The sequence below is a fragment of the Biomphalaria glabrata genome, chromosome 2 (assembly GCF_947242115.1).
Source record: "Biomphalaria glabrata chromosome 2, xgBioGlab47.1, whole genome shotgun sequence".
Lineage (NCBI taxonomy): Eukaryota > Metazoa > Mollusca > Gastropoda > Planorbidae > Biomphalaria > Biomphalaria glabrata.
In genome coordinates, this window is record NC_074712.1 from 50487124 (window position 1) to 50601577 (window position 114454).

The 114454-nt window shown below is 36.7% G+C and overlaps 1 protein-coding gene across 1 annotated transcript; it reads right to left on the reverse strand.

Moving 5' to 3' along the window:
• Positions 1-33541: 33541 nt before the first annotated feature.
• On the reverse strand, positions 33542-113066 carry LOC106050394 (xylosyltransferase 1-like). Its single transcript, XM_056021097.1, has 13 exons — positions 112840-113066; positions 52154-52685; positions 51492-51617; positions 49582-49752; positions 46465-46634; positions 45019-45224; positions 43409-43489; positions 42736-42952; positions 42059-42235; positions 39575-39680; positions 38573-38700; positions 38013-38222; positions 33542-37729 (listed from the first exon to the last, which is right to left on the reverse strand). Exons 1-13 carry the CDS (start codon positions 113038-113040, stop codon positions 37070-37072), a joined length of 2985 nt encoding a protein of 994 aa, XP_055877072.1. The 5' UTR covers positions 113041-113066; the 3' UTR covers positions 33542-37069.
• Between the last annotated feature and the right edge of the window lie 1388 nt (positions 113067-114454).

Genomic DNA, 114454 nt, shown 5'->3' on the forward strand with positions numbered 1-114454 from the left:
TAACAGAAGAGAACAGCTTATGTTAATAATAACAAACAAATATAGAGGAACAACAACAAAAAAGATGAAAGCTATTGAGACCCACTGGAAAATATCCCCCACCCCACCCTCAGAAATTACGATGTATAGACTAGCAGATTTTTAATAGATTGCGTAATTTTATTTTTGTAATTAGGGCTTCCAATTATCTAAGACCGGCACTGTTGAATAGTGTGTGTTTCATAGCTTTTTAAAATGCTAAAGATATCGAAATAGAGACATGATGAGAAAGATATGTACTAAAAACTTTGTTGAAATATGTTTCCTGGTTTAGCAAAAGGGAAATAGTTGACTAATACTGTTATAAAAACGAGGAGTGGTCAATAATTATCAACTTCACACATACGCTTTTCTCTAGTTAAAATAATTTTAAAAAAAAATATATACACTTAGAATCAGCTCATTTTCAACTTTCATTGGCCCATTGAAGTTAAAATAATGTGTGCAGTTCTAGTCCAACAAAGAAGTTCTATTCTTAAGATTGACGTAACATATTTTATAGAACTAGGTTTAGGATTATACTTTGCAAAGATGGAATCTACAAAAATATGTCAATCTAAAGGGGAGACAAGAGAAGCTAACGACGAAACTCAAAGTGAAAGTAGGTTTAAAATGGCTGTTAGGTTACTTTACAAAATGGTGGCTAGAAAGTTTTTTTTCCCACAATTCGCAGGGTTAAACCCACAATTTCTTGTGTGACTCATTCAATAGACAAGTGATGCATACATCTGAGACATGAACACAGTGCTCTGAAACATGAACACAGTGCTCTGAGACATGAACACAGTGCTCGCAAACAAGATGGACGTTGTTTTTTTTAAAATTGTCTTCCGTGAACCCCAAACTCCATTGGAATGAGATCAGCTTTAGACTTTTGAACAATCTAGTGGGCAACTAAGTGGCTAGACAAGGACGTCATGTGATCCCTAAAACAAAGAATGTTTAACTGGTGTAGACATTTTGTATCCAAGACGTTTATCTGAAAGGATAAGTACAAGTATTCTTCTTATCTTATAAAACGCAGACGTTACTTCAAAAAGAAGATGATTTAGTCCTACTCGTCATGCATCTAGTCATGCATATTACCCAATGACTTAAATTCTGCAAAGTCATTGATTTTCCTAATAGCACTAGGGAAGAAGGAGCATTTGTACAAATTTGTCCTAACATATGGAACGAAGAATATGCCTTTGTCTTTGAGTCTTTCTGAGTATTTTATTAAATTTTTGTTTTTATATTTGAAGATTGTGGCTCAGTGTTTTATGTACAATAGCTACTTTACTTTTAAGTTTTCTACCTGAAAGCTTTCTAAATTAAGCGATTTTACTAAAGTATTGGTTCAATGGATAAACGACTTGATCATGTGCTGTGCGCTTTGGTTTGTATTTACAATGGCTCCGAGTTCGAATCTAAAACGCTTTTTAAAAAAAATGGGGTAGGGAATAAAAAGGACAGCCCTCTCAACCTCCCAGTTTGATGATTGATAAATGATGATGCATGAAGTAATAGGATCGATGATGTGGCTTGATTTGCTATGATCTCTATGATTTGCTATGATCTCTATGATTTAGTATGATCTCTATGATTTAGTATGATCTCTATGATTTAGTATGATCTCTATGATTTGGTATGCTACAACATTACTGATATAATTTGATTTGATGTGACATGATCGACATGATGGTCTGTGATGTAATATGATTGATATGATGGTCTGTGATGTAATATGATTGATATGATGGTCTGTGATGTAATATGATTGATATGATGGTCTGTGATGTAATATGATTGACATGATGGTCTGTGATGTAATATGATTGATATGATGGTCTGTGATGTAATATGATTGATATGATGGTCTGTGATGTAATATGATTGATATGATGGTCTGTGATGTAATATGATTGACATGATGGTCTGTGATGTAATATGATCGACATGATGGTCTGTGATGTAATATGATTGATATGATGTCGTATGATCGACATGATGGTCTGTGATGTAATATGATTGATATGATGTCGTATGATCGACATGATGGTCTGTGATGTAATATGATTGATATGATGTCTTATGATCGACATGATGGTCTGTGATGTAATATGATTGATATGATGTCGTATGATCGACATGATGGTCTGTGATGTAATATGATTGATATGATGTCGTATGATCGACATGATGGTCTGTGATGTAATATGATTGATATGATGTCGTATGATCGACATGATGGTCTGTGATGTAATATGATTGATATGATGTCGTATGATCGACATGATGGTCTGTGATGTAATATGATTGATATGATGTCGTATGATCGACATGATGGTCTGTGATGTAATATGATTGATATGATGGTCTGTGATGTAATATGATTGATATGATGTCGTATGATCGACATGATGGTCTGTGATGTAATATGATTGATATGATGTCGTATGATCGACATGATGGTCTGTGATGTAATATGATTGATATGATGTCGTATGATCGACATGATGGTCTGTGATGTAATATGATTGATATGATGGTCTGTGATGTAATATGATTGATATGATGGTCTGTGATGTAATATGATTGATATGATGGTCTGTGATGTAGTATGATTGACATGATGGTCTGTGATGTAATATGATTGATATGATGGTCTGTGATGTAGTATGATTGATATGATGTCGTATGATCGACATGATGGTCTGTGATGTAATATGATTGATATGATGGTCTGTGATGTAATATGATTGACATGATGGTCTGTGATGTAATATGATTGATATGATGGTCTGTGATGTAGTATGATTGACATGATGGTCTGTGATGTAATATGATTGATATGATGGTCTGTGATGTAGTATGATTGATATGATGTCGTATGATCGACATGATGGTCTGTGATGTAATATGATTGATATGATGGTCTGTGATGTAATATGATTGACATGATGGTCTGTGATGTAATATGATTGATATGATGGTCTGTGATGTAGTATGATTGATATGATGTCTTATGATCGACATGATGGTCTGTGATGTAGTATGATTGATATGATGTCTTATGATCGACATGATGGTCTGTGATGTAGTATGATTGATATGATGTCGTATGATTGATATAATGTGATGTGATGCAGTACGACTGGTATGATGTAATATGATCGACATGATGAGGTATCACCTTCACCTTCTCCCATCCCTTAGTCTGTTGAACCGTTGGGGCACCACACAAGATCTGTCAGCCGCCATTCTCTATTCCTCTCTCTCTGTCCTTTGCCTTGATTAGAATTTCATTCAATGACAGGCCTGTCCATTCTTGGATGTTGTCTTCCCATCGGTTCCTCTGTCTTCCTCTTCTTCGTCCTGGTACTGTCCCCTGAAGGAAGGTCTTTGCGAGCCATGAGGACCTTGTGATGTGGCCATGGGGTATGGTGGCTAGTGAAACTCAAATAATAAAATGATGGTGCACGACCATTCTGAAAGAAAAGGTTTAAAATAACGGAAGGTTGGGATGCAGAATTTTCAAGTTGGACTCTGGTATGATGGCGTATCACAAAGTTAGGATTGTTTGTGATGAGGTATTATGGGCTTATGATTGTATAATGATTGTCTTGGTACGCTTCTAGAATCACCAAAGTTGACAAGTATCGGACCTTGAAAATTATTAGATCCTAACCCAAAACCTCTTGGAGGACGGCAGGGGATGGCAGTAGACAAGGTTCGAACTCGACCACCATGACGAGAATCCAAAGTGCATATCACTTGACCAGGCAGCCACCATGCTTGAAGTAGACTCCTCATAAAATGCTGATCTCAAGAATGGATTCAAACCAACGTTGAAAAAACAGCCCACTGCCATGCCATCATGTTCATACAGATGCCCATGTGGTAATTGATACCAAGAGTCTTAACTAACCACCATCTTCCCTCTCTTCACCCTATCTCACTTGCCTAGATAAACAAATAGTGACACCGCGCTTCACATTCAGCTTAGTTGAAAACTTTGACCAGCACTAAAGGGGAAAAACCCAAGGAAGTACTTGGTTCATAATGAGCTCAGCAGAAAATGTCAAACGACATAGTCTCCCCTTTATTGGTAGTGTACTCCTTCCCGCCCCACCATTTATTTATACTACTTTCATCCATTTAAGTGAACTTAGGAAAGTACATTTAGTAGTTACACATCTTGAACCCTCTTATGACTAACACTAACAATTAAAACGTAAATAGAAAATGAGTCGAGGGGAAATAATTCATCAATGCAAGCCATTTTTATTTTCAAATAATTATATTTATTTAGATAAATATCAGATATTTCCAGAAAAATTAACGAAGGTTAGTAGGGAAATATAGAATTTAATTTAATAGGTCAAGTGTTATACATTTCTGTAGGTTGACTTTCTTTCTTCTTATAATACGCTCTGTGCTATTTGCACCTTATTGAACGTACAGCAGTGCTAATGTAACTGAAATAATACAAGCAAAATATAACATACACAAAACATCTCTTAGCACTACATTTCTTTATTTGGATATCAAACACATTTTTTTTAATCAACCAATTGGTTAATTTTTAGCGGTCCCCGAAAAGGGGAAAAGACGCTATTAGTTTTGTGTGGCCTGTCCGTCCGTCCCGTTTAGTTCTCAGAAACTAGAAAAGATAGTGGAAATCTGACATCATGATATTTTGGACCTTTCAAAGTTCTGATGCAGCGGCTACTTTTTTCTTTTCTGAAAGCGAAAAATGTAATTTTTAAAATTAACTATGCCAGCAGTTTTTTCATAAAAATACACCATTTTTACTACTGTTCCCTATTAATAGTTTTAGATTTTTCACACAAGATGTCAACCTTCTATCTCCATTCTCCTCTATCATTTGCCTTTGATAGAATTTCATTCTGATATTCTTTCTGAAAATATTGAAACCTGCCTTTTTAACCTGCCTGGGTGGATTACTTCGGGGGCCAATTTTGAGTTTGTTTTTCAACTTGATCCGAGAAGTAAGAGATCATTCTTTTAATTTGTCCCAGAGAGAGAATGCGTTAATATAGACTTTGTTAAAATTAGGTTCACAACAGTTGTGCCTATTTTGTACAGGTCGAAGACTGGCTGATTGTAACAAAATATTCGGAAGCTCAGATCATTTAATGCCTGCTTACACTAAGTTAATGAATTTAGTTGACTTGAAATGTGTCTTACTTTGTAGTCATAGTGCTGGCAACTAAATACGCTGGTTAGCCGTGAGAAAACACTACAAATTAGGTTAACATCTTCAGGTCGTGAAAAAAACAACAAACTTTTTTGCTTTATCGATTAGTCCGATCCCATCCTTAATATTTAACAGCTAAAATAAAACCCACAATTATGTCCTAAGTTCCTTATGACCTACTACAGGATTGCGAGGTGAGATTCACCCAGATATTCATGGAGGAAGTTCAAAGTTTCTCTAGGTGCACTCTGGGAAGGCTCGTTCTCAGGTGCCAACACATTTTTTTTCTTCTCCCTCACAGCACAAGCCGACTTACAGTTTGGGCATCAGAAAACTCACTTCCAATACAAACAACTACAAAGAAAATGAGTCGAGTTTAATGAGTCATACGTGAACAGAAAGATCATATAGGTTTTGGACGCCATGTTTAAAAAAGAACTTCAATAGTTTTTAAGATAAGATAGAGAATGATTTTAATGGTGATTAAAGGATGATTAAATTGTGTCCAAATGATGATTGAAGACATTCAGTATTTCAATAACAAAGTTAAAATGGGTTTTATTGAAGGCTGAAGCTACTTTGTTGATTAATCGAGTGATAATTGCTTGCAATGAGTAGCATTTCATTTATTTTTCTTTGACTTAGACTTACTGTTTAATAAACGAAACCTGCACTCACTTTGTGACTAATTTGTGTTAGTGACTTGTAAGTACTATTTTTCCACTTTTTGGTGAGACCAGTCGTTGAAATACTTTGTGAGATTTAGTTGTGAAAAGATTTTCTTGACTAATTTTGTTTGACTAATTAGTAAGAGTAATTGAATATGTAAGTCTAAAAGATTGGACTTTATAATAAAACAATTGTGTCTATAGCTTGTGAGGCCCATTCATGAAACCTTATTGCGTGACAAAATTGTGTGACAAATTAGTAATATTAAAAAAAACTTGAAATAGACCAAACTTAGTTTCTATTTCGATCTAGTCAAGTCTTACGAAACATGTTTTGATTCCAAGAGACATGCTAAATTCTATAAAGTTAGATGTTGTACACTAACGAGGTGATGAAGGAAAAAAAATGTGTGTATCTGTGTGTGTGTGTGTGTGTATCTGTGTGTGTGTGTTCCAGTGAGGTCAAAAAAAAGTCACATTGACCCTGACCTTGAGGAATGGAGTGTAGCCTACTCTGCCCCTCCATGGGAAAAAGACTACGTTCAGTGCAATGGCGGGGCGGGACCAGGTCCAAAGAACTCGTCTGCACTGAAACACCTTTGGCGCCAAGAACAAGCTTCCCTTCTGGCGCCAATTTTTTGTTTCTACATCAGGTGTTCTCACCCACCGACCTAGGCCATGCTTGGAGTTTACGTAGTTTCCCCGTTCCTCCCCTTTATCTCTATCTTAAGTGACCTTTCACCTTCCCCCTTAAGTCAAAACTACTCTTTCTATTCAACCCTTCCCTGAATTTTTTTTTATGTTGGTTAGACATTGGGAAATCCCAATGACGCCCAGTTAATTTAAGCACCCCCCTCCCCACCATTATAGTTCCCATTGATGTTGTCTGTACTTGAGCTTAAAGGTCAGAGCGCCCCATGGATCTAAAAGAACAGAGAGACAGTGTGGAAGTATGCACGCACGAGCGAACAAACACATGAACTCACTGACACGTGCTGGAGCCCAATGTGTGTATGCAACCGAGTAATGTAGCCCAATTAAAGATTCAATTTTCCCTTCCCTCTTTTTCTCCTCTTTCACTCTCCTGTCTCACTTTCTCTTCTCTCCTATTTCTCTGTCTATTTCTCTCTCTTCTTTCTCTCTTTCTCTTTCTCTTACACAATAGTCTTGTCTGTTTCTCTTACTGTAAAAAGGGCGGAGGACAAAAGACGTGTTTGACTCTAGAACAGAAAAACAGACTCTAGCTTTCATTGTAAAAAAAGATGTTTTCTAAGTTGCCTTGCTTACCTTCTGGGAGTTGCTTTGCACTTTGTTCAGCATAGCTCTTTTGGAGCACACTGCCAAGAGCCACCATACGAAACGTCCAATGATTCAGATGGCGTCCCTGGCGATTAGTAAACACAGGAAGCTGTTTCCTAAAGAAGTAGTGTAATTAATTTTGGATTCTGGGATTGCCCAGAGGAATTCAAATGATCTCACCAGCAGACTTGTCTCATTTTGAACCATGTCTACGTTCACGTTCGTTGTGTCTGTCTCTGTGTCTGTCTCTGTGTCTGTCTCTGTGTCTGTCTCTGTGTCTGTCTCTGTGTCCGTCGTTGTGTCCGTCTCTGTGTCGGTCTCTGTGTCTGTCTCTGTGTCCGTCGTTGTGTCCGTCTCTGTGTCGGTCTCTGTGTCTGTCTCTGTGTCTGTCTCTGTGTCTGTCTCTGTGTCTGTCTCTGTGTCTGTCTCTGTGTCAGCTGTTGTAGTTGAGCTTTTTGAACATATGTGTTCAGGGTTGTAGAAATATTTTGTGAAGAATGTGAACAAGTTTGAAGATTATTTTGCCTCGGCGGCTCATAGAACACGATCGTTCAGCAAGTTTATTTAAAGAACTTCTTATTAGAAGCCTAGTTACTCAGATATTTGTTCAAACTGACTGTAGAAAACCTAGCCATGACTATATCTCTTGCAAAAGTCAGTCAATTCTGATGTTAATGACAAATTGTAAAATTTAACTCATGTATGAAGTTCATAATTCAAAGTGACTACGTTTGTAGTTTAAACTTCATCGATGCACAGAGTGGCTAATGTGTCACTAAAACGCAGTGGAAGAATAGACGCTCGTCTGACGTTGAAGCCAGTGGTTCCCAAACGTTTTCCTTAACGGAACACATCGCGCTTTCTGAGTATTTAGCGGAACACATCGCGCTTTCTGAGTATTTAGCGGAAAACTTTGCTTATGTTTTGAAGAGATTAATTCACATGGTGGCCAACCAGTTCATTCTTCCAGTAGTTTGCGGACTGGCGTACAATGCGAACAAGATTATGAAAACTTTGAATTTGTTTTCTGATGGAGAAAAAAAGTCAAGGAAGAGCATAGAGAATAAGATTTACAGGACCGAAGGCTTTAAGAGATGTGCAACTATGGAGAGCAGTCACTCAGTTATTCTTCCATTCCAACTGTCTTACTTTAAAGACATTCACTATTGCATGCACATACCAGAGATCGAAGCAGTTTCTCTCAATGTCCCATACTATTGAAAATTCTTTATTGCAATCCTCATTACAGGTTTGTGGCTGGGGCGTGGGGGCTCAATGGTAAAGCGCTTGGCTTTAAAAATCGAGAAGTTCGAATCTAGGTGAAGGTTTTAACTTCGGGACCTTTAGGTCGCCCCTGAGTCCACACAACTGAAATTAGTTGAGGTAAGAAAGGGCAGTTGGTCGTTGTGCTAGCCACATGACACCTTCTTGAACCTTCAGACATAGAAACAGATGACCAGTACATAAACTGACTTATATATCGCAAGGTCTGGTAGGGGACATGGTTTTTTACGTTACAGATCTGCATCACACTTATAGTCACACAAAGTTAGCAATGTGTGTTTGTTTGCTTTTTTCAACTACTCGACTCGCGGCGTAGCATACGCCGCTATTCGGTGACGGGTTAACACTTCCTGAAAGACACAGTTGTCCAAATGGGATGGGTTTGAGCAAACGACTGTGTGTGAATTAAAAAGAAGGAACTCCGGAGGGTGCAACATACAATTTCCCCCCCCCCCACACACACACACACTTTTCTTTTTTTTCTGAGCCGCGCTCTCTGTCGCCGCGAAAGATACGTGTGGTAACACTAGTCCGACTTGCAGAAATAAAAGAGTGATCTTTCCATGACTTTTTCATCGAGGGTTAGAGAGTCGACGTGCGTGGTTGTCGTGGTTGTCCCGCATGGTTGGGCGATGAAGAGAATCATATATATAGATTTTTTGATTTGTTAACCAGAAGGGCCTCCCCTCCCCCCTTCTCCCGTCCGGGGGAAAACCCTGCACCAGGTCGAGATGTCGGCTGATCACAATCATTAATTTCGGGTTTACCACAAAGTTTGTTGTTGTTGTTGTTGTTTTTTGCGAAGGTTGTAGTAACACTGGGTGCCACCGCCCCTTTATTTCAACAGACTGATCACGTGGCCCTTGAAGGAATTGGGGCGTAGGACACGGTGGAAAGATTCAGTCCCATTTGCTCACAGCTGTGCAGCAGATTGCCACATTTGTCCCTGAAAGTTTCTCACGTGACTAAAATTGGGTTCATGAAAACAAAAATGTTTCTACTTTAATTAAACAAAAGAGGTGCGAATAGACAGCAAGGCCTGTTAGTTTTGAATATCTAGTGAGACAAAATTCAGATTCAACCATTTCTGATCAAAACTCTAAAACTGATTGTTTGTTTGGTTTACAGTTTTTACTCGTTGTTCACAATCTATCTGGTTTACAGCACTCGTTGTTCACAATCTATCTGGTTTACAGCACTCGTTGTTCACAATCTATCTGGTTTACAGTACTCGTTGTTCACAATCTATCTGGTTTACAGCACTCGTTGTTCACAATCTATCTGGTTTACAGCACTCGTTGTTCACAATCTATCTGGTTTACAGTACTCGTTGTTCACAATCTAGCTGGTTTACAGCACTCGTTGTTCACAATCTTTCTTGTTTACAGTATTCGTTGTTCACAATCTATCTGGTTTACAGTACTCGTTGTTCACAATCTATCTGGTTTACAGCACTCGTTGTTCACAATCTATCTGGTTTACAGTACTCGTTGTTCACAATCTATCTGGTTTACAGCACTCGTTGTTCACAATCTATCTGGTTTACAGCACTCGTTGTTCACAATCTATCTGGTTTACAGCACTCGTTGTTCACAATCTATCTGGTTTACAGTATTCGTCGTTCACAATCTATCTGGTTTACAGTACTCGTTGTTCACAATCTGTCTGGTTTACAGCACTCGTTGTTCACAATCTATCTGGTTTACAGCACTCGTTGTTCACAATCTATCTGGTTTACAGCACTCGTTGTTCACAATCTATCTGGTTTACAGCACTCGTTGTTCACAATCTATCTGGTTTACAGTATTCGTTGTTCACAATCTATCTGGTTTACAGTACTCGTTGTTCACAATCTGTCTGGTTTACAGCACTCGTTGTTCACAATCTATCTGGTTTACAGCACTCGTTGTTCACAATCTATCTGGCTTACAGTACTCGTTGTTCACAATCTATCTGGTTTACAGTACTCGTTGTTCACAATCTATTTGGTTTACAGCACTCGTTGTTCACAATCTATTTGGTTTACAGCACTCGTTGTTCACAATCTATCTGGTTTACAGTACTCGTTGTTCACAATCTATCTGGTTTACAGGACTCGTTGTTCACAATCTATCTGGTTTACAGCACTCGTTGTTCACAATCTATCTGGTTTACAGCACTCGTTGTTCACAATCTATCTGGTTTACAGCACTCGTTGTTCACAATCTATCTGGTTTACAGCACTCGTTGTTCACAATCTATCTGGTTTACAGTATTCGTTGTTCACAATCTATCTGGTTTACAGTACTCGTTGTTCACAATCTATTTGGTTTACAGCACTCGTTGTTCACAATCTATTTGGTTTACAGCACTCGTTGTTCACAATCTATCTGGTTTACAGTACTCGTTGTTCACAATCTATCTGGTTTACAGTACTCGTTGTTCACAATCTATCTGGTTTACAGCACTCGTTGTTCACAATCTATCTGGTTTACAGCACTCGTTGTTCACAATCTATCTGGTTTACAGCACTCGTTGTTCACAATCTATCTGGTTTACAGTATTCGTTGTTCACAATCTATCTGGTTTACAGTACTCGTTGTTCACAATCTGTCTGGTTTACAGCACTCGTTGTTCACAATCTATCTGGTTTACAGCACTCGTTGTTCACAATCTATCTGGTTTACAGCACTCGTTGTTCACAATCTATCTGGTTTACAGCACTCGTTGTTCACAATCTATCTGGTTTACAGTACTCGTTGTTCACAATCTATTTGGTTTACAGCACTCGTTGTTCACAATCTATCTGGTTTACAGCACTCGTTGTTCACAATCTATTTGGTTTACAGCACTCGTTGTTCACAATCTATCTGGTTTACAGTATTCGTTGTTCACAATCTATCTGGTTTACAGTATTCGTTGTTCACAATCTATCTGGTTTACAGTACTTTTCACAGTTGTTTAAAGTACTTTTGACATGTAAATCTTAAATTTTTTAATCCTACATATTGCAAAAAAAATATTTGTGAGCATGTTAATATGCATAATTAGAGAGGAGGATCTACGAATTCGAGATCCTAGCTTTGGAATTGAGATCCTAGTCTTGGAATCGATGTCCTAGCATTGGAATCGAGATCCTTAAGAAGGATTCTAGGTATCGTCTAAAATATAAACTGCATTACAAATAAGGAAATCCAAAATTGGATCACAAATGCGTTAGACCTTCTGAGCAATTGTCAAACGCAGCCTAAGATTGTAAGGCCATATTATGAGATCCTTAGGGCTCGCAAAGACCTTTTTGCGGAGGAAAGTGATAAGAAACAGAGGCAGAACAAAGAAAAGATTGGAAGACAATATTCAAGTGAAAGGGACTCCAAACCTGACAATGAAAGAGATGAATGGAGAGAGATGGCCAGCATGTCACGTGCATGGTTGGATGCGTGCCGAAAACAAGTGCAGACGACGAAAAGAAAATAGACCCCCAGATAACGGCTTTGTCTGCAGAAGTAGGGACAAAATATACAGGTCGCAATGGACCTTATTTACCAAAACGAACTGTCACGTGAAGTCCATGGATGGACGGAAACTACGATGACGTAATATCCATGTTTGATTCTAAATAAGTCGTAAGTTGTATAGAATAGATAGAGAAGAAAGTGACTCAAGGGTGTTCATTTCAGATTTGTGAATGAGGACCATTGGTTGTTCGAAGCATTGTGAAATACTGCACTCATCCTTAATCTTCCGAATCAAAGACAAAAAGTCCTTACTATTGTTATGTCAGTGAGAAAGATAAACATATATGATATAGTATCTAAAAGACACAATGTTTAATTTCTAATGCTGAATTATCCAAGATAGACTGTGTTAAGTTTAGCTAATAATTAATGCTAGATAATATTTTTTTTTATATTTCTAAAAACTCTATTTAGACATAAATCTACCAAAACAAAAATGTTTTCAAAATGTTTACTTTCAATTATCTAGTGATAAAGTTTTAGCTCTTAATGATCACGTGTATTTATGTATTATCTTATTATGATTAGTTAACACGAACTTGGCCCTACGATCACAATCTATAAGTTTTAAAACCCAGACTTCTTAAAATAGTTCAGTCACATTACACATAGTTTTTCTCTTTCTTAATGTCCCAATGTTCTTGAACCGGTCCTTTCTAAAAGAATCCTGGTCAAAAACCATATTTAAATTAGTCACGTCATTTCATTTGTATGTTGCAGGTCACCGTACACTCTCTAAACGTCACGTGGCCCTAAGATCACGGAATTCATTCATAAAACTTGCCCACTAGTGACTGGAGAGGTGTAAATCTTCTCAATGGAACTCGTGACTTCAATTCTCAATGACTCATAAGAACACGCGACGCAGTCTGCGTTGGGCTTATTCAAAGGGGATTCAAGCGTTTCGGTGTTCGGTTTTATTGTGGCATGAGGTCAGCGCCCTCTATTGAGAGCCTACTGTGACAGTGAATGCATGGTCTATTTATAGCTCCTTACAAGGACATTCACGATGTGCACGCGCAACAAATCACAAACATTTTGTTTGGTTTGTAGTAAGTTTCCAAATTTAGTTTCATTTCTAATCAGTGGACTGGTGACGTTTTTTGAAGGGGAAATCATCTCAACTGAAATAATTAATATAAAACCCCTAAAACTTAAAATAATTTTAAAAGAAAAATGGCGTCATTGTTTTTTCTTTCTTCTGACTTCCAAGTATGTTGATGTGGCCTCTAAATGAGCAACCGCAATATTCCTCCCCCCCCCCCCATACTCACCTCTCTCACACTCGACCACCATAATCAACCCACCACCACCAAAGACCTTAAACAGAGACCTACAAATACTGTAAAAAAAATTGAAATAAAAATGGATTATGTATATAGCAGAATAGATGCGAGAGTATTATAACAAAGGTTCCCCAGAAAACCCTATCAGATCGTCTCAAGCGACTTTATGCCCATACTGGCACGGAAGACAGCATCTGGCTGCAGATTACCTCGCATTTGAGGTCGAAAGACGAAAAGAAAACTTAGATAGACCACCGGCGGACAACAGCCTTGTCTGCATGAGTTGTGGCAAAATATGTAGGTCGCAAATGGGTTTGTTTGGTCAATGTAAATACTGCTATCATTCTTGATTGTCGTATTCACATACACTGCCAGACCATAAGTACAGTATCTACTTATAAAATAAATGTATTTGAACTGTATTGCAGTTACTTTCAAGAACTTGTGCACTTGACTATATAGGTAATGTTAATAAACAAAGACAAAACCTAAAAGTACATACGTTAAAATCAAACGTAAGCTTAAATCGCTTAAATTGACTTCCTCCTCAAACCATGACATAGATCTACATACTCGACCAATTCTCACCTACACGTAAGCTCTATTGTACATGGCAGCAACATGGCTTATTGTCAAGGTAAAACCCCACAAGATTTTCAGATAGTTCTAAAGTTCGTGTGTAATCTACAGTGGCTTTGGTTGCATACTTAAGTCGACATTGCGTTCCGGAGACGATCTCTTGCATACATAGAACAGAATCAGTCTTCTTGTTCAACATCCTGTTTGGCCAGAGGGCTTGTTAGAGGGGCATATTCACAACACTCGATCTGATCAATCCTACAAAGTACACGCCCCATTAGTTATTGTTCTTCATAAGGTTTGGTTACGCCCCTAGCAATTTTTTTATTACTCGGATGGCAAACAAAGCAATTACTGCAGGGCTTATAAAGAAACATCTGAACATTCTCAACAGAATAGTTATGCACACCCCAGGCAGCGTCTATAGTTACAACTGAGATATAGGTACAATGGTAGAGTCCTGGCTTGGATTTTGTGCAGTGTCTAGTTGATACTATTTCACTATTCTTAATACGAGTACGAACACATTCAAGGGAAACAACAATTAAATATACTTAATAAAAGTTGTGAAGACTTCAACTGATGTTTATTTACAAATTGGGATGATCGTCTTGTCTATCTATCTGTCGTTTTAATTAGCAGTCTGTTCAATATACATCTTTCTACAAGTTGTAGCCATATTATACCCATATTCTTCTATATCATGTACCCATATTTTTCTATATCATGTACCCATATTCTTCTATATCATGTACCCATATTTTTCTATATCATGTACCCATATTCTTCTATATCATGTACCCATATTCTTCTATATCATGTACCCATATTCTTCTATATCATGTACTAATATTCTTCTACATCATGTACCCATATTCTTCTATATCATGTACCCATATTCTTCTATATCATGTACCCATATTCTTCTATATCATGTACCCATATTCTTCTATATCATGTACCCATATTCTTCTATATCATGTACCCATATTCTTCTATATCATGTACCCATATTCTTCTATATCATGTACCCATATTCTTCTATATCATGTACCCGTATTCTTCTATATCATGTATCCGTATTCTTCTATATCATGTACCCGTATTCTTCTATATCATGTATCCGTATTCTTTTATATCATGTATCCGTATTCTGCAACAGTGCAACGTCATTCGTCGGTCTGACAACGTCACTTCTCTTACCGTCACTCAAATAACAAATGCACACTATATTTACTTACAAACCTAACATCAACATAATCTCTAAACTAAACTAGATCACTACACAGTTGATGACACTTGCGTGAGAGACTTTGTAAGATTGAACTAATAGATGGATGCCAGTCGTATGGTACGCGCTCTAGACTGTCGTTAAGATAGTTAGAAGTTCGAACAATGCCCTCATCCATCCACACAAACCTGCTTGAATTGTAGACTAGGGAACTTTCGAATGCATACAAGTCAACTCTCTAAGTCAACTCTGTACGTCAGCTCTGAAAGTCATCTTTATTTTCTGGACATTTTGTTGTTGTTTTTTTCAGATTTTATTATTTCGACCTGCAAAATGCAAGATCGAAACAGAACAAACATTCAGCACCGATGGTCAGAACCAAGAGGGCAGCACCGATGGTCAGAACCAAGAGGGCAGCACCGATGGTCAGAAACAAGAGGGCATCACTAATGGGCAGAACCAAGAGGACAGCACCGATGGGCAGAACCAAGAGGGCAGCACCGATGGTCAGAACCAAGAGGGCAGCAGTAAGAAGCAGTACCAAGGGCTGCACCAACACTATCTTACCAAGGGCTGCACCAACACTATCATGCTGGGTAAGATATGTAGCGACCTGCACATAAATGTTTGAAGTGCTTACAAGTCGGGGATCACTGTAATACATACATTATTTAACAGGATGGAAACTGATTTTCATTGGAAAATTCGGGGCGTAGTTTTTAAACATAAATGCTCAACACACGGACGTAATATATGTGGGTATTTAATTCTATATAAACATAACCATTCAGAACTAACTTCCTGGTTATTTCTATAGATATGATACGAAGCTTGAAAACATTCAAAGTTCTAGAACTTTACGTAATGAATGAATAGCAAATAAAAAAACACCCTCGGTAAACTGGGTGGCTGGTGTTAAGTGGTGACGTAATACGTCAGGACGCAATCAATTTAAGTTCTTAAGGAACATTCGAAAGATATAAGACACAAAAAAAAACAAAAAGCAACATTCGCTTACAAAGACACTCAATTTACCCACAGAAGTAGGCAGAGAAATATTTTGTCAAGAGAAAGTGTATAGAGAAATCTTTTTTTCATCTAGAGGAATTGTGGAGAGAAATCCATTTTGCCCAGAGAAATTGTGTCGAGAAATCTTTTTGCAAAGATAAATTGTGGCGATAACTTAATTTTGCCAACAAAAATTGTAGCGATAACTTAATTTTGCCAACAAAAATTGTGGCGATAACTTAATTTTGCCAACAAAAATTGTGGCGATAACTTAATTTTGCTAACAAAAAATTGTGGCGATAACTTAATTTTGCCAACAAAAATTGTGGTGATAACTTAATTTTGCCAACAAAAAATTGTGGCGATAACTTAATTTTGCCAACAAAAATTGTGGTGATAACTTAATTTAGCCAACAAAAATTGTGGTGATAACTTAATTTAGCCAACAAAAATTGTGGTGATAACTTAATTTAGCCAACAAAAATTGTGGCGTTTACTTAATTTTGCCAACAAAAATTGTGGCGAAAGAGAAAACGAAACTAAGATACAACAGCTTTAAAAGGAACAAGAATTTTAAAAAGGTCATTTCCAAAAGTCCTGTGACTTGGCATGTTTCAAGTTTACTATTACAGTCTCTGTACACTTTCCTTCCTTCAGTGAGACTGGACCAGCTCGCAGTGCAACTATTTAGTGGGTGAATTTCGTCGTACTTTCCAGTAACATCCGGGTTTCTGTAATCTTCACATGTTTGTTAGTAGCTGTTGTACCAAAAGTCAGAAAACTATTTTATACAGCGCCAAATAGTTCATGCTCTCTGGCCTTTCCTCCCTCTCTCTCTCTCTCTCTCTCTCTTTCTCTCTCTCTCACTCTCTCTCTCGTACCTAGCACCATTATGCTTCTGAATATCATTTGTATGAAGTGTAGTCAAAAAACGAAAGTTATTTATTTTAATTTCCTTCTGTAGATCTAGATTTAGCTGTATGTCCAGATCTGCATCCTGCTTCCTGTTCTTAAGTAGTTCAAACTGTTTCTTATCCATTACTAGGCCAGGTGTGATTTGTTTTTCTGGACGAAAATTAAAGTTACACGATTTTTAAATAACTCACACTAAAAGGAAACGAAACTATGAACTGAATTAGTTGCTGTTTTTAAGAAAAACGGTCGTAGTCAATATTTGTTGGAAAGTAAAAAAAATGTCTAAAATGGATCTATCTCAGACACTCAACATTTCCCAAAAGATTTTTTTCCATTGCAAGTAAAACTCTACCATTAGTATTAAACGTACAGAGACTTGTTCTGTTTGATAACTGAATGTAATGTCGATTCCTTAAAAAAAAAGTATGCTTTTGAAAAAAGAAAAAGCTCCCCCCTCTAAAAAAAACAAACTTTCTTCTTTTCCACTTAGGTTTAGCTCCATGAATGCCCAAGAATGGCGTCACCCTGCGCTGTCTGCCCCTTTCCCAGTCACCTTGCGACTCCACTGGTGTTGAGCAGGATATATCTTTACTAAGGTAATTTGATGTTTGGGTTTAGGGCATTTATTGTGTTAAGTTAGATGGGGGTTTTTTTTATTGCAAAGCTTACATCAAAGGCTTTTTCCTAGAAATATGAAAATGTATGTATATCTTTGGTAAAAAAAAAAAATAACTACCTAACTGACCACACAGGGAAAACTCTGACCATTATAATTGTACAAGATATAATCATCTTAAAATTGAAGATATATATAAATTTTCACATTTCTAGTAAAATCGTTAGAACCGTTTTCGTAATACCAGTCCAGTGTCCAGCCAAAACCCATAACGAGTTTGCAAGCTAAAAGGAGGAGAACAACATAAAAGAATGGAAAGAGGTTCTATCCAAGGCAAAGACATTAACATAGATAAATGATTCTTAACTTACGGTCCGTGGGCCTTAACCAGCCATTTGGCCTCTATCCACAGGGGTCCGGTTCTCTTGGTATCAATGACTTTTGTCGACATTCGGTCTATCATACGCGTGTCTGAAAATTCCTCGGGCCGGAAAAAGAGGGAAACCACTGACTTAGACTCTACTAGGTTATAGAGAATTTGCTTACAGAAAGTGGGCCTTATTCCTTATGACATTTTTTTTTCTAGTCCATTGTTTGCAACAGATGATCATGGTCAGTTATTAGTCAAATCATGGTCAGTAATTAGTCAAATCATGGTCAGTTATTAGTCAAATCATGGTCAGTTATTAGTCAAATCATGGTCAGTTATTCCTTATGACATTTAATGGACTTAGTTCCTATTTTTCCAGTCCATTGTTTGCAACAGATGATCGTGGTCAGTTATTAGTCAAATCACGGTCAGTTATTAGTCAAATCGTGGTCAGTTATTAGTCAAATCATGGTCAGTTATTAGTCAAATTGTGGTCAGTTATTAGTCAAATCATGGTCAGTTATTAGTCAAATCATGGTCAGTTATTCCTTATGACATTTAATGGACTTAGTTCCTATTTTTCCAGTCCATTGTTTGCAACAGATGATCGTGGTCAGTTATTAGTCAAATCACGGTCAGTTATTAGTCAAATCGTGGTCAGTTATTAGTCAAATCATGGTCAGTTATTAGTCAAATTGTGGTCAGTTATTAGTCAAATCATGGTCAGTTATTAGTCAAATCACGGTCAGTTATTCCTTATGACATTTAATGGACTTAGTTCCTGTTTTTCCAGTCCATTGTTTGCAACAGATCTTCTTATCTTATCTTATATAATACAGACGTTACTTCAAAAAAGATGATCGTGGTCAGTTATTAGTCAAATCACGGTCAGTTATTAGTCAAATCGTGGTCAGTTATTAGACAATTCATGGTCAGTTATTAGTCAAATCATAGTCAGTTATTAGTCAAATCACGGTCAGTTATTAGTCAAATCGTGGTCAGTTATTAGTCAAATCGTGGTCAGTTATTAGTCAAATCGTGGTCAGTTATTAGTCAAATCATGGTCTTTTGTGATTGCGATGAAAGTATGACGTAGGTGTTCTCATCACATTGCTCCTGTGGGCCAGTTTGGGGCATGGGGTATCAACCCGTTTTCTTCAAGCGTCTCGGGTCCTGGTGAGTCTCTTGAACTGTCCCTAAGTCTTGCCCATCTCCTTGACATCTGCATCCAAATCTCGTCGCGATGTATTCTTTCTTCCTCTTTCCTGGGGGGGGGGGGGGGGTCCAGGTTGGGGCTAGCCTTGTGATTTTGGATGCAGGCCAACGTCTCTTTATTGTGAAATTATGTGAGAACCACTGATGCTAAGGAGACGCCTCTCTGTTTTATAAACCTTTTTTTTGTTATTGTTTCGTTAGTTTTTTGTTTTGTTTTTTCTTCGTTGTTCACGTGACCACAACAACAACAACAACAACGTGGGAAATCTAATCACTTTGCTCACTATGAGGACAAGGATCATTTACCATTAGCTTCTATCAGACATTGAAGGCCGTGTTTCTCATTAGCTACATTTTTATAGTTCATTTGATTGTCATGTTACAGGAAAATCCTTGGATCTTAAAATATATTTCCTTCCAATGTTTTGTAGAACACTCAGGTTACAACTCGGTTAACACTCGGTTGTTGAAACATTATTTTCGAAACATTTCTCAAGTCACTTTATTACAGACACATTTCTCAAGTCACTTTATTACAGACACATCTCTCAAGTCACTTTATTGCAGACACATTTCTCAAGTCACTTTATTACAGACACATCTCTCAAGTCACTTTATTGCAGACACATCTCTCAAGTCACTTTATTGCAGACACATTTCTCAAGTCACTTTATTACAGACACATCTCTCAAGTCACTTTATTGCAGACACATTTCTCAAGTCACTTTATTACAGACACATCTGTCAAGTCACTTTATTACAGACACATCTCTCAAGTCACCTTATTGCAGACACATTTCTCAAGTCACTTTATTACAGACACATCTCTCAAGTCACTTTATTGCAGACACATTTCTCAAGTCACTTTATTACAGATACATTTCTCAAGTCACCTTATTGCAGACACATTTCTCAAGTCACTTTATTACAGACACATCTCTCAAGTCACTTTATTGCAGACACATTTCTCAAGTCACTTTATTACAGACACATCTCTCAAGTCACTTTATTACAGACACATCTCTCAAGTCACCTTATTACAGACACAGCTCTCAAGTCACTTTATTGCAGACACATTTCTCAAGTCACTTTATTACAGACACATTTCTCAAGTCACTTTATTGCAGACACATTTCTCAAGTCACCTTATTGCAGACAAATTTCTCAAGTCCCTTTATTGCAGACACATAACTTAACAATCGCCAATAACATTAATTTGTGTTCCTCGTGTGCCTTGCTCCCAATAGAGTTAAAAGATTTCTTTTACATTCACTGTTTTTTTTTTTTTTTGTTGTTGTTTTTTTCCATCAATCGGATCTCAAACTTTTAAAAACTGTACCTAAGTTCTTATAATTATGTTGAATTAGATTACAGCGAGTGCTACTTAAGCTGATGCTCTACACTCTTTGTGTAATGTCATAAGTTTGTTTATATATTTAAGTAACAATCTTTCTCCCTCACGACACACACTTTAAAGACTATGACAAAATATCTTTTGAATATTCTTGAATGAAATGCTGATCATTGCTGTTATAGCAACAGGGCTGGATTAACTACATTGTTATACTGCGCAGCCGCCCAGGTGCGTCCACATTTCATAAATATAAAACTCTTAACAAAATATACATATTAAATACTAACAATACACACCGGCTTGCGGTTGTTTGCGAACTGCGGCGTTCAGGCTGCGAATCTGTGAAAACAAGAGATAAAAGAATGCGAATGAAATGTGCAAGTATTTTGTTTCTCTCTTCACAAATTTGACTTCTTTAGATTTTATATTTTAAAGATTTATTCAATTAAGTGCATTGATAGTGAAGTTTGCGGAAGGCCCATCCTGCCTAGCAGAGACTTACTAAATCCGTCACTCTAGGTCAGCGGTTCTCAACCTTTTAAGCTCGGCGACCCCCTTTTTACAATCTCACTCTTCGGCGACCCCATCCAAACAGCAATAGAAGAATAGACAAAAACAATCCATAGTTTCGATGGTCTTAGGCGACCCCTGGCAAATCGTCAATCGACCCCTAAGGGGGTCGCGACTCACAGGTTGAGAACCCCTGCTCTAGGTAATCCACTAATGTGTGTCTGTAAGGGGAGGTGGGTTGGGGAAAGATTGAAGTCAAACTAAATGTGAGTTTATTTTATCAAAAGTAAACTTGTAACAGTCTCCAAACGTCTTGATGCATTGCGCCTCTAACCAAATACACTTATCAAAAGACGTCTTCGGAGTATCAAGGATATCAAAAGACGACTTCGGTCTATCAAGGATATCAAAAGAAGTCTTTAAGGAAATCTAATGACGCCATTAAAGTATTAACGATATCGAAAGACTTCTTTGATGTATTAAAGATATCAAATGAAGTCATTAAAGTATTAAGGATATCGAAAGACTTCTTTGATGTATTAAAGATATCAAATGACGTCATTAATGAATGAAGAACATCATCATTAACATTCTTGGAAAATCAAAAAAAAAAAAAAAATTACAAGCAATAACAAATTAAAAAAAAAAATCATATTGTGGTGGTGTTTTTTTTTAGGGGTTGGGGAGCATGACTTAGCCTTTGAGAACCAGTGATGAGATGATAACATTTAGTATTGTTCGATGATGATCTGAGCCGTGTCAATTTACGTTTGACATGAATCAAACAGCTAGAATTAATTTTACGCACACTATGATTTGAAAGTGATCATTTTGTTCAGAGAGTCGGAGAGTAGGTCAAGGTAAAAGCAAACATCATTCATTTTATTTTAGAGAGTACGCGAAGGTAAAACATTCTACAGTATTTTTTTTTTTTTTTGCTGAGTCCAGACAGTTGAAGGCGGGGCGCCGCCTCCCGATTTGGTTTCTACTTTGGAAAATCCCAACCTGAGTAGAACCTACACTTTGTTCACCTTGACCCTAATGCACGATACCCCCCCCCCCAAGGGTTAATTAGTAGAGTTACGTACACTTGATCACAATGTAACTCTCTTGTATCTAAGCTTGCTGGTTTTTCTTGTGGTTACAAAAAAATCAGCAAAGAACTGTCTGTCATCTTATCTTAATTATTCATTACAAAAGTTCCTTTAGAAGATGAGTTAATTACGCCTATCCATGCTAATTTAGTCGTGCATGCTAATTAGAGGCTTACTCTACAAACTTAGTGGTTTTCCTTGCTGATTCAGGCAACCCGTTCCATGCTCTGATGACATTAGGGAAAAAGGTTCAAGTAACTCTTATTTGTACTTTCTATAGCTTGCATAAAAACATGAAAACAGAATGAATGAATTTCTTATTTCAATTGGTTGGAATTTTGGAATCTTTCAGAGATTCCAATGTGGGTTTCTTGAATGTATGTAGATTTAGATCTAGTCATTTATCATTGCGCGATGCTACTGACCACATTTCTACCTCTGTAACTGCAAGATTTATTTTCAGTGTCCCTCTGAAACATATCTACATCATCGGAGATTCTTATACATGGAGGCTAAACCAAATATAGAAATCATTTGGGTGTATCCGTTGTGTAGAAGACGAAAGTATACATAGACAAAGTGTTTTAATAAACCCATTTTTTTTGTTCACCTTTCATTACTGTTGAATGAAATGTCTAAACTCTCTCGCCTGTAACACAAAAGTCATTTTTTAGTTGGCAAGACAGTGACCTTTGGAGGTTCCGTTCTTCACATTGTTTGTTTTGTCTTTAAAATCGTTTCACGTTTACAAGTTTTTCTATAGGTTCCATTATACCACCACCACATTTCTTCGGGTCGCTTTCTTTTCTTTTTAATTCATTAAATTTCCTTGCTTAAAAGAACGTACGTGGGTCCATTTACAAAATGGAAATACAAACAAAGAACAGATAACTGTGTTCAACGTCTAGTGTGAAAATGCCAAGTTAACATGTGCAGTGTACTCACGATTATTGGGAACACATGAGATGTGGCACATAGTGATCCATTAGGCTTATAACAAGAGACGACAAAGAACCCCCCCTCCCAAAAAAAAAAAAAAGTCGTCAATAAGAACATCAAAGGTAGTCAGTTATTCTATCAACAAGCAAACTAGTTTTAAAAATCATTTTAAATAAAAAAAAACAACGAAAGCTATTTAAAGGGGAAGAATTCCGTCCTTAAATTCTTACATTTATATCTACCAGTAATCTACAAGTTATTTACCGTATGCCAAATGGGGGGGGGGGTGAGCTAAAAGGTGGTCGACGTAACAGAGGTGCCCAAAGGAAACGCTTCAAAGACCAGCCTAGGCGCCAACTTGCCTTAACTGACATAGAAGAGAGCACCTGGTTGCATGCGGCCTCAGAACGAGACAGCTAGAGGTCACTCACAAAGGCCGCGGGATACACATTTGAGACCAAAAGAAAATCCGTTTCCGAGGAGAGACGCAGACGGAGAAAATAAAATCTAAATCGAGTCTAAATCGACCTCCTGTGGACAATGGTTATGCTTGCCCTGCCCTGCGTGTGGCAAAATATGTAGGTCACAGTTGGGGCTGCGCAGCCACCGGAAATACTGTATTCCTCACTGATCTTCGGACTCGAAGACAAGCCTTATTATTTACCTTATTCGATCCCAAATAGAATAATTGGTTCCCAATAATTAATTGAGTAATTGAGTGTTGTTGTTTTTTTTTTTGTTGTTTTTTTATTTATGTACATTGTTTAAAGTATCAACTCGATCGGAGAATGCGTGAGGGAGAAATAGCATTAACAATTATTTAAGGGAACTAAACCCAACAAATTTAGCCATAGGCCTATATGTGAATATCGAATTATTAGTTTCCCTTGATGCTATTACACGAAATAATGAATTACCAGTAGGCTAATTAGTTGTCTAATTGGTTTTTGATTTTTTTATTCATGTGACTTCATGTTAATTGTCCTGACGTCATAAACAAGTAGCAATTAAGATGGGATAAGCTGCGCTGTGGCAATCATGATAGGATAAACAGCGATGTAGTAATCAAGGTGGGATAAAATGCGCTGTAATAATCAAGAGAGGATAAGAGATAAACCAATCACAAGACACTAATTTGAAATCAAGTAGCCTACAAATGTGGGATAGCTAGATACGGCTCGGTCAAATCTTCATTGTGAAAGCTACAATGTGCTAGCGATCGTAGACTGCAAACTCTAGAGATAAATTATTGAATAGTATAATCGAATCAAAGAAAATATCTTTTTTTTCCCCTCCTTTAAAGAGTGGACCGGAAGGAGAGTAAATATTTGCATTAGGCCTAATTTTTTATACAGCACGCTAATTAATACTCATCAGTCTTCGCAATAACAAACATAGGCGTACACATGAGCAAGCAGCTCAGACACACACATAGGCGTACACATGAGCAAGCAGCTCAGACACACACATAGGCGTACACATGAGCAAGCAGCTCAGACACACACATAGGCGTACACATGAGCAAGCAGTCAGACACACACATAGGCGTACACATGAGCAAGCAGCTCACACACAGAGGGCAACGAAACATCCTGGGCACCGCCAGCAATAATGATGAGTGCAAGGGGTTAGGGGCACTAATGAGTAGGGGGCGACCCTGTGTTCTATGTTTAGAGAGGGGGGTGACCCTGTGTTTCTATGTTTGGAGTTGGGTGGGGGGCCTGTGTTTCTATGTTTGGAGTTGGGGGAGGCGGCCCTGTGTTTCTATCTTGGGGGGGGGGGGGGCGGCCCTGTGTTTCTATGTTTAGAGTGAAGGATGGTAATGTGAAAGGTTTACGGGAGAAAGCAAAGCCTATCATTATCTGGCACGTTTGAACAGGCGATATAATTGAAACTTCACGTCACGGGGAGGGGGGGCGCCTCACTCCCTCTCACTTTATCAGTAACAGATGGCTAAGATGGGGAAAACCAAGATACCACTCGGGTGACCTTCAATATGAAAATAGCACTTAATTTACTCCTCTGTCATCTGGACTGTTTGTATTACATGTAGATCTTTTTTTTAAATTAATATTGTTGCTATTCTTATTCTTTATTATTCTTCCTCTCTCTCTCTCTCTCTCAAAGTAATTTTAATAAAATGTTTCTCGCTCTACAAAAAAAAAAAAATGGTTGGTGGGGATTTAGATTCTAGTGATTTGGAGCTAGTGAAAGGTCCTCACATGTATCAAATATCATCTAATAAGACAAGATAAGATAATCGTATGCTGTACACAATACGTTATAAAAAGCTGGAGGACTTTAGGCTTGATTATTACTTAGAAGTTCAGAAACAACAACTCATTACTGTTAACTTCATCCTGGTAATTATAATGCTGTTTTCTGTAATTACTTAGGTCTAGTGATGGGCAAAAGTTAACTAAAAAGTTGCTAACTTTTAGTTTAACTAAAAAAAATTAGTTAAGACCAAAGTTTAATTTAAAAAAAAAAAAAGTTTAGTTAAAATCCTAGTTTAATTATTTTTTTTTAGTTACAAACTAAAAAGTTTAATTACAAATTTTACAAACTTTTTTAACATACATACCAATAAATATTTAGATCTATGTAATTTGGAGAACACATATCACATGACATAGAGAGGAGAATAAACTAGAGGGTGCACAGGTCACTAGAAAGCCTTTTGACCTTTACCCTATAATGGTCAATATTCCCGCCAATTCAAGGTATTTGAAAGGCGAGAAAAATAAACGTGTTCATCATATTTCTAGCAAGTTTCGCTGCTTGATAAATCCTGATAATTCCTTGCTTCTATAGATCTACATTTTGCTGCTTTTTATTAAACACCAGTGTGTTCCTGTATAGTTGCAGGCAAAGAATTTTGCTTTACTATAGATCTAAAAGAAATGTCGACTCTTTTTATTTTAAAACTTTTTACTAGATAGATCTAGAGAGTCTAATGACGTTTAGTCTATTACTATTAGTCTGTTACTACTATTAGATCTATAATATCTATAGTCATAATAGTCTATACTTAGTTATATTAGTCTCTTAGTCTTAAGTAGAGTCTAACTCTTAGTAGTCTTAGATCTAAATGTAAATTTAAAATAAGTCAATAATATAGATCTATTAATTGAAATCTATATTACTTTACTTTATTAGACTAGATCTATTAGTTTAGAGATTCTACTATTCTAGAATTAGAGTCTAGATTAGATCTAGAAGATATATCTAGATTACTTATTAGGCCTATACTCTATACTAAGACCTAAGATGCATAGATGATAGATCTATAATGACTATAATACTAATAATAGTCGTCACTATACTAGATCTAGATCTAATACTAAATTAACTAAATCTAGACTAGATCTACATCTACTTCTATTATAATTATACTTATATCTACTATCTAGATCTATTATATCTAGATCTAGTATTATCTACAAGAGTATATAGATCTAAATGCCCATATCTAGTTATAATCATAATTATAATAATCTAAAATCTCTAGATCTAGAGTTACTAAGATATCTACTAGACTATCTAGATTTTAGATTTAGTTGTAGTAGTATAGTAACTAGTATTTCTTAGATTAGATTTAAAATAGATTAAAATATTAATTATTTGATCTAGGTCTAGTAGCTAGATCTAATTCTAGATCCAGATTATATTTCTGATCATTTCGTTTGTAGAAGATATTAGATCCAGAATATTCTAGAATCTAGAGTTAGTTAGAGTCAACATGCAGTTTTATCATTACTTCTAAAGGTAACTTATATTAGAGCTTGGACAATTAGGCCTACTTCTAATTTCTTTCTATAATAGTATCATTATAGTGATTCTATTAAGATCTACATCTATCCCATAAAAATAAACATTTTACAAAACGTTTTACAAAACATTTAAATCTTTTTTCATGTGCACAAATAAATGTATTACATTTTGCTAAAGAGATTTGTTGTGCTTTATATTTTTCATGTTTGGCTGTTTCGTCCTTAAAAAAGGTCAAAATAGTTAGTAAAAGTTTAACTAAAGTTTCTTAGTTTAGTTTAACTAATTTTTTCAATTTGTGACTAACTAAAAGTTTAATTACTTTTTTTTAGTTCAAACTTAGTTTTAGTTTAACTAAAAAAATTTAGTTTAGTTCCCATCACTACTTAGGTCTAGTTACTCTATCTAAAGTGTCGGTCTATTTCTGATTTATTCAATCAATAGTTTGTTCACTTTTCAAGCCAGATGAATTGACTTTTACTTCGGAATACATGCTAGTAGATACTTTGTGTGGCTTGGGAAGGCAGATCGAATGGTTGGGTTTTGTTTGGACGGTGTACTATGTCGTGTGGTCCTTACATTTTGAAAGTCTGCGTCATTATTAGTCTGCCATTAAAAACAAAAAAGGTTTGCCTGTAACGCATGGAAATAACGTAACCTTATACGGTTACTGTGAAATGATGTCTCAAAAGACTGCAGCATCAGCAAGTAACTCTGTTCGAGCATCTTCCACTAGGGAACTCTTGCTGAGACTTCATTTCAAATCGAATTGAAATCTCTGGTCAATAAATGTGGATGTTTTTAAAAACTATTTTGAGAAAAGATTTTTTTTTTCATCCAAAAGATGTCTGCGTGTGAGTGTATATGTTTTTCAGTGTGTGTGGGTGGCCCTGATGAGTTGGTGAGCACTTTACTGCATTTATTTATTATTTACCAAACATTTTAAGTGCATGGAGAAAAATAAGATGAACACTTGACTAGAATCTAGAGGGGTTTCAATATTTCCTTTGAATCACTTCCGTCAAAATGTCAACTTACTCATATTTGTTGTTCAGTTAATAAAATCACTGCTGAGGTTTGCTCGAATACGAACTTTCACATACGTTGGAAAAACCTGATCTTGCCATTAACAATATTATATTTCTTTTTCTCATGGGAGTCCTCCATAAGTGACGTTCTCTCGCTCTAATAAAAAAAAAAAGGGGGGGGGGGCGGGGAGTCTGATTCCAGTGGTTGTGAGTTTGTGAGATAGTTAAAGGTCCTCACATAATAGTCAAATACATTACATCATAGTAAGATAAGATAAGATAATTTTATTGGTCTAAACAAATGGCATTCACTTTGACCACAACCTGTTATCTCGGGCCCAAGAAGCACCCACCAATGTTTTGTGCGGATATATCTGATGATGTTTAATATAAACGAAAAGTTAAAATATACTGATGAAATAGAAACAAAGTATTATTTTTTTAAAAAAACCTAATATAGACCTAATTGAACTAAAATTTTAATATAACCTAACATCAGTTCATTCGTTATTGGTTTCAACGAGGTTTGATTGCATAATATAGTATGAATATTTTGTTTGCATGATATAGTATGAATATTTCGTTTGCAATTTTTTTAATGTAGCCTGTCAGTGTTGAAATGTTTGCTAGTATTAAATATCTATACCAATATAGTTTTCTAAAATATAAATTAGGCAAAACTTCAAGAGTATACATTAAAATATTTTTTTATGGAGACGTCATAAATGAATAACCCTTAAGGGAAATCCTGCACCACTTTGAGTATTAAAAACATTTCCTATCGTGCAACATCTTGTTAGAACAAACAGACTAAAAAGATTAACAAGAATGTAATCATAAATGTATACATCTGTTGTAGCTGGGGTTAGATCTAGTTTTAGTTTTGATTTATATAAACATTAAAACCAGGCACCAAGAAGAGGCACAAAGCCCTCAGCCACCTGCATGACTAAAGCGGTCATCATCGAACCTCGATAGACGAACTACATATAATTATACATATTATTATATATACATATTATTGGACGCCACGTTCCGATAGCAGGCGAAAGGGGCGACGTTCTATATTTTAAAAAAAGGGGGTAGGAATTGGCCGGTCAATTTACTTTTCAACTGACAAAAAAAAAATAGTATTGTATTAATAGTAGTATTCTGCATGACAGAAGTGGTCATCATCAAACCACGATGGACGAACTATAATTATGTTATTGGACCTAATTGAACATGCGCATAACCCCGTCTCATTCATTTTTAATGAGAACTTACTTGACATAAATTCTTCGAAGTAAAGTTTTCTTTCAGACCATGCGGTCTATACGGCAGATGATGTCAAGGTCATCTGTTTATTTTGCCCACTTTTACCCAACTAATGTCAGTTACCCAGGTAGACTTAGAGAACGCTTTAAGATTCCGAAATTAAAAATCACAGTATTAACCAGGATTCGAACCAGGGAGCCCGGTTCGGAGGCCAAGAGTTTTACCACTCAACTGCCACCGAGTTGTTTTAACAATATATTTGAAGAATTTATTCTTTGTGACGTCAAAGGAAAAAAATCCACTACGTCACACGGCCAAGTTAGACTAAAAAATGTCATCAATACGAGCAGGTTGTCGAGGGTTCATAGACATTGGTGCACCGAGTGAGTTGTTTTAGCATTTCATTTAAGAATTAACTCCATAGGACGTCAAAGGAAAAAAATCCACTACGTCACACTGCCTAGTGAGACTAAAAAATGTCTTTATCAATACGAGCAGGCTGTCGAAGGTTCATAGACATTGGTGCACCGAGTTATTTTAGCATTTCATTTAAAGAATTAACTAGATTTGAAAGGGAAAAAATCCATAACGTAACAATGGGCTAGTTAGACTAAATATGTTTGTATGTATATATATGCATATTTATAAGGTTTAAAGACGCATTTTTTGTGCATTTTGTCTGTCAGTCCGTCGTTTTAGTATAGAAAAAAAAAAGAGACTAAAAGCTATTGAAAATCTGATTAAAACTTAATTTCGCTTCCGAAACATTGCAATAGTTATGTATTAGTATAATAGATTGTTCCGGATGTATATATTGTTATAAACCTGGTGGTGGCACAGATGGGGGTAGTAGTGTGAGTGTAGTCAGCCGACGCAAATCGCCCCAGGCCAGCGCTAGACGAGCGGTCAACCGTGACGAGTTACGACGGTCAGCCGAGTCGGGAAGGATCGCCGTCGTGAACAGAGCTCAGGAGCGTCACGAGGGATGTAGTCATGTGGCGAAGCTAGAAACGTCGAGCGATGTTCCGTCCGGTTCTAGAAGGCCAGTAGGGACCCTATATAAAGAGCGGAGGTGTCCAGTCAAGACGGTTCACGGTAGGGGCTTAGAACACGATCGACTACAGCACAGTTCAACGGTGTGGTTCTGTACGGAGCATTACGACGGTTCAGTGCGGAGTACTGTAAAGTACAGTTGAGACGACTGGCGTCTTGATCTTGGTCTGTGATCGAGTCCGACACAATGAGCCCAGTGTGTGAAGTCAGTTCTGAACTGTTGAACCCAGTGCAAGCCCGGAACGAGACGGAGAGGCCAGTGCAAGAGTTGATACGGTGGTACGGTGTTATCGGAGAGATATTTGTACAGTGTACGTGTTGCCAATTGTACAGTATTGGCTGTTATTTATTCAACTATTAAAGTGTTACGTTACTATGGAGCCCTGAGTTGTCAAGTTCTTTACGTTGGTGGTGTATGGTGCAGTTTGCAGAGAGCCTGGATAGTGAGATTCGTAACAATATGTATATGCAAGAAAAGTCCTTTTTTTTTTTTTAAATCTGCGTGATATTTACATACAAAGTACATTCTTAGCCTTTATAAACAAACATAAATGTTTTCTTGTAATTTTAACAGCTAGTTGACCAGAAAAAAAACACCTTTAACAAATATTTATATTTGCTATGAACATTTCTTGTACATTTTATAAATATATTCGACTTTGTGATACTAAAAATACATTTAGAATTATCCTATTTTGTTAACATATTGTAACATCACCTCGCATACATTTATGTAATTGTTTTAGAATTGGTGTATTTTATGGAAAAATCTCTTGCATAATTAATTTTATAAATTAAACGGTTTGCTTTTAGAAAACCAAAAGTAGCCGTTGCACCTAAACTTTTCAAGCTGCATCGCATGGTAAAAAAATATTTTTCATTTCTCTTCTAGTTTTCGAGATCTGAGTGTGACAGACGGACATTTTGCATAAACCTAATTGCGGCTTTTCCCCTTACGGGGGCCGCTAAAAAAAATCACTTTAAAATTATCTACGAAACTTTTTCCGATAAAACAAAAATTAAATGAACTGCTTGAACAAACACTCATTACTCAAATTAGGATTCTAAACATATTCTAAATATATCTGTAAAATGAGAATTTGTATTAAAATTGTGTGTCTGTAACAATGGCGTAGCAATCAAAGAGCAAAGTTGGGCGCGAACGAATTTTTTTTTAGTGGAGCCCGGGAGGGGGGGGAGTTAAAGACCCAAAAGCCTGGTATTTCCTACTTTGTCCCATTTTGAAAAGGCGCCAAAAGCTACTACATGTACGTGAACTAAATAAAACTGCGAACAGAAATAATGAACGTCTGCATCCGCTTGGTGGGTCTCTAGACCTAGTGGATCTATAGTTATGAAAATATTTAATTCAGTGGACCCGAAAGAACATTTATAAATACGACCTATCTAGATCCATTTGAAGTAATTTGATCAACAGTTGTACTAATGTTGGCAGGGGCGGATTTAAGGGAGGGCAGGTGGGGCTACAGCCCGGGGCCTCCACAAGAGAGAAAAAAATATCGGAATTTTGGTTGGTCATATACTTTGAAGTATTTTTTCCTAATTTTTAACGCTAAAACTTTAAATGTTAGGTCGGGAGGCAACAATGTCGTGATTAAGAAGTGTCCGCTTGTAGTTGTAGCATACTTTGAATATGTAAATACCGGTACAGCTCCGGATTTACACTTCACAAACTCAAATATATACACCTTTTTAAAAAAATGCAAATATACTATAGTTCCTTCTTCTAAAATATAGCATGCTTTCAGATATAAGTAGGCTATTCATAAGAGGATCCTTATTACAGCCTTCAAAAGAGTGTAGAGTTCTCCACAAAAATTTTGCCCCGGGACCACCACATACTTCAATCCGGCCTAAATGTAGGATTAGTCCACTCGCTATTAATTATCTAAATATTTGCTTTCCTCCCTTTCTCTATGCTCAGTCTCCGAAGATAAGATAGAAATACAAACATAGAAATATCTTTGGTTACTAAATGACTAACTTTCACATTCAACTGGATTGCTCTTTGTTGGGCCATTGGCACTAGGGATGACCGCATGCCCAAGGCGACTCTTTTCTGTTTTGACAAACTTACAGGAAGACGGCGTAACAGAGGTGCCCCTTCTCTCCCCCCCCCCCCCCCCCCCCCCGGGAGCGCTATAAAAATCAAATCAAACGTTTTTCTTTTGCTTTCATAGCTGTAGAGCTTTCATGACGATCGCGGGACACACAATTGAGATAGAAGGCCCCTTGCCGAAGACAGGCGCAGACGACGAAAAGACAAGTAGACTTCCCACGACTACGGCTTTGTTTGCATTAAATGTGGAAAAATAAGGAGGTCACGATTGAGTTTCCTTGTTCATGTGAAATATACACTCATCGTTAATTTTCAGAATCGAAGACAATTCCTAGTATTACTAGAGATCTAACAATGACATCTTCTGGGAGCCCTCCCAGACAAAACAGTTCAGAATGGTCGCAATGGTCCCAGGTTCGAGCCTGCCGCCGACATTCCCTGCAGTCCTTTGTAGAACTATGTGCACCCAAATATAGGCATCATCGGAGGTGCCAATTTAGTCTTGTTATATACACAGGGAATCCTGGTGTCTCAAAATCTGGTCCCGAGACTTTTGTCAGACACAAACATGGAAAAGCGGAAGACAAGTTATTGAGGACAACAAAGCATCGTCAATATCTACAGTAAGAATAAATCTATACTCTATAGTAGTCTATAGCCTTCATTTTTTAAACTTGGTTTTTATGCCAAGGGGCATAACAACATCAAATATGTTTCCAACTAATGCATAACAAATATGTTGTCCCTTATACATAAAGCGAATATCTAGAATTTATGGAGTTGTCTTAGTTACTAGCATTTTGGTAATAAGTTCAATAGCATATATTTTGATTATATTAATTGTACAAATTTCCAGTAATATCTCATTGTATATCTTGAGAATTATATGTCAATCTAATTAATGTGCATAGATTCCATGTATATAATACTATATAATTCTTATGATTCTTGTGTATGTAACCAGTTGGTCCCTTAGTGTGTAATTATATCCAGGTATATGTAATAGTAGCGGCAACATCCATTCATGAAAAAAACTACCAATGCCAATAACTGTATAAAGAAATATCACACAAGACCTGATGATCAGTCAAATAAGTCTCAATGATTAGTAATCTAATTAACAGTGAAAGATCACACAAGACCTGATGATCAGTCAAACAACACTCTCTTCATGTACAAACACAATGAGTCAATGATTTCAATGAAATCAATGGGACAGATGTATAAAGCTACAAGAGACACACAATTTGTTTGTCAATAGCCTCTGATGTATTTCACTCTCTATAGTTTATTCATTATGGAATAATTTCATCACTAATTTGTTAACCAGTTGCATCCATTTCATGATATATACATTCATTACAAAACTAAATATTCTGGCCTAAAAAAAATTACAAATGTAAGAGAGATTAAATTGATCAAAGTTTATATTTTAAAATGTCTAAAAATAGATAACTTTTTATACCAGTTCAATATATTATCTGCCCATGAAAGAGTTTCCCAACATCAAGACATCAAAGAAACATTGTAAGATTAAGTTTGTGTTAGCTTGACTATCTGCAGGAACACAAAGGATTATTATCTTCAGAAAATGTTGCCAAATAGTTCAAGGCTATTAAGTCTAAAAAGATACAATTTTGGCATTGGATCTTCTACAATTCCCAGCTTCTATTCTAATGCTGCCCTTGGTAACTCTAGTATCAGAAGTTACTTGTTTAATGAACACAGCTGAACAGTTCTTAAATACAAGAAGACAAATCTGTCAAAGTGAAGATAAAACAATGAACTCAAACAATCATAGGGATTCTTTTTTTTTTTTTTTGGAAGGGGAAAGGAGAGAAGGTACATTGCTAATTGTTTTTTTTACCTATCCCATATTACTTATGCTAAAAACTCATAGAATATGGGTAACTAAAAAAAATAATACCCAGCTATCAGCATTTTTTAATCCAACCATGCAAATATGTAAAAGCCCACAATGTACAGTAATGAAGTGAATCAAATACATAACTAATATCACAAATTCAGCGAGTCCTGACAACGGACTGGGATTTGAACAAATGCACCTCATAATGCACACAGATACAAGTGTGTTTACAAGATTTTAATGTAAAATATAGATACAGGAGACAAACATTGGGACAAGACTTTTTAAGTGGCCCATATTTGTTCAAAGTCTGTAGTACACATCCCATGGACATTTTCTTGTTCTACAACCCAGATACATCTTGCAATTCAAACCAGATACATCTTGCTATTCAACCCATGTACTTCTTGTTCTACAACCCAGATACATCTTGCTATTCAACCCATGTACTTCTTGTTCTACAACCCAGATACATCTTGCTATTCAACCCAGATACATCTTGCTATTCAACCCATGTACTTCTTGTTCTACAATGCACAGACAACTCTTAAATGAAAACAAACACTCTTCCTGAGAAATGAACTCCAATACGCAGTTTTGGTACAAAAGCCACATACATACATGCGCACACAGACACAAAATTTAATTGGGTATAACACTTAAAGCTTACGTTGTTAGTGAATAATAATTATGAGATCTTCACATTTGTAAACACTGCAAAATATAAATTTAGCTCGTTGGTCCACATGCTTTCTTAGCCCTTTGTTCAAAGCTGTTTCGTTAAGTTCAATGACAAAACTAGGATGGAAGGCTGCATTCAATATCAATCATACTAAATACATTTTGATGACAGATTTAAAACCTTACACAAGTAAATTTTTGATTAAGGAATGGAACAATCGTGAGTTGACATCATTGATCTTAAAGATCAAACACAAATTGATTTAGCAACCCTTAGAATTAATACTGCCATAAAATGAATAAGAGGATAAAAATAGACCCATGTTGGAAGATGATTCCTGTAGTAAAATATATTCAAATTTAAGTTATTATTTTTTTTTAATATAGTAAGTAAATTACAATTTGTAAATCCATTAAAACTGTAAAGCAATCATGGAGACACAAGAGTATAAACATTGAAAGTAGTCAGAGTTTTAAAAAATGTGTAAATAGATATTAGAAAGTAAATGTATAAATGTTATACCACAAATAAAGTGAGAATAAAATAAAAATATATATTTGTGTAAAGAAAACATTGAACAAGAAAAAGTGATATTAAATAACTTCCACTAAAGTTGTAAGTAAGAATCAAATATCATTACCAGCAGACAAAATAATAATTAAAAAAAAACAATTTTTTGACTTAAGTGCATTAAATGTCAACCAAAAATAATAGTGTATAACTTAGTGTAAAAAATAAATATTCAACTTATGTTCTGTTCCAGTGACAAAGTTCCCCAGTCACAGAATAACTATCTAGAATAATCTAGATGAATACATTTCTTTCAGTAATAATGTACAGTTTGCTGAAGCAATAAATTAAAAATAGCTACGTGCTAAATAATGACTAATTACATTTTGTAGAATTAAAATGTGAGAACAGCCCCTATTTAACAAAAAATTGTCTACTACAATTAATAACAAAAGTGTATAGCATAAATAAATGAGATATGGAAACCTGCCATTCAAACATGAAAGAAACAAGTTTGTTTTGTCCTATTCATAGGACACAAATAGAAAATCAAACACCTTCAAGAGACTCACTTCTACCCCTATGTGTGTCAAGGACCAAAATACTATTGGTCAGATTTAGTGACACTAAAGATACCTCCCACATCACTCCCCACCATGTGCAAGCTTCTGTAAAAGATGCAGGCTAGTACAGATAGCACTGGCCTACTTGGTATAAGGCAGGAGTTAGAATTCTGGCTTTGATAAACTAAGTGAAGCCAGAGTTCATTAACCATAGTACTAGTGTGAACTTAAGTATCAGTTGTTGTTTTTTAATTAACATAAATAAACTTTTACATTTTTCATTGGGAAAAAGTATACTATGTGATAAATAAAAACTATTAAAATAAAATATAACATTTTTACACATAATAACAATATGAAAAAAAAAATGTTCAAATTATATGTTACTTTATAAATTAAGCAGATATTGAAATAAAAATATATTCAGATCATTTTTTTCAGTTTCAGGTTGAATAAAATTTGGCTTTAATTTATAGACATAATTAGCAAATTATTAAGCCAAGGTTTACAATTACAATGAATCTAAAGACATTCAATAAATAATAAGAAAGAAAAGCAAACAACAGCTTTCAACATTTTGATTCCAATGACATAAACAAATTCCATGACAAAGCAATGTTGAAATTGTCAAATGTTTGCAATAATGAAATGTGAAAACAAACATGATTCCATTTCAAATAAGGCACATAATGTATGTTCCATTTACATAGGTCAGGTAGTTGAATAAACACTTTCTCTGCATTTACTTTTACTTCATAGTTTTTTTTCCCAGCCACAGAACTATGTGACAATTTAAAACAAAAAAAATCTCCACTTCCCCCTACCATGTACACACTCCACAGATATAAATAGCTCTCAGTTTTAAAAGTCAAGCCTTTTTGATTTTGTTAGAATTATAAACAAAATAACACACACACGCTTTCTTCTTCAAACCTTTCCAATCACAAGGTGCAGTGGCAACACTGTTGCACACACACACACAAATGTTTAGGAGGGAAAAATTATCATTTTTAGTAGGATAACATTTCTGACCACATACAAAAACATTTCAATCAAGTTGTCTGAGGAACAGAATTTCTGACCACAAAATCAAACAACAGAGAAGTGGTAATTACTAAAATTAATAGAATAACTCTAAGCATCCATTCGTGTCAGCTAACAACTGGAATCTTGGCACCTATATATCTAGTGTCTGACTTCAGGTCTGGTGACCTTGAGCTCCAGGAGACATTCTGACAGGGAACTAGCATTGGGCATGCACTGACCAACTCTGTGACACAAGTGTTCTGGACCACCCAGAAAAACTTAGCCAGCATGTCCACCCACTGTTCCAACTCAGGGCCAGTTTTCCTACTGTTTATGTTGGCTTCACTAATAAGTTTGGGATCATCATTTAGGTTCAGGTTGGGCTTAAACTCTGAAAAGTCTGTACTAGTGTAGAGACCATTGGGGCCCTGGTGAGCCCGGTGGGCCTCAGAGGAAGAAATGGGTCTGTTGTTGTAAAAGGTGAGTGGGGTGACCAGAAACTGTGTGCAAGCCACCAACTTGAGGTCAATCATCACACAAGACTTCCACATGCCTGGTCGAAGGGGCTTGTTGAGAAATGGTTTCTGGTTTCCAACATGGTAGACAGATGGGATGTGTACATCATAAGAGGCTGCTATCTCATTGGTAGGGTCCACCCAAGCAATGGAGACAGAAAATTCTGTTCCAGGAAGCCAGGCATGGCGTAAAGTGATCTCATCAAAAGGCCCAATCAAATTCCCATCATTTCTGAAGATCAACTCTTTGACATCAAAGTCAGTACCAACCTAGGGAAAGAAAACAGAAGGTTATTTCTTCAACTGTTACGCAACTTCTATTAGCATTGACTTAAATCTGAAGTAAAAACTATTTAGCTTACATTAAAATCCATGTTTCCCAAAACTTTCAAAATCAATTTTTGTTTCCCAAAACTTTCAAAATCAATGTTATTTGCTTTGCCATAGAATGAATTAGCTATATAGCTTTTAAAGCCATTCCTAAAAAGCTTTTCAAGTTCACACATTGATTATGTCATTACTTCTCATATAGAACATAGAAAAAAATAGTTACCTCTAATGACTGCAGTCTGGCTGCTTTCCCTTTATTGTCAACTACTGAGTAATAGTGTTGAGGCTCAGCATGGACTTCTAAGGTGACTACTTGGCCTGTGCTCTGTAGCTGTGCTGAGAAGAGAACCAGCAGACCATGGAAGTGATCTGCCTCATTGAAAACAGTGGTCTCTAGAAGTTTGAAGGGTTTCAGTGCACAGGAAGTCATGGTCTGTGCTCCAGAGAAACAGTTTGTTATTAGTTTAGTCTAGACGTAGTTGGGGCCTAAATGTTGATTTATCTTTTAAACTTACTAGATTACAATGTAATTTAACTCTTTGACTCTGGAATTATGTTCAACATTTTGATAGAATAATATGTTCACCCTTTCAGAGTGGGAAAAAATGTTTCGATTGAGCATTTTTGTTTGTAGTTAGAAAATTATATATCTGGTCAAGACATAAATCATACAGATATCCCTTGGGTCAATACATTAAATGATTAACAAAAAAATTCTAGGAACTGAAAAATGGCAAGTCATGTTGACCAGAAATGCAAATTAATTCATCAACTCAAACTGACCTTATCTAAGAGTGATGAGGCTATCCTCTCTACTGATGAATAGATGGTAAGAGCAGCATCTTTCACCTTGGTGTTCTTGTCCAGGTGATGGTAGACATTCTGCCAGTAGTTGGACAAACTTTGAACACCTGATGAGAAATACAAAGATGCCCTATCAAAATATTCCTAACACAAATTTTAGTTAGAAAATAAAATGATATTAATTACTTCTTGTCAAGACTCTACATTTGAAATATAAAAATGAGCTACTCCAAAATTTGCTGACTGGCTTATTAAAATTTAAAATGCTATTACAGTTTTTTGTCTTGAGGTTAAAAGAAAGTTTGAAATAATTTAAGGAGAAAGTGAGGCTGAATTCTTTTATAAAGAAATTATATTTTCTAACCTATTTCGCAAAACTACAAGATGACAGAAGATGGTAGCTGGTGGAGTGGAATACTGATGAGTTAATATAGGAAATAGGCATTTTAGCTTTTGTTTGTTGACCAATTGAATAAAATATACATTAAAAAACACAGTGCTTTTTTTGTAAAAAAAAAAATAAGTGCCGATACTCAGTGATGGATTGCCTAACTTTTAACCACTAATAAATTAATAATAAACGTTAAAATACAAGAAAAGTAATAATTTGTCCCCACTTTGAAAAAGGTGCTGGTATGCATACTGGTGCATACCGTCACAAAAAAAGCACTGAAAAAACATAAATTTCTCCCAACTCTTTCAAAAAAATAGTGTAACGAAATATCTTTGTTTGAATAAGAACAAGAAAATTGTCTTGCAAAAAAAAAAAAAGGCTGTGCATTAAAACATACTATTTAAACAATACCATATAAGACTTTGACTTTGTGACATACAGATTAGACTATATAGCAGATTATTTAGAAATTTAGACTAAGTTACATTCTGGTATGACAATGCAACATTTTTTAAATTACTAAATAACATCAAAGACAACCAGATCAAACAAATGTTTGCAAAGCACAAACAGTTCGACTACTGTACCTGAGTAAAGGTATCCATGAAAAGTGACGTCCACAGAGTTAATGACTTCCTGATCAACAATGGCCTCAAACTTCCTAGCAAAGAACATTGGTTTCTTGTCGTAGTGCTGAAACAATAACATGTAAGGAGTAAGAGATGACATTCTAATGAAATCATTTAGGGATCAAAATTAGAACTATCAGGTTTTATCAAATATAGTTTTGATTGTTTTAGATAGCTAGTAAATCATTTATCCCTGTAATGAAATGATAACGACTAGAATACCAATAATATGGCTTTATTCGACAAAATTAGACTACAGTAAACAGTGAATGAAACCAGCACGTCTAGCATACCACTGATGCAGTCTATACACACGCACACACTGGACATGAAACACAACAATGGCCATGACCTTCAGACACGCTGGACGCACGCAGAAAATCAACTCAGTTACACTACAATCACCCCGCCTAAAAGTTATAGGAACATAAACATGTAAATAATAGTGAAGGACAGCGATATAAGAGGCCTTAGTATCCCTACAAAATACTTACAGATTTACTCTATTGAAAAGCATTGTATAACTATAAACAAACACGTTATACACTATAAAATTATCAGTCCCTTATGCATACAAATATTAAGACCAGTTGTCTTGAATAATAATGTAATAAGTAATACAATACAAAAAGTCTAACTAGAAAACACCCGTTTCTAGAAAACGTATCAGCCGCTACATTGTGTTTGCCTGGTCTATACAAGACATCGTAGTGGAAACAGCTCAGTTCCAGTCTCCACCTTTGAATTTTCTCATTCTTTATTTTCCCTTTGCTCTGTTTGTCATACATGAAGGCCACAGAGCGTTGATCCGTGACAAGGGTAAAGCGATTTCCTACTAAGTAGTGGTGCCATTTCCTTAACGATGGCTTCTGATATGTAGCTTTCACAGCTGCCAGTGTCTATGAGAGCTTGCAACAGCAACCCGTTGACGTTCACTTGTGCCGTAGACTGTGTAAGCCCAGAGAAATGCGTTGATGACAAGGTACATGGAGTTATCACACTGGTCAGTGATATTTTGCTGTCAGCTTTGTTGGCTGTTGTTTTACTTGATTTACAAACAGTTTGGAAGTGTCCCTTTTTACCGCACTGATGACATAATGCATTTCGAGCAGGGCATTCAGTTCTAGAGTGTCTCCTCCTACCACAAAAGTAGCATAGCGACTTAATGGCATTTAATTCCTGGTCTTCATTAGAAATGTATGTTTCTAGATGGGAGCTAGTTGGTGTTTTCATTGCCCCACAAGAGATTTCGTTCGTTGAATTGTAAGCCTGAGCACGCGTTGTGGCTGTTTCTAACACTCTAGCTTCGTCAAAAGCGCTTTGTAGAGTAAGAGATGTCTTTTCCAGTAACCGCTGTCTAATAGTGTTGGATGCCAGACCCGTTATGAAGGCGTCTCTAATGCAAATGTCTCTGTGCTGTTCAGCAGTTACTTCTTTAAAGTCACAGTCCCAGGCCAGGCTTCGCAACTTTAGCATAAAGGACTCTACCGTTTGGCCCGGCTGCTGTTTACATGTAGCAACCAAATGTCTAGCAAAAATGTCATTCTTTAACTTAATATAAGTAGTCTTGAGTGTGTCTATGGCCATCGAATAGGACGATACATCACTGATGAGCATATAAACCGTAGCAGATACGTGATTCTTCAACAACTTTAGTTTAAAGTCTTCGTTAATATCCTTGATGGACGAAAGAAAATTCTGAAATGTGTCATACCAGTGAGTCCATTTTTCTGAGGCCAGAGGAGCATTAGGATCAATGTCCAACTCTTTCGGTCTGAGTAATTTATCCATTGTAGATTAAGGAATCCAACACTAATCCAGATACATAATTTTGTCGAATAAATTGTAATGAAATGATAACGACTAGAATACCAATAATATGGCTTTATTCGACAAAATTAGACTACAGTAAACAGTGAATGAAACCAGCACGTCTAGCATACCACTGATGCAGTCTATACACACACACACACTGGACATGAAACACAACAATGGCCATGACCTTCAGACACGCTGGACGCACGCAGAAAATCAACTCAGTTACACTACAATCCCTTTCAATGAATCTATTCATTTCTGTTGGGACAATGTCAGAGCACTATGAAAGTAGAGAAAAAACAACTTTGAAGCAAAGGTCTTTATAAGCATGACCAAGTTCTGGAACTAAAGGGAGGAAAGCAGTAAATGCAAATAAAGGGTCCAGTGAGTGAACATAACTTTTAGGACTTGAGATACACAGTATTTGCTACAGGTGTATGTGTGGGATCAGAAACGTGTGTGTAAGGGGTGGTTTAAAGCAACAGAAATAGCATGTTTTATGAAATTTAGAAAGAGGGTTTCAAAACTAAAATGAAAATTTCAAGCATGAAAGTGACTGAACAGCAGAGAACAGAAAGCTCTTTCCTTCAGGTAGAGCTGTGTACAGTGTTTGGTTCCACTCACCAGAAGTCTCTCCATGTCTGAGATCTTGATGTTGTTGGGGGAGCAGCCACACCAGTCCACTATGTGCTTGTACTGACACTTGCAACCTTGCTTCCTCCTCCAGTTAGTCAGGTGAAGGTTGTTATCTACTGACTGGCTACAGAACAAACTGTTTTGTAGCACCATGTGAAAGAAGGACTGGAACAGATGGACGTCACAAGTGTTTATCACTTTAACTCATCATTGCTGCTGCAATGTATAACTTTATACAACCATTCAAAAATGAATAAAATGTAACTGTCTTTTTAACTAAAGCTTCACTTTGTTTTAGCTTTATGGTATCAGAGTTTTTTAGCAAAAGCAAAATAAAAGTGCATAGATTTAATTTCTCCTCTACAACAGAATATATGAATTGGAAGTAAAAATCAACAATTGCAATGAATGAATCTCTTTCAGTTATAATATAAAAACAAAACAATTTAAAAAAAAACACAACTTGTTTTGTTTAAAATTTGAAAAAAAAAATATATATTCTAATTTTCATGATCAGAAAACATTCTAATGAAAATAAGGAAAACCTTAATAAAATAAATCACAATAAATATATGTAATGTGAATGCCATGGTAAATATATTCTAGGAATTTCTTTACAATCTAAGCCTAGCCATTTAAACATATAATTAGAAAACCTATAATACCTCCACAGGTAGAAGAGAGTATTTATAATACTGTTTTAATCCTGTCACCAGCTTGTCCTTGGAATTGAGGGCGTAGCGAGCAAACTCTCTAAACAGACCAATCCAGTCACTTCCTCCATCAAAGATAACTCCTGAAGGAAGTGGACGTGGGGCCACACGCCACAAATGATCCTCACATTCATGAAAAGTCTGGTCAATTCCTTGTTTCTTTATAAACCTGAGGAGAGTGTTCTTTTAATTTTCAATAATTTCTAAACAAATACTTCTAATCAGACCTTGTCTCTCCCTGGCACCTTTCAGAAACTAAGGGCTGAAGGTGATGTAAAAATGAAATACTATTAAGTACCTCCCAACTACCTCAATCCTCCAATGAGAATGGCAGCCATTACCCAAACCTCTTTCAGTGTTACCAAATAAATCAACATTATCATTAACAAGCTTTACAATCAATCTGTATGATTGTTTAAACCAAAAAAATAAAAGCATCAGAAATGCTTTCTCTAGTCTCATTCAGTAGATTCACAAAACCTTATAATTTAAAGAAATCAAATAAATATTCCCTATCAACTGATCTTAGCTGCTTTTTTTCCACCCCAAAAATGAATAAAATAAAAATAAATAGCAGGTATTAGTATGACAGTTATTTAAAGATTTATTTTATAATGTCATTTACCTTGGAACATTTTTCCCAAAAGACCGAAGAAAATTGAAACCTTTGTAAGCTGTGAGGTACTCCACTAAGTCAGAGACTGGTCTGTAAACACACAAGATTTACAATAGGCAAGAATGTTTTTTTTATATTTTTCATATTTTTACTTGATGTTGCAAAATACAACAATATATTTCCAGTAAAAATTACACCAATTAGAAATGTATCTCAGTTTAATGAATGCATCAGTTATAATTAAATTACAGAGTAACATTGATCCAGATTAGAAATGCCTATTTATTTTCAATCAGTAGAAATCCACATTTTTAAACTTGTTCTTACAAGTAAAATCTATTATTTCTATTCAAGAGAAGCTGATGTCTAATTTTACCACTGGCTGGGTTTCACTAGAATAAACTTGGATGTATAAACTAACCACAGGCTGGGTTTAACTTGGGTGTATAAACTAACTGCAGGCTAGGTTTAACTTGGGTGTATAAACTAAGAGCAGGCATGGTTTGATAAATAATACAAATAATAAGTAAACAAGATAATGTATGCTCAACACAACAGACATAAAAAAAAACAGTTACAATAGGTCAGTGTTTCCCCAAACATTTGACCTACGTTTACTCCTTTCATAATTTTTGTAATGCTAAATACTCCTCGCCCCCCCCCCCCTCCACTTTAATTTATTAACAGAACATAAAAAATTTTGTTTTTTTTAAATCAGTGTAGTTAATGAGGTGTAACACATACCCCTTCCAAAGTCTATGTATATCTATTGAAATATTGCGAGCTTTTAAATACCTTGGTACTATCCTAGACAACAAACTAAATTTTACTGCAAGTACTGATTATATCAGCAAAAAAGGGCAGCAAAGATTACGATTACTAAGAAAACTGTCCTCGTTTAATGCTAGCGAAAAGGCCTTGGCTATGTTTTATCACGCTCACATCTGCAATATTTTAAGTTTCAATATCACTGCCTGGTATGGCAATCTGAGCATTAAAAATAAAAATAAAATTTATAGAATCCTAAATGCTGCTGGTAAAATCATGGACAAAAATTAAACCCCATTTGGGCAACTGTTTGAGACAAACATCTATAAAAAAAAAGCTAACAAGATCCTAGAAATAAAGAATCACCCTTTGTGTCAGGATTTTGTGATTTTACCATCACAAAAGAGATACAAGACACCGATAGCAAAGACAAACAGACACAAACACTCTTTTGTTCCCCTGGCAATCAAATCATTAAATAAGAACAATCTGATATAAACCTTGTCACATGTAAATTATGAGTGAGTCTGGTGTGAATGTACACTTTGGTTTCTTATAGTTAAAATGTTTTTTGTTTGGTGTAATGCACAAATTGTAAGACAAATTTTTCATACAGACAATAAAGATTATTATTATTATTATTACCCTACTTTGGGAAACACTGTAATAGGTAACTAATGTAAAGACGTTTTGAACACTCAAGTCTTGATGCTCTTCTTGACTCTAGTAAAGAATTTTGTGTATTGAAAAGGCTCACAATGTAGAGAAACTCTGATGCATTATTGAAACATACTAAATAGATAGTGAACAAACAACCAAGTTTAAACACTTGACCAAGTAATGACTCTTACTTGACAGGGTAATCACTTTCACTAAGATTGATGTAATAGTCCCAGGTCCAGTTCTTCTTGTCTTCAAACAGTTCAGTCAAAAAGCTCAAATGTGCTTGCAGCAAGCTGGCCCCGCCCCAGATGGTGGAAAATCTTTGCCTTGTTAGGTGCACATTGGTGAACCGGTCTTCTAAGGGAAGTAACTCTCTAAATAGGTACTCCTGTCTCTGTGGGATGGAGTTATGGATAACAAAACCAGCTGATAAAATAATGCTTTTTTTCCCCCATAAATCATGGATAGGAGATTTTACGTGAGAGAGAGAGAGAAAGGGAGAGAGAGAGAAGTAGCAAAGGGAAAGAGAGAAAACTAAATAAAACTAATGGTAGATAATCTAAATTTATTTTTTAAATGCAGAAGGTAAACATGAGTATGACATAGATGGATGGGCTATGTCCTAAGTTTTGAACTATCAACAAACAGAACATCCTCCAAAACAAACGTTGTCACCCTAAAATAAATAAAGTAATTTGAACTCCTCTGTTGTATTTAGCCTTCAGCCATTACAATGTTTTCAGCAAAACTTAGACATGAAGGCTCATCCATAGGATTTGTTCAACATTTGAAAATTCATTTTACTTTTAAAAGTTAATCACAAAATCTGCTATTGTTTACATTTTGATTTTAAGATCCAGTTGAAATTATAAATTAAAACACATTAAAAAAGAAAAAGAAGAGAATGCAATAGGTAGAAATAGGACAAGACAATGGAGCACACAGAAAAACATAAAGAAAAAAAAAAAAAAGAGAGATTTTGAAAAAAAAACAACAACTAAACAATGCCAAGGACGCCATATTGAAAGATTGCTGAAGGGGGGGGGGGGGCAGCTAAGTTCTACTGACTCTGTGCTACAAAGGAAAGAGATTCTGTGGTGAGAGAAAGTGTATACAAAGTAGATGCTTTTAAATAGACAGCTTAGCAAATACTTTCATAGTCAGAACAGCTCAGACACCAAAACTTTAGCTACTTCTAGATTGGCATCCATATAAGAATCTAACCCCATGTTCTTAGCATTATCTTGCATTAAAACTACATTTATTAGGTACATTTTGATTGTTTATTAAAGTTGCATATCATTGCAATCAAGGTCAATACATTAAAAGGGGGGAAAACGCATTAGAAGCTCATCAGTTAGTTTAGGACAAAATAGACTTGAATTTGTAAAGAATGGAATTCGTGGATCACTTGGTGCAGTATAAAGAGTCAGTCACACAGTAAGGCCTTGTCCTAGTCTCTGCACCATGTCCTAGTCTATGTACCATGTTCTAGTCTATGTACTATGTCCTAGTCTATGTACCATGCCAATGCCTACATACCATGTACCATGTTCTAGTCTATGTACCCTGTACCATATCCTAGTCTACCTACCCTTGACCTAGTCTACCTACCCTTGACCTAGTCTACCTACCTTGTCCACGTGTATGTAGTAGTAGTGGGAAGGAGAGTAGATCAATCGCAGCAACCTGTTCACCTGACGGACTGCACGGCCATTCACTGTCAAAACAAAGACTATCTTCACTCTGGGAATGTCTGGCTCAACAGGGGCGTACTCTAAAGGAGCATCCTGTCTTATGACCTCTGAGGAGAGAGAGAAAAAGCAAGAGTAATAAAGAGAAAACAAAACGTGTATATAGAGTTCCACTTCAAGAAGAAAACAGCTGGACACAATGATGACCTGACCAACGAGTAGGATCTAAAAAAAAAAAGGGGGGGGGGGGATAGTGGAGGTAGAAACAAAGTGACTTCAAACACAGAGACATTAACACAAACAAAAGGAGAGTGGGGGCTTGTTTCCTGACAACATGTAGGCTAGCTAGGACATGAAGAAAGAGAGGTAGAAAGGTAGTGTGTGAGTGAGAGGGGGAGAGAGAGAGAGAGGGTAAAGAAATATGCATAACAGAAAAAAAAAATAGAATAAACAGTATCAGATGTCTACAAGCAACAAGCCAAAGGTCATCAGGTCAACAGTAGAGTCTGAAAGAGCAGGCACCAATAGACTTAACAACCTGCTGAGCTTCATCCTTCATCTCGTGTTACGTCTAGACACTAGGATGTATACAGCTCAACAGTTCAGCTCTAGACTATCAACAGGACACTCCTCCACATAACAAGAGAGATGTCCTTAATACTTTAATAGCAATGAGCAAGCAGTTAGTACTTACATCACAATTGGTACTTACAACAGGACACTATAAACCACATCTATTTAAACAATCTCACACACACACACGCACATACACATCAACTACACAGTTGTTCATGAACTTTCAAACCTCCCAAAAAAAACAAAATAAATAAATAAAGAGGGGAGAAGGTGGTGAGGGGTAAGAAATAAAACTTGAGTTTTGAAACCTAGGCTAGAGAAGGAAGAATGCTAGGCTAGAGAAGGAAGAATGCTAGGCTAGAGAAGGAAGAATGCTAGGCTAGAGAAGGAAGAATGCTAGACTAGAGAAGGAAGAATGCTAGACTAGAGAAGGAAGAATGCTAGACTAGAGAAGGAAGAATGCTAGACTAGAGAAGGAAGAATGCTAGACTAGAGAAGGAAGAATGCTAGACTAGAGAAGGAAGAATGCTAGACTAGAGAAGGAAGAATGCTAGACTAGAGAAGGAAGAAGAGGAAGAATGGTAGACTAGAGAAGGAAGAATGGTAGACTAGAGAAGGAAGAATGCTAGACTAGAGAAGGAAGAATGCTAGACTAGAGAAGGAAGAATGCTAGACTAGAGAAGGAAGAATGCTAGACTAGAGAAGGAAGAATGCTAGACTAGAGAAGGAAGAAGAGGAAGAATGCTAGACTAGAGAAGGAAGAATGCTAGACTAGAGAAGGAAGAATGCTAAACTAAAGAAGGAAGAAGAGGAAGAATGCTAGACTAGAGAAGGAAGAAGAGGAAGAATGCTAGACTAGAGAAGGAAGAATGCTAGACTAGAGAAGGAAGAAGAGGAAGAATGCTAGACTAGAGAAGGAAGAAGAAGAAGAATGCTAGACTAGAGAAGGAAGAAGATGAAGAATGCTAGACTAGAGAAGGAAGAAGAAGAAGAATGCTAGACTAGAGAAGGAAGAAGAGGAAGAATGCTAGACTAGAGAAGGAAGAAGAGGAAGAATGCTAGACTAGAGAAGGAAGAAGATGAAGAATGCTAGACTAGAGAAGGAAGAAGATGAAGAATGCTAGACTAGAGAAGGAAGAAGATGAAGAATGCTAGACTAGAGAAGGAAGAAGAGGAAGAATGCTAGACTAGAATTATGGTCAAGTCATATTTATGGTACCTGTTATGTGCAACCAAACAATGCCCCACAAGATCTGCTAAATACTCATTATGAGTTTGGCAGCGAGAAGGCCATTGTTCTGTCCGCATACAACCCTAGTAAACCCAAACAGTTGGGCAGAAGAAATTATGTGTATGTGTGTGAGAGAGACAGAGATAGAGATTTAAATGTCCCTAGTTCACATAGGTTAAGCAGAGTTAAGCTGATGATTACTAGAACTAAGACTTCTTGGCCCCCAACTACTGAGTAGGACCTACATTATATCATGTTATTTTTCTCTCGCCAAGACTCAATTATTCCTCTTCATTGCATGTTTTTCTCCCGTGAGGTTCTTATCACCAGGTGTCGATGTTTATTAAAGGGAAACTCCGATGGTTTTTCAAATTTGAGTTATTGACATATTTGAATTCTGCGTAAAAAGTTGTAATAGTAAACATTTTACCATTTTTTATTTAAATGCTCAGAAACATTTATATTTAATAAATTAGACAGTAAATTCTTGACATTTCCAAAAAACGGGGTGCTTTGAGATTTTGTTTTTAGGTTAGGCATACGTCACTTCCATCATCAATACTGAAAAGGAAACTAGATTTAACCAATCGTATCGCTTCATTCTTACAGGCTCTTGGGCTTAGTGACGGCCTATTCCAGAGCTATGTTACAGTTATATATACATTTATAGGTAGATCTAAAGGCATTAGGATAAGCAACTCAAGAAAAAAAGTAACATTTTCATCTAAGCCTCTCCCTTTCCCAGAAAGTAAATAGATCGTGTGTCTGACTGATTCGAACAAACTGGTCAGTGTAAGGCTAGTCTAGACTACGTGTAGTCGGTCATGACAAGACAACCAAGCGATAGTGTTTGTTGTGTGTTGAGTGGTCAGGCGAGAAAATGCATACTTCCGTGGTTAGTCAAGCATGTAAATCTACTTTTAATACGCATTTTTTCTTTGCTTACAAGATCCTAGATCTAACTGCATAGACAAAGATATATTTCTTTTACGAGAATGTTATTTTTTCTGTATGGTCTCCCGTTATACAATAAGTCAATAGATTAAATTAGTAGGCTAGTGTGACGTCACATAGAAACCCGGTGAATGTCTGACTGTTTTGGATGCACAGGGAAATTACGTCAGAAAAACATCAATTACTAAGTTATTATTGCAAATAAAAAAAAAGAATAATATATTCATTATCTGTAAATCAAAACACATATTATATCAAAAATTGTCAAAACCATCGGATTTTCCCTTTAAACTTACCCTGGACACCTGTCCCGTACACCTTGTTGGCGAGATAGGCTCCGCAGGTCTGGGATGCATCTCCTGGGCATTTAGTGAAGCAGTGGGCCTCGTCCAGCTTGTCGCTGTGCTTACCATAAGAGCTGCCACACCAACATTCTTTCCCATACTGTAAACCTGCATATTTTTGAGCTGTTGGAGAAACATCAACATCTATGTTGATTACAATAGTTAAAAAAAAACATAAAAAAATACTGTAAAAAAGACAACACAAACCTTATATGAAGTGTAATTGTATCAATTAGTTTGGATCAGTCATAGATCTAGAGTTTCTAGACCAACAACAATAAATCTTTGCGGTTAGAAATATTTTTACCCATTGTTTTTTGTTTGGCGCTATTTCGTGCATTTAACTTCCTCACTACGCTATGATCCTATCACTTCCTCACTACGCTATGATCCTATCACTTCCTCACTACGCTATGATCCTATCACTTCCTCACTACGCTATGATCCTATCACTTCCTCACTACGCTATGATTGTATCACTTCCTCACTACGCTATGATCCTATCACTTCCTCACTACGCTATGATCCTATCACTTCCTCACTACGCTATGATCCTATCACTTCCTCACTACGCTATGATCCTATCACTTCCTCACTACGCAATGATCGTATCACTTCCTCACTACGCTATGATCCTATCACTTCCTCACTACGCTATGATCCTATCACTTCCTCACTACGCTATGATCCTATCACTTCCTCACTACGCTATGATCCTATCACTTGTCTGGACCAGTTGGGGAAATGAAGTGGGGGGGGGGAAGAGGGAAATGGATCTCTGGGTTAATTTTACCGTAAACGTTTTTTAAAAGCACTTTAAAAAAAAAAGAGGGGGGGGGGAGGATGACTTGAATTCGAACTCATGACTCAAGCCTCATAAAGCCGACATTCTAACCATTCTGCTAATGAGGTGTATATGAAAATAGAAAATTGTATAGTTATATATTGTTTGTTTCAAACTTACTTTAAAGAGGCGACCTAAAAATGGGACTAATTCGGCTTATACCACCACCCAAGTCAAGTACTATATCTTTCCCTTGTTCAAGATACCAAACAAAATAATTAAATACAAATAGCTAATTAACATTTTTTTTTTTAAATGATTCTTGTGTTGTCTTGTCAGGTAAGAGAAATAATTTAGCCACATGTCAACTTGATCCGAGAATGGGTGTCGAAGAAATAACGTATACAAACTTTTTACCAGACCGACAGAAAATAATTAATTACCAAAAGCTAATTAACTAATTGTTTTTTGTTGTTTTTTAAAATAATTCTTGTCATGTCAGATAAAAGAAATAATTGTGCAAAAATTTCAAACTTTTTACCAGACAAACAGAGTGAGTTGATATAAACGTTGTAAATATACTCTTTTTGTAAGTGTCTCCCACTTAATGAAGAGTTCGCCTGGCAACAAATGTTGCCCTCACACGTGTGTTCATGTTTGACTTTCCAAATCAAGAATGCATTCATCTAAAACAAGTCTTTCTCCTGTATATTGGTTGTCTGTCTGTCCCTGTGTATGCATCGTGTTTGACTGTGAGTGAAATAACATCTTCAATACATATGGAGTCACACTGATACAAGTTGAAACACACATCATGAAGCAGTAGGTAATCTCCATTATATACCCACGAGAAAACCACAACACGTGATGTCTAATATTCCATTTCAGTAATGGGCCTCATAACGGCGCGAGGGAACGTTGTAAAAGTATAATAAATTGTTGTAGGACATTACCAAACCTACTACATCTACCCCCCCCCCAAACCTTTGGTAACATTCTACAATAGGTGCACGTTGTCCTGACAGAAGACTCCCCCCCCCCCCTTCCCTGTTGTTGACCTGATGATCGAACAGCTTACCTGATCTGTAACAGTGATCAATGCACGCCTGCGGAGTGTTGTCCGACAGCTCGGTCATTCCTCCGTCCAGATCACGTGACGAGCTCGAGTCTCTGTAACAGCCATAGTAGTGTCCGGCATCTTGACCTAAACACAAGATGAGGAAGGGAGGGGGGGGGAGTCATTAAACAAATGAGCGAAAGAAAAGTGGACTCAATCAACTGATTGAATTCATGGATCTAGACTCATTAGGCTAATGGCACTCACCAACACACACACACACACCAACACCACTTTTCACACTAACATAGTGAACATTTTCAGAACTGATATTCTACATGTCATTTATTAGTACTGGAGAAGAAACCAGTCAAGTCTTTCCTTTTCTTCTTTTATTACTAAGTATAATGAAGGCGAGCGACAACTGTGGGCATCATGCAGTATCGCTATTTACAAATGTGTGCCTGCCTCTTAATTCCAATAAAAACACACCTACAATGTGACAAGATAGGCCTACTAAAACTGCTACTTTAATTATTTTTTTAAAATGATATGATTAGTTCAAAAACATATCTACACGGGGCAAAAACAGGTCATTATTGTAGTGACTGAAGCAAGTAATGGATAAGTTCCACCAAAATGTGTACCCCAACAATTGCCCCCCCCCCTAACTTTTCACTTGCCTTTGTTGGGACAATAGTTTGGCAGATTGATTGTGTACAGGGTTCCATTCTGCTGCTGGCAAAAGACGTCTGCTATTTCCTGTTTGCACTGAACCGTCTTGGCGCGCTTGATTGCGGAGGCCACGTCCTTGGCACTAACGTCACACGCGGGAGAGAACTGCGCCAGGCTCGGCTCTGGTTTCTTCTGTTGCTCTTCGTTGTTTCCTTCAGCGGCCGCCTGGTCGTGCTGTCGCCATTCGAGTGGTGCTTTGCTGAAAGCGTGATCCTGAGGCACGTCGATGTTGGTCAGCGGGGAGTCGCCTGCAGCCGGCGAGTCTGACCCAGGCACTTCTTGGAATTTGGTTTCGTTGTTTTGGTTCTGAACCGCTTTGTTTGCTGGTTCTTTGGGCAGAACGTTCGGAAGAAGAGAGTCGTCGTTGTTGAGGGAGGTAGTGCTAGCTCTAGTGTAGAGTTTTCTCATTCTGGGCGGTCCTTTGCCTCCGTTAGTTGATATAAGTTTATCACTAATTGGAGAATCTTGCGTGCCACGGTTCTGTAAGAGAAAAATAAAGAGCATAGTGTAATCTGGCTGTCAACTATACAAGCTGTCTTTATAAATGACATGTAACACTGTTAGTTTAACAGGTAATAAACTAAATATATTTGACACCGATAATTTATAGAACGAAGTCAAAAAGATAACACAACTCTTTGTAGCATGCTCTAGATGTAGCCACATTTTTGTTTTAAATAGCCGCTCTGTTTGTTTTAAATAGCCGCTCTGTTTGTTTTAAATAGCCGCTCTGTTTGTTTTTAATAGCCGCTCTGTTTGTTTCATTACTATCATGAAGTATTCCAAATCTCAGTTCAAATGACATCCAAAGTTTGTCTCCCCTGACCAATCATATCATAGCCTTTGTCACACACGTTAATTTGTTTACAATCATTCGAGTTAGAAAACAAAGGTAGGCCTACAGAGTGAAGCCCAATTTAATGCGACCTAAGGGCCAAATAGCGGACACACAAATAATCGCTAACGGAACCGAGCCTCAGCGGTATGTCTCTATGCAGTATGGTCAGGAAAGCATCGCTTCCCGAGCCGGATTTAGACCGCGGGCCAAGTTTAGGCATCAATGGAATACTAGTATAAACTTAAGAGCTGGAAAAAAAAATGGCAAGATCTCAGCATGAGATGATTCTAGCTTCGAATAGAGGGGGTCACATATTTAGACTAGGCTATGAAAATGTCGAAAGCCTAAACCAGTTTGGAGATCCACATACACTCTGGGATCGTGCTTCGGTATACAACCATACAGACTCCTACATACGATCCTGTTTTGTATTCTTATTTATTGCGACAAGAAAGACGAGCTACGAGATTTATCGTTTTCCAGCAATAAATTGATTTATTTTATCATCGGCTATTGAGGCAATCACACTCTCATCTTTCCCCACCCACCAGTCAAAGGTCAGCGGAAGTGGCCATAATGGCAGGCGGCACGCGCTCAGTTATCTGCTGCTATTTGGGACGTGATTTTAATATTGTTTCGTCTGGTGTATTCTGTCAAGGAAACAGCACAAGGGGATCAAAAGGTAAGATTTAGGAGAGGGGTTTAGGTATCGTGGACTCCCAACAACAAAACATTTGAACTACTTAGGCTTACAAATAATACACATCGAAATGATGTTGATCTTCTCCCTAATTTTGATTACACCAGATGACTTCATGCACTTACTAGATCTAGTTACTTCTTGTCCAGTCAAATGCTCCAAGACCGCGAGTTAGTAGCCTAGTGGAGCAGCATATTCGGTACCTTTAAAGCTCCACCCTCTAGTTCTTCTTAAATTGACAATAGATGTTTATGATATGAAACCTTATTGTTAATGAATATAATGGACATGCCTAGATATTCATCAACAAGTGGTCACCCACAATCCTCGGGATGAGCATCTTTTCCTGTTAGTTTCACTATCACTGTTATCATGCTGATACAACCATTCATCTAGTACGGTCTCGGTTCTAAGTAATAGTAAGTAAGAACAAACACTTTCAAAGCACTACGTCCCATCAAAAGATGGGTACTAGATGAACCGTCCGAAAACCCCTCGGACAATACTGAAATCACAGGCATCTTTGGTCCAGATATGGTCAGCCAAGTTCTATGTATGTACAAGTCGCTAGAACTGTAGCACTGATTTGGTTTATCATCGTGTGCCTTGTTATTACATCGTCACATAGTAATGCTTCTATTTCACATTTTCAAGCCCCACCTTTTCACGACTTAATACTATAACAGAAGGATAAAAAGGAAATTAACCAAATGTGTATACGCCTACAAATAGTTGTTCCCACTAATGTCTTCTGACTTGACTAGACAGGTGAATTAGTTCTGTACATTCTAGCTAGCCACCTAGCTACTGCAGCCCCCACCACCACCGTGTTGTAATTATAAACATGTGTTCCCCGTCACGCTGGGAAATCCCAGAGCAGTGGATGAGAATATGCAACTCATCTACAACCTGAAGTGTAGATCTGGTTCACCATCAGGCAGAACGACGGGATGGCGTGCAGTTCACATGAACTAGAGAGATAGTCAGATAAAACAGTAATAGGTGGAGGCAAGGGAGCGGAAGTAACGGTGATAAGATACACATCCAGCATTCATTAGTTGCTATTTGATTGGACCCGCACTGAGACTCTGGCGTGTTGACACACTAACATCTTGGCAATCAAGTCCATTCTCACTTAAAGCGCACCTATATATCTGGCATAAAACATTATTTAGGGCATATATCTATACACCGATAATGTTCGGGGGTTAGACTTGATAAGCTATTGGAAATTTATAATTCCAGATAGTAGTCATTGCCAAATATGATGCTCATATATCTAGATGGTAAACAATTAAGAAGTATATAGATAGTGAAATAAGATACGTTCAACTTTTGTTTTAAATTCATTGTTTACCCTCTTCAGCTGGGAACACAAAATGTTCTCCATAGCTATTTTATTATTTGGAAAGACCAGATATACCAGAAAGCTATTAGATCCAAAAGATATACCAGAAAGCTATTAGATCTAGACTTGCCCATATAAAGAAGCTATGTCCTTGTGATAAAATAATTACGCTCGATCGGGTCCATTAATACCTGATAATAAAAGTGTGAAATTAAAAAGTCTAGTTCAATGAATCATTCAAGTTAGAAATATTTAGAAAGCTCTACAATTTGTATAGTTAGACAAGGTTTAAGACAAGTTTGAGAGACGAGCAACCAGTGGAAACACAATATTACCAAGGTGCTCTCTGGGATTGAATTTTGATTTTTTTTTCAACTCTTCTGAAGACTCTATCTCCTGCCCCTTTTTGTTTACGAATTTAAATAATAATTTATTGTATTTCTTTCCGACAACCTGGTTTGCCTAAAAGAAATCAGCAAACAGTTATAATGTGTTTGCTAATGTATACAAACGAGTTATTGGGTTGTATTGTCATGCTCATAATGAACGCTGCTCACTGAATGACGTCAGAGGTGAGGTCTCAGAATGGCAGACGACAAAGCAGATAATCCACGGCTCTGAGACACAAGAGGCTGAGGTAAGAGTAAATCCCCTTGACAGGAAGACCTGACCACTTGATGCATTCTAAAAACACAACGCTCGCAGCGGGCATTGATTTGGTTCACAGTTTCCTCACCAGGTTGATCTTTTTAAAGTCCCTTTCTTTCTCTCCTTCTAGGGTTCTATCTCTTAAGATCCCCTCCACGTCGTTCTGCCAGGGTATGCTGCTTTGTATGGAGCAGGATTGACGTATGAGCTACACATGCCATTTCTTAGGGCTCTCCGGGGGGGGGGGGGGGGGGGAGAACGGAGGCAAAATAATTGATCTTCTATGTCTAACATAGATATATGTTATATATACTTCAGCATTATTAGACCCCAATGGCGCATGTTCGGAACGTCTATGCTAACACAAAATAAATAATGTTTCCTCGGATTCCATGCACATAGAAAGAGACACACTACGTATTTATCATTGGGTGATGTCATCAGTGATTTTGCTCTAGCTAAAAAAGAAAATATATTAGTTTAATAAAATTCGTTAATCTTTATTCCATGTTTGAAGAGATGAGATAATAAACTTTTGTCAATCTGACTTATACACGAACGCATGCCTCTTTTAAACACTTTGCATCAAGAATAAGGTTTTTAAGTGAATGATGTATTAATTTACCATTTACCCTAAATACTTCTTAATTTATATTTCACTTTAACCATCTCGTGAAAATTTTATTTGGGATATTAAATCTAAACTTATAGTGAGTCCCATATCTGAAATAGCTTAGGGCCTTATCAAATCTAAATCCGGCATTAATTGTAAGATATTTTGTTTTATGTCTGGTGCTTTGAGTGTGTTTTAATACAACAAACTGGACATGTTTACCGAGATGCCTAGCAAAAGATTCAAAATATAGATCTATACCCGTTGACCCATTCAAACAGTTTTCATTAGAAAAGGAAATCCAGGCATGAAAAAAAACAAACTTTGATGACATAATGCAGCTTCAAATAAAAACTGAACGAAATTTCCTTTCAGTAAAAAACAGAAATAGAAAGACTCATTCTACAAGAGAAACATCTTCAAATAAAAGGGCAGTTTTTTAACATCGGATAGTAATAATAGATCTCTCTCTCTCTCTCTCTCACTTCTCATAAAAGTTTCCTTTTTTTAAAAAACTTAAATACTAAACAAAGAACTTCAGCCCATGTAAATAATGTATATGTTGCACACACGAACCAGACAACCAAAGCATATTGTAAAGACGAAGGTACTAATAAAACTTAACAGTGATGGGGAAGAGCAAAGCCCCAGACGCGGGAGCAGACGTGTGAGGTCTGGATTAAGATTCAAATCTGATACTTTTTGTTAGGCTTTAAAAAACCTGACAACCTGAACGTGAGCACGTGACATCGACTGTTGGCCAAGTGAACGATTGTGTTTTATATATTTGAGGTGACAGAATGTGTGACTCTAGAAGTAATAGAAATGTCAGATAGTGTGACTCTAGAAGTATTCGATGATTTATATCGGTTGTCACTTTAGTTGCATCTAACTCAGCACTAAAATCTTTAAATAATTCTATCATTTATTTCCATTATGTTTAATTATTTTTCTAAACTTACTAACAACTATGCCTATCAAAGCTTCATAGATAAGCAATTGTTCTAAGTTCTTACTAATATATCAAACTACTATACAAGTCAGTCAAAAGACATTACAAGTCAAGGACAGTTGAGTGATAGGTATAGATCATAGATGGCCTCATTTTGAGAAGCACTGTCCTAGGTGGGCTCACGTGACAGCGGGCCTACGCCAGAATTGATGAAAACGTTCGATCAGTTTGCATTCATCAACATGATGGAGGACTCATTAGAAGATTTTAACCCAAGATTTCACTGCTCTCTAGGGACTGACTCCCTTGATTCAGACTTGACACTCTTTGAATTATAAACTATTTCTCAACTGTAGGTATCCAACAAAAAAAAAAGAGAGAGAGAGAGAGAGAGAGAGATGGGAATAAAGAGAGAGAGAGAAACAGGGCGTTTGAAATATAGGAACAAGGCTTATTGTTAATAATGAAAAAAAGCCACTGTAGAGTTATTAAATGAAGTCAAAAGATATATTTATGACAGCATTAAATCTAATCCGCTTTTTGTTAACATAGAAGATAAGATCTAAGAATGGAAATAACACGTGATGTGCACTAGCCAAACAGTTTATGAACGTATCAGTGGTTCATTATGTGAGACACCATGTATAATGGCCACGTCAGTTAGGGTGCCCACTGCAGTCCTTACAACTGTACAGTTCCAAAACTTGAGATTTTTACAGTTCCAAACCTATCAATCGGATTTTTAAACGGCAGTTCTTCTTCCAGAATAAGGCATCTCTTAACTCAAAACAGTGAAAATCACTTGACAGCCGGATATCTCCAGTTCCTATACAAATAAATCTTTTCGAGCTAGAATCTTGTGTTCCCTTGTAAGAAAAATGTTTTTGTTTAATCGAAATATTATATGTCTTTAAAACAAAAAGTCAAAAGTCTATGTTATAATGTTCCATTTCAGATGTATATATCAGGGTATATTTGATTTAGCACATCCTATCCCCCTTTTCGTTACAACTAGACCTTTCAATTACTTGAAACAAAGAATATTTCTGTGTGGAATAGAAGAACAATCTCAGTCCCAGCAGAAATCAAACGAAAACATTCAAACCCAATCTGAACGTCAAGAAAAAGATCTCTTCCATTTGATTGGTCCATCCCTGGTGGTGCAGTGAGACGAATGAAGTTATTAATAGGACAAGGTCGGTAACAAGTCACTTCTGGAAATTGTTGTAAAGAGGCCCTGAAGCTGTGGGAGGGGCACTCAAAAAAAATTGGGGGAGGGGGGCTCAAAGAAAACAATTTCCTCATTACTATCTATCATTGTAAGCAAAGTTGATAGACTCGGACAATTGATAGCTTCTTCAACCTGGTCATCAACACTAGTGTCCCATTAGTGACCAGTGGTCAGCGAGCCACAATGTACACCGAGACACAAGGACATGACCTATATTTTTTGATTAAGATCAACCACTCGACGGAGTCGTATATTCTCCTCTCGTAAACCCTTGACCGGGGCGCTGGGGAAATGCGGGGAGAACAACAAGAAAAAATGGAGTGGGGGGAAAAACTTGAGAAAACTATGCGGCGGGAACCAAACAAGATCCGGCACTGTGTTAAAGTCTCAGAAAGCCATTATTAATTTCCCCAGAGACAAGTTGTATTGGTTTGAAGAGTATTCGAAATAAGTTTGAACTTGAGAGAGAGAGAAAAAAATGACAATATTCAAGATTTATTAGCAAGAGGTCACAGAAGTAGGATGACATTAAAGGGAGGCGATCTCACAAGTGATTTGAGAACAAGAGACCACCTTCTTTGAGACTGCGTCCGCGTGTTTGGAGTCTGGAAATGGTTTGAAAAAAGTTGGCCGCTGGAGAATGTACGATTAATATCTAGCCTGACAGACTAATTACATTGGGTTACGTTACATTTGATTTGATCACAGTGAAATGAGCAAAGGGAAATGTATAAAACTATAAAAAAGTCTCTTCGTTTTTTTAACATCACATTTCAACCAATCGGCTCTAATGGGATGTGCACACTAAAAGTTAATCACAGTAATGTCCCCTTTGTTTACACAGAAGATCCCGCTGAAGTTGTTTAAGGAATAAAATAAAGAGAGAAAATGAAGATAAAGATATATAAAGAAATGCAGTGGGGATATAATGAAAGCTAAAAAAAAAACGTAAAAATGAAAAGGATACTGTGAGAGATTTTAAAATAAGGTTAACAATGTTAAGCACGCCATAAAGCTTTCTATTTATAGCTTTGACTCCTGTATACCCCCCCCCCCCTAATAAAGTAAATGTAATAGAAGTGGTAATATAAGAAATGAATAAATAAAAACTGGTCATGAATTCTAGGAAGTTAAAAATGTTGCTAAGAGAAATAATAGAGGATATAGAGAACTATGTATCTCAATAATCTCACCAAGGAACATGGGCGTTAAGTATCTCAAGCTTTCGCCACACAACCCTCTAGTGATCAAGTCAGCCAGAGAACCACTGCTGGATTTACCCATAGGCAACATAAGCCATAACTTCGGACCCCGCCTTCCAAAGATATTTTCAATCATTCTGAAGAAAAGGCAAAGAGAAATTGCCTTAATTTGATTACAAGGAAATCTCAAATAGTTTAGGGCCTTATCAAGTCTAAATCCGGCCCTGCTGAGAAAAAAGTCCAGTAAGAGGTATCAAAATAGAGGCCAAGTGATATATAAAAAAAGGTGCCAAGTTCAATTCTGTAGCCACTGTTTACGAGGGTATCATATGGCCAGCACAACAAACAACTGATTTTTACCAAATTTCTCAAGTACGAATAAGATATTTTTTGGCAATTTTTTTTTATTTCATCGGGACTCGACCCCAAAACATAGGCCCGGTAGCCTAGTGCTCTAACATTATGTATTATTAGTATTATTAACGATTCATTCACTGCGAGACAGTTTCTAAAACTAGATCTCACTGGACGCTAGGGCCTAAGTATCCAGGAACCACCCATCCGACCTCTCTATCCTATCGTTCAAGGACGACCAACAAATCCACACTAAGAGCCTTATTTAAAAAAAAAACAAAAAAAACATGACGGCACTGAGTCGATCCAGCCAGATCAGTTCAGGACAATATAAAAAGTTTTTAAAGGTCAAGGTAATCGCAAACCAAAGGGTTGGGTCGTGGAGAGGTTGAATAACTTGAAATATTATGCATACAAAGAAAAACATCTATCAACAAACACAACGACGTAGGATGAAAAAGGGTTGGTAGGGTATATTTCTATAGCTGTAGACTACCTGCTAAGCAAGCTAATGAAAAGCAAACCAGGTTCAATGGAAACAGGGGAGGTAAACATGAGAAAAAAAAGCTACGAGAAGATAATCTGTGAGAAACTCAACGCACTGAGAGGTCTCAGTGTTTTTAATGCCAGTCTAGTGTGTACGTTTGGCATTAATCAAAGGACTCACTAATACTGAGTCTATGATAATTGGTAAACGCAACACCGCACTTCATTATATTGACCAATAGAACATTACAGACAGTTGGTCTTTAGATTAGAAACATCTACACAGATTTAGAGATTTAAATAATGATAATGAAATATACTAAGCTACAGCGTCTAGCGATAACACCTGCTTTACGCGTGACCGCAGCTGTGTAATAAAGATCGGTCACCCGAGACGTAAAATGCCAAAGATTTAAGAAAATGATAGAATGTCTAAAAATAAAAATCTCAAGCGCCATTAAAACTTTCAATCGTCATGTGTCCCCTACTAGTGGTCTCTTGATGTAAATGAGGAAGAGGCCAGAGAACAAGGTGTGTAGGCAACACATGGAAAAAGAGGGTGAGAAGGTGTTAACAAAAACTAATCGCTGGACTTCCATCACGTCCCTACACTAAGTCATTATTCATGTTGTCAATGTTGGGCTGAGAGGAAAAGGAGTTAATTTAGTGGAAAAATAAATAAATTTGACATGAAAATATCCGGAAAATTAAAGTGTAAACAAAAATGATAAAAATGAAGACAGAGAGAGAGAGAGAGTAGAATGAGTTGATTACAAACAAACTTTAAAACTCTTGCTAGAGTGACAACAGACTCTACCACGCAGCACATTAACGTAGGAGAGATTAAAATTAGGTGTCAATGACTTATGAGTGACAAGTAGAGAGTTTCGACACCCTACTGTGAGAGAAAGTAATCAATGGGAACAATGGACACTAATCTACACACTGTTCCATTACAGTAGCAGACTTTCATAATGTACTTTGTCACGCCACGAACACACACACACACACACACACACACACACATGTATACAGACTAAACTTTGTATAAGAATACATCACATTAATGTCTCATATAGCCCTGCAAATCATTACCAATAGTACATTTAACCTAATCAAAATAAAAAAAATAAATCAAAATATACATCCACAACTTTAGTGAACCGAGAACAATTAAACACAAGTGAAGAGAATTGCACTTCAAATCATCTACAATCTACATTCTAGAGCAATAGGAATGAGAAGAAAAAAAAGAGAGTGAGGGAGATCATATATAAATATATATATATATACTGAGGCATGTATACAGGGGCGGACTGGCTATATGGGCAAACGGGCAAATGCCCGGTGGGCCGGTGTGGTCGCGACCAAAGAAATTTTTTTTTCAATGCAGACAACTTTAAAAAAACAAAGTGACAGTAGCGAGACACAGACGTCCTAACAGGTTATAAACCGTAGCCTAAGCATTATCATTTACAAAACGTTAGACCGTACTTTTTGCTATGCACGAGCGGCATGAACTTCAACCACTGCTTTGATGTCTTCGAGGTTGTATTTGTCCTAACCATTTTGCTGGTCGGAATGGACTCCCATTTGTTTTTGCTCCTTCACTTCCCCCTCTTTTGATGGTTCCATTGCCAGTTAACGAAAAAGAGGGATGAGAGAGGTTAAGCTAGAAAACATTGATATAACGCAGAAAAATTTGCGACAATTAGCTCTTTAACGGATATAATGGATACCAGCACATATAGAACTAGAAGGAAATGAGAAGGTTGACACACTCGGTAAGAGTGGGAGAACAAACTCACAATTAAACATTGCACTCTATCCAGAAGAAATGAAGAAACTAAAAAGTAAATAAAATAAATGATAAATGGACACGCTCTCATCCAAATCAAAAGAAAGATGAGGCTTTTTATAAGCAATTTCGACAAGATCAACGTCTAATCTTTCGACTCAGGACCGGAAACAAAAGAATGAGACAACATGTCCTTCAAAACTGTTCTCTTTCCCATGAGGTCCGTACAAGACACTGGCCCCAAAACACCCCAATGGAAAGAAAACTATATGGAGAGCTCCTTGATTTGGAAACCACTGCGCAGTTCATCTCATATATTGAATTATATGGGTCTAGTCATCTGAACGTTCCAGCATAAAAATGAGAACTAGGAAGAAGAAGCAGCTCTTTAACAATATTTAATAGGAATTAACTTTAACACACACACACACAGCCGCGAAATTGCAAACCATCCTACTTATTCATAGCTCAATATGGGTATAGAGCTCTTCTTTCTGCGATTTTGTACAGAAAAAGAAAGTTTTCTTTTTGTTTATTTTTAATAGCATAAATCTAAAAATACTACACTAAAGGCTTACAAAAAAAATATTTAATAAAAACAAAATCTAGATCTAAATTATTTTTTTTACTATTATAATTAATTGCAAACTTATGCTTAGTATGCATAGTTTAAAGTCATTAGTGATGGAAATTCTTATAATAATTATAATTATTTATAGCCCTATAGCGCTGTCACATCCGATATTTAATGAAAGGATATTTATATTTTAAATAATGTGTCATGATATATTCATATACAATTCGCGTTTTTTGAGAATGTACTTTTAAATGCCTCTCTAACTTCTCTGCATTCTCTTATCTTTTAATGGAATGGGTTGCCTGAATCAGCAAGGAAAACCAATGACTTTGCATATTTTAAGACTCAGATCAACATGCATGGCTAGATTGACACATGAAATGCGTAGGATGCAACTATCTTATTTTTTGTAGATGGTAATGATACCAATTAGTAATTTCCTAATGCTTCAAACTCATTAAAGCTGCTTTTGTACCTATTCTATAGTTTTCAGACACACATGTATAAATAAAATACATTATGTAATCCTACGCAAAGGATGCATGCAATTTTCGATGCGTTATCAAACTGTTTATTTTTTTAAGAAAATTACACTTAAACCTATAATATGAAACATGGGCGTAGCCTGGAGGTGGAGGGTTCAAATCATCACTATCCTCAGACCTCATTGTCTGAAAAGGAAACTTTACTTAATGCCCCAGTGCAGCCAACTTAAGCAAACTAAAGTCACAGAATTTCATAAGCGTAGCCAAAAGGGGTTTTGTGGTTATCCTTCCCTTCCAATACAAAAACTAAAGCAAAACTATAGTTACCATTGTCTACAAGCCGCTGGACTCCATTAAGTGCAATGGATATCAGATTTGGTTTATGAATTTTTTAGCGGAAGAGTAGCAAGCTAATTGCACTGTAGATACCTCAGAATATTCATTTTTTAAAGCTTAAAATAACGGAAATAATGCTTAGATCCGGGGTGGGGAGCTCGCAGCGCTCCGCCAAACTTCCTAACTGTCCTTTGTGATGTGTACTGTCTTTCCCCTAATTAAAAGAAGAACCTATTTCTATGCTAAAAAAAAACGCCAGAAAGAATGAAAGGTCAGAATTAATGAAGATTAATTACATATATATACATTGCAGAGAGGGGTAGAAAAAAATCCCCCCACTGAAAAAATCTGGCTATGCCCATGATATGACATGCCTTTCATTTGTGGGCCGGTTTATATGGTAATGCCTGGGCCGATTTTGATACCTAGTCCACCCCTGCCTGTATAGGTGTTCCACGAACTACTGAAATAATTAACTAGTAGGCCACCACGTGAATTAACCTCTCTGAAAAAATAAGCAAAGTGTTCCGCTAAATACTCTGAATGTGCAAAGTGTTCCGTTATGTAAAAAAATTGGGAACCACTGCTTTTATAACTGGACACAGGAAAACACAACAATTAATTTGTACTCAAGTCAATATGGCTAAGACCAGCTCCCTGACCCATGACCTAAAGGAACAGAGAGCAATGTTTAGAAAATGACTTTCTGATGAGCTTGTACAGACAGACAAATAGAAATGTTTCACTAATTGGTAAAAACATAGAAATGAGAATCTTCTGATGGGCTGATTCATGTTCAAAATATAAGAAACTAGTCTTGGAGAAAAAAACAAAATTAACTAGTCGTGGCTTCATAAAAGCACGTGTCCTTTGTATGCGTCTTATTCGGGGTGTTTGAATAGTGCATTTAGTTATCAACATTCAAGAATGCACTTTGAACAACCTACAGGTTTCGGTATTATCTCCTGATTTTTCTTTCTTCTACAAATAGCCTTGTCCAACACTCCTAAAACTGTAAACACAAGTGAGCTTTAGAACAAAGAATTATACCAATGAAAGTCTACTTGAGCATTACTACAAACACAAACATGAACTTCTGATGGTAAGACTTTAAATGGGCGTCTACGTAGTCTAGACTCAGAGAGCAGGCTGAACACGTAGTACACGCAATCGACCAGAAACCGAACTCGCACGCGCTCTTCTCATTTACATGTATAGATTAGATTACAATATAATTTAATTACAACTACAGGATTACATTAAGCTTCAATGTAGCTTGTAATAAAGTAAAGTCAATGTAAAGTCAAGTGGTACATGAAATAGAAAAACAGACGACGCGCTAGGATTAATGGACTAAAACAATGTATTCTATCTCAATGGAAACCAAAGTAACAAGAAAACAACAGCACTCCCACATCCTGAGAGCAATGTCAAGTTAAAAAAAAAAACCGAAACATGCTTGCTTAACAACAACAAAAAACAAAAAAAAACAACTAATATCTCATACGATATAACAGATCAACTCATCTCATGAATAATTCAGTTGGGGCCGACACTGCATAATACTAGTTGCCTGACAGAACACGAGGGGAGACAAGGAGATCTCTAGACAGGGGCATAAACAAAGGATACCTTGATTGAAAGATAGACCCGTGGCCTACAAAGTTCAGATTTAGAAGGGCAGCTGTGGTAGAAGCTTATTTGTTTCATGCCCAATGGTTTATGATAATGTAGTCTGTCCAAGACAGCGACACACCGGGCATACTCTAGCCCGGCACTTATAAATTGGACAGGGACATAGATTTAAAAAAAAAAAGCCTTCACAAAGGTTCAAAGTTCATGCTTTATAAGCCGTTTCTGTAATATAGCGACAAGAGAATTCAAGTTTAATCATATTTGTAAGAGACGATGTAGATGATGTAAAGGTCATCTGTTTCTGTGGCCTACGGTTTACGAGGGCGTCATGTGGCCAGCACAACGACCAACCGCCTTTACCTTTCCTCAACTTATGTCAGGTACCCATTAGAGCTGGGTGGACTCAGAGGCGCCCAAAAGATCCCGAAATTAAAAATCCCAGTCTTCACCAGGATCGAACCCAGGACCTTCAGTTCAAAAGCCAAGCGCTTTACCGCTCAGCAACCGCGCCTCATCCTATTTGTAATACAGGCAGTACATTTGTTTATTAGATCTAGAGTTTTCATACTTAAGACAAAAACTCGGAACCAACAAAGGGAGGAAACAAATCTTGCAGACAAAAAAAAAAGTCAGTTGTGCCATTTGTCATCAAGAAAGTAACCTCGTCCTTCCAAGACTAAATCAAGTAATAACATAACAAATAATCAAACCAACTAAGGCTCGGGGAGAGAGTAAACACACACAAGACAAATGACTTGTCCTGCTGGAAGTACCACACTCATGATCAATGCAAGAGTTCGGACTAAGTCATTTTTATGTCCCGGCCCGAGGGGCCCGATCCAGTCAAAATACTGTGATCCTTGTCGTGAGCATGATGAAGTCTGGGACATCAGAAAGTCGCATTAAGACATCGTGATGTTTCATCAGGGGAATAGTTTCTGTCTTTTAAAAGGTCCGACTTTTAAAACCAATATCATTGGACAAATCTTACATTGAAATACAAGTTAACCAGACGACAAAACCAACACTAAATGAGGAGAAACTTTTAAATGTTAGCTTCTAGTTCGAACTGAGTTATCATAAAATTAATGCATTTAGGTAAAAGTCATTTGAGCACTCTGAAATCCTTCGTTTTTTTTCCCTCTGACTTTCTTCTGTTTGATACTGTGCATTGTGCGATAGTATTTGAAAAGTTGTTTGATAATAGATCAATTAGCAATACTACTGCTCACATTGCGGCTCTAATATTACTATCACTTGCAGAATACAAGCTTAAAAAAAAGAGTAATTTCTATTGTAATACCGGTACTTAATTGTCACGTGATGAGGGCGTCAATATATGAAGAGTAAGAGAAATTGTTGAGAGGTCCAAAAATCTGTGTATTTTTTCAATAAGTTTAAAGTTTCATGTTAAGTCTACTACTATGAATTTATCATTAAGTTTGAATTATAATGTGTATTGTTGCTTGATATATAAGGCGTGTTCAATCTTGTTCATGATTTCTTCTTTAAATATTATATTTATTTTATTAAGTAACGAGTAATTATGTTATTCTGTCTCCTAAACAAAGAACTCCAGCATACAGCTGGTTGTTGAGACATCAGATTGAAAAGGTGAAAATACCAAGACATATAAACCACCCATATCCATAGAAATTGACATAAAATAGTATTTAATACATTTCATCAAAAAACTGTTTTTTAAAACATTGATTGTAGTGGCCAGATGTGCTTTGGGCATTTCAAAGTTTAATGGACAGAAACCTGTACTACAATTTATTTCACTTACTTTTCTTGGCCATTCTTTTCTCATTCAGACTTCACTTAACATATTATGTCACATCATATAGACACACAAGGACACATCTTGGCCATTCTTTTCTCATTCAGACTTCACCTAACATATTATGTCACATCATATAGACACACAAGGACACATCTTGGCCATTCTTTTCTCATTCAGACTTCACCTAACATATTATGTCACATCATATAGACACACAAGGACACATCTTGGCCATTCTTTTCTCATTCAGACTTCACCTAACATATTATGTCACATCATACAGACCCACACGGACACATCTTGGCCATTCTTTTCTCATTCAGACTTCACCTAACATATTATGTCACATCATACAGACACACACGGACACATCTAATTTAACCCACTCACACGCCCACCGACACACTGGACAGCACAGAAACCAGGCTTGTGGGAGGGGGGTGGCTGGGACGTCCACATATATTAGACTAAATGAAGCCCGGTGTCCACAGAAATACGTTTATTAAGAGCACACGACCTTAAAAGCTTTCCGATGAGCTTTCTTCGTCTTTCCCTCGCATCCCTTCTCTTGAATCCACCCCCCTTTCTTTTTTACAGGCAGCAGAGGATTGATTGAAGTACGTAACTGCTGGCCGGACCAGAGGACAGGGAATTTCCATCACAATACACTCTGGTCTCGTAAACAATAACATGTCGTTGGTAAGAAGCAAATTCCTACAAAGTCTGTCGAGTACATTCTACAAAGTGGGTTCAGTAGCTAGGAGGACTTTAACACACACAAAAAAAAATCACCATTTAACAATCGTTAGTTCGAATCGTTAGTTTGATTCGTTAGTTCGAATCGTTTCACACTATCACTGTGAGTGAAGAAAAAGAGACGAATGTTGACATAATGTCAGTCCAATTGATAAACATAGAGGCCTCCTGAAGGTTTAGTCTTACCGATTTGTACGAGAACTTGTCTATCTCAACTGTTAGGAAGTGTATGTGTGTGTATTGCCTGATGTAATTCATTTATATGAACTATGCTTCTATTGCATAATCGGTGTACAGAAGAAAGGAACAGCTGATGAAAGATGGAGACAGACTAAATGACGAGAAATTGTACATTCAAGTGACTTAAAAGATATTTTTGAAAATCGTTTAGCATCTTTGAGTTTCATTTGTATTTTGTACATTTCTTCATTGATTTGGAAAGCTCGTAGATATATGTAATAAAAATAAGTTCATTTTGCTTATCAAAGAGAATTTCTTGTATTCAAATGTGTGAATAAATAAATACCCTGCAAGGTAGGTCGGAGTTGTCTAGAGCTACATCGGAGCATCCCATCCACATCAACGAAATGGTGCGTGCTTTTGGGATTCTCATTATTTCATTAATTACCAAGTTTAAAAACTGTATGTCATCTATACATAAGATACTTTTATATCTCAAACACATCGACTCTTAGGTAAAGATCAAAGTAATAATTCACCTTCAACAATAAATCCCAAAACCAAATGTTCTCCTCGCCTCACTATTCAAGCAGCTTAGTGAGCTTTGAGATTTAAAAAAACAAAAGATGTCGAGTGAGGGTAGTAATCATTTCCAATGAACAAGTTATTTAATTAAACCTTCCATTTGTATTGACCATATTTATTGATGTCATTACGTCTCCACCTTTTTTAAAAGTGTTCTTGTGTCTAACGATGTCCACAACACCAAGTCATAACATCGAGCAGAAGTAACTGGGGAGAAAAAAGCTTGCCTTAGAAGATTACATGCGCCACAGTGTGAGCAGCTAACAGACGGAAGGAAAAAAAAAACGTGGATGCATTAGTGAGCAAATGAGAATCCTGTCAGCGGACTTAACGCTGGGCAGACGATTATAATATGTGAACATTGAAGATAACAACTGGCTATTTCTTAAGAAAGGCACATCCCTAACCCTACCTCCTCCCTCCCTGATCAGTCTGTTTATCTCTGTTCAATAAATGTCCTGTGAGGCACGGTCTGTAGACATACATGTGAGGCACGGTCTGTAGACATACATGTGAGGCACGGTCTGTAGACATGTCCTGTGAGGTACGGTCTGTAGACATACATGTGAGGCATGGTCTGTAGACATACTTGTGAGGCACGGTCTGTAGACGTACATGTGAGGCACGGTCTGTAGACGTACACGTGAGGCACGGTCTGTAGACATACATGTGAGGCACGGTCTGTAGACATACATGTGAGGCACGGTCTGTAGACATACATGTGAGGCACGGTCTGTAGACATACATGTGAGGCACGGTCTGTAGACATACATGTGAGGCACGGTCTGTAGACATACATGTGAGGCACGGTCTGTAGACATACATGTGAGTTGTAGAACAAGAAGATTTTCAAAGTGTATGCATCGTGTGGAGTACAAGAGACAACTTGTTTTAGCAAGTCTTCTACCTTCTCAACAAGTGTGACGAGTAAGCAAGTCACTACGTGTTTTGACGCGCTACAAAATAGTGCATTAGGTAAGACCAGAGGTGGTCAAATTACGACCCGCGGGCCACATGCGGCAAATATGTTAAGAATGTTTCTAAATATCTCTATAAATCATTGAAACTGTCTCATTATAAAAAGTTTCATGTAAACGAAGAATACTTTTATTGGCTTTACTTCAATACACTCAGTCAAAGACAATCTCAGGCCAGTATTTATTTGATACTATGAAGAACTGTGTTGAGTGTTGGCTATGCTTGGAAAAAGATGGCAAATGTAACAACTGATGAAGCTCGATCTTTATCTGAGAAAATCAGTTTTAAAAAATATATCGCAACCATAAACTGTAAACAGAAAAGTTTGCACAAAGCTGCATGATACATCTTCACGCACATGCTAGAACGAATGTCCAATAATGATCAAAGTCATTAGAGTTAGGGGTAATTAACCGCAGGCAGTTTTTTTTTAAAAAGATTTAGAAACAAAACATTCCGATGCATCCGCTGGCTTAGCATGGACAAGGTAATGAGAATATAATAAAATCTCAAGGAAGAAATTTCTATTTTCTTTGAAGGACTGTGACTGATATTTCTAATGAAGAGTGAAAGACAGACTTCATATTTTTTCATATTGGTTATTGCAATGGGTTGTTAGCATTGAAATGCAAGTGCATGTTACATCTATACAAACAAGGCTTTCCAATTTCTCCAGGCCAGCAAGTGAAAACAGGTTTGGTCATTTTCCTTTGTTGAATGGTGAAAGTATTTATAATGCAATGGTTAACAGTACCAGACTTATTTGGATTCCCTAATTACGGAATTGACGTCAAGAACCAGTTTTCAATACCATCAGCTCACCCTTTAGCGCAGAAACTGATTCAGCTCTAGAGAACATAACTCCATACTTCCGCGGTAGCTTAATGGGTGCCAGAAGCTATATTTCCACACTTTAAAAAAAACTTTGCTGCTAAACTTTATTTATTTATTTATACGCTTTATTTGGGTACACATACATATGTGAACAAGCATTTTTTAATTATTTTTTTTTCGGAAACTAAACAAGTGTAATCACAGGTTGATGGTGTGAATGACTGTAATTTGGCAGCAGTCAAACGTTCCACAGTTCCGAACATTACGTAGGAGTGTAATCAGTTAAATACTTTACATTAAGTACAATTGTAGATTTGTGGTGAAATGTTGTGATCTAAAAAGACAATAGCAATTTTAAATCGTAAAATTGGTTTCAGAAATTGCTAACCCTTGTTGTAATACCTCAATCAGGAATATGAAAAAAAAGGTAACGTGAATGTATAAATATGAATTGAAAGACACTATACAGTTAGCTAGCATAGTTTTCTAAGTTGTAAGTGTATATATATATATGCGCCCCCCTCCATTTTTTTTATGCGGCCCTCAATACAAAAGGTTGCCCACCCCTGGGTTAGACCGTTACACAGGTTAAAACGCAATACTGTCGACACAGAGCTATTCATTTATACTTTCAGTTCCATCTGAAGATTTAAGGGGAATTTTAAATTTTAGTTAAGAATTATCTAAACCCTATTGTTTTCCAAATCGCATACTTATCACAGCGAGCCAGATCTATAATGTATAAAATAAAGCGCTCAGAAAATATAACAATGCAATAAAAAGTTCCTATTTCCATTACTCAGTTAAAAACAAGGACATCACAATCTTTAAGAATGGTTCCAGCCCAAAGCCTTTGGTCTTCACACATTCAGCTGTGGCCTGTCTTCCTGTCGTAAGACAAGTTTGTTAACGGCAAGACAAAAGCATCAAACATAAAGAACTTTGAAGGAAAACAAAATCCCGCAGGGCATAATATCACCAAAGAAAACTTAAAAAGGAGAACCATGTTAATCAATTCTAAAAGAAAAGATTCTCCATGAAGCCATTTATTTGAGCTGCTTCTGTCTCCAAGCGATTTTGTCTTTCAATACAGCGTCAATTAAGAAAATAAAACTTCATTTTCATTCAATCACGAGCTTTGTTCTGTCCTTGTCTCTCTAAGTAGCCGATGTTCTATGTGTCTTGATATCTAGAAGGAGTTCAACTATTGATATATTATCTTCTAGAATAAATTGTAGTTCATTATAGATTATCTCTAATACATTATTATCTGTTGTGGTTATGTCTCTAATGATAATTCTATATTACTTCTGTTATGATATATTAGTTTGTGTAATGATATATTTATTATCTGTAATGATACATTATCAGTGCTGTTTATATTATCATTACCGATATACTATTACCTGTATTAATATAGGCATTCCTCGTTAATCTTCGGACTCAAATCCTTATTATTATTAATATAAGCTATAATCTGTATTGATATATTTTTCGAACATATTATCTGTAAAAAAAAAAAAAAAAAAAAGGGGGGGGGCCCTCACCATTACGTTGATGCACAAGTATAATGGGTCCAAGAGGAAGATGTTTTCATTAATGAACACTTCAATCTAGAAGAGAATTACAAACTGAATGAGCACTAACATGGGATCAATGAACTCGTTACGAGATGAAGAATGAAGCCATTAACTAAACAAGTCAAATATTTTTAAAATTACTATAAAAACTGGAGTGTGCCAATTGAGGGGAGAGCAGGGGACAGCAGGGGAGAGCAGGGGGGGTCTGGGAGAATGTTTCTGTGATGGCTTTTTAAAAGCATTTTTTTTTTCAAGTTCTTCGACATGAATTCGAACTCGAGAGCTCAACCTCCTCAAACCGACACACTAGCCACAGAGCCAGAAAAGTGCTAATGAAAATAGATTTTTTTTTTTAATAGTTTTCTATTGTTAGTTTTAAATTTTTATGTGACGACCTTATTCTCTACACAAGGCTTAACGCCGCTTACATAGTACTGTCTCAATATTAAACGAAATAAATCAAATATGACTAATTATAGTACAATTTTTAGATTCATGTTTGATTCCTGTTTTGTTAGAGACTATAAATAATTGTGCAAAGTTTCAACTTGATCCTAAAATGGAAGTGGGAGAACTAACGTGTACAAGATTCCATACAGACAGACAGACTGAATTGATATAAAACTTTGTACAAAAATATTTTTTAAAAGGCGACTCATGAAGTTGATAAATTCAGAAAACGCCTCACTGTGGTCGTTGTTTACAGAGGTAACTTACAACATACTTCAAAGGTATTTGCGTGGCATTGATAATAAAAAATAATTTATTTATTTCAGTCAGAAGACATGCTAGCATGAGCAAACTCCTTAGTGGGCACTTAGAAAACTAAAATAAATTCTGTTTCCCTTAATGAATCAATCATGATTGATTAAACTAGTCATTGGTGCAACATTAGTCATCGCGTGTCACTATGGAGCGACGACAATGTAGAGTACTAGGTAGCCACAGCAGACGTAGAAAGCTTAGTTTGCTGAAAATAGCTTTTGAATGATTATTAATTCTTGCATCGTTCAATATTGATCCATTTATTTTGACCATTGAACACAGAACTGATATCTCCATATCAGGTCACACTTGTACATATAAACATTGTTTCTTGTTTGGCAGAGGTGTGTTATTACATTTTTTAACAGCGGAGTCTATGCTCTGGCAGAGGTGTATCATTTACATTTTATCAACACTGGAAAACATATGATGTTACAGTTCTTAACAAGATGCCAAAAAGAATCCTAATTTTTACCAAAAGAAAGAAAAATAAAACGTGAAACAAACATCTACCAAGTTAAGTTAGACGTTCAGGCGACACATGTCCCGATAAAGGTTAGTACTTCCTTAAGACATATTCCGTTAAACAAAGCAAAAGGTCGGAGTCAAAAACCTGGAGACCAAATGGCTCATAACGGGAAAGGGGGGGGGGGCAGCTTTATCCACTCACACACAAAGACTCTTCTATCTTGAGAAGAAATCAATTTTCTTTGTACGAATAAAAAAAATGTTGATCTTCTAGTGGGAGGACTGTGTGATTTTAAGATTAGGAGGCATGGGGAGAGAAGGAGATTTTAGGAGGGGGGGGGGAGGGATGGGTCCATGACGAGGCGTTGCAGATACAAAAAATGTGGGTGCGTGTTTTTCTTAATTTTGTTGTACGTTGATGATATATTATCAAAGTCTAAGCTAATTCTATATTCTTTGGTTCTTAGATTAAATCAATAAATACAACTTTGTTTGAAGTCCATAAAAAGTTGTACGTGAAAATAGAACAGCTGAACGACAGAGAAAATAAGAGGAACCAAAAAACCTGTCACAAGGAACATTTAAAAAAAAAAGATGACAGGATGATTAACAGAAAAAAAAAATGTTGGCAAGTCGTTTAATTAACCAGATGTTTAGCAAGTCTTACACAAGCTGTCCCTTCAGGAAAAAAAAAACGCAACTAGGTAGAACTTTTAAAGAGAACAAAATAGTAACTATATTTATTGAGTAAATGTAGAAACTCACACACTGAGTCCTTGGTTCACACTGCCAGAAAGTTATTATTAGTAACTCTAAAAGTGGGCAAGTAAATAGTGGGTGTTTAGGTCTAGAAGATTTCAAAAGAAATGAATGGTCATCAGAATGAAGAACTGATCAAGTGCGTGCCTTGTAATACTAAAGAAACAGGGGAAGTCATCGACGACAGTCGAGTTCGACAACTTCCGGAGACAGATAACCATCTTGGCTTCCTGCCCTTACAAAAATGACTAGGTTCGACACTGCTTATCTTGCTGGAGATAATGGATACTTACTTCCATTTGATGGAGACTATCCTTTTTTTTGTAACGATAATTTGACCTTAGAAAAAGTTGAACTTTATTTTAATATTTATCCCGAATTTAAAGTACGACATCTTGAAGCCGGACACTCTGTTTTGATCCTGTTCACATTGTGTGGAGTATTTAAAGTAAATGCTAAGCTAGTCAACTTTTAATAGCATACAGTACCATGCTGTCCTCAAAAACATACATTATTGCTACTAAAGATACGATAAATCACCTTGTTGTTTTTTTTCAAACATACTGTAAACATTTCATATGGTGAATGAAACAATATGACTAGTTTGGCGGTGCTCGCCTGGTTTACAGCTCCTAGACAGTATTAACATGTTGAAACAAAAAAAAAGTAATATAGTTCATTGAATATTTATAAAACTGCAGTCCACAAAATTTGGTTGCCAATTACCAGCTAATGACGTCGAAAAAAAAATAGCAAACAAAAATCTTTTTATTTTTTTTTTATTTTGCTATAAGACCTATAAAATAAGATTTTTGTACATTTCTTAACAGATAAATGAATAGAAAAACAATATAGGGATGAAGAAAATTTTCTAAACAAATCTTATCTAAGAGGAAGAACTTGAATATCACTGCCATATATCTCAATAGTGCAAGAATAGGCTCCCCTTTTCTGTATAAAACAACATTAATTACCACTAATTAATTAAATAATTGGTTCTTTTTTTTTTATTGATTCAGGTATTGTCATCAATTATGAATAATTATGCAAAATTTATTCTTGATCCGAGAAAAGGAAGTGGGAGAAAAGCGAGTACAAAAAGTAACAAGCGGAATAACTCTATGTATACGGCCACATCTCTCAATAGTAGCATTTATTTCCCGTATTCGGTACACAATAATAAATCCCCAATAATTAATTAACTAACAGTTTATTTTGTTAATTCATTTATTCAGGTACAATAAATAATTGTGTAAAGTTTCAATTTGATCCGAGAAAGGGTGTGGGCAGACGAGTGAGTTGATATCTGCTTTGGACAAAAAAAAAACAACACCTGATAATTTTGAGTTTTTTTTTAGGTTGGTTTTGTTGCAACAATAGAGCACCCAGCACCAGACTGGGATCGATGGGCAAGCTTTAAGTCCGCTTTGTCTTTTCAGTTTTCTTGCGCCAGTGGACATTTATTCAATCAACCTGCTGGTGTGTCTTGGTGTAGTCGATGTCGTGGAAGTGTGGGTGGTGGTACAATCTATGACAAGTCGGAATTGAGTTCTTAGAAAGTACACATAGAAGCTACATTTCTTAAAAACTCTGGATTCCAGTTGCCTTGTGTATAAAACAATAGATAAATATAAGTCAAATATCCTAAAGATTTAAGATTATTATGTTAGAAATGAACGAGTAGTCATTCTCTGGCGCTGCCAGGGTCGAGTTTCGCTAAAGAGAAACAAAATTCATCGTAGTCCCTTTAACAGTTTCCACTGAGGAATTTTCTGGTGATGTGGCAGGTCTGCAGCAGTACCGCCCTCTGACAGGCAACGAAGATGTTCCTAGGAATGTTAAGGGCCTTGAAGGTGTCTGTGAGGTCAGTTGTTGTTATCCCCTCGGTTGATATAACAATGGGGTATATTGTTATTTTGGACAATTTCCATAGACGCTTAATCTCCAAGCCTAGGTTCCCATATTTTCTTTGTTTTTCTATCTCAGTTTTTCTTAAATTATGAGACAGTGGTACGGCGATATCGATAATGATAGCGGTTTTTTCTTTTTTATCGATGAACAGCAGATCCGGGCGATTGAAATCTACCGTTTTGTCGGTCAGAATAGGCCTATCCCAGTACAGCAGATATTCAGTAGACTCGAGAACCTCTTGCGGAGAGTATTTATAATAAGGGGGAGTGTCCTTATCGATCAATTTGTACGTCAAAGCCAGGTGTTGGTGTATTAACTTTGCAACTTGGTTATGGCGACCTAGGTAGGCTGATTCTGATAGGGCTGGACATCCTGCCATAATGTGTTCAATCGACTCGCCCACATTTCCACATTTTCGGCATTTGTCGACAACATTGAGTTTCAGGATATGCTTCTCGTAATTTTTTGTCCTGATTACTCTGTCCTGTATTGCTGTAACAAAGCCTTCTGTTTCAGGGTAGAGATGACCTGCTTTGAGCCATGTTAAGGAAGCAGCCTTGTCGATGTTGTCCCCATGTAATGAAGCCGGAAATTTTCCGTGGAGTGTTTTTTCTTCCCATTGGCGAATCTCATGCCCTACGTCGTCCAAACCGATATTGACATCAGCATTGTGTAGGTTCAGAGGGGTTGCATCGGAGTCGTATTTCCGTAGGAAGGAAACTAATTTGTTGCTGGAGGCGAGCAGTTTTGATCGTATTTTTAAAACTTGCATCTTACACAATTTGAAGATGTTCTGCAATCCACGACCCCCATCCTTCCTGGGCAGGTATAACCTTATGGTGGAGGACTTGGGGTGTAGGCATCGAAACTTGGTTAGTAATTTTCTAGTGAGTCTGTCAATGTCATGTAGGTCGGTGTCAGTCCATTTGATCACACCGAACGTGTAAAGGAGCACAGGGACGGCCCAGCTGTTAATTGCAGTGATGAGATTACTGCCAGACAGTTTGGTGTTGAGGATTTTATTAACTCTTTGCCTATATTTGCCAAGAAAGTCCTCTTTTAATTTCTTATGGTTTATCTTGGCATTCTGGTTTATTCCAAGATATTTATAAATAGAGGCAGAGTTCAATTCCTCGATGCCTTCAAATGCAATGTTGGTGTTCGTTGCCTTGCCCTTTTTAATGCTTATAATGCCACACTTATCCAGGCCAAAAGACATACAGATATCGTCACTAAAGCATTTTACCGTTTTGATTAAGGTGTGTAATTTTTGCTCGGTTTCTGCATATAGCTTTAGATCATCCATGTATAATAAGTGGGACACACATTTTGTACATTTAGTGTCAACCCTAAAACCGTTTGTAGAGTCTTGGAGTAATGTAGATAGAGGATTAATCGCTAGGCAGAACCAGAGTGGAGATAGTGAGTCACCCTGGTATATACCTCTTCTTATGTGCACAAAACCTAGTTTATCACGATTTAGGTGCAGGTTTATCTTCCAATTATTCATACAGACTTTTAATAGTTGTTTTATTCTTGGGTTGATTCTATGGATGTCCAGGGTTTTTAATAGCCAATCATGCGGAACTGAATCGAAAGCTTTTTTGTAGTCGATGTAACACATGTGTAAATTTCTCTTTCTTCTATTAGCTTGATGCAATATAATACCATCTATAGTTAGCTGTACTTTACAGCCCATCGACTCTTCAATGCAACCTTGTTGTTCATCTGCTAGTAGCTTATGGGCAGAACAAAATTTATACATTTTACTTTTTAAAAGTGAAGTTAATAGTTTATACACCACTGACAGACAAGTGATAGGGCGATAGTTTGATGGTTGGTTCGGATCCCCTTTTTTGGGGAGGAGAGATGTTCTCCCTTCAGTGAGTTCTAACAGCATTGAAGACGGTTCTGATATTAGCTCGTTAAAACTTGATGTTAGTGGTGCATGTACGGCTGTAAGTTTTTTCAGCCAAAAGTTGTGTATATTGTCCGGTCCAGGAGCAGTCCAGTTGTGGGTTTTTGAAATAGCTGCGGAGACTTCCTCAGCTGTGAAATCCTCATCAGGCATTTCTGGTATTAGGTTGTTTTTAGTTTGGATTTCCTCAATCCAGTCAGCCTGCACATTGTAATGTAGCGGGTCGGACCAAAGCGCCGCCCAGTAGTCGGTAAAGGAGCCGTGTTTAGTGCTATCAATGGTTTGAATTTTGTCAGCACCATTATCAGCTAGTTTACGGAAGAACTGTTTTCTCGTGTGCTGAAATAAAGCGTTATGCTCCTTTCTTTTGGTGGTTTCGTTGTAGCGCTTTAACCTAGCTCCCTTTAGTTTAGCTTTCTGTCTCAGAGTATCTTTCAAACATAAGAGTCGTGCGTGGCTATCACAGTCCGTCAATTTGATTCCAGTTGTTTTTAGTATTGCCTTTATTTTGTTAAGTATTTTCGCGGAATGGTTGTTTCCCAGATATTGTCCAATTGTATCCATTTGGCTTCTCAGTTGATTAATATTGTCTTCAAGGCGCCTTTTCCATGCTGGCACATGTTGTTTTGGTCTTTGATTAATTGGGCCTAGCTCGAAGGTCTTTTGTCCAGAGAGCTCCGTGACAGCCACAGCGGCGCAGTATATAGCGAGGTGTGTCTCAAACAAGTTTCTTGGTGTTTCAAAATGGTTGGCTAAGACTTTATTTATTTCATTAATATATGTGTTTGTCTCTTTCTTGACGTTTAGCTTGGGGATACGAGGCCTAGAGTTAAGATTGGTGTTTTTATAACGGTCTATAAGATTAGAAAATTTTGAGTGTAGCTCATTGCTTATTGCCGATGTTGGGTCATTCTCTTGTTGGTTGGGTGTTCTACTAATGTCTTCGTTGGTCGGCTGTGTGGGCGTGTCGTTTATGTCTGAGATGAGCTCTTGTATATGAAGCTCATGACCTACTTCCCTTCTTATCACGTCAATTTCTGCAGGGGTCAAATAACATTTTTTAATTATTACAGATCTTCTGTCTACAACATTCTGCTCTGTAAGGTTTAGATTAGGGTATAATTTGTTAAATTCCAGGGAGAGTTTTTGCCTATAACCTGGGAGAGGTTTATCATCACAAATGTTTACACGGAAGAACGATTTGATGATGTCTATATTCATTTCTCTCGTCCATTTGATCCTTTTGGCTCCTCTTGTTCTACCACCAACAGCACCTCTCAATTGTGTGGGGTGCGAGTCAGGGAGTAGACCGACCTCTTGTGTTTGGTCATGAGGTTGTGACTCATTGGTGAATAATATTTACCGCCTAATTTATTTCATATTCATCACTGTCCTGGAAGAAGCAATGGGTCCGTTCTATTTCCTCAAAATTCAAAAATGAAGATAAAAAAAATGAACGTGCGTTAACTAGTTTATTTTGATCTACTGTCTCAGTACAGAAGCTTTTTAGATCTAGGTCTAGTAAACATTAGTAAAGATTATTATTATTATTATTATTATTATTATTAAATAAAAGAAAGAAAGAGAGTGGTTAGAGACACATATTGTCCAAATTTTTACCAGCAGACAAGAAGAACTCTCCAATAGTGAAATCGTGATAGCTGAGTTATTTCACTCAATTCTATTCATGTAACAAGTGTTGTTACTTTGTTTTCTGATCAATTGTGTACATGGCAATGAGCATTCCATTTAGACGCAATCTAGCGCTCTCACACGAACACGACTTTGTTATAAATAACGCACAGAAGAAGAATCCACAAATGGATATTAATTACAGCTGAATGAAATAGATTTACAACTATAGTTATATCATACCATCAAAAGCATTCCAATGAAATTTACTCATCAAGCAAAACAGTTCAATGTAAACCAGAACAAACGAAGCTCGATTCTATCTCTTCACACTTCTAGTGGTGCCACGTTTCTCCCTCAAAAGCTACGGTCTCTGGGCTTTTTCGGTGCACGGACCAAAGGTTTGGAACTCAATCACCGTTGATCTCAGACAGCATGCTACACTACATTCAAGAAGAACATTAAGAACTATCTGTTTAAAACTTTTTAAAAATTAGTTTGCCGTTTTAGCTCTAGTTTATATGTTTGTAATCTTACTACAGCACCTTGAGCATACATCATGTTTTTTAACAGCGATCTATACATGAAATTATTTTTATTATTAGGCCTATTATTATTACTATTATCATCATTACTTCTTTACAGAATTTTTTCTCTTTCCGGTGATTCTAGACTCACCTTGTTTAAAATTTTAACGATAAACAAAGTTAAAGACTAGGTCTCTTGGACATGCCAGAGTGGATTGTGACAAGGTGTCGACATGTGACTAATGACGAGGAACGTCAAATAGGAGCAGATGACATTGCAGTACCTCCACGGCACAGATCACATGTCCAGTTATTTTGTCCAATTAGGTCATCTTCGCGTTAAAAGCAGACCGATGACAAGAGCCAAGGTTGAAAAAAGGGAACACATCTCTGTTTTTTCATGTCTATATTGTATAGCCAACAGTTTCACCACCTCTTATATAAGATTTGTCAGCGATGTAATAGTGCGACGCTATTGTCAGTATTTCAAAACAGTCAAATGTAAAGTCTTGGTAAGACAAGAGTTAACCCTACGGAGCACTGGGTATTTTTCTGAACAAAAGAACAGCTCATTACGGTGGTACGAAGAACTGTGAAGCACATATGGGTCACAATTTTAAGTCAATTCTTTTCTTTACTGGTTATTATAGAAAATAGATTACTAATAAATGAACATCAATTGAAGGAGAATAAGTTGTAATCAAGTCAGAAAATAAAAGATTTTCCAGTTAAGTATTTCTAGCAAGTTCTAGGCATTGGTTTGTTTGGCATGAACACAAGACAGATAGTTAATAGGAAAGTTTAAGTCGTGTTCTGATAACTCTTGTTATGGATATCATGGCTCCACATTTCTAAATAATAACACCAGACTTCACCAGAGACATACACCGAACTTCAGAGATGTAAGCCTTGTAAACCAATATGGGCCTGAGCTTGTATGACGTCAAGCCCACACAGAAACCTTTCCCCACTGCTCTATACTGCTCACGTGATCATTATGTACGCCATGTGTCTGGCTCCACTAACCTTTACACAACTCCCTGCTTCTGAAGCAGACACAACTATAGCATGCTCACTCCATGAACTCTGGCGCCCAAATACTAACCAGAACGGGGGAAAGGAGGTGCACGGATGCGGAAATAATAATTGAATTTCTCCATGTCATTAAAGCCTCTAATGACACAGCCGTCCATTGCACGTCCAATATTAAAGGACAAGTTCTGGGGTCCAGCATCTTCTGTTTTGAAGGGAAAAGTATGGGAAGCCGTTAGGAGTCTCAGAATAGGGGAAATAAAGACAGATGGTCACGAAATCAATGTTGCTCAAGCACAAAATGTAACTGAGTTGAAAGATTGTTATACTAGCTGGACGCAAGGGACAAGAGATATGCTTAGATAAGGTAACATATACATCGTTGTTGCTGATAATGGCATTGGATTGATGGCTAAAAAAGACGAGGCAAGAAAGACTGTATAGCCCACCACATACCTTCCGTTGCCCATTGCTCTTTCAGATTAGTGTTTTAATTGTGTCAAATTTATTGGCAGGTAGCCCTCTATTTTAATAAAACATTATGTCAAGTTTATTCACCCTGCTTTAGATTAGTACAAGAGTAACTAATGCTATTCTGAAAGTATGTTTTTGTTCTTTTTTTTTATTCAGCCACGATGGTTTACAATGGACTGTTCTTACGACGGTCCCGAGTTCTAACCTCTCCTGCTGTCATTCCCTGTCGTCCTGCAAGAGACTTTAGTTAGGACCTAACAATCTTCCATTCTAAGTTTGAGATATAAAATCTAGAAGCATTGTCTTCCGTGCGTAGAGGTCGCCGACAATATTGTTTTAAAACTAAGCCGAGCAACTCATCAAAAGGGAGTTAAGATGATGACGTTTAATTGCAGGATGACCGTAAAAGGACAAAAGCACACAAAGGTCGACATTGAGCAGCATTGCTTGTCAGCTTCCAAAACATTGTAACCTTAATATGTCTTCAATGGTGCTCAAGATAGTGCGCGCCTTACATTACAATTTCCGTGGTATGAAACGGGTTAATGCAGCGTGAATACAGATGCGACAGCAAGGAACTCACTACAATTCCTTTGTGCAGTCTGGTGTATATCTGCGTATAAAACAAACCAAGATAATGCTAAACTAATATTCTTTCTGGCAGAGTGCTCTCCAGACCGAGCCATAGAAGGAAATATTCTCTCGCCTGAATAACGCAAGCTCGTAAACATTCTTTAGTGTTACGTTTAGTCTTTGTTCCAACGTTCCATTCATAGAGAACACAAAGAACTCGTCAAAACGTGAGAATAAACAAGTAGACATGAAATATACAACGTTAAGGTTTTCACCAAGGAAAAAAAAAGGAGGGGACCTTTTAATTAATTAAGAAGTATTGACTTACTAAGTGTTCATACATCCTACAACTGTTACGTATAAAGATCTAATTTAGTTAGTGTTTATTAGAATGCATCAATAGAAGTTATAAAATGCTACACAATTCTAACAGACACGTGATTCTCAGTAATTGAAAAGGTAGTCGATGTAGTCGCCTTAACTACTTGACAATGTGAAGCACAGTTCAAATCTTTAAGTGACTTCAGTTACACGAGTGACCAGAACATAAATTTGAGAACATTGAACTAGAATGACTTTTTTTTTCTATGGTAACTAAATATTTTGGTTTAAAAACTTTCTTATGGCAGAGATAAGATTTCAAAAAAAAAAAAAAAAACTTAAGCATAGCACCTGAACAATTCAATGTCTCAGACTTTGAGAAAGTATCTGTCTACAAGAGACAAGATCATAGCGATAGTTCAAATCAGGGCCGTATAAAGCATGCAACAAAGGTAAAGGAACAAAAAAAAAAAACAAGAACAAATAAACAGGCATGAACAGATGGCTAATGAGCAAGCTGTAATAATGAGCCACACTAGTATTCAGGGCGTATAGAGACCATGAACAAGTTGATTGGACGAAATAAAAGACTCTTGCTATATGGTGTTTACATTTTGATTAAGCCGCACACATCAGAACCTTGGCTACATGCGCCCGCACCAGTTTCCTTTCTCAAAATCAAAGAAGTTACAAAATATGTTGGCATGTCCGTAGTAAGACTTAGATCTACTAACGGACAGATAGTGACATTCTGAAGTTTATATCTTTGATCAGGAACTCACTGTTTCCTGTTTAGTGTGTGTGATTGTGTGAGGGGAGGGGCTTACAGTTTTCCCAATGGGTGTGTGGAGATATGCTCTGACTGGAGTCAAAACTTTTTGTATCGTTCCCCGACATCCGAGAAGTGCTGCCAAGCACACAAGACACTTGCTAATCTACGTTGAAAAAAAGGAAAAACGGAGGGACAGATCTCAACATTCAATGTGATACATTTCCTTTCAATGTCGCGGTCATCAGGATGGGAGTCGAAAGCTAAAAGGGAGTAGTAAAGCATGGCTTGACCATGGCAGGAAATTAGGAAAGACACTGCTAGCATCCAGATGACAAGATAAGTGACGATGACCAGCTTCAAGGATGCCATCAAAGCGGGAAAAAAAAAGGGGGGAGGGGGGGTAAATCGAGATGAATCAGTAGAAAAAAAAAAAAAAAGACATTAAGAATACTGGCCAGCATCTCTCAGTCTATTGGAGAAGGGTTAAAACTCAGTTACAAGAAATTTGTTGAATGGCGGAACTTTTAATTTGCGCAAATATGTTGTTTAGAAAAACAAATGAATAAAAAGGAGAGATTGTGACGTCTGGTCGAGAAGTGCCCAAGACGTTAACTTCATTGTATACAAACGTCTTCATTTTGGGTCTTCACGAATAAAGTGTACAGAAACATATTGTGTTGTAATCCACGACAGCAAAAAAAGTAAATATAGTGATGGAATGTCTTTTCAAATACATGGGGAACGTCATTTAAAACTGAAATGAAACGTTTCAATTGTAGCAGAAACAAACCTTGCCTGAGCCTACTATGTCTTAAAGAAAGAGTGCACACAAAACCTATGTATTCAATAATTAAATAGGCGAGTTCACTTCTTCGCATCCATTTTAATTGCTACAACACAAGTGCAATAAGTTCCTTTAAAACAGATTACCTTGTATGTAAATCTGCACAGGCTCGTTGTCCAGCAGTTGGCCCATTTCCTCTAGGGGAAATCTTGGTGGCTTATTGTCTATATCTTGCCAGCTTGTAAAAGGGTCAACATTACTTAAGACGTGATTTATATCATTTATATTCGTAATGTTACTACGTCATACAACAAAATAGTTATAATTTTGGGAATTATAAAATATTAGTCATAGGACAGGTGGTATAAATATGCATAATATATGAAGAAAGTGTTTGTTTTTATAAGTATATGTAATATACTACAAAAACTGTGTCATACTATCCTATCATGGAGGTAGCAAACATCATCTGACCTTTAAACACTGTCTATATATTCTGACGTCAGAAAACTGGTCATGTATTCTGACCACAAGACACTGAACTTGTCTATTCTGATGTAATGACACAAGATGCGTAGAAGTTGATGTGAATCGGGTTTTTCCTAAGTAATGTGACGAGTAAGAACAGAGTAGGATGATGAACAAGAAGAATAACGGACAAGACGCCTAAGAGGACGACGCTAGGCTAGCGACGACAGAGGACTGTGCCCTTTTTATTGTTTATTAAATTGTTGAAGTTATCAGCCTGCGTTATTAAGTATATTCTTGATTCATTCTGTTGTTGTGTCATATGGACTCGCATGCACCATTAACATATATATACTCATCTACAGTCATTATTTTTTTTTATATAATCATTATCATTCATCAGTAAAAGGCTAGGTCAGTTTGGAAATGGTAAGTGGAGAGAAAATATACTTATTGGTACCCAACAAAAAAGTTAAGTAGAATAATTTGGAAAGCTGTTTTGACACAAATATTACATTTTGTCTGACAGGAAAGGTTTGGTGTGATGTGAGGAGATCAACCACGGACATATAGCCAATGACAGTATTTACTCTGAAAAACTCTGTTTTATGCCTATGGAGTCAGCAAAGGCATCTTCGTATGTGGACTATATACATGTGTATTTATTCTGAAAAACTCTGTTTTATGTCTGTGGAATCGACAAAGGCATCGTCGTATGGGGACTGTATATATGTCTTGATGGACTTAGTACTATTGGTTGGTGAAACTATTACACTGTACTATACTATTTTATCGTCAATGAGTGATGATTGGAACACCGCATACCAGATATTTTCTTACTAATAACTGTATTGGAACTGTATTATTTTCTTGGTGTCAACATTCAACTACAGTGTGAACTTTGTGACATAGGAACATGGACAATTTTACCAGGAACTGATGAAGATGGGAAACATGATAATGTCCATCAAGATCAAGATATATGTTTGTTTTGTCTTTCCCCAAAATTTTGGCCATATATATTGTACAGACATGACAGTAGGGATAGTGTTTTAGACTGAAAAAAAAAAATTGACAAAATTTTTTTTTTTGATAAAGGGGGGAGGAAATATGTAATGACACAAGATGCGTAGAAGTTGATGTGAATCGGGTTTTTCCTAAGTAATGTGACGAGTAAGAACAGAGTAGGATGATGAACAAGAAGAATAACGGACAAGACGCCTAAGAGGACGACGCTAGGCTAGCGACGACAGAGGACTGTGCCCTTTTTATTGTTTATTAAATTGTTGAAGTTATCAGCCTGCGTTATTAAGTATATTCTTGATTCATTCTGTTGTTGTGTCATATGGACTCGCATGCACCATTAACATATATATACTCATCAACAAAATAGACCATCAACACTGACCATAATTTCTATTCAGAAGACTGGCTGGCTTCCATAGTGTGTAATTCCTCGGGACACCATAAAGGACGACCCATGTTTTTTTTTCTGTTTCTTTTCTCTTTCTATGATGCGGAGCGAATTCAATTACAAAAGCTGTTGAGTCCTGGCCGGAGACCGATGTATCGACTGAAGCAGATGATCAAACCTCGAGCTGAACAGAAAACAGCGGGAAGAATACAAGTATTGCGAAGTGACTCTAATGTAACAGAGAATATTATTACATTATACAAGTATTGCGAAGTAGCTATAGTGTAACAAAGAAACTGAGAATATTTAGATTGAACTCCTATAGAATGTATTGGATACAATGGTCTTTGAAGTACATCACAAGTAAACTTAAGGGGATAAAAAAAAAAGGGGGGGGGGGTTGACATCACTTTCAAATTGAGACCAAAATAGATCATCGGACCGACCACTTTGAAATCGCGAGCACATCCTGCCCTGCCCACTTCTAGAGCTTGTCCCAACTGTCAGACATCGCACAGGCCTTTGACTGGCACGTAATTATTGTGGGCATTATGACCTGTCTGATTTCCAGGCCACTTTTTATGACGGCTCTATCAGCGCCAGTAAAAGTGAATTTCAACATTACACTGGAGAAACTGTTCACATTTTTTCCCCTTAAAGCCAGAAAAGATTTGTTAAGACGATTGGGTTTGAAAGAGAGAGAAAAAAAAGGAGGGGGGAGGGAGTAAAGGAATTCGGAAAGGCGTTGTGACTGTCGGATACGCCTTTGAATGAATAGTTGACATTGAGCCCAACGAAGCATTTTGATATGTTCTATTGGTAGCTAGTGTAGACCTCACCAGATTTCTATACATTCATTTGATTCATCATTAGTTCACTTTTTGGTCGAGCTATGGTGCTTGTATGTTTTGCATCTATGGTGGTGTTCTAGTGTCCAGCAATATTTGGCCCGTGTAGGGTAAATTGATTTATATAAGTTAGTGTGCAGCTCGCGTACGGAATTATGTTAAGAGTATTTTATAGTTACAAAGACGTGTATCCTTTGTTGTTGTTGTTTTTTTACAAAGCTAATATCAACTCTGTCTGTCTGTCTGTCTGGTAAAACGTTTGTACACATTATTCCTCCCACAAACAATCTTGGATTAAGTTGAAATTTGCACAATTATTTCTTTTACCTGACAACACAAGAATAAATTTTAAAAAATAACCAATTAATTAATTAGCTATTGGTAATTTTTTTTTTTTGGTATCTTGAACAAGAGAAAGAAATCGTACTTGACAATTGATGTGGTATAAGTTGAATTAGTCCTCTTGTAGGAATCTTGAGCCCTGAGTGAACATTTTGTTTATTGCATTTAAAGAACGATCATGTAAACTGTAAATATTTACACGATACCCCTTCTTCCCTTCCCTTACACTTAATATAAGCTTTGTTTTTTTTTTTAAGTATATTTTATGTGTTGTTTTTTTCTTAAAATATACTAATTACTTATGTTTTGAGCAAGTGTCAAGTTGTGTCCAGCCATGGACAGGATTCTGTGTAATGATGGTCAGTAACGGGCGAGAGACGTGTGTTGTATTGCTGTAATGCGTGGCGTGTAGCCTATGGCCGGTGGCAAGTTGCGGAGCTCTATCGTACAATTACAGAAGCCACTATTCCATTGATTCAGTGCCCATGGCTTGTATCATGTTTACATATTTCATCAAGTGTATAGTGTATAAGATGCATGCTGGGTCATTAAACTGGTACAACATTTCCCTCGACGTTTAGTGTTTCATCAGGATAGCTGAATGTCGAAATGAAAGCATTCTGTAGGAGGATTCGGGAAACCAAAATCCTAGTATTGTAACATGACTGACATGTATTCATTGCATTTAAATGAAAAAGGAATTCACAGCTGCATTTGCATTTTACAAACAGGCAAAATAAAGAATGATGAAGTCTATGGTGTCAAATTTCGTGTCATCTTAAACCACTCTGAAAACACAATAAGTAGGAATAGAGTAACAAAAAACGAGTGGTACTCAAAAATACAGAAGGAATTGGTCCCACAGAACATCTAAGAAGACATAGTTTTACTAAACTAAACAAGATTTGCTTTTCGTAAGGTCAGTATTTCAGCTATTCGACTTTTATTTACTAAACGGTGTCTGGATCTATAAAAGTAAACTGAGTTTAACTGTTTGTGGTCTGTTTTTTTTTTTCTTTTTTTACTGGGCGTGATTAGCCTACATACGTTAAGGCGGTGCTTTGTTTTTTAAAAAGACAATCCTACAGACTACAAAGGAAGATTGGGGGAAATTCTCAGATATCAATCGATACTAAGAGAGAGACTAAGAGCGCTGGCACTACCATCTTAATGTCTAGCCCTAATTGTTTGTCCTTACGCTATCAGTGCTAGTTCCGTTAGGAACAGATTGATCAAAAGAAAAACAAATAGTTACAATGTGTTTCTGGTGTAGGAGAAACAAAAATGTGTATGGGTGAGAAGGCGTAATGTGTCCCGGAGTACTGGCGTAATGTGGTTCGGTGTACTGGCATAATTTGGTTCGGACTACTGGCGTAATGAGGTTTGAGTAGGCTACTGGCGTAATGAGATTCAATATACTGGCGTAATAAGATTCAATATACTGGCGTAATAAGATTCAATATACTGGCGTAAAGAGGTATACTTGCGTAATGAGATTTATTGTATTTGCGTAATGAGGATTAGTGCACGGACGTAATGAGATTCAATATACTAGCGTAATGAGATTCAATATACTAGCGTAATGAGATTCAATATACTGGCGTAAAGAGGTATACTTGCGTAATGAGGATTAGTGCACGGACGTAATGAGGTTCACAGTACTAGAGTAATTAGGTTTCGTACTGCTCAGGAACAGGTCCCAGCAACTGGTAGAGTAATGAGAACAGAAGGTATACCAGGGTGGGGAGTATGCTATCTTTACACAAATGCTGATTGCAGGTTTGTGTGACGTTTGGCCTCAATGTGATTTAGTCATTTCTGATGTTACAAAGACGATACTATTGTTATATCAAACATTCATCGACAAACGATATGTTGTTTTTTTTTGTTAATGTTTGTATTAATGAAAAATATTTTTTACTCATGTCAAATTACATGGAAAGAAAGCTATACTGACACTGACAGACAAACAAACACACGCACACACAAAGCATCAATATTTTTAGCCAGCGGGATTTCATTTAAATATAAAAATGGAAAAAACGGGCATCACGTGAAACCGAAAGAGAGAAAGAGAAGAATCTAGAAAAAGAAAAGTGAAAAAAAAAGGGGGGGTGAAAAAAGATGAACACAAAATTTGAACATTAAGAATCGTTAATCTCTTATTCAACAGAAAACAAAATCCTCGCTTCATTCCTAGAGCAACGTAGATCTTCTTTTGTATTCGCTTTATTTAAATAAAAAAAAAAAACTGGAATAATGATCGAATTCTTTTAGCTCTAACGACGACTGGGGGCGGGGAAATATTGCATTCTGGAGAAGATCGTTTCCTACGATTACTTTGTCAATGAATATCGATCCAATCGTAGCACATTTGGTTTACAGATTATCTTTCTTTTTTACAAGAGTGGGCGGTAAGATTTTCGTTTCTGGGTTGGTCAAACTATTGACCAGATCTAGTTTAACTTGTTATAACAATAAGATTTAAATATGCGCATCCTTAATGTTCTCTGGTACGCCCAGTGACAAACACTTGGGTCTGTTGAGAAAAGTCGGAATACTCGAGGAGTCAATGAATTAAAAATAGACTTTTGAGAATAAACAATAGTGAATGACTGATAGTCTTCCAGGACATTCCAAAACCTACTAACTAACATTGAGCAGAGGCTAATTATCTTAGTGAATCTTGGGAACTAGGCAAAAGTAAAACACAATTGGAGTGGATAATATACATCTCGTACTTTAAACAAAACCGGACTTTTCCGGTCAGAACACAACAAGTGCGCTGACTTCTTGATATTTAGTAGCATGATCCAAAGTAATGTCCGAGCACTGCTGTTCAGTTGTCTACCTCCTACGACAGCCCCTCATCATATATTACAAATAAGAGATCCCGAAATAGCTAGATCACAGCGCCAACATACAAGCACTGAGAAAGGGGAGCGAAAGGGGTCTCCCCCCCCCCATCCAGTATTGGGGATTTTCACGTTAAACTAAGCAATGTCAAGGACGCTAAAATTAATTTCGATGCTGCCAACTAAATAACCCCCCAAAAAATAGCTACAAACAAAAGAGCTTAAAAAAATTTTATTATGCAGTGCTGAAAAGTGCACAGTACTTAATTTAATTACTTAATTACTTAATTTCGGGATCATTAGAGTGCCTCTAACTCCACCCAGCACTATCTGACATTAGGAAAAAGTAAAGGCGGTTGGGCGTTTTGCTGGCCAAAAGGACACCCTCTTGCGCCACAGAAACAGACGACGTTTATATCATCTGCTCTACAGATTCCAAGGTCTGAAAGAGGAACTTTACTAAATACAGAGACGTCACTGTTTCAATCAGCACTGGTATACATATTTATATATAATTGCTTTTATATAGTTCAACTTTCATGCTTACAGCATGCTCAGTAAGATATGGTCCTAGCTTTTTGTGGAAGGGGTACTCAGGAGAAGGTTTTCCGTGCTGTCTTTAGGCACTCAGTAAAGACAAGTCTGCTTGAGTAGGGATTCGAACTCGAAATCCCTTGTTAGGTAACCAAGCGGTTTTGGTCTCTCGGCCACTCATCCCTTTTTTCAGAATCTCTTTTTCCAAATACAAATCAAAGGCATATTAACATTGTTAATAATATCCATTCTGAACTGATCTATATTTACTTTATTTAGAACGCATGCCAATATATTTTCATATCACCAGCGTATCCTATGCGGGGTAAGAGATTAGTTACAATTACACATAGACAACAAAGGGTTAAATATTACCTATCTATCTAGGCGTGTTGAAGCGAGAAGAAATCTAGAACAGATACCTCTGGCTCTGTACAAATCAATGCTTTGCTCACTGCTGTCCACGACCAGGAGTGAGACGTAACAGGATATACTCTTTAGTCCCGGCTCTCAGTCTCAGGAATGACAACCAAAGCCAGGGTCACTCTAAGCCCCCCCCCCCTTTTGGATACTCGTCACACCTTCGAGGACATCCTCCCAATAACCCCCCTCCTCCCTCTTACCCTTCCTTTGTTTCATCTCATCCAGAATGTCGTGTCGTAGCTTCTGATAGAGGGGTCACGGTCGTGCAGACCAATCTATTAGCCCCGCCCTTTAAATCCACCTCTCACAGTTTCCCCCACAGGCCCTCCATATGTCTATCAACTTCAATCATGTGACATGGAGTTACCCGGGTGTGTGTGAGGGGGGGGGAGGGTGACGGGTGTGGGTCAGTAGTCAGCCGAGGCTAGAGACTACCAAACAAATCCTATGCGGTCTGGGTCATGGAACGACTCGCATACATCACAGTGACCGGATGATATGAGAACCGTGTTTCTGCTGACCATATGGACCAAATATCAGCCTCAGAGATTAAAGGACTTCTGCTGCAGTTCAGGTTCTCGCCCCTTCCCGGGCCAAAAAAAAAAAAACTAACAGAAAAACAGTAACAAAAACATGGCAACTGGGCACACGAATCAATATAGATCTAAATGTATACACATACACGAGATATTTTGTCAGAATATTTGACATACACACAAACACGCACTATATAACACAGAAATATGTAATATATTAAAACACACACACATATATATATATATATAAATAGATAGATAGATAGATAGATAGATAGATAGATAGATAGATAGATAGATAGATAGATAGATAGATAAGATAGATAAGATAGATAGATAGATAGATAGATAGATAGATAGATAGATAGATAGATAGATAGATAGATAGATAGATAAGATAGATAGATAGATAGATAGATAGATAGATAGATAGATAGATAGATAGATAGATAGATAGATAGATAGATATCTATAGATAGATAGATAGATAGATAGATAGATAGATAGATAGATAGATAGATAGATAGATAGATAGATTTACTTCCCCAAGTGTTGAAACAAGGGGCATTGAAAAAAAAAGAGGTATACAGGTATGGCTAGTAGCCTACAAACAAATTAAAAGTGTATCTAATCAAGGAATAGTTAATAAAACTACAACAGGTCTTCACCAAATGAATACACACTTTGTAAAATCAGCTCAATACACACAAGTGAAAAAACCCGAGGAACACAATGAATGAGATCTAGTCTACGGCAATCCCTGGTGAACCCAAAAATGTTATCCAATACGAATATTTAGGTACTAGCTCTTTGTTTTCTTATATATAGTGACCTTACCTCCTTAACTACAGCTTTGAATATGACTATACAGCTACTATACAGCTTTGTATGACTGCTTATGTCTACTATACACTTTTGTTTTTTGAGTGCTTATGTCCTGCAATACAGATTTGTTTTTGAGTGCTTATGTCCTGCAATACAGATTTGTTTTTGAGTGCTTATGTCCTGCTATACAGCTTTGATTCAATGTGATCAACGATTTGACTTGATTATTTTGCTCCAAGTTGTTATGTAGTTTACTCTTAAAAATGGCATAACTACAAGAAAACTGTCAGACGTTAGAAGTGCTAGATGTAATCCAGGTCAGCGATCCATCTCAGGAATGTCTCTGCGAATATTTCTCAAGAATAAAAAAAAAAGATGAAGCATCTAATATGGAGTGAAGATTAATTCTTTTTTTTTTTCAAGTTCTGGCTAAAAAGATGTATTTAAATCACCGCCCTATATAAGTGATTGGGAGTTTCGTGTATTTTCATTGTGGATTTTTGAACGTGTTACCTTGAGCTGCTGCTCCACATTGAATGAAACTACCTTAGCATAGAACTACATTTATTTTCATACGGAATAAAATCGGGTCATAAGTATGAGCTCAATGTTTACACTTTAAATCGCTACATTTCACAGTACTTTCCTTCCTCGCTTGGGAGTCACGAGTGTCTGCACTGCCAATGTCTCGGTTGTTTGCTTTTCATTAAATGCTACTCCGAATTCAAAGGTCATCTTGGTGAAATGATTAATTCTGGACAGATATCAGAATGGAATGGAGGCTGAAAGTAGAGATATGAAATTGATTTCCTTGACCTCCATCAATGGTGTCCACATACCCAAGTGATTTCCTTGACCTCCATCAATGGTGTCCACATACCCAAGTGATTTCCTTGACCTCCATCAATGGTGTCCACATACCCAAGTGATTTCCTTGACCTCCATCAATGGTGTCCACATACCCAAGTGATTTCATTCTGTAGTTTATGGACACACATTTCATGCCATGATGAGGTGGGAACAAAACAAAAACGTAGGATCTAATTCTTCTTAGTATTCTACCCATAGAGCTAAGTTTTGATCAATCAGTAGAAATGCATCCAACTTAAACTCTCAAGGTTAGCAATTAAAGACTAGGAAGGCTGTCCGTGTAATAGGCGCTCTGGACTGTCGTCTCCATTGCCCAGGGTTCGAACCCTTCCCGCCGTCCAACGGTATCTGAAGGAACATGAGAAAAAAGCAAATATATGTTCACCGTAGATGACATTAGACAGCTGTTTACGGCGTCTGTATATAAATACAGGTAAATCTACATTCATGTGTATGTATATATGCCAATGTATTAAAAAATAGTTTAATATAGACTTCATAATAACAATAAGACAAACGGGTTTATGAAGAAAACAAAAGACCAAAATGTCATACGTGATAAAACTTAAAAAACAAAATTAATTAAAATGTACAATCCCAAGAGCATCACATGAGTTGAGTTTGTCTAAATATTGAATATTTCAGATTGATATGTTTCTTACGATACAATGAATGGCTTTTTGAATGTAAATCTTAACAATAATGAGTCCTAAAAGTTTGGGGTACTGGTAGAGCTTTAAGTTCTGTACAGAATAAGAGTCAGACGTTTAATCTGTAGAAATTGATCCTTCAGACTTGTGACGTGGCAACGAGCTAATGGTCTAAACTGCCCACAGGTTGTGACGTTGCAGGTCATGTACAGGCCTTCTTGATTGGTGTCGATTGAACACGTCGATAAATCACGGACGTCTTAACACTGCAATCAAACCATCCCCGCGGTGTCAATATGTGACGTTCTCGTTAAAGTGAGTAACTTTTGACATCAGTCACACATTTTTTTTTATAAAGCCCCCCCCCCCACTTCCCAACCCATTAGAGAAAAAAAAAAAGAGGCATGGGGAAAAAATGGATGGAGGGTGGGGGCGAATCTCAGGGTCGCCAGGTGTGGATTGGACATGAAATAATTTTTATGATGACATGTCTAAACAATATTGGCTTGGTCGATGCTCAACCTCACACACCATCTTGTTCACAATCTCACCCACAATTTCTTTCACTCACACGTTGATATAGACATGAGATCAATCAATAAAAAAAAAAAAGGTGTAACACATCGAAACACGTAGCAATGAAATCTGATGGTATTCTCAGTACACCACGAAACATTGATTCACACATTTATTATTATTTTATATCCATGCAAGTGCAGTACCGACTTTTAGTCTCTTTACTGATATAGTTTTAAAAAGAGGGGAAAAATCCAACTCCAAGGTGCTAACAACAACAAAAAAGTCACACATAGCAAGCCATTCATGCCAATGTTTGCCTCTATGTCTGGTGTATCGGCCCGCGTAGCAGTGCAGCCCGTGTAGCAGTGCGGCCATGTAGCAGAGTTGCTCTTTGAACATTAGTATGATTAGACAAACAGACCTACGTTCTCTTCTTCTCTCGCCTAGCCCTAGACTACAAGCAGCTTTTCATAATAGCGTCACGAGATAATTGGCCGCACTCTCAGCTCGACAAACATAGGTATCGAACTGAGGTTCATATTGAAATGTTCTTTTTGTAACCCTTAAACAAAAAAAAAACTCAGACCTGAATAACTATCTAGAGTGGCGGGAAATGTTGCCCATAAGGGTGACAACAACAAAAAAAGACAGATCGATGCAAAGCAATTCCGATTTCTTGATTAATTATTTATGTGTCCGGTTTTATAGTGTTAGCTTACGGGGGAGATCACCCAAGTGGCAAATGGCATAAACGGTAGCGGGGAAAAATGATTGGTCCACGCCTGTTGGAACAGCATAAGAGTTCAGAAGTTCAGACAAAACAAATACGGGAAGGGGAGAGGGGAATACATACGTCATCCAAACATTACTTTGCAGACTTGTTTGTTTTTTTTTTGTTTTTTTTTAATTCTATAAAAATAAACCATATTCAATAAATGTTATTATTATTATTATTTGTATTATTAAACATGAGCTGATCATCATTCTCTGCCACTGCGACTGCCAGGATCGAGAAACAAAATTCCTTGTAGTCACACAACGTATCTACTGAGGACTGTTGTGATGGCAGGTCTGCAGCAGTAGCGCCCCTCTGATTGGTACAGTACCTCTACTGCCAGCTATAATTATTATTATTGTTGTTACAACTGAAAAACAAACAACAGCTGGAGACATGTATTAAAATGAATCAACTCTTACATTGAACGTGAGACTTCCAATGATGTCTAGACACAAGCATAGTACTTGTATTCATGAACAACGCGCTGTCAGTTAGATTAGATATAACAGTGTGTCCCTAACTGGAATAATTAACTAGTAGGCCACCGCGTGTATTAATCTCCCTAATTGTTCCGCTAAATACCCAGAATGTGCGAAGTGTTCCGCTAAATACTCAGAATGTGCGAAGTGTTCCGTTAAGGAAAAAGTTTGGGAAACACTGAGATACAAGAATGTACAAGCAAATTAGTTGTGGAGGAGGGAGGGGGGGAATTGAGTACTCAAAAGTCTGCATCTATGATACCCATTCGATGTGACTGTTGGCGCACACACCGTACACAATGTCTGCTCTGAATATAGTCTACGGTCTAACTCTTAATGTGAAGCAGGAATGAGCCAACACTGTTGGTTGAGCTACACACTCGTTAGAAAGAGAAACCGACAATTAGTTAGCCATTATTTGTTTCCACACCGCGGTTAGAATCAACCAATGAATAGCTGGCTACCTTAAGACGTAGACAGAACAAGATGGGGGATAAAACTAAAGTGTCTATGAGTCGAAACAAATCATTATAAGGTTACACACACACACACACGAAATGAAATTTAAAAAAAAAAAGATAGTTATAAGTTAAAATGTTTTTAATGTGCTCTATTTTATTTCGTTTATAGTTTGTTTATAAACTTTGTTGAGGAAAAAAAAGTTTCCACATTACTGTGTGTGTATTTATGAAGTGATAAAAGATAGATAACAAATCTCTACATTCGCCTCATAGTTCGCAGGGCACAACGAAGGACTAGTACAGAGGTCAGGCATTCAACTCATTCAACTTTAAAGAGAAAAAAAAAAAGACGTCCCATGGGTCACTGTGTCCAGTTCCTCGGTCAGCTTTAGATCTCCAGGTCTGCCAACAGCTCACAGACCTATCTAAAACAATGAAGGCCCAGTAGAACTAATGGAAAGACTTACGTTCAACGTTTGTTTTCATGTTTCGGGTGACATTCCAGCACAACGAAGCGGAGCAGCTAGAATTAAAAAGATGGGGAAAAAATCATTTCGTAGCAACCAAAGCAAACAAAACACCACGCATGCGTCATTTTAAAAAATAATAACAAAGAACGACAACACATGTATCACTGAATGAACAAGGCTAAGAATTATGCAAGGGCATTTCTATTTCCAATATCACTTTAATCAAGTTAATCTTTGTTTACATTCCCTTTCAATAATGACTACATTTTAATCAAAAGACATTCGCTTCTTCAAGATAAGAGTCAAACGAAAGAGAAGGGAAAGAATAGGAAAACGAAAAAGTGAGAAAGTGAAAGAAAGGTGTCGTTAAGTCATTCTCACTGTCGCCAGAGTGAATAGTCACTGTTATGTAGGGAGAATCAGTTTATAATAAATCTAAATGTCAGAATGACTGATGTACACTTGTACACGAATTTCGTGATAGTTTATTATTCAGTACACCCAATTCGCACTATTTGTCATTCACATCATTATGCACCACCACCGTAACACTCTCTTTGTTTGAAAAGTTCAATGTATATTGAACGCCAAGTTCCAGCAAAAATGTGTAAGGGTCCAAGTTAGAGTAATTACCAAGTAGTACAGGAACGGCTACTGCGGACATTTTATACAATGTAAGCCTTTTTAAAGATAAACTAGCGTGCATAAATATATATTATATTTCTAGGTGCTTAAGTGAACACACACAAGTAATCCAGACGCTCTACTCTACAAGGAGGCCACTAGTGAGTTCTACTTCAACAATATATCTGGAAATGGTTTAAAACCTCAGTAGAAGTAAAACAAAACTGCCTAATTTCATCAACTCTTTTCAATATCTTTCTTAAAAGGATAATGGAAGATGCTCTCGAGGGCTAGGAAGGTACTGTATGCATTGGATGAGGAAGAATTACTAGCTTGCGCTTAGCGTATGACATAAGATTTCCTAGCAGGGACAGAAGAAGAACTAGCTGACCTGGTGATGCGCATAGACAAGACTTCCGCAGCATATGGTATGACAATGAATGCCGAAAAAAAAATCAAATTATGACCAATAGTCAATGTGGCTTTAAAAGGGGCATCATAATTGCGGTGAATAGCTGACAAATGTCAGTAGCTTTAAACACCTCGGAGCTATTGTCTCAGATGAGGGAACCAAACCTGAAGTACTGGCCCGAATTGCACAGTCCACAGCAGCATTGCAAAACTCAAAACAATCTGGAAAGACAAAGGCATATCCCTCCGCACTAAAATCAGACTGATGCGATAACTGGTCATGGCCATTTTCTTATATGCTTGCGGATCTTGGACTATGACTGTAGAGCTAGAGAGGAGGACCCTAGCAATAAAATTGAGATGCCACAAAAGGATCCTAGGTATCACATTTAAAGACCGCATCACAAACGAGGCAGGGTTACTACAGCGATTGGACACCAAGATGACCTACTAAGTATTGTTAAAAATATATATGTATATAAAAAAACGCAAACTAAAACTCTATGGCCATATCACAGGATTGTCGGGGCTCCCAAAGACCATCCTTCAGGGACAGTACCGAAAAACTCGTTATCAACAGAAGTATTAGTCCAGCAAGTCAGTGTGTCAAAATGGTCCCGCCTGACATTTTTTTCATTCCCTTGAGATTTTAGTGTTTTCTCAATATTCAGTGTGACGATTTTGTTCCCTATTATGTGGCTGTTTATAATTTTGTTCCCTATTATGTGGCTGTTTATAATTTTGTTCCCTATTATGTGGCTGTTTATAATTTTGTTCCCTATTATGTGGCTGTTTATAATTTTGTTCCCTATTATGTGGCTGTTTATAATTTTGTTCCCTATTATGTGGCTGTTTATAATTCAGTTCCCTTATTATGTGGCTGTTTATAATTTTTTTCCTCTTCGTATTTTTTGTTTAATTGCTTGAAACAATGAATTGACTATCTACTAGTTCTGTCATGAATCACGTCATTCACAAAAGTTATAGTAAGCTTATTGCAGAACTGTCCCATCTAATCATCTTTACGTTGACCTTAAACCCTCTGTTACGATTCACTGACCAATTGTCCGAACGATCATCTGACCTAGTTAACTTCCGACTATTAATTGTTTTTATCTTAAGAGGAAAAACGACTTTTATAGTTACTCTTAAGACCCGTGAAAGTAATTCGTTGAAATGTTCTTGACTTGTGACACTAGTGCTGTACCAGGTAGACTAATCAAACACGTGTCAGCAGTGTTGGTATTAACAGAAGGGACAAAACGCCAGGCAACTATAAATTATAAACATTTTATCTTCTGCTAAACATTCGAAAGTAAATCCATTGTATCCTGCGAAACATTAAACAATAGACGTTATATCTTTCGCTTAACATTAGATCGTCAATAGTATTTCTTACCCTAATGACATTCAAACATAACTTTATAGCTCCTGCTAAACGTTCACAAATAAACGTCATGTATCGTACTAAACATTCCACAATAAACTTTTATATCTCCGGATAAACATTCCAAAATAAACTGTTTATCTCCTGCTAAATATTAAATCATAAACGGTATGTGAAGGAGAGGGTTTGTGCACTAAAAAAAAATACCCTGAGTACACAGGAAGTGACGTCTTAATGAACAAAAACTATTGCCCAAACAGACTTGGTGCTCTGTACATATACTGGCTCTGTTGTATGTTTGATTTCTTCAAGGATATTTGCACCGTTCTTCTCTTACTCTACTGAAGCACGTCTACACGGAGCAGACAGTCACGTGGCTTTTAAGTATGTTTTGTAGACACTTATTACACGTGCGTCCATCATCACAAGTGCTCTGTTTCTGAAGGCTGGCACTTATCGTCTGCTGCCTAGGGGGGAAACTAAATGTAATTAACTTTCAAAAAGAGGGCAACTGCTAGGACTCTGAAAACATTTCCAACCTCGTCTTGTCGAGATGTATTTGCAAGGAAATGCGATGGTAGGTATCCCAACATGTGAGCGATACATGACATCTTACAAGAAGAATGTTGTCTTCTGACTAATTGTTTGAGAACATTTTATGTTTCAATAATAATTAAAATGTAATACTAATGAATGAATGTAAAGAACGCCGTTAACTAGCATGGTGTAGGCTCCAGGCGCTGTGATAAGATTACAAACATAAACACGAGAGCTAAAATAACAAGCAAATCTAAAAAAAATTAGCCATCACGCACATTTAACATATAAACATACTCTTTAAAAAATAAAAAATTCTCTCTCTCTCCATATTATTAACTTGTATCAGTTGTGAAGTGCTTTATTTTTCTCTCTTTTGTTAGTCGACATATTCTACATAAATCACTCCAAGTTTGTTTGTTTTTTAACTATAACAAGTAGAAGGAAAAAAAAATGCGTTTCATAATTTTTTAATGTAGGTCTATAGAAAAAAAAATAGAGCTTGACGCTTAAAACATGAGCCTATCGAAGAGTGAGTCAAATCAGTGCAAAGTTTGAAGAGCCCCACGTGACGATCTGAGCAGTTGCCTTGAATAGGTGTGAATGTGAAGGGAGTTTGAGTGAGAGTTAGTGTACGTTCACTTGATTAGTCTGATTCTTAGCCAGGAAACGAATGCAATGTATTCTATTAAGACAAAAAAAAAATGCCCCAGTCTCATCAAAAATACCCAGGATCAAAAGTCTTGATCTTGATGGTCAGAGGAAGCCGTAACAAAGTGTTGTTGTTTTTTTTTAATGCTTTTAAACCTCCGTGTGATATTTCTAAACCCCGTGTTGGAACATTCCCCAGTGGTACACTCTTCTATGGTTAAAATGTATTCTTATTTTTATGTTTTCCTTCTAACTACTCAACTTGACAAGACACGAAGTGTAACATCGGCAAAGTACGTTTAAGAACAGACACAAATGAACAGACATTGTCTCCTGTGTGGCCAGGACTGAAAGCGGCCGCTAGGAAATGTTCCAAAGACACACAACACTATCAGATCTAACGAAAACATTCACTGACTACTTTTGATAGAGCATTTGAGAGTGGTCTCTATTGAAGATGGAGTCTCTCACTCTGAAGTGAGTATCAACACACGAGCGCTCACATAAAGCCTACTAACATTGAAATAAACTGGCGTAACCTGAGAGCGTCTATTTCGGGAGAAACACAAATATTAATTGAATCCTAGTCGGTATTGATTCCTTGATAAGCACTAATTCTCAGACAAATTCTCAAGTCCTAAGTCAGTAAATACAGTCACGTCCCTCTGATACTACGGCTAGAAGCATGGCCTACGAAGAAAGTACGAAGCCACAGATATTTAGTATACATTGAGATACGTGGGCGATACATCAGAGATGACAGACTGTAGTAAAGAGACAATGGTCAGCTCCTCTCCCAGTACCCCCCCCCCCCCCCCCACAAAAGAGATTGGACCAGTGCGAACAGAACGCGCAAATGTTTCTAATACTAAAGAATTGAACAAATGTTGAAAGTCATCCGTCAGTGGAGGAAGCAAGAAGAAATGGTCGTCCAAAGAAAAGCTGGCAGAACAAAGGAAATGAATAGACCGGCCACTCTCTTGATATCCTGCTAAGAACAGCTGCTGACCGGGAAAAGTGGAGGGATTTGGTTAGGTGACTGCATCCTTAGGACGATAGTCAAGGGACAGATGAGAGGATGCTAAAACGTTATGACCATTGGTTGAGGTCCAGCTATCCTTCAAGTCAAGATAGTTCAATCGGAATCAATCCCTACAGTCTCAGAAATAAAATCCGCTTTCTTTATGCATGTCAGAAAGGAAATATTGAGAGAAACAGACATGCATTGGAAGGGTATAATAAAATCATTTTAGGGTTTCAACATGTCAAAGAGTTCGGCTACACACCAAAGGCTACTAGAAACAACACTGACATTAGCAAGGTCGTATGTGTCTCTCAAGTCTGATACTTCAGTTAACCTACACGTTGACATATAGGCTGGCCTATTTTATGCCACACGTTTGCTCGGTTATATTACAGCAAACTTAAACGCCGACTTAGTTTTGAAATCCTTCTTCCTAGGAAGTGATAGTATATAGCTCTAGTTTCAATTCTCAACGCAATACAAGAACCAACCGAAGAAGAATGAGATAATGCTCATAGTTAGTTTACTCAAGCGATCAAAGTACCCAAGAAAAAAAAAAAAAAACCAAGAGATCCGGTATGACAAATTTTGAAACAGATAACTAAACGCGACAACGTTATATGAGTAGAAGATCAACATTACAGAGAGGAGGGAGAGGCTGTTAAAAATAGATCCAGAAACGACGGGCAGGTAAACATATTCTTAAACCGTCTCAAGCATCAGTTGCTGGGGTGTGTGTCTGTGTGTGCGTGCTTTTTTTTTTAACCCAGTGCTCATAAGCAAATCTATTACAAGGCAGGACCCATACAGCTAGGATTTTATAAAAAAAAAAAACAGGGGAAGTAAGCCATTCAAACACAAAAACGGCATGGTGTTGTTATCCAGAGATAAAATCTAGCCCAGTAACCTAATAATCTAGTCTTTGTCTCTCTTTCAGCGGGTTATGTATTGTTTTAAAATAGATTATGTCCAGGTTTAGAAATAAATATTTCTCTTCTATTTATATTTGAGAAATATATGATATGTGGTCTCTGGACTAGAAAGATTATCTTGGCCAGAAAAACAGACACATAAAAATAAGCAAATGCCAAGATTTATAAATAGAATATCAAAACACGAGCCCACATACCCGCTTGGGGGGGGGGGGGGGGGGGGGGGGAGGTGCTGTTCATAAATTATATTAATGAAATAGAAAATATTTAAATTACAAACAGTAAAATATTCAGCCACTTTTTCATAAACTTTTTTTTTTGTTTCCATGTATTGCACTTAAGATACTTTGAATGTCTATTTTAAACGCAGTGGTGAGAGAAAGTAACGTTTCGTTGTTTATTTGCTATTCATCAGTGTTGTCTGAAACACGGACTACTTGTTTGAACGGAAGTAGACTCTTAGCTTCGTGTAACACAGCGCACAAGTAAATAGATCTACAACAAGTGCTCTGGATTAATGCTTCACAAATGCAATAATCTAAATTACATAACACATTCTCTGTACTCAAACACACATGCTACCAAACTAGCTGACACCATTAGGCAATTGCAATTTCATGTGGCTAGATTGAGGAATGCGATTGTGGCTGCCATCTGCCTGAATATTGTTGAGTTGTCAAGCCAGAACATAAGCGCAAGAACAAATGCAAAGCGAGGTTTACGTGCCGTTGTGTAGTGTTCTCTAAAACTATGGGGTCTCACATGAAATAGTCAAAAGAATGTTAAGCTGAGATGATCAGCTGAGCAACCTGCCAATGAAATTGAACATGAATCAATGGATGAGTGTTTGCAAGTTCGTCGATGTTTTTGTTTTGTTGTTTCACTACTTTTGTTTAGCAGCATCGTTGAGACCACGTCCAAGGGCCGAGTTATCAACATTCCTTTCATTCTTGACATCGGATGTACCAGAAAGTTACCTATTTATAGTGTTGTTTTTTTCTGGCGTCACTGAAAATCTCCAATTGGAATTAACGAGATATTGCTCTTGTAAAAGAATATAGTGAGCGCTTAGATTCCGGTGGAGGGGGGGGAGGGGGAAAAGATGCCAGACCAAAGGTAAGGCCGTCAGCTGTAAAGAAATTCTCCAAAACAAGTATGAAACGTCAACACGTCACGCGATTGAATCTCAGATTGAGTCAAGGGATGTAAACACTGGAACTCTGACGGTAACTAGATGTCTGATAGCAGTATAAACATTGGCTTTGTATGGCATTACATACTAGACAAAATTTTTTTAAAAAAGTAAAACAGCTCTTGAAAATAACTGAAGAAATAAAAGGCAAGTGCCCACAAAATGAGGGAAATAACAGAATAGAAATGCAATGAGATAGGACTGCAAAATCTGTGGAGGAAGCCAAAGTTGGTCTCTCAAATGTCATCGACACAATGATTGAGATAGAACTGCAAGATCTGCGGAGGAAGCCAAAGTTGGTCTCTCAAATGTCATCGACACAATGATTGAGATAGAACTGCAAGATCTGCGGAGGAAACGAAAGTTGGTCTCTCAAATGTCATCGACACAATGATTGAGATAGAACTGCAAAATCTGCGGAGGAAGCCAAAGTTGGTCTCTCAAATGTCATCGACACAATGATTGAGATAGAACTGCAAGATCTGCGGAGGAAGCCAAAGTTGGTCTCTCAAATGTCATCGACACAATGATTGAGATAGAACTGCAAGATCTGCGGAGGAAACGAAAGTTGGTCTCTCAAATGTCATCGACACAATGATTGAGATAGAACTGCAAGATCTGCGGAGGAAACGAAAGTTGGTCTCTCAAATGTCATCGACACAATGATTGCATGATAGGACGGAGAAAGAAAAAAGACAATTTGCGTTTTTTTTTTCTTTCAATCCAATTCTAGACACATTTTGGTGTCGATCAAAGAAATACATATAAAAAAAAAAGGTTGCTACTTTTAATATCACTTAAATACTGAGAAAGACACGGGCACATTTCTCATTCCATACGCTAGAACAAATTCGTACAAGTGCTCCCATTGTCATTAGAAAATGAATTAGGTTGCCTGAATCAGCCAGGAAAACCAACTACTTGGCAGAGTTTAAGTCATTGATTAACATGCATGAATTGATTGACTCATGAAATGCGTAGGACCTAATTATCTTCTTTTTTTGAAGTAACAATGTCTTTAATAAATAAGATTAAGTTTCTAGATCATCATAGAGAAACTAGTGACCAAGACGCGGTGATTATGGACAACAAGATAGACATACAAACAACAGACGATTAAAGAATAACTAGACATACAAACAACAGACCATTAAAGAATAACTTGATAGACATACAAACAACAGACCATTAAAGAATAACTAGATAGACATACAAACAACAGACCATTAAAGAATAACTAGATAGACATACAAACAACAGACCATTAAAGAATAACTAGATAGACATACAAACAACAGACCATTAAAGAATAACTAGACATACTAACAACAGACCATTAAAGAATAACTAGATAGACATACAAACAGATTGCAATAGAGCGCGACATTCTTCTCACTATCAAAACACAATGTTGTATAGACTGGAACATTCCATCTAGGCATGAAGCCAATCCTAGTGACGGGAAATGCGCGGGGGAGGGAGGGAGAAGGGTGACACAAGTAAACAATTCACCACAAACAGACACATATAGTAACACCAACCGTTAGAGTCAATACATGCCCTGTTGTTGACACAGCCAAAGACATACACTGAAACCGTTAGAACCCCAGACGAAAAAGATTAGTAATGCCAAGATTAGCCTTGTCAAGATTAGATGCAGTTATGTAACAATGGACCCAGGTGTGTCACACTAGCGCATGTCTGTACACCGCAGAGCACGTGCAATGCCAAAGGGGACACAATTCCTCCTCCCTCCCCCCCCCAGACCTGGCCAGTTTCGTTTTATATATGATAGATATTTTTTTTTGTTTCTTTACAGTTAAAGCCCAGTGTTCCATCTAACAATTATATTGTGTCTTTTTTAATATTGTTACAAATGAACAGTGATAGGTAGAGGTCAACGTATGACCCCGGCGAGATGACACAGCAGCGAGTGTCCTCTGGAATCTACATGTACAAACAAAGACAGGATGTGACGTGCCCTCACGTGTTGTTCCAGGGGACGAACAGATCTAAGTAGGGTGACAGTTACTAATGAACAGTGACAGATAGAGGTCACTACGTGTGACCCCGACTTGATGACACTGCAGCGAGTGTTCTCTGAAATCTACATGTATAAATAAAGACAGGATGTGACGTTTCCTCACGTGTTATTCCAGAGGATACTAGCCGTGTTTGTGCAACTTTGGACAAGCGATTAGGGACTCTATATAAGCCAGAGAGTTAATGTGAAAGTCAGTCGTATGGAGTCGTGAGTGAGCCGTTACAGTCGATACAGACTATGTAAGACGTGTGCGGCTCTGTGGAAGAGAAATGTGTACGACTCGATGCAAGTTAACTAGGGTAGAGTTAACTGGAGTGAACTGCTGTCATTAAAGTCTATACAGCGAACTACAGTGGACTTGAGCCGTTACAGTCGATACAGTCGATGTAAGACGTGTGCGGCTCTGATTCGGTAGACTTTGAGAGCGACTTGGTTCAGCTTTGGGAGACCTGGAGCGACACTGGGAAATGTGTCGTTGGTCTGTTCTGTGGAATACGGCTCGATGCAAGTTGAGAAGAGATGAATAGCAACGAAGTGAAGAGATGAATTGCAACGAAGTGAAGAGATGCATTGCAACGAAGTATAGCTAACTGTAAACTGACAGATATTGTACAGTCTTCTACGCTACATGTTAAAGTAATGAATTGTTAGAGTTAATAGTCATTAAAGCTATATGAAACTGAAAGTTTAGTCGTCAAGTTCTTTGCAGTGTTTTTATTTGTGTGCCTACTAGTGCATTTAGCCAGAAGATTCAGAAATACGTAACAATATAAAGTGCATCAGTAATATCCATTTTGCATATGACCGCCCCCAAAATTAATTTATGAACAAGCAAAATATAAAAATGCTTTAAAAAAAAACAGCTTACGTTTACAGAAGAAAGGGCTTCACATTTACAGCTATATCTCTCCATACTTCAAGATTTATTTCCCCTTTTCTATATCAAACAAAATTAATTAACTACCAATATTTTTCTTTTCATGTTTAGTTACCCCACAACAATGAATGATTGTGTCAAGTTTGAGCTTAATCCGAGGCTGGAATGTGGGAGAAATAAAGTGTATGAAATGTGTACCAGACAGACGGAGTGAGTGGATATAAGGGATAGAGCAAAAAACTATGACAATGACATGTGTGCAGCATGTTATCTATGTCAATGTGGGAGCCGCTGTCTAGATACACGTTCACAGTTTGGTGAAAGCACACAGGAAAAAAAAATCTGAAAGAAAATATGCAGAAAAAGAATGTGTCGATGAGTTTTTAAGAGTGGACACTGTGACTGACATTTGGGCCTAAACAATGTCGATAAAAAGTGCCGGCGACTAAAGGAAAACTTTTTAATCGACCAACAACAGAAAAAGGCTTTAGAGGAAGTAAACTATAATGCTAGTTTAAATATGAACCTTCCCTGGTTGACACTTGAAATAAGTCAATCTTAAGTCCAAGTTGTTCCTACAATAAACGTCTATCTTCCGCAATAAGAAACCATAAGCTAGCATCATCTGCATTACAGTCTATCTGCTGCACCTTCTCTAAACAGTCTCAAAAGACTATAACAAGTTACCGTTTCTCGACCATAAACGGGAAAGGGATTTTAAAAAAAAAGGGTGGATTGTTATCAAACACGTTACAATAGTTACATCAATAACTTTGAATGCCACCAAGTTGAACACAACAAATGCTTGTCGCCCAAGTTTGTAAGAGAAAACCCATATACACATAAACATCCTCTGTTTCATGTATCTTTACCCATCAAAATCCTCAGAATAAAAATATTGAAATGTTAAACCAGTCAACTAAACGCTTGACTTGCATTTCGTCTCAAAATGTTTTCACGCCAACATTAAATATATTTAAAACAACAACAACACATATTCAAAAGTTCAATTCTAAATCCACGAAAAGCTCGTATGACGGGCGTGGTCTCTATACGTAGCACGCTCAATTGAGGTTTCTAAAAGCCTTATACCCCTGCTTATTGTTGAAGAACAACACCAATTCAACGCTGAGAAATAAGCCGACCTTCTGTTGGTACTGGATCTTTTAATACACTTGATGTCTATAAGCAACAGTAAATATCTTCACAGTCTATTTCGTTGCATTTCTCAACCAACTCTCTGAAAGTATATCTATAAGCCGACATCGGTTTAAACAAAACTATTATTACACCAAATGAGTACAGCGAAACTCCTTGCATGCTAATCAACAAACGAATAGACGACCTCTGTTGTTTCGTTGTAATCAAATGAACCACACAGCGGGGAAACAAATATTTGAAAAGAAAACTAGAAAAAACAAGGTTACAAAGACAGTTTGTGTGGAAACACAAACTCAAAATCGGCCCCGAAGTGGACCACCCTGGCAGGAAAAAAGGCAGGTTTCAATATTTTCAGAAGACTATCGGTATTAAATTCTAGCAGAAGTGGTCCATCCAGGAGGGTTAAATATTTTCAGAAAGAATATCATAATGAAATTCTATCAAAGGCAAATGACAGAGAAGAATGGAGAAAGAAGGTTGACAGATCTTCTGTGGTGCCTCAAAGGTCCTGCAGACCAATGGATAGGCGAAAGTGAATGTGAAGTTAGATGTGAACGTGTCCTAACTGATGTCTTATAATGAGTATCTAATTGTTTTGTAAAGGGTCAATCTCTAATTCAAAGCTTCAAGAAAAAAAAACTCTCCGTAAAAAAAAAATAATTTAGTATTAGTGTTCCATAGCGTGAACAGAGCACTGCAGTTCACGCGACAATATGAAAAATAATTATTAATTGTTGTTTTAAATTATGCCCAACTTATTTGCATAGTAAATAGATTTTTTCTCTTTAAAAAAAAGTTAATATTTTTTTGTAAATGTAGTATTTAGTATGACAAAAGTTACATAACTTAGCAATACAATTGTAAAAAATAATATTTTTTGATCAAAAATCTAATACCATTTGCATACATGTGTTTACAAAATGGTAAATGGTCGTCTTCCCTAATAAAGAGCCTTAAGTGTATGTTACTATTAATAGTGAATAGTTGTAAAAGTGGTGTATTTTTATGAAAAAAACTGCTTGCATAAGTGATTTAAAAAATAAGATTTTTCGCTTTCAGAAAAGAAAAAAGTAGCCGTTGCATAAGAACTTTGAATATTGAACTCTAAATATTGTGATGTCGGATTTTCACTATCTTTTGTAGTAAGTTTACGAGATCTAAACGGGACGGACGGACGGACAGACAGACAGGCCTCAAAAAACTAAAGCGTCTTTTCCCCTTTCGGGGGCCGCTAAAAAATTAAAGAGAAAAATAAAAAAAGGTTTTTAAAAAATAATAGTCTCATACGTGACTGACTGTTAAAATGAAGTAGTAACCCCCCAGTCACACAATTACATTTAGCCAGTCAAATCTTTTTCTCATATATCGGATTTTTACAGTGTAATTCCCTATCAGTTCTCTATTCATGAGGTTACTAGTCTAATCAAATTGTCGCAACACTAAGGCTTCGATAGCTACGGCGTTCTCGTGCAAGGGCCGCACATAGAAACAGGAGGGGCGGGGAGGGGGGGGAGGGCTAGATTTAATCAAAGTCTCAGTAATGTTCCAAAAGATCAGTTTATTTAAATATCACAGTGTCAAGATTATGTCACGTGATGGTGAGGGAAAGTATGGTGTGAGAGACAATTACCAAATTCATTCCATTTCTACGTTTCAGAAATGATATTCCACTAAGTGTCGATATGTCACTATAGTAGTGGCGGAGCTTCAAGGGGATAAAGACTCCAAGGTTCAATACAAAGAAAGACAACAATACTTTTTTTTCTGTGTAGAGACGGTGCCAGTAAAATAGACACGTGACCTTCTGACAAGACCCGCTCTCTGTGTTAGCGTACCACGTGTGGGGAACTTGTTGGACTTAAACTCACTTCAATACTTACTCTATCTTAGAACATTGTAGTTTAGAGCACATATTGTTTTAATGTGTCTGGAGTGTAGTCTAGAAAATATCGAATTTGTGTAGCTGTACTCTACTTCCTTCTGTTGGTCCTACAAATAGTAAACTCGGTTTGGGAGGAGAATACAAAAGAGAAAAAAAAAGGGGGGGGGGGTAATGAAATTACCCCTCTGCATGACTAGATTAACACATGAAATGCGTAGGGGGTAATTTTTTTTTTTTTTTGAAGTAACGTCTGTAATACATAAGATAAGTTATCATAAGACAATAAGATAAACCTATATCAAGCTAAAGTCTGAAATGCTCAAAGCTCTTTGGGACTATTATTTGAATGAAAGTGATTTTTTTAAAATGTATAAAACACGTTTCTGTGAGATCTGGTTCTTTTGCTGTGTGGCAAACGCAGTGATCGACAGCTACAGCTTTCCTTAACCTTGACCCAAAGCGGCACAGGGATGCCCTGCTAGTTATTCCATCAACTTAGAGACGTCTCCTAAGAATAATTAAAAACACAGAGATAAAAGGCAGTGATTCCCAAATGGAGTCAATGGCCTATTTCATACATTGAATAAACACGTGATACGATTCTTTACTGAGAGAATCTGTTTACACAAGCGATTCGCGACCCCGCCCATGAGTTAGGAACCACAGCTTTGAAAGGATCCAAAACTAGGAATTTCAACTGACTGCTAAGCGCTTTATCAGACGTCCCAAACCAAGTTTAAAGACAAATAATGAGTGGGTCGAGAGAGAAAAGAGCACAGTTTGAACATTGATAAGCTCGGATTACACAGACATAGGTTAGTGTTGACTGTCTACAAAACAAGTCTACTGACCTTGTTTCCGTAAATAAAGAGTGAAGAGAATAACCAAGTGACAAGTTGAGTTGGGGGTGTACTATTGAACAGACTATTGGCATAGCAACTTTACCCATTAAAAATGACTCCCCTGTCTCCACACTCCAGTAACGATTAGAGCCCCAATAGTGTATAGTTTACAAAACGAATGTATGTAGGCCTATTTAATATTTAGGTGGAAAAAAAAAACAACATTTTATACGATATTACTATATTTGCTTAAAGTCTTCATCTATAAGGTTATACACTTGTAAAAAAAAACTTTATTCATAATTATGGATTAAATAGCTGGAATCCAGGAAAACCAACTGTAATTTACATTCATATTAATAATAATTGTTGTCTTTAATGACAAAGAATAAGCATAAATGCGAAGTGCACACTTTCACATGACCTTGTAACTCCAGTTAGGCCTGCATAATTTACCACACCTAATGTAGACAAAGCCATTGTCCACGAGAGGTCTAGGTAAGCCTTTTTGTTATCTGTGCCTGTCTTCAGCAAGGCCCCTTCATATTACTGATACTATAAAGTAAGCTTATGGTAAAACATCTTAACTCTATAGTAAAGAGAATATTTGTTTAACATACATTTAAAAGCAAATTTTCATACTAAAATATTAAACCTTAAATAAAGAATAAATATATATATATATATATCAAAGTATTCTCTTTCCGGAGTGAGATTTGACAGAATGTATTAAGCTTTCTTGCACCCAAAAATTTAAATTTCATAAAAAATTAAAATTGATTTAAGGAGAATATTATGAAGTTTCTAGACAAATTTATATTTATACTAACAAAATAGATAATTTCACAATTGCAAATTAGAAAGAAAAAACAAAGCTGCACACTATCAGTTTTCATTAGTACAGTTAATAACCCAAAATGATTAAAATGTAATTAAACATTAGTTCAAATACAGTGAACCTAGTCTAGGTCTACTATATAAACTGCTATGTAGATTATAGTCACAAGCCAGTTCAAGTCTTTAAAAGTTTTCATAATTTTAGAATTAGTTATCTGTCTAAAAAAAAAAAACTATAATTTTATTAGAATATGAATCTAGATTATTTTTTTTATGCTTACTATTCTACTCCTTACAACCTAACTCAACTTGCAATGGTTATACTGAGAATAAGATTCACAGATTAAAATTAAAAGTTTAAAACCTAAGATCTAGATCAAGGATTATAATGAGATGACTTATGATAATAAATCTGCACAGATCTAGATTAAAAATAATTTTAGAACCAGTCTGGTTACAGTCTGGAGTCTGGTAAATCTAGTCTAGATTTCATTTTATTTTTTTACTTAAGAAATTATACTTTTCTAGATCTAGGTCTTTGTGATTTATATATACAATATACAATGATTCTACTAAAGGTAATCTGTTTATTGTTACTTATGTATAATATTATAATTAATATGACTAGGTCTACATTCATTCTAGATCTAGATTATTAAATTCTAGATCTTAAAGCCTATTTCATAAAATGATAAAAATTGAATAAAAAATAATCAAATGAAACTGTGCCTGAAGCGTGAATGAATATCTCATATCTGTCATTTACCTAAACCACTAAATCTAGAATAGAATTGGTAAAAGATATATATACTGTAAAATACATCATACACTTAGAATAGATATAGATCTAGTTAGATCTATACATAGAGTAGAGATCTAGATTTAGATGTGGATTTCTATTTGAGAGTGAGTTATCAGAAAAACAGAATATAATATATCATCATATAGTCATATATATCAATATATATGTGAATCAGAAGTCTAGATTAGAATGTAGATATAGAGATCATTTAGTTTTTTAGTTACTCCACATAATAATGACAAGAATCTAATCTATAATATAGATCTACAGAGATCTAGATTGTATAATTATATTGAGTCTAGATCTAGACTAGATGAAGATCTAGAGTTAGATCCTAGAGCGCCCTAGAGATAGACAGTTAAGTTTCAACTTTAAAAAGTCTTATTTCAGTAAGCTTAAAATTAAAGTTAGATCTAGATCTAGATCGGTAGATCTAGTCATTATCTAGTCTAGATTCTACTAGTAATAGTATTCTTATCACATTCTAAAATTCTTCTTATCATATATTTATTATATTCTTAAAAATATGTTTTTAAAATATAAATATTATAGAATATAACATGATTATCATTATGTTATATCACTAGATCTATATGTATAGATCTAGATTCTAGATCTATATAATATAATATGATGATAATGATTCATAATAATGATAATGACATAGTCATAATGATAATGTATTATAGTATTACTATTATATTCAAATGTTATATGTTATATATTCATATGTTAAAAACATATTTTTAAGAATATAATAAATAGATCTAGATGATCATGAGTAGATCTAGAGTCTAGATTGTCTAGATTACTCTAGACTCTAGATCTAACTTTAATTTTAAGCTTACTCAATTACTGAAATAAGACTTTTTTTAAACTTTTTATATCTAAAGTTGAAACTTAACTGTCTATCTCTAGGGCGCTCTAGGCTCTAAGTCTAGACTAACTCTAGATCTTCATCTACTGATCTAGTCATAATAATTATTAAAATTTAAATGTTATTCAATTCAGTTTTTCTTACTGTCACTGAGTACTCTATAATTAGTAAATATAGACGTTAGACGGTTAGTAGTCTTACTTAAACTTTTTTAGTGTTTGTTAGTTAGTCTTACTACTCTTACCTTTGTCGTCGAAATTTTCTTCACCGAATTATCACCACTAATTATAAAATTAATATCCTCAGATCTCTGACTGAGATTTAGAAAATAATGGCACAATAAAATTTGTAATCCCAATGTTACTCCGGCAGCAATGAAAAACTTGCGATAACGGGCACATAATCTCCTACTAGAATCAACTCTGTCCGATCTGGGGGCTGCCATATTGTAAACTGAAGAGTAAAATACAGTTTCACAACTTTAACAGTGAAGAGTACACTACAGTTGTCGTTGATGATAATCCAGGCTCACTAGAGAAGCCTAATTTATTATTATTATGTTATTTTAATAATTCGTTTTCATAATGTGTTTAATTACATCATGTGGAAATAAAACCAAAATAAAAAAAAAAATAGATATATTATATAGCCGTGCTTTTCTTTTATTCAACAATAATTTTTACAAAATAATGATCACATTGCACATTCATTTAATTTCTAAAAATATATAATGCTTATAATAAATACATAACAAATGATCTATCTTTGCATGGAAAAAAAGGATAATTATTTGTCCTAAATATTTGCATATACGCCGGAGTTGCCACACACACGCACACACACTCACACCTCATTTCACGATACATTTTATGTGACTGCCTTTTAAAATCGTATCACAAATGTGAGTTATTCCTGTCCATTTGATATTATCGTCTTTTCTTTTTGCTTACCTTAACTTTTTTGGTTCCTGGTACTCAATCCAGTTCAAGGGACTAGATGCAGACTATAATGATGATTTTATTGTGCAAGCAAACCACGAAATCTGTAGGCTATACCACGTTTAGAGGATTTAGTTTCTCCTTAACCTGTTAAAACTAAATCAGTAGGTCTATTTTTCGTTAGTGGTCTTTGTACTCATTTGTTGTTTTGAAACTTGGACACTAAACGCTTAGGCTGAAAGAATAAGGCAAACCTTTGAGAGTAAATGTGACAGAAAAATGCTGGGTATCAGATACCGGGAAAAAGACACACGATTTCGAGTTTGGCGTAGGCCTACTTTTACAAGTCAACGCTTGACCTGGCTGGCAAAAGGGATATCTCATCCCGAATGCTATGATGACAGGTTCGGTCATATTGTAAGACAGGACTCATTGTCAAAAGTCATCCTACAAAGTACAGTTGGAAGGGGGGTATGATGAAATAGTCGATCGTCCAAAGAAAAGTTAACTGGACTATATAAAAGAATGGACTGGTCTGTCTCTTAATTAATATCCTGCTCAAAACAGTTGCTAACGGAGAAAAGTTGAGGGATTTGTTTACTCGAACTGTCACAGCCCCCAACAACCAAAGTCAAGGAACAGATGATGATGGTGAAAACTGTTAAATTCCACCATTCGAATTTATTATGTTCTGCCAATCTGTTCATAAGAATCTGGTGCTTTGACTCAATACATAATGACATTTTAGAGTGCAAACAAGGCAAGTCTACAACTGATGTTCTTCTTTATTCTTTCGGTAATTTTTAAAATATCGTATTTATTTCAATGCAATATTTATGTAAATTTAAAGCTTATCCCTCACTATTTTTAAGTACAAAAACAAAATCTATTAAAATACTCAGAAAGACACAAAGATAAAGG

What these genes read in the sequence shown, in the direction of transcription:
- LOC106050394 (XM_056021097.1), bottom strand. Translation starts at nt 113,040, where the DNA reads ATGGCAGCCCCCAGATCGGACAGAGTTGATTCTAGTAGGAGATTATGT. An exon ending in GTACGGGACAGGTGTCCAGG is followed by an intron (nt 46,635 to 49,581) that starts GTAAGTTTAAAG and finishes CTCTCTCCTCAG; the next exon opens with AGGTCATAAGACAGGATGCT. An exon ending in CCTCATCACTCTTAGATAAG is followed by an intron (nt 38,223 to 38,572) that starts GTCAGTTTGAGT and finishes TCTGGAGCACAG; the next exon opens with ACCATGACTTCCTGTGCACT.